General features: G+C 44.2%; 3 protein-coding genes and 1 long non-coding RNA gene across 11 annotated transcripts; 1 reads left to right on the top strand and 3 right to left on the bottom strand.

The window, feature by feature from the left end:
• Positions 1–24,852: 24,852 nt before the first annotated feature.
• SYCE1 (synaptonemal complex central element protein 1) lies at positions 24,853–33,686 on the top strand. 3 transcript variants are annotated; one of them, XM_019432302.2, is made up of 13 exons: positions 24,853–24,995; positions 28,505–28,567; positions 29,196–29,255; positions 29,604–29,678; positions 30,311–30,358; positions 30,616–30,670; positions 31,380–31,469; positions 31,736–31,799; positions 32,608–32,674; positions 32,747–32,870; positions 32,946–33,056; positions 33,212–33,299; positions 33,543–33,686. In XM_019432302.2, exons 1-13 carry the CDS (start codon positions 24,926–24,928, stop codon positions 33,621–33,623), a joined length of 996 nt encoding a protein of 331 aa, XP_019287847.1. In that variant the 5' UTR covers positions 24,853–24,925; the 3' UTR covers positions 33,624–33,686. The 3 variants fall into 3 exon arrangements, with proteins under 3 accessions (XP_019287847.1, XP_053766093.1, XP_053766094.1); XM_053910118.1 differs by having other exon boundaries at positions 28,505–28,568; positions 29,200–29,255; XM_053910119.1 differs by lacking the exon at positions 28,505–28,567.
• On the bottom strand, positions 27,209–34,701 carry LOC128779053 (uncharacterized). Its single transcript, XR_008424991.1, has 3 exons — positions 34,145–34,701; positions 29,559–29,656; positions 27,209–28,604 (listed from the first exon to the last, which is right to left on the bottom strand). It is a non-coding gene; the product is annotated as an uncharacterized LOC128779053 (long non-coding RNA).
• Positions 34,702–36,531: 1,830 nt separating this feature from the next.
• On the bottom strand, positions 36,532–80,251 carry LOC109256724 (zinc finger protein 883-like). Of its 6 annotated transcripts, none has more exons than XM_053910116.1 (8): positions 79,184–80,251; positions 64,483–65,801; positions 63,879–64,018; positions 61,938–62,112; positions 47,657–47,813; positions 41,045–41,171; positions 40,718–40,810; positions 36,532–38,856 (listed from the first exon to the last, which is right to left on the bottom strand). In XM_053910116.1, the coding sequence occupies exons 5-8, from the start codon at positions 47,747–47,749 to the stop codon at positions 37,058–37,060; spliced, it is 2,112 nt and encodes a 703-aa protein (XP_053766091.1). In that variant the 5' UTR covers positions 47,750–47,813; positions 61,938–62,112; positions 63,879–64,018; positions 64,483–65,801; positions 79,184–80,251; the 3' UTR covers positions 36,532–37,057. The 6 variants fall into 6 exon arrangements, with proteins under 6 accessions (XP_053766091.1, XP_053766089.1, XP_053766092.1 ...); XM_053910114.1 differs by lacking the exon at positions 79,184–80,251 and adding an exon at positions 62,532–62,785 and having other exon boundaries at positions 64,483–71,956; XM_053910117.1 differs by lacking the exon at positions 79,184–80,251 and having other exon boundaries at positions 64,483–65,423; positions 65,651–71,956.
• Positions 80,252–85,639: 5,388 nt separating this feature from the next.
• On the bottom strand, positions 85,640–95,470 carry CYP2E1 (cytochrome P450 family 2 subfamily E member 1). The gene is made up of 9 exons (XM_019432301.2): positions 95,246–95,470; positions 94,148–94,307; positions 90,997–91,146; positions 90,413–90,573; positions 89,807–89,983; positions 88,643–88,784; positions 88,205–88,392; positions 87,631–87,772; positions 85,640–86,763 (listed from the first exon to the last, which is right to left on the bottom strand). The coding sequence occupies exons 1-9, from the start codon at positions 95,420–95,422 to the stop codon at positions 86,573–86,575; spliced, it is 1,488 nt and encodes a 495-aa protein (XP_019287846.2). The 5' UTR covers positions 95,423–95,470; the 3' UTR covers positions 85,640–86,572.
• Between the last annotated feature and the right edge of the window lie 41,852 nt (positions 95,471–137,322).

The raw sequence follows: 137,322 nt of genomic DNA, 5'->3' as shown, positions 1-137,322 counted from the left end.
GGTGAAAGACCTGTACTCTAAAGGCTATGAAACACTGATGAAAGAAATGAAAGAGGACACAAAGAAATGGACATACATTTCATGTTCATGGATGGGAAGCACAAAATACTGTTAAAATGTCTACACTCCTCAAAACAGTCTACACATGTAATGAAATCCCTATCACACTAACAAAAACATTTGTCACAGAAATAGAACAAATAATCTCAAAATTTGTATGGAATGACAAAAGTCCCCAAACAGCCAAAACAAACTTGAAGAAGAGAAGCAAAGCTGGAGACATCACAATTCCAGAATTTAGGTTATATTACAAAGCTGTACTGATCAGAACAGTATGGTACTGGCAAAACAACAACAACAACAACAACAACAACAACACACAAAGGCATAGATGAATAGAATGGAAACCCAGAAATGAACTCACACCTATATGGTCAATTGATTCTCAACAAAGCAGGAAAGAATATCCAATGGAAAAAAAAAGATAGTCTTGGGACACATGGGTGGCTCAGTCACCAAAGCGTGTGATTGTGGATTCAGCTCAGGTCATGATCTCAGGGCAGTGCAGAGCATGCGTGGGATTCTCTCTCTCCATTTCTCTCTGCCCCCCTTTTGCATGCTCTCTTGCTCTCTCTCTCAAAAATACATACATAAACTTAAAAAAAAAGTCTCCTCAACATATAGTTTTGGAAAAACTGGACAGCAACCTGCCAAACAAAACAAGACCAACAACGGACCACTGTCTTACAACATACACAAAAATAAATCCAACAGGGATAAAGACCTATGTGTGAAACCTGAAACCATAAAAATCCCAGAGGGTAATTAACACAGGCAGTATCTCTTTGACATTGGCTGTACAAACGTCTTTGTAGATATATCTCCTGAGGCAAGGGAAACACAAGCAAAAATAATGGGACTTCATAAAAATAAAAAGCTTCCGTCACCAAGGAAATAATCAACAAAACTAAAACACCTACAGAATGATATTTGCAAATGACATCTGGTAAAGGGTTAGTGTCCAAAATATATACAGTTATACAGCACCCAAAACAGGAGAAATCCGATTAAAAATGGGCAGAAGACACAAATAGACATTTTACCAAGGAAGACATACACATGGCCAAGAGACACATGAAAAGATGCTCAACGATACTGATCTTCAGGGAAATACAATTCAAAAGTACAATGAGATAACACATCACATCTGCAGAATGACTAAAATCAATGAATGATGAAACAGTAGGTGTTGCCAAGGATGTGGGGAAAGAAGAACCCTCTTGCACTGTGGGTAGGAATGCAAACTGGTGCAGCCACTCTGGAAAACATCATGGAGATTTGTCACACACACACACACACAAAAAACTGGAAATAGAACTACCTTACGATCCAGCAATTTCACTACGAGGTATTTACACAAATAATACAAAAATAATTCTTCAAAGGGATACATGCACTGTGATGTTTACAGCAGCATTTTCTACAACAGCCAAATTACGGAAACTGCCCAAGCATCCATCAACTGATGAATAAACTGAGATGTAGTATATGGAGTGTAATATTATTTACCCATAAAAACATGAAATCTTGTCATTTGCCAGGAGGCGCATGGAGAGAGAGAATGTTATGCTGGGTGAAATAAGCCTGTCAGAGAAAGACAAATACCAGATGATTTCACTAACACGTGGAAATGAAACAAAACAAAGGGGGGCGGGGGAGGAGACAGTGACAAACAGACTCTTAACTAGGAAACAAACTGAGGGTTCCACAGCGAGGTGAGGGAATGGGTGAAACAGCTGCTGGGGATTAACAAGTGCACCTGGGATGAGCACCGGGTGACGTGTGGAAGGGTTGCTCTATATGAGACACCTGAAGGTAATATTACACTGTGTCTTCACTCACTGGAATTTAAATTAAAAGATAACATAAAGTTAATGAGACTTACCTACCAGGTTTTCTGTAGTTTTCAATCACTTCACTAGGTTGGAAAAATAACCATGAAAATGTTTTAAAAGCATGTATGATGTGGGGGACAGTTTGTGCCCTTACCTCGGTCTCTGGTTCCAGCAGGACTCAGAAAGTGGGTCCCAGCTCATTCTTCTAGAAGGTCCTGAGATGAGCATTTCATGTATTCATGTCCTAACTGAATGCAGCTCCCGTTCTTCTGAATTTCTGTCAGGGTTTCTTCCCGGAAACAAGCCTGAATCTGGAACAAACCATCAACTGCATCTATGAGGTGATGTCGTGGGACCCCGCAATCCACGAGTCCTTTAGTAACATGCGTCGTGTTCAAATACTGTCCGGGAAAGGGAGGAATGAAACACGGGAAAAGCCCAGAAAATGCAAGGGCCTGTGCTGCTCAGCAACCAGCTTGCCCAGGGAAGCCACCCAGCGCCCCCTCCTCAGCACTCAGTACAACAAGGCAGCTTCTCTCTGGCGACTCAGCAGATGCCAAGTTGCTGCAAATCTCCCAAGGTCTCCCCTGGGTCGGGCGGCAGAACCCGCTGGAAAAGCAGTTCTGCTCTCTGTCCTGAGGCAGCAGCGGCAGAGGCCCTGCGTCCTCTGGGAGCAACAGAAGCCCTTCCTGCTCTCAGGTGTCCTGGGTCAGAAAAGCCGATGGTGCGCCCTCTGCTGGCCATCACTGCCCGGCAGAGGAACCCGCCCCTCCGGGTCTGTGGTGCTCGAGCTCTCTCTGCTGGCCACCATGGGAATTCCTTCAATGTTGAAGGTCCTGGTTGCTCAGCTGAGAGACCGAAGGTGCTCTGGGCAACTAAGCCTGTTCTCCACATTGGGAAGGGTTTTAGTGACAGGGCCTGGGACACAAAGAAATCTTTTCCTTCTCCCTTCTTGTGAGTGAAGAATGAAACCGGATTTATTAACGTAATGACATAATTTGTAATGTTTTAAGCAATGTTCACAGAAAAATAGACTGCCAATTTACACATGCTGAACAAGAGGTAATTGTGTTTACCACCAAAATACTTAGGTTAAAGAATGGACACCTTTGAGAGAGAGATACCGGCGTCCAGCTATGGAATGAATGGGTCCTAGGGATACAAGGGACAGCCAATGGAATGGAGTCAATCCTGTAGTAATACTGTTGCATGCTTTCACATGATAGCTACACTTGTGCTGAAGTACAACATAATTTATAGACATATGGAATGACTGCAATGCATGCCTAAAACTAATACAACAAATGTGTGAACAATATTTCAATTAAAAATAGACATCCTTGGGGCGCCTGGGTGGCTCAGTCGGTTGAGCGTCCGACTTCAGCTCAGGTCACGATCTCATGGTCCGTGAGTTCAAGCCCCGCGTTGGGCTCTGGACTGATGGCTCAGAGCCTGGAGCCTGCTTCCGATTCTGTCTCCCTCTCTCTCTGCCCCTCCTCTGTTCATGCTCTGTCACTCTCTGTCTCAAAAATAAATAAATGTTAAAAAAAAATTTTTTTTAATTAGACATCCTTTACACTATCTTTAATTTCTCCTTCTTTGCCAATAAACTATCATTCCTGGGGCGTGTGGGTGGCTTAGTCGGTTAAGCGTTCGACTTCGACTCAAGTCATGATCTTGCAGTCCATGAGTTTGAGCCCCATGTCAGGCTGTCCTGAGAGCTCAGAGCCTGGAGCCTGCCTCAGATTCGGTGTCTCCCACTCTCTCCCCCCTCCCCAGCTCGGGCTCTCTCAAAAAAAGAAAAAAAGAAACATTAAAAATGAAAAATCATTCCTCATTTAGAATCTGTGAAATTCCATTTATACCAGATTCTCTAACATGACCATCTTGATGTGGAGAGCTTATCTGAAAAGTCACTAATAATATCTTTGATGGCACATATGTGACAAGGTCAGAATGCAACTTACAGGGAGCTACACATCTGTTGTGAATTTACAGTGTGTATCCTTGGCTAATATTTCCAACGAAATGTGCTTTAGGGATAAGGATGGGTGAAATAATGTCCATCAATCATATAGGTCAATTTCCTATAGGACCATTATGGCTTCAATTACTAATTACCATCTCTTCAGAATTAAAAGAAAGCTGCGACAAGAAAATGTCTTTGAATTTGATGTAAGAGAAGACTATGGTGTTTTAAAGGGTTCACCTACCTTCTGGAATCCTCAGATTGGTTGTGGACAGGAGGATGACAACCCACGATTTGGATGCACACCGCTAGTCCCAGAGGGAGGATATGGACCTTATTGTCAAATATTTTTTTATCAATATCAGCAGTCCACCTCTGCCAGGTCCAGACTGCAGCACCTGGGGGCAACACAATGCCTGATGCCTGGGTTCAGAACATGAGGAAGGCCAGCTGGTGGGGGGAGGGGGGGAAATCCAACAGGGCCTGGGGCAGTGAGGAAGATGGCCCCAGGACACCTCCCCACAGGGTAGGCTCTGGAGTTTACCTGCCAAAGAGGAGCACACTCTCCCTCAAGACATCCCTCCCCATGACAGAACATGAGGCTGAGCCTCACAATTCCAGAAGAAATGAGGGATACCCATCTTTTCAATTGCAATGGCCTCTGCAGAGCTTGGAGCCAGGGATGTTGGAGTCTTGGGGTCATGGAACTCTGTTGCCCATGATACAAGCCCTTTCTGCCCCAGCACTCAGAGCCACCTCATACATCCCCTCTCCCCTGGTGCATCTAACCCCATCCACATACCTGGACCAGGTCTCTACTTTCCTCCTTGTACTTCCTCTTTGTCTCTGTTTCTCTCTAACCACATCTCTTTTCTTCCTTTCACTCTCTAGGGAGTGGTGTAACATACAGTGCTAAGCTTGATTCTTATACATGTGAATATCCAATTTTCCCAGCACCAGTTATTCAAGAGACTACTCTTCTCCACTGTGTATTCTCGACTCCCTTGTCAAATACGAGGTGACTGTGCATGCATGGGTTTAGTTTGGGCTCTCAATTTCTGTTCCATTGTCTTATGTGTGTGCTTATGCCAGTGACATAACTGATTTCTTTGTGTTAGAATGAAGCCTGAAATCAAGAAGTGTGATGCCTCCTGTTTTGTTCTTTCTTGCGTTGGCTACTTGGGGTCTTTTTGTGGTTCCAAATACATTTTAGGATATGACTTTCTAATTGCATAAAAATTGCATCGGAGTCTTGATAGAGATTGCACTGAATCTCTAGATGGCTTTGGATAATATGGACATTGTATCTATATTAATTCCTCCAAAAGTTGGACATGGGATGGCTTTTCACTGACTTGTGTGTTCTCCTGTTTCTTTCACCCAAATTGAATTTCTTCCATTCCTGCACACAGGTTTTATAATATTCTGTAGAGAGATCTTTCACTTCCTTGGCTAAATTTATTCCTATAAATTTTATTGTTTTTGATGCTATTGTAAATGGGATTGTTTTCTTTACTTCTTCTCAGATAATTGGGTTAGTATATAGGAATGCTACAGAATTTGATATGGTGACTTTCTATTTCAGAACTTTACTGCATTTCTTGATTAGATATTAACAGGTTCTATTACATTAAACTTTTTATTTCAGTCCTTTACATTATTTTTAAAAAACATGGTATTTGGGAATAGCTGACATACTATGTTACATTAGTTTCAGATGAACAACAGAGTGATTGGACAAATGTATACATTCTGCTATGCTAACACAGGTGTAGCTATCATCTGTCACCATGCATCACTACTCCAGTACCATTCTCTATGTCCTCTATGCTATATCTTCTATCTGTGATTTATTCATTGCATAACCAGAAGCCTGCATCACCCAATCCCCTTCACATATCTAGGGCATCCTTGTCTTGTGCCCGATTTTAGTGGAAAATCTTTCACAATTTCACTATTGAGTATGATATTAGCTGTGGGCTTCACATACATGGCCTTTCTTATGTTGAGATGCTCCTGCTACACTGAATTTTAAAGAGTTTTTTAGCACAAATGGATACCGAATTTTCTCAGAACTTTTTTTCTGTGTCTATTGACATCATCACACGAGTTTACCTTTTATTTTTTTAAATGTTATTTATTTATTTTAGTTTAAATTTATTTATGTATTTCTTTAGTGTTTATTTTTTCAAGTTTTTATTTAAATTCCAGTTGGTTAACATACAGTGTAATGTTAGTTTCAGGTATAGAATGTAGTCATCCATCACTTACATACAACACTCAGTGATCCTCACTACTAGCGCCCTCCTTAGCCCATCATCCATTTAACCCATCCCCCTGCCCACCTCCCTTCTAGTAACCCTCCGTTTGCTATTTATAGTTAAGAGTCTTGTTTCTGGTTGATTTTTCTTTCATTCAATCATGTGAGGGGTCACATTTATTAATTTGCATTTCTGAAACATCCTTCCTTTACAGGGAAAAAACCCTTCATCACGGTCAGTGATCCCTTTAATGAGCTGCTGAATTTGGTTTGCCTGTACATTATTGGGAATTATTCATCTAATTCCACCACGGAGATACTGGCCTATAGATTTCTGTTCAGGTAGTATCCTTTTCTGGCTTCCTACCAGGGTAATTCCAGTCTGATGAAATGAGTTTGGTGGTGTTCATTCCTTTTGAATCAGTGAGATGACTGCTATTAGTTCTTCTACAAACGTTTGGTCAACTTCACCAGTGAATCCACCTGTCCTGGGCTTTTCTTCCCTGGGAGAACTTCGATTACTGATTCAATTTACTTGCATTGGTTATCTTCTTGTATTGATACAGTCTTCCTTTAATGGGTCTGTGCAAACCTTCTATTTCTTCCTGGTACAGTCTTGGTAGGTTGTGTGTTTCTAAGAACCTATCCATTTCTTCTAGGCAGGCAGTTTGCTGGCATCTAATTTGGCCATAGTCGCCTCTTTGTCTCCTTTATGTTTCTTTGGTATAAGGCGTAATGTCTTCTCTTTTATTTATAATTCTTTTGAATTGGGTCTTCTCTTTGTCTTATCATAGTTTATGTATAGTCTTGACAATTTGGTTTCACTCTTCTGAAAACCCACTGTTGGTCTTCTTCATATTTTCTATTGACTTCATGGTCTCAGTTTCATTGGTTTGCACTCTCATATGGATTACTTTCTCCCTTTTGAGAACATTGGACATAGATTGTTGTTTTTTTCTAGTTCTTTGAAGTCAAAGGTAGGTTGTTCATTTGAGTCCCAAATCTATCCTCCACGCATGCAAATCCAGTGGCTCATCAGAGAGCCTTCAATAGTTCTTTTCTGTCCTACTTCTCATTCTCAGAACTCTGAGAAATAGAACCAGAAAATTTATTTGAAGACACAATAGATGAAAACTTCCCTAATGCGGGGAAGGAAACAGATCCACAAGCAGGAAGCACAAAGAACCCCCAATATATTCAACAGAAGCAGATCCACACCAAGCCATATAGTAATTAAAACACAAAATGTCGTGATAAAGAAAAATTTTCACAGCAGGAAAACAAAAGATGACATTTACCTACAAGGGAAACCCCATAAGGTTATCACTGGATGTTTTTCAGAAGAAACTTTGAAACCGTAAGTGACCAGCATGGTATGGTAAAGGTGCTGAATGGAAAACATCTGCAGCCAAAGACAGTCTATCCAGCAAACTTCATTCAAATGGGAGGAGAGATCAAGAGGTTCCCAAATAAATACTAAGAGAGTTCACAACCAACAAACCACCCCTGCAAGAAATGTTAAAGGGGACTCTTTAAGTGGAAAAGAAACACCTAAAGTGACAATATTAAAGTGAGAAACGCAAAAGCCATAAAAATGAGTATATCTGTAAAACATCAGTCAAGGTATTCACGATATGAAAGGTTTTGAAATAGGAACACTACATAGTACAACACGGGGAGGAGAGGAGTAAAGAACTGGTTCAAACTTAAACAACTATAAACTTAATATAGACTTCTATATGCAGAAGTGGTTAGGTACAAACCTAATAATAACCGCAACCAAACACTATTAATACATATGCAGAGTATAAAGACAAGCAATTTCAACTGTGAAATTGTGAAGAAACCCAGCAAACCAAAAAAAGAGAGAGAAGAAAGGATCAGAAAGATTCAGAAACAACCAACATCAAGTAATAATAGGACAAATACATGTCTATCAATTACTTTGAATGGTAACAGAATAAATGCTCAAATCAAGGCACTGGGTGACAGATAGGGGTAACTGGATGGCTCAATCGCTTGAGATTTCTACTTGATTTCAGCTCAGGCTATGATCCCAGGATCATGCGATTGAGCCCCAATCGGGCTCTTCACTGAGCATGGAACTTGGTGAGGATTCATTCTCATTTTCATTCTCTCTCTCCCTCTCTCTCTCTTTGTCTCTCTCTTCCCCCATTCCCCCCACCCCGCCCTACCATGCCTGTGCTCTCTCTCTTCATAATAAAAAGCACTGGGTGATAGAATGAATACAATATAGGACCCATCTATTTTCTACCTACAAAAGACTAGGAACACTACATAGCTACAACACGGAGAGGAGAGGAGTAAAGAACTATCAACTTAATATAGACTTCTATATGCAGAAGTGGTTAGGTACAAACCTAATAATAACCGATGCCAATATGGATATCGTCTACAAGGATATGGTCACGAAGATGCAGCAGGAGATCACTGTTCAGCAAATAATGTCTCAGATTGCTAATGTGAAAAAAAGATATGGTTATTTTGGAGAAGAGTGAATTTTCAGCCCTCAGAGCAGAAAATGAGAAAATAAACCTCGAACTACATCGGTTAAAACAACAAGTAATGGATGAAATGGTCAAAGTCCGGACAGATACCAAACTAGAGTTCAATCTAGAAAAGAGCAGAGTGAAGGAACTGTATTCGTTGAATGAAAGGAGGCTGCTGGAAATGAGGACAGAAATGGTGGCATTGCATGCCCAGCAAGATCAGTTATAGACTAGTTATAGAACTAAAGTATCAAAAAGAAAACTGCAGTAGCCATACCTATATCAGAAAAAATAGATTTAAAAATAAAACTGTAACAAGAGACAAAGAAGGACACTATACTAATAAAAGGCACAATCCAACAAAAAGATAGAACAATTATAAACACATATGCGTTCAACCTGAGAGCATCCAAAGACACAAAACAGTCCAAAACTAAAGTAAAGAATTGATAGTCATACAATCATAGTAGGACACTTTAACACCCCAATGACATCAATGGAGAGATCATTCCATCAGAAAATCAACAAGAAAGTAGTGACTTTGAATGATAGAGTAGACCAGATGGGCTTAACCGATATATTTTAGACATCCCATCCTAAAACAGCATAATACACATTATTTTCACGTGCACATGGAACATTCCCCACACTCGATAAAATATTAGGTCAGAAAACAAGCCAAAACAAAATCAAACTGATCAACGTCATACCGTGTGTCTTTTCAGACCACAATGCTATGAAAGTAGAAGACTACAACATGAAAAGAAAAATCTGGAAAAGGCACAAAAACATGGAAGTTAAATAACATGCTACCAAACAATCAATGGCTCAACCAAGAAATCAAAGAAAAAATCCAACATAACATGGAAACAAATGAAAATAACAACACAACAATACAAATTTCTGTAAAGCAGGAAAACTGGTTCTAACAGGGAAGTTTACAGCAATACTGGTCTGCCTCAAGGAAAAAAAAAAAACCCCTGAAGTAAACCCCAATCCATAACCTTATAACTATAAAAGCCAGACAAAAGACAACAAACAAAACCCTTAAACAGCAGAATGAAGAAAATAATTAAAATCAGAGGAGAAATAAATGATATAAAGATTAAAACTATGCACGCATTGGACCAAAAACGGATGAGGCAGTATGTAAAATCCTACCATACCGAGAGAGGGCAGGGTGAAGGTATGAAACACTCCAGAGCCAGCTGTAATGGGGCAAGGCAAGAAGAACCTCCAGTGCAGAGACACAGGGGCAATAAAATAAAGGCAATCCCTCCCACACAGATGGAGAGTGGTGTCCACGCATGAACATCCTCCCGCTCCAAGTGGGAGTGCAACATAACCTACTTCTTGCCCTAGCCCTAACCTTAACATTAACCCAAATCCCAAAAACTAAACCTAACAGCTAACTCTAACCATTCCCTAGTACTAAACCCTGCAACTATCCATACGTCTAAACCCAACCCTAATCCTACCGAACCATAAAAGTAAACGTAACAGGAACTAACCTTGACCCTAACCCTCTAACCCTAACCCTATAACTCTAACCTTAAAACTCTAACCCTAATGTTCTAACTCTACACGCTAAACCTAAAATAATAAAACCTAAAACTAACCCTAACCCTAACAATAAAACTCTAACACTAACCCTAACACTAACCCCTAATCCAATCCCCTAACCCGTAATGCTAACCAAAGTCCTAGACCTAGACCTCACCTAATCACTAACCCTAACGCAAACCCTAACACTAATGCTAACACCTAACCCTAATCCTACAATCTAACCAGATTTTAAACACAACTTCACAGTTCTAAACACAACTTTAAACACAACCCTCACACTACACTTAACCCTATCTTTCTAACCACATATACAGCAGACACACAGTCAGGGATGTACCCTCACTACAGCCCTCCATGGAACTCACAAAACTGGTGTCGCTTCAGCCCTGGTGACATCCGTGGACCAAAACCTAATTCTAGCTAAGGCTCTCTCTCCATGGGGACCTAATGCCAAAGTCTGACAACACCACGCACCTGGGGTCCAGGAGTGGTGCAGAATCACTAGGCATAGAAATGGAACATCACCATGTTGTTACCAAGGCCCTGCTGCACCTGCCCAAGAAGATTCCTGAGGCCCACCCTACCAATGTCCCATACAGTTGTCTGATCTTCGAACACAAAGACTAATGCTGATCAGCACCCTCCTTATGCCCTCAACTCAACCCTTCAGGGAGACAACTGCACTGCTGTGGGTTCAGCGTGTGGAGCCCTCTGGGACCGAACCCTAAACTTAAACCTAAACCAAACCAGAACCCTCAACCGAAACCTAAACCTATCTCGAGCCCAAACCCTACACTTGACCCGAACCATCACATTACCCTCACTTCAGCCCTCGAGGGAGATCACGAGACTGGAGTCTCTTCGGCCCTGGCGACGTCCCTGGACAAAACCCTAACCCTAGCTAAGGCTCTCTCCCTATGGGGAACAATACAAAAATCTGACAACACCACACGCCTGTGGTCCAGAACTGGTGCAGGATCACTCGTCATAGAACCTGAAACATCACCATGTCATTACAAAGGCCTGGCTGGAGCTGCCGGAGAAGATTCCTGAGGCCTATTCAACCAGTGGCCCATAAAGTTCTGTGGCCTTGTAAACCAAATACTAATCCTGACCAGCACCTTCCCTTGTGCACTAAACTCAGCCATTCGGGGAGAGAACTGCACTGCTGTGGGTTCAGCGCCTGGAGCCTCGTAGGCCCTAACCCTAAACCTAACCCTACCCTGAACCGGCACCCTCCACTGAAACCTAAGCCGGCCTCGAACCCTAACCCTCCACTTGAGCCGCCCCGTCACATGGGCCCTCACTTCAGCCCTCAAGGGAGATCACGAGACCAGAGTCGCTTCGGCCCTGGCGACATCCCTGGACTGAACACTAACACTAGCTAACTCTCTCTCCCCATGGCGACCCAATACCAAAGTCTGACAACACCAGGCACATGGGTCTAGAAGCAGCACAGGATCACTCGACATAGAACCTGGAACATCACCATATCGTTTCCAAGGCAGGGCTGCACCTACCTGAGAGGACTCCTGAGACCTAACCGAACAGAGGCCCCTAAAATTGTCCGGCCTTGGACCCAGTACTAATCTGAAACAGCACTCTCCCTTGTGCCCTCCCTTGTGCCCTTTGGGGAGACAACTGCAGTACTGTGGGTTCACACCCGTAGCCTCCTGGGACCTAACCCTAACCCTACCCCTAACCAAAACCCTCAACGAAACCTAACCCTATCTCCAACCCTAACCCTACACTTGACCCGCATCGTCGCATGGGCCTCACTTCAGCCCTCGAAGGAGATCGCTAGACGGGAATCACTTTGGCACTGACTTCGTCCCTGGACAGAAACCTAACCCTAGCTAAGGTTCTCTCCCCATGGGGACCCCAAACCAAAGTATGACAACACCACACGCCTGGAGACCAGACGCAGTGCATATCACTAGACTTAGAACCTGGAAAATCATCATGTCCTTGCAAAAGGCCCGACTACACCTACCCGAAACGATACCTGAGGCCTAACAAACCAGTGGCACATACAGTTGTCTGGTGTTAGAACCCAAAGGCTAATCCTTACTGGCACCCTCCCCTGTGCCCTCAACTCACCATTCGGGGACAGAACTGCACTAATGCGGTTTAGTGCCTGGAGTCTTCTGAAACCTACCCTTCTCACCTGATGGGGACCCAATACCGAAGTCTGAAAACACCATGCACCTGGGGTGCAGAAGTGATGGAGGATCACTCAGCATAAAAACTGGAACATGACCATGTCGTTCCCCAGGCCCGACTGCAGCTGCCCAAGACGATCCTGAGGACTACCTGACCAGACCCGATACAGTTGTCTGACCGGGGAAGGCGAAGACTAATTCTAACTGGCAGCCTCCCTGGTGCCCTCAACTCGGCCCTTCGGGGAGACAACTGAACTGCTGTGGGTTCAGCTCCTGGAGTCTCCTGGGACCTGACTCTAACCCTATCCCTAACCCTAATCAGAATGCTCAAGCGAAACTTAACCCTATCTTTAACCCTAAACCTACACTTGAGCCGCACCGTTGCATGAGCCCTCACTTCAGCCCTCGAGGGAGATCACGAGACCGGAGTCACTTCAGCCCTGGCGACATCCCTTGACCAAACCCTAGCCCAAGCTAAGGCTCTCTCCCCATGGGGGCCAATCCCAAAGTCTAACAAAACGAGGCACCTGGGGTGCAAAAGCGGTGCAGGCTCACTCTGCATGGATTCGAAGCTCACCATGTCATTTCCCATGCCCGGCCTCAGCTGCCCGACAGGATTCCTGAGGCCTCGCCGAAAAGGGGCCCATCGACTTGTGTGGCCTTGGCAGCCAAAGACTGATCCTGACTGGCACCCTCCCTTATGCCCTCAACTCAGCCCTTCGGGAGACCACTGTCCTGCTGTGTGTTCAGTGCCTGGAGCCTCCTGGGACCTAACCCTACCCCTAACCCTACCCTGATCCAGAAACCTCCACGAAAACCTAGGCCGGCCTCAAAAACTAATCCTACACTTGAGCCGCACCGTCGCATGTGCCCTCACTTCAGCCCTCGAGGGATATCTCAAGACTGGAGTCGCTTTGGCCCTGGTGACATCCCTGACTGAAACCTAACCCTAGCTAAGCTTCTCTCCCCATGGGGACAAAATACCAAAGTCTGAAACCCCACGCGCCTTGGGTCCAGAAGCGGTGCACTCTCACTCGGCATGGAACCTGGAAGCTCACCATGTCGTTTCCCAGGTCCGGCTGCAGCTGGCAGAGAGGATTCATGAGGCCTCCCCAACCAGGGGCCCATCGACTTGTGTGGCCTTGGCAGCCAAAGACTGATCCAGAACAGCACCGTCCCTTCTGCCCTCAACTGAGCCCTTCAGGGAGACCACTGCCCTGCTGTAGTTCAGCACCTCGAGCCTCCTGAGACCTAACCCTAAACCTAAACCCACCCTGAACCGGAACCCTCCACCAAAACCTAAGCCGGCCTCGAACGCTAACCCGACACTTGATCCGCCCCGTCGCATTAGCCCTCACTTCAGCCCTCGAGGGAGATCACGAGACTGGAGACGATTTGGCAGTGGCGACGTCCCTTGAACAAACCCTAACCCTAGCTAAGGCTCCCTCCCCATGGGGAGCCAATACCAACGTCTGACAACCCCACGCGCTGGGGTCCAGAAGCGGTGCAGGCTCACTAGGCATGGAACCTGGAAGCTCACCATGTCATTTCCCAGGCCAGGCTCAGCTGCCTGAGAGGATTCCTGAGGCCTCCCCGACCATTGGCCAATAGACTTGTGTGGCCTTCGCAGCCAAAGATGGATCCTGACCGGCACCCTCCCTTGTGCCCACTACTCAGTCCTTCGGGAGGACCACTGCCCTGCTATGAGTTCAGGGCCTGGAGCCTCCTGGGTCCTAAACCTAACCATAACCCTAACCCCACCCCAAACCGGAACTTTCCACCGAAACCTACGCCAGCCTCTAACCCTAACCCTACAATTGAGCCACCCCGTCGCATAGGCCCTCACTTCAACCCTCGAAGGAGATCACGAGAGTGCAGTCACTTCATCACTGGCGACATCGCTGGACCGAACCCTAACCCTAGCTAAAGCTCTCTCCCAATGGGGACCCAAGACCAAAGTCTCACAACCCCACACGCTTGGGGTCCAGAAGCGGTGCAGGCTCACACAGCATGGAACATGGAAGCTCACCATGTCGTTTGCAAGGCCCAGCTGCAGCTGCCGAGAGGATTCCTGAAGCCTCCTTGACCAGGGGCCCATCGACTTGTGTGGCCTTGGCAGCCAAAGACTGATCCTGACAGGCACCCTCCCTTGTGCCCTCAACTCAGCCCTTCGGGGAGACCACTGCCCTACTGTGGGTTCGGCGCCTGGAGCCGCCTGGGACCTAACCCTAACCCTAACCCTACCCCTAACCGGAACCCTCCCTGAAACCTAAGCTGGCATCAAACCTAAACCTACACTTAACGCACACCATCGCATGGGTCCTCACTTCAGCGCTCGATGGAAATCACGAGACTGGAGTCACTTCAGCCCTGGCAACTTCCTTAAACCTAACACTAATCCTAGCTTAGGTTCTTCCCATAATGACCCAATTCCAAATTCTGTCAAAAGCACAAACACGGGTTCAGGAATTGATGCATAAATACTCAGCATGGAACTTGGAACGTAGAACTTCAACATATCATTTCCAAAGCCCGACTGCAGTGGCACTGTAACCCTAACGCTGACCCTAACCCTAACCCGTGGAAACCAAACTCTAATTCTTGCTGGCACCCTCCTTTGTTTCCTCTATTCTATGCCTAATCCTGACCCTAACCCAATCCCTAATCCTAAACCCAAACCTAACCCAACTGCTATCCCTAACCTTTACCTTAGCCCTAATACTAAACCTAACTCTAACCCCTAACCCCTAACCCTAGCCCCTAACCCTAACCCTTTTCCTAATTCTAACCACTAACCCTAACCCTAACCCCAAGCCTAACCCCTGCCAAAACCTAACCTTGTCCAGATAAGGAGAAAGGAGTATAAATTTTCAATATGTAATAAATGCAGATTTACTCTCAAAATTAAAAACTTCTGCAGGTGCATTGTGTTTAAATTTCTACAGTGTTCTCAATTTCCTTAATCTTACACAACTGTGTGCTTAAATTCTTTTACGTGATTAATATTATTTTTCCTTTTTATTTATTATTTTGTACTTATTTTAATTTTATTTGGCCAACAGTGCAATATTAGTTTCAGGAGTGGAATTCCATGATTCATCACTTCCTTACAACATCCTGTGATCCTCACAAATGCGGTGCTTAATACCCATCACTCGTCCAGTCCTTCTCACACCCACCTCCTTCTGTCAATCCTCAGTTTCTTTTCCATAGCCAAGAGTCTCCTGTGGTTTGTTTCCCTCTATCCTCTTGTTACCCCCTCCCATATATTCATCTGTTTTATTTCTTAAACTACATATATGAGTGAAATTATATGGTATTTGTCTTTCTCTGACTGACCTGTCTCGCTTAGCACAATACAGTGTATCTCCATCCACATCATGCAAATGGAAAGGTTTCATTCCTTTTGATCTCTGAGTAATATTCCATTGTACATATACACATCTTCTTTATCCATTCATCAGTCAATGACATTTGGGTTTTGTATGTTGTTTGGTTATTGGTTATAATGCTGCTATAAACATGGGGGTGTATGTAACCCCTCAAATCTGAATTTTTGTGTCCTTTGGGTAAATACCTAGTAGAGCAATTGCTGGGACATAAGGAAGTTCTATTTTTAACTTTTGGAGGAACATCCATACTGTTCCCCAGAGTGGCTGCACCAGTTTGCATTCCCACCAACAGTTCCTCTTTGGGGGAAAGAGGGATCCCCTTTCTCTACATCCTTGCCAACACCTGTCGTTTCCTGTGTTGTTAATTTCATCCATTCTGACAGGTGTGAGGTGATATCTCATGGTGGTTGTGATTTGTACTTCTTTGATGATGAGTGATGTTGAGCATCTTTTCATGTGTCTGTTAGCCATTGGGTGTCTTCTTTGGAAAAGTGACTATTCCTGTCTTTTGCCCATTTCTTCACCGGATTATTTGTTTTTTGGTGTTGCATTTGGTAAGTTCTCTATAGATTTTGGATGCTAATATCAGATATGTCTTTTGCAAACATATTTTCCCATTCCCTAGGCTGCTTTTTAGTTTTGTTGATTGTTTCCCTCACTGTGCGGGAGCTTCTTATCTTGATGAAGTCCCAATAGTTCATGTTTGCTTTTGTTTCCCTTGCCTTTAGCAACGTGTCTAGTAAGAAGTTGCTGAGGCTGAGGTCAAAGACGTTGCGTCCTGTGTTCTCCTCTGGGATTTTGATGGTTTTCGGTCTCACGTTTAGTTCTTTCATCCACTTTGAATTTATTTTTGTGCATGGTGTAATAAAGCGATCCAGGTTCATTCTTCTGCACATTGCTGTCCAGTTTTCCTAACACCACTTGTTGAAGAGATTGTCGTCTGCCCATTGGATATCCTTTCCTGCTCTGACCAAGATTAGTTGACCATAGAGTTGTGCGTCCATTTCTGGGTTTTCTATTCTATTCCATTGATCCATGTGTCTGTTTTTTGTTCCAGCACCCTACTGTCTTAATGTCTACCGCTTTGCAAAATAGCTTGAAATCTGGAATTGCGATGCCTCCAGTTCTGTTTTTCTTTCTCAGGATTACTTTGGCTATTCAGGGTATTCCGTAGCTCCATACAAATTTTAGGAAGCTTTGTTCCAGCTCTGCAAAAAATGCTGGTGGTATTTTGATAGGGATTGTATTAAATGTGTAGTTTGCTTTGGGTAGTATAGACATTTTAACAATATATTTTCATCCAATCCATGAGCATGGGATGCTTTTCCATTTCTTTGTGTCCTCTTCAATTTCTTTCATAAATGTTCTATCGTTTTCAGGTACACATCTTTTACTTCCTTGGTTAGGTTTATTCCTTATTATCTTACAGTTTTTGGTGCAATTGTAAATGAAATCAATTCCTTGACTTCTCTTTCTCCTGCTTCGCTATTGGTGCAGAGAAATGCAACGGATTTCTGCATGTCCATTTTATATCCTAATACTTTGTTGAATTCATGTATTACTTCTGGCAATTTTTTTTTTGTGGTCTTTCAGGTTTTACACAGAGTATCACGCCCTCTGCAAATAGTGGAAGTTTGACCTCTTCCTTGCAAACATGGACGCCTTTTATTTTTGTTGTTGTTGTTGTCTCATTAGTGAGGCCAACTCCCAGTACCGTGCTAAATAGTAATGGTGAGAGGGCACATCCTTTTCTTGTTCCTGACCATAATGGAAAGGCTCTCATTTTTCCCCACTGGAAATGATATTAGCTGTGGGTCCTTCCTATATGGCCTTTATGATGTTCAGGTATGTTCCACCTATCCCTACTTTGTTGAGGGTTTTTTATCAAGAAACAATGCTGTATTTTGTCAAATGCTTTTTCTGCATCTACTGACAGGATCATATGGTGCTCATCTTTTCTCTTATTGTGGTGGATAATGTTGATTAAGTTGCTACTATTGAATCAGCCCTGCATCCCAGGAATAAATCCTACTTGATTATGGTGAATAATTGTTTTAACGTACTGTTGAATTCAATCTGATAGTATCTTGTTGAGAATTTTTGCATCCATGTTCATCAGGGAAACTGGCCTGCAATTCTCCTCAAGGTAATGCTAGCTTCATAGAATGAGTTTGGAAGTTTTCCTCCCATTTCTATTTTTTGGAACAGTTTGAGAAGAATAGATACTAACTCTTCTTTAAATGTCTGGTAGAATTCCCCCTGGGAATCCATCTGGCTCTGGACTCATCCGTTTGTTGAGAGATTTTTGATTACTGATCAATTTCTTTGTTGATTATGGGTCTTTTCAAATTTTCTATTTCTTCCTGTTTCATTTTGGGTAGTGTATGTGTTTCTAGGAATTGGTCCATTTCTTCCAGATTGCACAGTTTGTTACCATATAATTTTCATAGTATTCTCTTATAATTGTTTGCACTTCTGTGGTCTTGGTTGTGATCTCTCCTCTTTTATACATGATTTTATCTATTTGGGTCCTTGGTTGTGGTCTCTTTTCTTTCATTCATTTTTTTCAAATCTATGTGGGTCCCCTCTCTCTTCTTTACGATAAGTCTGCATAAGTCTGCATAGGAGCTTAACAATTTTGTTAATTATTTCAAAGAATCAGCTCTTAGTTTCACAGATCCATTTTACAGCTCTTAGTTTCACAGATCCATTTTGTCTGTGTGTGTGTGTGTGTGTGTGTGTGTGTGTGTATTTCTATATCATTTATTCCAGCTCTAATCTTTGTTCCAGCTCCCTTCTTCTGCGGACTTTAGGCTTTGTTTGTTTTGTTGTTGTTGTTGTTGTTGTTGTTGTTGTTGTTGTTGTTGTTGTTACGCTTTATTTCTTGCTCCTTTTCTAGCTCCTTTAGGTGTAAGGTTAAGTTGTGTACTTGGGGCCTGTTTTGCTTCTTGAGGTAGAGCTGTATTGCAATAGATTTCCCTCCTAGGACAGCCCTCACTGCATCCCAAAGGTTTTGGACTGTCATGTTTTCATTTTCATTTGCTTCCATGTACCTTTTTATTTCTTCTTTAATTTTCTGGCTAACCCATTCATTCTTTACTAGGATATTCTTTAAGCTCCATGTATTTGAGGGTTTTCCAAATTTTTTCTTGTGGTTGACCTCAAGTGCCATAGCGTTGTGATCTGAAAATATACACGGTATGATCACAATCTTTTTGTACTTGTTGAGAGCAGATTTGTGACCCGGTATGTGATCTATTCTGGAGAACGTTTCCCGGGCACTCAAAAAGAATTGTATTCTGCTGCTTTAGGATGATATGTTCTCAATATATCTGTTAAGTCCATCTGATTCAGTGTCATTTAGAACTCTTGTTTCCTTGTTGAGTTTCTGTTTAGATGATCTGTCCACTGCTGTATGTGGCATGCTAAAGTCCCCTACTATTATTGCATTATCGTCAATGAGTTTCTTTATGCTTGTTGGTAATTAATTTATATATTTGGGTGCTTTCATATTGGGGAATAAATATTTACAATTGGTACATTTTCTTTTTTTTATTTTTTAAAGTTTATTTATTTATTTTCAGAGAGAGACACAATCTCAAGCAGGCTCTGCACTGTGAGATCATGAGCCAAGCTGAAACCAAGAGTAGGACGCTTGACCAACTGAGCCACCCAGGTGCCCCATCCATCCCCTCACTTTCAATCTGCAGGTGTCTTTAGGTCTCAATGAGTCACTTGTAGGCAGCATAGATGGATCTTGCTTTTCTCATCCATTCTGATACCCTATGCCTTTTGCTTGGAGCATTTAGTCCACTTACATTTAGATTGATTATTAATAGATATGAATTTAATGCAATGTTGTTGCCTGTACAGTTGGTGTTTCTAGTGATATTCTCTGGTCTTTTCTAGTCTTTGTTGCTTTGGTCATTTTTTACCTCCACTCAAAGAGTCCCCATGAAAATCTCTTGCAGGGCTAGTTCAGTGGTCACGAACTCCTTTAGTTTTTCTTTGTCTGGGAAACTCTTTATCTCTCCTTATTTTCATGCTGGATAAAGGATTCTTGGTGCCTATTTTTCCCATTCAGCATGTTGGCTATATCCTGCCACTCTTCTCTGGTCTGCCATGTTTCTGTGGACAGATCTGCTGCAAACCTGATGTCATCCCTTGTAGGTTAAGGACTTTATTCCTTTGCTGCTTTCAGGACTCTTTCCTTGTCTGCACACTTTGGGAATTTGACTATGATATACCGTGGCAATGATTGGCTTTTGTTGAATTTAATGGGAGTTCTCTGCTTCTCGGACTTGGATGTCTATGTCTTTCCGCATATTAGGGACGTTTTCAGATATAATTTGTGCACATAAACCTTTTAGCCCTCTTTCTCTCTTCATTCTGGAACTCCTATGATATGAATATTATTCTGTTTTAATATGCCACTGAGTTCCCCAAGTCAGCCTTCATGGTCCATGACCTTTCTTTCCCTCTTCTTTTCAGCTTCATCATTTTCCATAATTTTATCTTCTGTATCACTGATTTACTACACTGATTTACTGATTTCATCCATCCTTGTTTTTATGGCCTCCATTTGGGATTGCATTTCAGTTATAGCATTTTTAATTTTGGCCTCGCTAGATTTTAGTTATTTTATCTCTGCAGTAAGGGATTCTCTAGTGTCTTCTATGCTTTTTTCAAGCCCAGCTAATATCCTTATAATTGTGGTTTCAAATTCTAGTTCAGGGTGCCTGGGTACCTCAGTTGGTTAAGTGACTCCAGCTCAGCTCATGATCTCACAGTTCATGAGTTTGAGCCCCACATTGGGCTATGCACTGTCAGTGCAGAGCCTTCTTGGGATTCTCTCTCTCTCCCTGTCTCTCTCTCAGAATAAACATACATACATACATACATCAATTTAGTTCAGACATCTTATTTATATCCGCATTGATTAAATCTCTGGCCATCATTTATTCCTGTTCTTTCTTTAAGGTGAATTCCTCCGTTTTGTCATTTTGGAGAGAAAGAAAAACAAGCAACATTAAACAAAATTAAAATATAAAAATCAAAGAAAATAATTTAAAAAATAAAATAAAGTACCTACAGGAACTTAGATCTTAGGTGTGTTTTGGCCTGCTTGTTACAAGAAGCTTCCATGGGTTGCTTTTCTGGTTTGTAGATGTGTAGCTTTGTTCTCTAAGACTTCTGATGGATTTCTTGGGTGTTTCAAATGATTTTATATTTATCTAGTTATATTCAAGTGATGAGACAAGCTTAGGGTCGCCCTACTCTTCCCACTAAATGGCTGATAGTATGTTATGTATTTGAAGCACAATGAATGTCAACTGAAATATATTACAACATGAATGAAAACTGAAAACATACCAAGTTAAAGAGGCCATACAGAAAAGGCCACCCAGATTTCAGTCCCCTGTGATCTTTCAATCCACTAAGGTTACCAAAATGAGGGAAAGTCTTAAGAAAAGTACAGAAAAAAAGAAACCTGGTCATATTGGAAGAAGACTCTTTCACACTTTTTGAACAGGTGGTGACAGCTGAAGTGGCCTGTGGATTCAATGATACGAGGAAACCATAATGATTTCCTCATTTGGAAATTACGACATAGTTCTCAGGGAGAGTTTTCCTCTTTGGGGGTAAAACATACAAGCTTTTTGTGTGAACTGTCAGAGATAGTAAAACAATGACAGCTGGTGAAGTTGAGTGTCAAGTTATGAGTATTTCCACTGCTACAGCAGTTTTCTAGTACATTTCAAAATAATGCAAACTAAATTATGTCTCAAAACAATGACATCAGTACCACACCAGAAAATAAGGAAAAAACATGAAACTTCATGATAGGGGACAAGGCCTGCCAACATGCCATTCACCCAAAGTGAAATTAAGGACCCTTGTAAGAGGATATGTGTTACTAAAGGCCATAGAGTGAGGCTTACATTAGTGTCCCCTATGTTTTGGTTATTGAGGATGACCTGAGTAGAAACAGTACCATTTTCTAAATTCCCAATGTTACATATCACCCCAGCAGCAGCAACAATGACACACTTTTTACATGACTTCAGGGAAATTGCAGGACACAAAATCAAGATACTGAAATCACTTGTGATTATATATACTTGTAGGGTCCAAAGGCAGATCCCAAGGTGAGTCACTTTGGCATGAAGACTATTTTCACTTAAAAAGCAATCAAGGGGCACCTGGGTGGCTCAGAAGCCTCTGACTCTTGATGTCAACTCAGGTCAAAAACTCACAGTTGTGACATCGAGCCCCACATCAGTCTCCATGCTTACTTAGTGTGGAGCCTGCTTAAGATTCTCTCTCTCTCTCTCTCTCTCTCTCTCTCTCTCTCTCTGACTCCTCCTCCTCCTCCTCTCCCCCACTCTCTCTCAAAAATAAGTTAATCAAAACCAAGCAGAATCAGAAAAAGCTCTTTACCTCCCACACAGCTGCCTAAAAGAATTTAGATAGAGGACCTGCTCCAGGAACAGAGTTATTCACCATGATATGAACCAGGTATGGTAGACAGGGAAGAACCTAGCAAGGTCTGTTTGGTTAAAGTCCTCTATGTCTCATTCCGTCTGAGAGGACAGGAAAACATTTTTTACCAAACACTTACTCTTTTTCATCTTCCTGTGAACTGCATTCCTTCCCTTTGAGGTACCTGACCCATACCTCCTTGTCTTTAGCTCAGGATGACATATATGCTTCATTCTGCCCAAGTGACTTCAGAATTCCCATGTCTCTCTGGATTCCCCATATACACAAAATTAAATTTTATCTTCTCTCGTTAATCTGTGTCATATCAATTTGACTGCTAATCCAGTAGAAGGACCTTGAGGGGACAGGACATTCTTAATCCTTACATACTCATGACAAACCTTCACCAAGAAAAATTAAGAAAACTAACAGTTTCCTCCAAAATAATAAAATATCTAGGGAAAAATTTAACAAAGAGGTGAAAATCCTATAGCATCAAAACGATATGATGTTGATAAAGAAATTGAAGAAGAGACCAGTAAATGGAAAGTTATTTCACCTTCGTAGATTGTAAATTTTTTTTTTAATTGTTCATTCAACCTAAAGCAATCTAGATTCAGTGTAATCATGACCAAAATTCTAAAGGCATTTTTCAAAACAAACAAACAAGAAAAAAACAATCCTGAAATGTGTATGAAACCACGGAGGGCCCTGAATAGCCAAACCCATCTTGAGAAAGAACAAAGCTGTACAAAGCTATAGTAAACAAAACAGTCTTGACAGTGTTGAGATGAAACCAGGTACAAGGATCATTGCAGCAGAATATGGTCAATTACACAGAGAGGACAGTCTCCTCAACAAATACTGCTGAGAAAATGAGTCACAAGCAACAGAAGGCAGTATGTTACACCATACACAAAATCTTGTGCCACACACACTAAAATAAACAGAAACTCAGGTTTCCACATCAAGCCTTTCCTCCACCAGCTCCTCCGAAGACCACACTCTTCACCATTCACTACACATAGGAAGCCTCTGCTCCATCTTACTCACTTTTCCCTCCCACAGCTCCACCTTATCCTGAAGCTGAGGACTCAGCACCACCTTCCAGGAGGGTCCTGTCCATGAGGATGCAAAGCCAACTCCACAGGAGGAGGAGTGAGCACGGCTCTTTGGGATAAGCATTGTTCGAGCCTGGGAAAATTAATAATAAGAAACCTCACTGAAATTAAGTCCTAAGGTTTGGAAGGGGGCACTCTTAAGACTCTAGCAACAGGAAAAGAGACACCTTGCAGGTAGATACACTTCACTGTCCCAGCAGGAGGAAAGAAGGCCTCTTCCTCCCCCAGCAACAGCCCAGCCAATGAGACACTCACTGCCCAGCCAATGAGAAGCCACTACTCTTCCAGCGCCCCCCCCCCCGCCCCCCAGTTTATGCCAACAGACTTTTAGTTTACAACAGCCCCCCTTCCCGACGCCCTGCCTCCTCTATAAAAGAACCTCCTCTCCTTCCTTCCTTCTCAGGACTCACGGGTGCTTTTGCGGTAGTTTGCTTGTCACAGTGGCAATTCTCTACTGTTCCCAAATAAACCTGTCTTTTGCCGGTAAAATAAACGGTAGCTTTATTTTTAAGGTTGACAGGTGTGATTAATTTTAACGAACAGCAGACGCAAAAGGACTTCTGAGGACTGAGTAGAAGTTGTCTTTAGGTAAGGAACATTTACATTTAAAAGGAAAATCGCCATTTGTGCTAGGAAGAGAAGGAGGACTCTAAATTTGTAGAAACTTTTATCAATGGGAAAGACACCGTTACCACCATACCCTCATTTCCCTTGTTTGCTCCTCAAAACAGAGTATCTTTAGCCCATAATAGCAGGTAAGGTGGTGGTAAGCCATTTCAGGGAACTACTCAGTTTCCCTGGGTTTCTTCCATGTATACAGGAGGAATCCGTGTTATTAAACTTCTGTTTCTCCTCCATTTCACTTGTCCCTTATTATGGGGAGGTGTTAACAAAAGTAAATTTAAGTATCTAATTGGCTTTACTAACTGATTCACAAATCACGCAGCACCCCGTGTAGCAAATAGAGGACAGCTCCGCAGAACTAAACAAAGGACAGCTTTTTACAGGCACAGAGAGTGAATAAGACGAAAAACAAGAAACTTATTGACAAATGCAGTGTTGAGACAAGCTCGCTCTCCCGAGGATCTAGGAGTAAATTTCCTACTCTAGACTCCAAGAAATTCCATGCTGCCTAGTTAGAGGTTACATTCCTGCGGTTACACCCCCAGGTGTGCAGCAAGGAATACCAGCAGAGACAAGAATCGAAACCTGGGCCCAACACACGGCAAAGGTGCTCTCCACCTAACCTCCGCAAGCTCGGTCAAGTCGAGGAGGCCCCGCTGGAGGTGTCTGCACATGCGCAGTCACCGACTCCTCAACTGCCAAACGCCAGCGTGGAAGACCGCGTACCCCCACCCGCACCTCCCCTGCTCTGAGTTTGCGGCCCCAGAGACTTTAAACATGCGCACTAGCACCTGTGTTCAGCCTTTGAGCCCCGCCTCAGCTCGAGGCTCACCGCGCCTGGAGCGCACTGCGCAGGCGTGCCGCGGGCGCCCCGCCCCCCCGCGCAGGTTTGGCCCAATCCCAACCGAGGCGCCAACACGGAGAGAGTCTGCGAGCGGAGGGAATGGCGGGGCGGCTGGGGCCTCCGAGCGCCGAGCGGGTGGGAGCCACGGACCCGGCTGAGAAGGCAGGAGGTAGTGCTGGGCCCCGACGCCCCTGGCAAGGGCGGCCGTGGGAGGTGGGGCGGGGACACGCGGCGGCCCCCCAGCCCCCGCTCCTCCCGCCGCCGAGGAAACGCAGGGTCACCGCCGGCAGGTCGGCCTCGGCTGTGTGAAGTAGCCCCGGGGACACCCTTTCTGTTGGGCCGAGCGGCTCTCTGCGCGCAGCTCCTGAGTGAGCCCCCTTCCTCTGTCCTCGCAGCCACGTCTGGGCGTCCCTGCTGCCCCAGAACGGTTCTTACCCGGGCATTCTTTTCCGAGGCTGGGTCCAGGCCGGCGGCACGCAGCGTCCGCGTTTTTTTTCTCCCTGACGCCGACCTGAGTGAGCTCCCAGCTCCGGGGGCAGGGGTGGCGCCACCCGGCCGCGCGGTGCGCTCCTGGAACACTCCCCTCCCTCGAGGGGCTGAGCCTGCCCTCGCTCCCTTCAGACCCACCTACACTGGTGCAGCCTTGGGACCCGGCGCGGCTCCGGGGTGTCTGTCCCGCAGAGGAGAGGAGTGAGTAGCGAACCTTCGCACGCAAGGCTCGCCTGGAGCAGAGCGTGGCAGCCAGGCATGAGGAGGAAAGTGGGACGGATGCATATGCACCCCTTGTATTAAACGCCTCCGATGGCCGAGGCTGCGCCAAAGGAGCCTTCCGGTGTGGCTGTTTCAGGTGCCTCCCATAAGCTAGTCCACGTGGGTGGTTTAGTCACTTCACCAGTGGCTGAGTTTGCGCTGCTATAATGCAGTACCCTAACCTGGATCGCCCCGTGACCACTGAACTTTGCTTCTCGTGACTCCGGAGGCTGGAAGTCTGGGACCAAGGCATCGGCAGATAGGGCGTCTGGTGAGGACCAGCTCCCGGTGCCTGCGTGACCATCCTCTGGCTGCATCCCCCCGGGGGGAGGGGGCAGGGCCGGGGAGTTGTCTGGGGTCGCTTTTATAAAGGCACTGCTCCCATTCGTCAGGACTCCGCCATCATGACCCAATCACCTCCCCAAAGCCCCATCTCCTGGCACCATCACATCAGACCAGAGTATTTCAACATGCGTTGTACGGTGCTTACTACATAGGAGAGTGTCCTTGCCCTTTGCGCTTCACACCGGGGACTTCTGGGGTAATGAGGCCTTGTGTCTGCAACTCAGTCTCAAGGTTCAGAAATGTTAGCAAATGGGGGATCGGATTTTTTGTTAATTCAACAGGTATTTCTTGCCAGGCTAGTGCCCGCCTTATGGCGGGCACTACATAGGCAATAGAGGGTAAAAACAGTGCAGCTCACTGCCTAGGCTATTAATAATACCTGGGGAATTGGTTGCCCAAACAAACTGTAAAAATCAGTTTGGGGTCACTTGGGCCAGTTAGCTTTAAAAAATACAGCCATATGCAGAAGTGTGTATGGTGAAAGACAAACCTCCTCCTTCCTAGTCCTACCCTCCAGAGGTAACTACTGCTGAAAATACTTTGGTGATTCTGGCCACAAATTATCTGGACGTGGTATGCATATGTTTGTAGACTGGCATATATTTCGCCTCTTTTTGTAGCCAATTGGGAGTCTATATGCACAATTTTTTACTGACTTTTCATCTGTCTAGGGTCTCCTTCCATGTTTAATGCATAATGAATCTACCTCCTTTTCAATGGCTGCACAGTATTTTGTTGTGCGGATGGATTGTACTTTTCGGCTGATGGGCATCCAAGTCGTTTCCCACTTTTGACATGACAAATACTGCTTCCGTGTCTTTTAACATGCCTTTTGCATACTTAGATGAGCATGTCTCATACATAAATTCTTAGAACTGGAATTAGGCCTTCAAAATGCTGATGTACTAAAACTGTCCTCTGAAAGGTCACATCAGTTTCCAGCCTATATGTGAATTTCCCCACATCATCTCACTGGCCATTGTCAGACTTACTCATCTTTACCAACCAGATAGGTACGATGTGCTGTTTTCATCTCATTAATCATGACTGATATCGTATATCTTGTCAAATATTTATGGGCCATTTGTAAAATTTTTGCTTAACTGTCCCCTCCTTTCTTCCACTCTTTGAAAGCAGTGATTGTTTACCTTCTTTATATTGACTCATTGTTTTTTTTTTTTTAAGATTTTATTCTAAGTACTCTCTGCACCCAACATGGGGCTCAAAATTGTAACCCTGAGAGCAAGAGTCACATGCTCTATGTGCCAGCCAGGCACCCCTGACTGGTTGCTTTTTAAAAACTTTTTATTATGGAAAAATTTAAGCATACACAAAAGGCAAAAACAAAGTATAAAATTACCCCCATGAGCCCATCTTTTCCACTTTGACAGTTATAAGCTTTTGGCCAACCTTGTTTCCTTTTTATCCTCACCCACTCCACTATTTCATTTTGAAGCAGCACAGGCATCATAGCATATCATCCATAAATATTTCCATATGTATCTCTAACATCTCTAAAATATAGTACTGTTTCCAGAAAACTAACCACAGTAGTACTGTCCTATCTGAATAACAGCTACAATAGTTCCTGTGTCACCAAAAACCCAGTTTTCAAATTTCTCTGATTATGTCACCAATATTTTTTAAAGTGCACTTGTCGAATCAGGATCTAAATACAGTCCGTTTTTGAGTATTGAGTATATGTCTTTTTAATCCCCTTTCATCTGTAAGGATCTTCCTTTTTTCCTCCCCCCCCCCCCAAATTTGTTAAAAATCCTGATTTTTTCCTGTAAAGTTCCCAGTCTGGATGTTGCTAATTGCATCCCCATGTGTCCTGTGTTCCTGTATTTTCCCTAAATTAGTATTTAGATTAAGACAATTAAAAGGCATTACTCTGACTTCGTTTTTGGCAAGAATCCTATATTGTATTTTTACATCAAGTGGCTCATAATGTCCATTTATCTCTCTTGTGACGTTAGTACCATTAATAATCACCAACATCTAGTTCATTAAGGAATTAAAAATAAGTGCCTATATTGGTTATAAACAAGTGAATATGAAATATTCTACTGACAAGCTTCAGAGTAATTGATTATGTATATAAAATAGCTCGTATTTATGTGCAAATGACATGGTGTCTTATTAAATTTTCTTACTATTCATTGTGGTTTTTTTTTAATAAGACTCTAGAACTTTCTAGTTAATTAGCCATCTGCCAGTTACAGTGACTTTTGACCCCTTGTTTCCAGTTTTGTTTTGTTTTTTGCCCCTCCTTTCTTTTCCTTTCATTATTACATCATGAGGTTTGACCCAGTCTTGAATAGTACAGGCAGGGAAAGTTCACCCCTCCCCTTGCCCTGAGTTTTATTAAGGGAAACTCTGTGGTATGATTTCACACTTTAGGAAAAGTTGACCGTGAAATAGCCTGACTCCTCTCGAATTCAGTGTCTACCTCAAGACAAGCGGCAAGAGCACCACTCTGGCTGGAGATCTGAGCCCCCCTCAGCCCCATACCAAAGTTATTGGACCCTTCCTTGGGCCCTCTCCTTTGGGATTATGAAGCGTTTGGTTGTGTCTCCACAGGGCAGGCCAAGTCCTCACAGAAAATTGAAGACTTGATGGAAATGATGAAGAAGTTGCAGAAAGGTCACATGTCTTCTCTGTAACTGAGGCACAGCCTGAGCTTTGGGAAAAGGCGGAAGTGGATTAAGTTCCAGGACTCACAATTCACAACCTTTGGAAATTAACCCATTGGCTCTTTCCTACTTTTTAAAACTTCTTTGAAGTAAAAATATAGCCCAAGGATTTGAAATTAAAGTATAAGGGGATAGAAGGCAAAACGTTTCCCCCAAGCCCCCTTGCTAGCCACCCATGTGGTCCCCACCACACTCAGTTAAATCCAGGTTTTCACCTTCACCTCCTTTCCCTCCACCTTACCTCTGCTGCTCTCTGCTTGCTCACATGGCTTCTTCTAGCCATGTTCCCACTTCAGGGAAGGCCTTTTCACTGACTACCTACCACCCCACCCAGGAACTGCCCTCCCCTTGATTTAAGGCCTTCAAGAGGTCTTCCCATATCTGAAGAGCATGCCCCACTCCTTCGTGCTTTAATTAATTCCTTGCCCCTCTATTTTTCTTGATTGCGATGACTAAGCCTGACTCAGTATCTCTGTTTTTTCCCTTGTATCCTCTATCCAGAATGAGAGTCCCTGTAGGGCCCCCAACTCCCTCTGCCTGCCCTGTCATCTCCATTCAACCTCCTTTCCTCCCTACAGCGGGAAGCCTAGAGCCCAGGGTTGAGGCCCTGATTAATCGGATTAATGAGGTTCAGCAAGGTGAGCTCAGGGACAAGCTACATGATTTGCAGGGCCCCTGGTTACAGGATTACTAAGTATGTATTTCAGGACCACAGCAGCAGGTCAAACCAAGGGTGGGTTTTTCTAAAGGCAACTGCTGTAGTCACATGTCCATGAACCTGGCCCTGCTGCCAACTGAGACCAACAAGAAGGGCTGGGCTCTGGAAGCCTCATTTCTTGCCCTGTAAAATGTGTCCTCCCCACCCCCTGCCCAGTTTGCTTGAAGACAAATGTGAAATGTCACTATTTGCAAGGAATGGTGTAGTTGGATGTTGCCCTTACACGTTGTCTGGTTTCTTGTTTTGTTTTGGTTTTTTTTTGGCACAGCAAAAAAGAAAGCCAGTGAGGAGCTGGGAGAGGCCCGGACTGTTTGGGAGGCCCTGCAGAAGGAAATGGACTCATGTAAGCATGCAGGGGGTCGATTACCCAGAGGTCCCCAGTGTCATGCCTTCCTGAACTCAATATTCTGGACCCTTAGCATTCTTGCTTCGGCCAAGGGCTCCTGCCCCCTCTGCGGCATCAGGTCCTACCAGTCTCCCACTCTGTACTGTCCAAGCATACTCCCACCTCAGGGCCTTTGCTAGACTCTTCTGCCCCAGATACCACTGGTTTCTATTGCCATACATCATCACCATCAACTCTTAGCTTGAATGTCCCCTTCTTAGAGAAACCTACCCTGGTCATCCCATCTAAAGACAGCACCTTGTCCCCACCTGATCACATTCCCCTTACTGCTTGATGTGTTTCTTCATAGCCCATATCCCAGTTCATATGATGTGTCTTTCTCTCCCGTCCATGTAAAGTGCACTGGCATTCTGCAGGACCCTCACATTCAACCCTTTATCAACATCAGGGCCCTTTGCTGCCACATCCGGGAGTGTGGGCACAAGATGGGAGGGGGCTCAACTCAAGGGGTCCACAGTTGGGATTGGGGTACAGTTGTACCAAACCGCCTGTGTGACTGTGGGCAGGTATGCTCTCTGAGGGTGCAGTGGGTGGTACCTGATGCCTGAACATGTTACTGTGTTTTCCAGTGAGTGGAGAGGAAGTACGTCTGAAAGAGACCTTGAACAAAAAGCAAGGTAATTGTAGTTATTCTGTGTCCAGGCTTTTGCCTTTGTCACCCTGCAGAGGCAGTGTGACAGTCTGTCCACAGCAGCTGAATCCTTTTGAAACCTGAATCCGCTCGCATCCCTCCTGTGGCGTCCACCAGACCTGAAGCAAATTACAAAGCCCAATCCGGTGCCCACGAGACTCCACGTGATCTGACCATATTAACTATGCCCAGGCCTGATGCTTTAATGGGTTCTCCTGGGGCCCTTCGTTCCTATCCCTGCAGAGACCCTAAGGATCCTCAGACTCCACTGCCAAGAGAAGGAAAGTGAGGCACAGAGGTAAGACCTTCCAGCTGGGCCTTGCTCTTCTTTCCCCTTCATTGTGGGGGAGGAGAGAAAGAGGGAAACTCAGTCATGGACCCAGAGCTCTCATTTCCTCCGTTTTTAGAACGGAGAGGTCAGATGCGTGTCTTCCCACCTTGGACCCAACAGTAGGCAGTAGTGTTAAGAACACTCTCACTCACTGGGATAATCATTCGTTTGCTAGAATACCAAATTCCTTTGGCTGTTTTTTCTTCTGTGCCTGTCACTCTTCCCAAAATAGACCCTTGGCTGTCTGTCCACTCATCTGTGCCTTCATTGAGGCATCAAGCCATTGCGTCTCTCTCTATTCATCGGGACCCTTCATCCACCTCAGTATTTGTGAATCCATCTCTCCACTTCCTGAACATTGGTTTAGCTTATTTTGTGACCAGAGTCACTGAGCCCTGGCATACCAAGACTGGAACTGTGTGGGGAAATTGGGATGAGGTGTGTGTGTGTGTGTGTGTGTGTGTGTGTGTGTGTGTGTGTTCGCAGTTGACCATGCCCCGGTGACTACACTGTTCCCAGGGGGCACATGCTCATGCCCCAACCCATGAAGTTACCAGAGAAGGACCTCAATTTAGAAGGCTACAACACACCCCAAGAGGAGGCGGAAGCTCCACCCAGCCCCATCCTGGGGAGACATTCAGAGAACATGACTGAGGGCTGCTTTGCCTCTTCGCAGGAAGCAGACCATGCTGCAGGAGTGCAAGGAGCGAATTTCTGCCCTGAACTCCCAGATCGAGGACGAGAAGAACAAACAGAGGCAACTGAGGTGAATCCCAGTGCTCCGGGCCAGGTGGGGGGTGAGGGGGCAGTGTGCGAGGATGGGTTGTAGGTGCAGGTAATATCAGGGATGGGGGTTAGAAGAGGAGCTGGCTGACCTGAGGTTTGGAAGGTCAAGGTGGGGAAGGTGCTCCCTGCCAAGCAAAGAACATGGGCAAGCCTCCCGTGGTGTGTACATGAAGACCCCTGGCCTGGGCCTGGCTGGGGAGGGGTGTCTCAGCCAATGGTCCCTCATCTTGTGTGGCCGGCCCCCAGGTTGGATTTTGAGGAACAGCTGGAGGATCTGATGGGCCAGCACAAGGACCTCTGGGAGTTCCACGTGAGTCACTTACAGCCATTCCTCCCACCTTACACATCTTCCCTAAGAGTCCCAGGCCCCAAACTGAAGGTCACGCCTCAGGCCTCCTTCCTCTCGCCGGCTTTTGAGCCAGCCTTGGTGGCCTAACGTCAAAATGGCCCTCAACTCAGTGCCTCATCCCCACCCTCACTGCCACCCGGTGTCATCCTCTTCACTGGTCCTGCCCGCCCTCTCTGCTGCTCCCCCAGGGCCCTGCGGTGACCAGGAGGAGCCCTGATGAAGTCAGGAAAGGTTATCCATAGAGAAGATCCATGGATGTGTTTGCAGCCATGACTGCCACAGGGCAGACAGCGGGGAACCAAGCAGACTGGTGTTTGCCCCCTGGGGATCCTAGATACCAAGTGAAAGGGGCAGAGAGAACAGACGTTGGGATAGAGAGAGAGGTTCATTGAAGAGGCCACGTAAGGGGAAGAGAAACGGCAATGCAGGGCTAGTAAATGATTCTCCAGGGAACACTTCTGGTTAGTGATGCTTTTAGGATCCCCTGTAATAAATGCTTGCCTCACATCAAAGCTTCCAAGATTACCGAACGTTAACCACCTGGTGAGCCTCTCAAGCACAGCATCACAGGTATCTGGGGTGAGACAGTTCCAGGTGGAGAGGATGGCCAGTACAAAGGCCCTGAGGCTGGAACGTGCCCTGTGTGCCCAGAGGGCCCGAGTAGTAGGAAGGGAGGCAGGCTGAGTAAAGACCAGATCCAGGTAGGCTTGTCTGAGGTGCATGGGGGTAGGCTGAAACACATGCACAGGCCTCCTTTCTACCTACTCAGAGACCAGAGCAGATGGCCCAGGAGATTGGCGCCCTGGACAGCAGCAAGGAGCAATTGCTCAGGGAAGGTGAGGCCTGGAGATTGGGGAGGCCCTGATTTGCCTTGCACTGCCCTGCTTATCTGTCCCTTCCTGCCGCAGAGAAGCTCGTGGAGGCAAAGCTGGAGGACGTGAAGCATCGTCTGTGTTCCCAGTTTGGGGCTGACGGTTGCTCGACCACTGCTGAGGGGCTCTTTCTCCGCAGCCAGGAGGCAGCAGCTGCAGTGTAAGACGAGCAGGACAGGGACAGGGACTGGGGTGGAGGGAGGGAGATGCCAGTGCTGATGCCCACCCCCCTCAGACATATGTTTGAAGAGGAGAACAGGAAGGCCCAGGAGCTCCTAGAGGCTGCTGCCCAGCGCCATGAACAGCTGCAGCAGAAGTGCCAGCAGCTACAGCAAAAGAGGCAGAGGTGCGTGTGGAGGCCCTCCCCCCAGTCCTCTAGGGGAAGGTGGCTGAGGCATCTCTGCTCCCTTTTCAGCCTGTCTCCTGGTCTCTTCACAGCCTCTTGTCCTTTCTCCTCCCCTTCCCCCTCCCCACACTCCTACCCTACCTCTGTCTGTCCAGGCTTAAGGAAGAGCTGGAAACGCTTGGGGTGCAGATCGCTGCTCAAGCCCAAAGCACACAAGATGAAGGGGCTGGCCCAGGAGAACTTGTGAGCCCTGGGTTGGGTGGCAGGGAGCAGAAACAGCTCATGCAAGGAGCTGGGTGCAGGAAGGCAAAGAAGGGGATCGAGAGTCCTCAGAGGATGGTCTTTGGGGAAGGGTGCTCCCACAGGGCACAAAGAAGACAAAAATGCAGGGGCTGGCAGTGTGGAGTGGGAAGAGGCAGGTCCCAGGGAGGGTGTGGGCACAGGGCTACATGGACATTTCCCTCCTCAGACTCTGACCTCCCACAGGCCAATCCTAAACTCCTAGGAGTCAGCAAGGAGAAAGACCCAGGGCTGCCCACCAAGCAAGGCCGTAGTATGCCCTCCTAGGCAAGGACTCTCTTTGCCTTGGAGCATATTCCATGAACTTCGGGAAATAAAGGCACTATTTCAGTACAACTGCCTCAGCTGAGTTTATGCAGAGGGGGTAGGGCTTGTCTGGCCCCTGACACTGTGTCAAGCCTTGGCCTCAGCCAGAGGGCCACAGCAGGCCTCCCTACCCTCATAGTCTCTGGTCTGCTCCTTTCTAGGACTTAACACACTGTTCTGGGTTCCCAGGCAGAAGGATGCAGGTCTGCAAAGCCACAGTGTGATTGTTTCTTTAATTCCTCATTCAGGCCTGAAGTAAACCGAATCCCAGAAATCTCAACAGCAGGGATGGAGTCAGTCAGTCCCTTGCCCACAGTCTCCACTGATTAGCTGAGAAAAAAAAAACATAATTGGAGGCCAAGTGTAGTTTGTGCCTTCCTGGGCACAAAATATGTAACCGACACCTGTCACAAGAACATAGTGTCTTAGAAATCCTGTGTGCTGGGAGTCAATCACCTAAGACTCCATGAAAATGCACTCACCCAATAAAGGGCAGCAGTGCTCCTGAGCCAAAATACAGTGACTGAAGTAGGAAGAGATTCCTGGTCTTGAAAGACTCCCACATCCAGGTAGGACACTAACATGGTGGGATTGCAGAGATCCAAACAGGCTGCCTGGAGAGCACTGTTTCTGTGGAAGAACGGGGGAATGTGACATGGTGGGAAATTACTCCGTCAGAGACACCAGGCATAAATCTCCCAGTTTTCTGACATGGAGTTAAACAGACCTGTGTCATAAATGAATTGGTTACACCTTATCAGAACAACTCCTGCATTGCCTGGAAATTAGTACATTCCCCTGAGTAGCAATGGAAATAATCACCTTGAATGGCAGCAGTTCAGCTAATTTTGCAGCTTCAGGTGATTCACAATAAAAAAAGACACATGAGAGGCGCCTGGATGGCTCAGTTGGTTAAGTGTCCAGCTTTGGTTCAGGTCATGATCTCATGGTTCGTGGGCTCGAGCCCTATGTCGGGCTCTGTGCTGACGGCTCAGAGTCTGGAGCCTGCTTTGGATTTGGGGTCTCCCTCTCTCTCTGTTCCTCCCCTGCTCTCCTTTTGTCTCTCTCACTCTCTCAGAAATAAAGATTAAAAATTTTTTTTTAATTAAGTAAAAAGACACATGCTTACTTCAACAGAAGCACAAAAGGCCTTTGACAAAATCCAACACCTATTTAAATTTTTAAAAAATGTAAAATCTAGGAATAGTCTTCTTTAATACTTACCAGTGAAATGTTTAAAGCACTTTAGGGTATGTTCAAATACTATTCACTGTACTAAAGTTCTAGACAGAGAAACAGGACCAGGACCTTCCCCACCCCTGCTCACAACCACATGGATAGCTGCCAAGGAAAAAGATCCTCCTTCCTGCTGTCTTGCAGTCGCCCTCCACGCCCTTTCTTTGGAAACCCAGAGACTGTGTCAGCTGGAATAAGAGAAATGTAGCCCCAGCATCACACAGTAGAGCAACCAAGGGTGGGTTTCTAGCTGAGACAAAAAGAAAAAAATCCATAGCTGGTAGAGTCACTTACCATAGGTATAGGTAGAGACAGAGGAGCTAAAAGAAATCGTTCAGTTTTAGAGAACAATCTAGACAAAACACCGAGGAGCCAGGACTACCTAGGTGTGAAAATAAAACTGTTCCTCCTTCCCAGCGTCTCCAGTCAGAAACAAAGATCCCTGAAGTATGAAATGAATGCAGGCTACAGGTCACAATCGGGATGCTACCGGCAAGATGGAGCCTCAGAGCGAAACTCAGACCAAGGGTGTTGCTCTAAGACCCTTTTCTTGAGACTCTAAAGAGTGTGCCTTGCAAACCCTTACGAGAGATGATAAATAGTAGCACTGTCCCCACATCTCTCAGTTCGAGGTGGAGTGGATCCTGTTCCAGAAATATAGGGGTGGCTTTCACCTAGTGGACTACATTATAATTTATCAGAAATCCAAAAACTTTCTTAAAGGCATGAAATCAATTTGAATCACAAGTTTTAGAAACAGTTCAAATGAGAAGAGCCCTCTGGGCAGGAACCAGAACTGAAGAAACTAGACAGCAAAATGAATAAATCAGGCCTAGGTCATGCAGAAGAGAGGTGACGGAGTGCAGAATCCAGAGCCCTAACGTCATTCCCAGAACCGCTGCATCCTAATTAAGGAACTGATGGTGTGCCCTGCCAGATTTCAGTTTCTGTGTATGGGAGGCTAAGTGCCTCCCAGTTCCTCTCCCTCGAATGGACCATCGGTGAATCCCTCATCTCTGTGCTACCATTGTGTGTTGAGTGTGTGCAGGGCACATAACTAGTCACATCAGGTCCTAGGTTTTCAGACTAAGTCACAGACAAGGGACTGTGTCCAAAAAGACTATGTGCATGTAGACCAGATACAGATGATGAGGTCCTACATTTTGAGCTAAACAGCTCTATAAATTGAGGTCCTTTAATTTTATAGTACAGGTTACATGTGTGAGCAATGTGAACTCGGTGGTCATAAAGTGGACAGTGTCCTATTGCATTTTCTAAAGATGGCCACACTACTATGTCCCATCCCACATACTATTTAAGGTGCTCTTACATCGAAGGTGGAGCCTATTTCTCTACCCCTTAGAATTTTCATGGGCCCTGTAACTACCTTGTATAGAAAAAGGCAGAATTGACACCATGCTAGTACCATTAGTGTTGCCAAATATCCCCTTGTACGCAAAATCACCCGCAGCAGAGAACCAATGGTCGTCTAGTTCAAAAAATTTTTTCAATACAGTACCATTTCTATCTGAAATTTTCATCCACATTACCTAACCTGATAGTTTTCCCTTAATGAGAAATTCTCTGATAGACACAAAGTCAGACATTCAGTTGAAAATTTGGACACAATAGGTATTTATAAGTTTTACTTTATTCTCACTGTTCAATGAGCTATCTCTGACCAATAAAGGTATTCCTACATTTACTGCATTATTTCTTCCTATGATTTCTGACTTAGGGTTGAAAGATGAAAACACGGGTTCTTTCCTCTGTGAGTTTCCTACACAAGGACTGGTAACTTCAACAGAAGCCTGCCACAAATTCACAAATTCATAAAGTGAACTGGCTACAATGGACTGGTAGTGCTGTAGTCAGGTCACACATAGAAGGGTTCTCACTCAGGTAAAGTACAAGTGAGGATTTCTGAGGTAGAGATGGAAAGATTTCTGCCCTCCACAATCAATTCTTTCTGCCTGAGGTCATGGTTGCAATCTTCACTCTATGGCTTTGAAGACAAACCTGTGTGTCATCTGCACTTCAGGAGCACAGGGAATAAAAAAACTCAGCAAATGCATGTTGTTTTTTTGGTTTTTGGGTTTTTTGTGGCCAGGCTTAGAAGTAATGTTCATCATGTGTGTTCATATTCTCTTGGCCAGAACTCAGTTACATGGTCCCACCCACAACAAAGGGAGGCTGAGAAATGTAGGCTGTGTGCCCAACACAAAGAGAAAGTGAGTTTTGGTATACATACAGCCAGTCTCTGCCACACATGACTTCTCCCCTGTGTGAGTTCTCGAATGTTTGCTGAGGTGTGATTTCTGACAGAAGGTTTTTCCACAATCATTACATTCATAGGGTTTCTCTCCTGTGTGAGTTCTCTGATGAACAGTGAGGGCTGATTTCTGGTAGAAAGTTTTCCTACATTCTTTACATCCATAAGGTTTCTCTCCCCTGTGAGTTCTCTGATGCCTATTGAGGGTTGACTTCTCACAAAAGGTTTTCCGACATTCATTACATTCATAAGGTTTCTCACCAGTGTGAGTTCTCTGGTGTACAGTGAGTTTTGACTTCTGGTAGAAAGTTTTCCCACACTCCTGACATTCAAAGGGCTTCTCACCTGTGTGAAGTCTCAGATGCACAGTGAGTTTTGGCTTCACACAAAAGGATTTCCCACATTCGTTACATTTATAGGGTTTGTCTCTTGTGTGAGTTCTCTGATGTACAGTGAGAGCTGGGCGATGGCCAAAGCATTTCCCACATTGTTTACATTCATAAGGTCTCTCTCCTGTATGAGTTCTCTGATGTGCAGTGAGAACTGACTTCTTATGGAATGTCTTACCACAGTCGTTGCATTCATGATGTGTCTCCCTATTGTGAATCTTCTGATGTATGGTGAGGGCTGACTTCTGGTAAAAGGATTTCCTACATTCATTACATTCATAGGGCTTCTCCCCTGTGTGTGTTCTCAGATGTACGGTGAGTTTTGTCTTCACAGGGAAGGATTTCCCACATTCATAACACTCATACGGTTTTTCCCCTGTGTGGATTCTCTGATGAACAGTCAGGTGTGACTTATGGCAGAAAGATTTCTCACATTCGACACATGCATAGGGCTTCTCCCCTGTATGAGTTCTCCGATGTACTTTAAGAACTGTTTTACTAATGAAGGTCTTCTCACACTCGCTACATTTATAGGGTTTCTCTCCTGTGTGTATTTTCCGATGTTTACTGAGATTAGACCTCTTGTAGAAAGTTTTAGCACATACATCACATTCAAAAGTTTTCTCTTCTAACGGAGTTCTCGAAAGCTGAGCGAGGTGTGATTTCTTGCTGAAATTACCCCCACTTTGATCATGTTTATGGTGTTGCTCCTCGAAATCGGCTAGACCAAGATGCAACTGTGTTGGTTTCTCACAAAAAGTGTTCCTCCATTTGTTACATCCACAGTGATTCTCCCCTATGTGAGTTCTCTCTTGGGCAGTGACAGCTGACTTACCACAGGCTTCCCGATGTTCATTATACCTACAGGCAGTCTCTCCCATGTGAGCTCTCCTATAGGTACAGAGTGTTGCCCCCTTGTTGAAGTCTTTCCCTTGCCCACTAAATTCGAGAGGCTGCCGCAAAGTCTGATTCCTCGGATGACAACCAGGACAGTCGGCACACCTGAGGGGGCTCCCCGTTGTATGACATTCCTCGGCATTCTCTCCAACACGCATCCCACCAGGCTCACCAGGGAGAAACGTGTTCTGACACACATTAAACAACTCTGGCTTCACTCCTGAGTAGCTTCCGTTATTTATAATCAGTTTAGAAACGTCGGCTGCACTCAAATTAAGTGTTTTTCCCAAACTGGTTCTCTCCTTCGTTGACGTTTCATAGTTGGCCAATCCAACTTGCCACAAAAGTCTGCTCTGATACTCCTGGCCAGTCTCCATCAGGTCACCTGCAGTCTGGACATCTAAAATGAGACAAAGTAACCATATGTATGAACCACACCTAAACATTTCTTACGGAATGTTCATGTAAAAATGGAGAAGTTTCTTTCCATCGTGTAGGATAAGAATTTTACAGAGTTAAAATGGGTATGATTGTGATAAGTATATGATTTTTCTTTCTAATGAAATAATGTAACAAGTTACACCAACAGATTCTCTAATGTCAGATCATGGTTTTATTTATTTGTTGGTTTTGCTTTATCTTTTTTTTTTCCTTTTTGAATCCATGAGGAAACCATTGGTCACGATATTCACCTATTCCCTAGTCTTAGTGTTCAGCTGACTTCTCTTCATCTGCCATTTGTGTTCCTGTTCCATTTCCCGCTTTCTCTCCCAATGACTGTAGGTCACTCGTGCTGGGCCTTTTCTCATCACTCAGCTTTGAAGATGACAAGGTCTTCCTGGATCCACCACTTTAGGCTGCAGTACAGAGCCATTCTTCTGCCATCTCAGCAGGGATGTTGCTTAGGAACAAGGATTTGTTCCCACATTTCTTTACTTTTTCACCTTTCCCTGGGCATCCGTGGGGTTTTTCAAAGGCATCATCTCTCCTTCTCCATGCCAGCCAGAGACCGCTTTTGGCTAATTCCTAATTAAACCCTGCATACTTCGCTTCTCACAACCATAACCGGTACAGAGAGCTCCAACCCTCCACACTGGGCTACCTCTCCCTGCTGGTCTAAAGGGTTTAAGCTCTGCAACCCAGGCTGTGCCCACCATCATTGGAAAACCTCTTTCTGGCTCCTTCTTAGATCAAAAACCCTGGCATCCCCACCCCACTTCCTGGTATATGCAGCCCTACTTGACAATGTGCAGTTTCTAAAGGCTTGTGTTTTGCACTCTGGAGTTTTGCATGTGTCCTAGTTTCAGCGAAAATGCAGTCCGTGTATGGGTCATTGTTTCAGAATGATTTAGCGTAAGCAACTGCACCCTGAAACCCCGGGCTCCACTGGCCTCGAGGACACACGTTCTCCAGATTCTCCTCCCATGCCATGGACTGCCCCTTTCCACACTGTGCGTGGTTCTCCACACCTTCCTGCCACCTGTGATGCCGTGGCTGACAACGCTTGGTCCTGGGCTCCCCTTCTTTTCTTAACAACTCCCTGGGCAACCTCCTCTAATCCTGTGCCTTTAACAATATTTCTAACTTGTACCTTGTAATAGTGATGTCCAATTTCTACTCCAGATATTATATCCACCTATATGTTATACTGTCAAATTTGGTAAATCGCCACCTTAAACTTAAGCTATCCCAAAGTACAGTCTTAATAATTAATCACCCCAAAACCACTTTCCCTGGGCTTCCTTACTAAAATGGCACACCCCATGTTCTGTCACGGTGACATCTGTGCTGGTTATCCCACTACTTCACAGGTACTTCGTGTGTCGTATATGTGTTTCATGCTGACTCAATAACTGGTAACCACCTAGAAAGGAGTGCATTTGTTTGATTACTGTCGTTATCCCCATAATTACAAAATGACTAGTGCTTGCTTAACACCTTTGAAAGAATAACGAGTATATAAATAAATGCCTGAAAAAAACTAGTGCGTGAGGATGGAGGAAAGGAGGGCATCTTACAACCTACAGACAGTGGCTAACAAAGGAAAACATTCTAAGAGGAGGCAGGTAAAGACTGGATTTTGGGTAAGACTAAGAAAATAGAAAAAAAGACGGGGGTGGTTTATACATAAGAAGCATCTTTGGAGACTAAATAGAGCATGTCTGAGCCTAGGAAAAGCACGGGTAAAAAACAACCCAGCACGCCCAACATCTGCTATGCTCTCCCCTTCCCAGACCCCTGCCCAGTATGCACTGACAGACCTGGGAGGCTCTGCTCTAGGGGTTCCTCTACTGTCCATGGCTCTGCTCCTTGCTCCAACTTGACGATCACCTCAGGTTTGGGAATGCAGTGCCCTGTTGATCAGAAATAAAGGGGGGGCTTTTACCAAACCGTTTGAAAGAATGACAGGAGCACAGCGTCAAGAGTCGTGCAATGAAGGGCCGATCTGAACCTCTGATTAGAGAGGTGAACACCCACGGTCTTCTGGGCCTCGAATCTTAAACCTAAGCAGCATTTAACCTCATAAACAGTTTGCACGTTTACCAATGAAGAAAGCAGTGCTAGGACACTAAGACACTTTCACTCACCCAGTGACACCAGGCTACTGTAGGTCTCCAGCATCACGACCCTGTACAGGGTCCGCTGGGCATCATCCAGGTCCTGCCACTCCTCCCAGGTGAAGTTCACAGCCACATCCTCAAACGACACCAACCCCTGTAATGAATGACACGTGTCTCAATTCAAGGGATCAGCTGGGATCAGAAGAACAAGTCTGGGAGTTCATTCTTTTTTGTGTGTTTTGTCTTACACAGGATACACCATGCTTTGTACTCTATACCGTGGGCTAAAACGAATCCACAGTAGAACTATCCTACCCATGTTAACTCTTTAATCCCTAAAAGTACAATCATAAAGTTTCCCTTGTCAATCTGGAACCGTCCTTGCTACTAGAGACGAAAAGATAACTGTGCTCCTCAAAGGTGTGTGTGACCTGGTATGGAGGCCTTAGTGTAAACATACACCTGCAGTAATGCACTAGATAAACTAGGTTAGACGTGTTTAATGTAGACAAGAGTAAGAAAGAAGAAAACAGCTGCCCTTGTGCCATCCAATCACACTTCCCTGAAGAGCCAAACACATTAGCTGTTTAATGTCAACAACATATTCTCATAATTATGAGACTACAGTAGAAGTCACGAGGGCAACAGGTACACATGCTACATTAATGGAAGTACAAACAGCACCATGTCCAAATGGTTGCTCCTAGGCTGTGATGAGACATAAAGGCAGTAAAGGTATTTAAGGAACAGATTATAGTTTGCATTTAAAAAAAAAATTGTTTTTGAGAGAGAGAGGGAGACAGAGTGCAAGTGGGGGAGGGGCTGGGAGAGAGGGAGACACAGAATCCAAAGCAGGCTCCAGGCTCTGAGCTGTCAGCACAGAGCCTGACGCAGGGCTCGAACTCACAGACTGCGAGATCATGACCTGAGCTGAAGTCAGACACTTAACCGGCAAGCCACCCAGGCACCCCTATAGTTCTGCATTTAAATATCTGACCTAATTCCAACACAACAAATTTGATGCACTCACCGTTGTTTTGAATATTTCAATATTCAAATATTTGAATATTTGAATATTTCCTCCTTATCCCAAAGGGTTGCTTCTGTCCTCCCCAGTGTGAGTACCTCCTACTTCCTAAACCACAGGGTGTCAATAATGAGGGGCCAGTAAGAAGAGATAAGTTACACGGCCAGATTTTCTTTTTAACAGTCCTCCCCTAGAAGCAGGATGGGAAAGAGCTTAGAAGAGAGTGACAGAGGACAAACTTGGGGTTACAGGATACAGAGCAATAAAATTACAGAATAGGGTACTAATCCTACAAAGCAAAAACGAAAAGAAAGCAGGAACACAAGTTGGTTCTAATTTGTTCTGAGAAGGGTGAAGACAGAACCCGGCTGTCTGCATGACCAGCTAGATACATACTGGTGCTATAAGATGAAATAAAATAGGGCACAGAGTGTGCACAAGAGACATAGATTTTGGACACAGCTTGTCTGAAGTCTGTGCGTACACAGGGATGTCATACTGGCAACTGGATACGTGATCTAGAGCTCAGGAGAGATCCAAGCTGAAAATAAACATTGGGGAAGCAGCAGAATTTTAGTAGTAGCTGAAGCCATCAGAGTGAATGGAACGGCTCACAGAGAACCTGAGACTTTGAAAGGAGAAAGGAACAGGTGCCGTGTCTTAGCACACACCAATGCTGACTGTCAGAGAAAGAGAGAGACACCACGACACAGAGAAAATTTCTAGAGATTATTCCAGGAATAGAAATAACCTCCATACTAAGGACTCTATTAATACACGTCATCATATTCACGTTTCTGAAAAGTCCTATGATGATTCAAATAGACACTAAGCAGGTATCTACAAAATATTCTCCCATTTGTAATAATAACCATTAACCAAAGGGGATTTAGAGGATTCTTCCTTAAAATGATTAAATGTGTATGTCTTACCCCAGAGGCAGCATCACACTTCATGAGGAAATACTGGAGTATAAAGGTGCTCTCCCACCACAATTATTCAACAATTTACAAGTGGTAACAGTCAATGCAATTGAAAAGAGATAAATAGTTGTAAAAACGGTCATAATTTAAATATAATTTATACGTAGAAAACTCAAAAGAATCCTATGAGAACTATTCTATAGAAAGAAAATAATTTTCTGTTTTAAGTTTGAGACAGAGAAAGAGAGAGTGAAAGTGCACACACAATCAGGAGGGGGCAGAGAGAGACAGAGAGAGAGACAGACACACAGAGAGACAGAAAGACAGACAGAGAGACAAGGAGAGCACACCAGCAGGCCCGACTCTATCCCACCAACTGTGAGATCATGACCTGAGCCAAAATCAAGAACTGGACACTTAATCACCACCAGGCGTCACAAAGACAAGAATTTTCTATAAGAAAATTCTATAAACTGTAGGTTATAAAAATAATGTCTTCATACCTACAAAAACATTCATACTATAACAACAACAAAAAGCAGAATACATATCAATACATTAACAGAAAACATACAAAGCTATGCGAGAAAAAAATATGAAGGCTACAAGAACTAATAAATGAAAGACACCATATTCACAAGTAGGAAGATCTACATCAAAAAGATATCAATTCTCAGTAAGTTAATAATCAGGAAATTCATGTAATATTATCCTAATAAACAACACATCCTTAGATACAGACAAGCTAATTTAAAAGTTCATAGAGAAGATTAAGTAAGAATAGACAGAGACCGTGGTAGGTTATACTTCTGTTCACCAAAATTTAGTGTCTCTCCCTTATCAGTCAGCTCTGGCTGACATAACAAATACCCTAGACTAGATGGATTCAAAAGCAAATTTCTTGGGGCAACTGGGTGGCTCAGTTGGTTAAGCTTCCAACTTCGGCTCAGGTCACGATCTCATGGCTCGTGCGTTCGGGCCCCACGTTGGTCCCTGTGCTGACAGCTCCGAGCCTGGAGTCTGCTTCGGATTCTGTGACTCCCTCTCTCTCTCTCTTAGCCCCCCGCCCCGCTCACACTCTGTCTCTTTCAAAAATAAATAAACATTAAAAAAAATTTTTTTGTAAGCAAATTTTTCTCAGATTTCTGGAGGCTGAGACATCCAAGATCAGGCGTCAGCCAGTTCTGTGCCTGGTATAGACCATCTTCCTGGCTTGCAGATGGTCACTCTCCTGCTGTGTTTTCTCATGGTGGAGGAATAAAAATCTCTCCTCTTCCTCTTTTCGTAAGGCCACCAATCCTATCAGATTAGGGCCCCAACATTAGGACCTCATTTAACAATAATTACTTTCTAAAGGCTTGATCTCCAAATGCAGTCACATTGGCAGTTAGGGCTGGCCTTGAATATACAAATTCTGGGAGAATACAATACAGTCCACAGTACTCCCTGTGGTGCCCTTCTCTGCAAAAGGATTAATATCCCTTGGAGGTGGAACTCACATAAACAGATCTATATTCTTCCATTTACCTGGCACTGAACAAGAACAAGTGAATGGAAGTGACACATGTCACTTCCAAGCAGAAGCTGGAAGAGCCATGCATAGATCACCATGTCCTCCCTCTGTCACAGGACCAACAATGTTACAGTAAAAAAAAGTGCTCCTCTGTCTGGGATACTGAATGAGACAAAAAGGATAAAAAGCAAAACTGATCCGTGATGGACAGGTAGCATAAGAAAGAATGAAACCTTTGTTGTGGACCTAACTGGTAATGAATCGGCATAACCACCAAACAGAAACAAGCAGTGCAAAGAAAATGGGACGAAGGTGATCCATGATACCAGGGGCTAAATAGCAGATCAGTGTTACTTATGATCACCGGTACTTATGTACCTAATGTTACTGAAGTAACATGAGGGATGATTACCATATGGATTTAAAGCTTTAGAAAAAGAGGTGGGAAAACAGAGTATTAGTAGTAAGTATCAGGCACTAGTCGCTGCCTTTAGTTAAATACTATAGGAAAAGTGATAAGCTCAGGTGGAAAAAAAGACTTCAGTGTGCAAACAGGAATGAAAGAAAATTGGGAGATACTATAAATTTGGGAACCTGTAGGACTGAAAAACTTTCAAAGGATTTCTCATTTTATCTGTTACTGTTTAAGGCTGAAGAAGTTGCCTCTTCCAATTTTTACAGAAAAAAATGTAAGAAATGCTTGGAGAGTCAAGACTAATTAAACTCAACCTCAAGGGAGTAACAAACATGTTATAACCATGGCATCCTGTGACACAACTGAACCCTGAAGACAATACACTAAGTAAAATGAGTCAGTCATGAAAAGATGAATATTGCCTGACTTCACCTATAGAAGCTCCCTAGAATAGTCAACTTCATGGACGTAGAAAATAAAATCATGGTTGCCAAGGGCTGAATTAGAGGGGACAGGTACTTGGTATTTAATGAGCAGAGCTTCATTTGGGAAACATGAAAAAATTCTGGAGACAGTTGCACAAGATGATTAAAACTAATGCCACTGAACTGACATTTTTAATTAAAATGGCCAATACGGCCAATTCGAGGTGATATATATATATATATATATATATATATATATATATATATATATACATATATATATATATATTTTTTTTTTTTTTTTTTTTTTTTTACTGTTTATTTATTTATTTTGAGAGAGGGAGTGAGCACAAGCAGGGGAGGGGCACAGAGGGAGGGAAGGAGAGAATCCTAAACAGGCTCCATGCTGTCAGTGCAGAGCCTGACATGGGGCTCGAACCCATGAACTGTGAGATCATGACCTGTGAGATCATGACCTGAGCCAAAATCAAGAGTCAGATGCCTAACCGACTGAGCCACTCAGGTGCTCCAGGTTATGTATATGTTATCAAAATAAAAAAAGTTAACCAACTTTTCACCAAATTGTAGTCCAAAATTCTATTTATGGTTGATGCAAACATCCATTTTTCCTTACTCATTTCTTTTAAATGATTAGCTGGAACAGAAAAATTAAATATCCTTTAACAGGGTTGAAAACATGACAGTTCATTTTTGAACTAGCAATTTCAATTATACGATAATAAAAAATACAGATAGAATCACTGACAAATTTATAAAAATAAAAGGTAAAAATTATAAAAATCTGAGCTCCTTGTTTCATACTTTGCCTATCTTCATTCTTAACACTTGTTTGAACGTATATCACTGATTCCTGAATACGTTCTCCAACCGGACTCCTGAAGCTGTCACCACACATGTTGGCTAGTAGCACAGCTCAAGAGGGACCCAACCCAATCACCAGGCATATACATCCTTCAGATTTTTCCAAGAAGGACAATTCCAATGTAAAACAGACAGTTACTACATTTGTCTGTGAGCACCAATGCAGATTTTTGATAAACTAACAAAACAAACACATGGGTCTTCATGTAAGAGGAGATTATACCTGAGAGAGGAGGAGGCATCCAGGAGAAATCGCATTAGAGTCACTGGTGAATGGACGGTATATCACACGTAAGGGAAGAAAAGACGACACGGATTTCAGGTGGGACTCGCTCCGTGTGAGGTGCCTTCTGGACAGCCACAAAAAACGCATTCACGGGGGAGTTGGACCTATGGTCTAAAGGATGGGGAAGAGGTCCAAGCTGGAGGGAAATGCTCAAGACTATCAAACTACAGAGGGCCAGACAAGTCGAGGAAAACCGCATCGTGTGAATATGGGGGCCAGATTTGAACACTTGGAGAGCGATGTTCAGGAGAAGAAACACACAGAAGAATTCAGGGAAGCAGAAGAAATCATCAGGCAGGCCGCCACAGGAGCTAACAGACAAGAATGTCCAGGAGAAGATCCTGGAGAGCAGTGTCACCACGGCAGAAGGTTCACGTGAGGCGACGCCCACAGTACACTGAGTCTAACTATAATCTAGGTGGATAATGCAGGTTGTAGGTTATTTCCTCACTTAGAAGACGTGAACTGGCACCACACTGAGTAGGTTAAGATGCAGACCAGCAGTGGAAATATTTGTCAGAAAAATACAACTGTGAACAGTCGGCCCCACAACCTACACAGACAGACTAGCTGACAGAAACGTGGGGAGACTTATTTGAAGGACCCGCAGTCAATTCAGTCCCCCAGACATCCCAGGTTTTAGCCGAGGATCAAGTAGGGCCTTCCAAAAGCTGTCTGGGACGCTACTTTCGCAACGCCAGAAAACCCTTAGTGAGCAAGCCGTGTTCCAGCCCCAGGTGACCGACACCGCTGCAGAATGCTGGACGTGTTGATTTCCAGGTTGCCAGTGAAACGCTGTCCACGACACCATCTCCGTGACCGACAAAGGCACCGTTTCGGACTTCCGTGCCTGCAAGCTTTCGTGTCCCATAAGAATGCGGCACACTTTCCTCTAAGGGGCCATTCTGAAAAGATAACAAATGTGCCTATCTTTTCTCCACGACATCAGAAAGAGAAATCAGGGACGAACCTGCACTCACCTTGGAGGACTCTCAGGTCATAGAACCCGTCCATACCTACATGCCACCATTTCCACGTTTAGGTATTTTTCCCAGAAGCTGAGTTTCACTTATTTCTACTTTTCTATTTTAATTTATGAACTGCCCTTCGTAAAGCTCACGAAGCACGATGTAACACAAGCTGAGGAGCAAGCAAACAACCCACTCACCAGAGATGAATTCTGCATGTTCTGCTGCTCTTGGAAACGCACCGAGGACTGTGGGAGGACAGCTGGGAGAGAGGGCCAATGGACCAGAGTCATGACAGGACTGCTGTGACTTGCTCCTAGGTCCTGGATTCTCTTGTGTGAGGCTCTCTACACACAGCTAGAAAAGACAATTAACAAGGGGGGGGGTCACCTGCTGTGAGACAACAGAACCTCACACCTTGAGAAACAGCAGGAAACACCCTATTGCAGGGGAACCCCCAAGCCCATTAACTGCACGTGCAGTTTATCCTTGGTTACTGAAAACACCCATGTCCTACTGATTTTATCAACAGTTACTAGTAAGAATTAACTTAAAATTCTGAAGATGCTTATTTAAACCAGGGCGGTTTAACTACGCTCCTATTAATAGAGACATACACACAGGGCTTCATATTTGCGTTTCCACGGGGACACCTGTAGCTTAAACACCTTATCTTCACGGAAAGTATACATCTTGCAACTCAACATTTTTGGCCTGTGATTTTATAGGAAAAGAACCTAAGGTACATTTCTTGTGTGGCACACTGTTCCCGTAATGGTTCTCAATGACCTGCTTCCCTGTAACCATTTCCTCAACACCGGCGTGGGCTTTGCCATTCGACTTGCTTTGGTCAAAGGGAGCTCAGCTCAGCACCTGTGACCCAGACACAGGATGAAGAGGACTTTTCCACTAGCGGTTACCTTCCGGGAACACTATCATCTTGTGAAGACACCTGGGGCTAGCCTGCTAGGGACGCACGGCTTAGCCGGCAACCAACACAAATCACCAAAAAGGTCAGGCTACACAGTGCAGGGCGGGGGCGGGGGGGGGGGGGAACTGACCCCTGCCACCGCCTGCTGTGGAGACGCCAAGAAACCCCGCAAATACAACAACTGCCTCACCCTTAGACCCGGGTGCGCACACCTTTCACGATGATCTCTCCGGGAATCGCGGACATCTCACTGCTCATCAATACGCTCACGTTACAGGTGAGCAAACCGAACGCCACCACGGTTGGGGACACCGCTGGAACGAGGACGCCGACCGCAGCCCCCGACGCTCGCTGACCGTCTGCAGACCCACCCCCGCCCTCGCTGCCTCTTGGACTCGACCACCCAGTTCGCCAAGCTCCCGGAGGCACACGCCGCGCCTTCTACAGCGCGCCTTCTCCTGACCAAGCAACCACTGAAAGCACAGCCCGAGCCGGATCCCGCCTCGCCGTCGGTCACCAACCCACCTTCCCGCTCCCACCAAGGGGACGACCCCTCCCCCTCGCCCGCCCAGTCCCCGAGTGGCGCAGGGCTCCCCTTTCACCCTCGCACCAACCTTCAGGGACCGACACAGACCCCAGCCTAGGGCCCTCGGGGAGGCGGCGAAAGAGGAGCCAGGAGCGGAAGTTCCTGGCGGAAGGGGGCGGGGGCCGCACGTGCGCAGAGGGAGCCCGGAAGACTCCCAGAGTCCCCTGCGGGAAGACGTCTGTGCAACGGAGAGACTACATTTCCCACAAACCTCTGCGCTCTGTCCATTAGGAGCTTTGGGAGGTGAGGTGATGGATGAGAGTTGGGGTCCACCCACGTGGCCAAACGTGGGATTCTCGTCCCTTATTAATTCCTGACTTTTTTTTAACTCCTTTGAAAGACATTTAAAAAAAGGTTTTTTTTTTAATGTTTACTTGTTTTTCAGAGAGAGAGAGAGAGAGAGAGTGAGCGGGAGAGGAGCAGAGAGAGAAGAGACACAGAATTCAAAACAGGTTCCAGGCTGCAAGCTGTCAGCACACAGACACACCATGAGATCTTGACCTGAGCTGAAGTCAGACTCTTAACCATCTGAGCCACCCAGGTGCCCCACATCCTGATTTTACCAAATGATAGAGATGTCGTCTCTAAATAGGAAAAGTCTAATGTGGAGGAAACATTACATCACATGAAATGTTAGCTTTAATTGCTAGCTATGTTATGGTAATGGTTATAGAAGCCACTGGGTTTTTTTTCCCACAAGCATACTAAAGCATGAATAGTGAACTACTACAATATCTGCATTTTATTAAAGTACTTAACAAACAGATATGGCAAGTGTTAAATTAATATTTGTAAAGTAGATCCTGGAGTTTGGGATTGAGTCAGTCTTCAACGAAAGACCACGGGGGAAAGGGAAATGGAGAAGTTTATTGCGCACAGGTTCAGGAGGAACTATACCTCATGCTTCAAGGGGCCACAAGGCGAGAGGTCAAGACAGGGTGCAGGCAGAGTGAGTGCAGCGGAACCTGGACCGCATCTTCATTATGGTCCCCCTTTGATGTGCTTTGGGGTTCCAAGGATAAGGCCAAATGGGTCAATTCAAACCAGAAAGAGTACAGTTTTGCTATGGTCCATGGGGGTCTTACCTAAGGGATGTACAAGGTGAAGGTCGTGGGAGGGAGGGGAACTGTTGCTCACAAGGGGTACTGGGGAAGATTATATGAGGAATTTGCATTTGTTCCTGACTCTGCAGACTGTTATCTAGGGAAGGGCTACTGTCAGTCTGAGGTTCCAGCATGCCCCTCGGGCACACAAAATGGATGCAGAGGCAGAAATATCACGGGGTAGTTATGTAAACATGTACCTGCAACTCTCAATGAACGTATTAAATAGATGCTAGTTCAAATGCCTTCTTTTTAAATTTTAAGTGTGTTTATTTATTTTGAGAGAGACAAAGTCAGCACAAGTGGGGGATAGACAGAGAGAGGGGGAGACAGAGAATCCCAAGCAGGCTCCACACTGTCAGCACGGAGGCCAACATGGGGCTCAAACTCATGAAACTGTAAGATCATGACCTGAGCCGAAATCAAGAGTCAGACATTCAACCGACTGAGCCACCCAGGCGCCCCTAGTTCAAATGCCCTCTTAGCGCAGAAGGCATGTACCAGTTTCATCAATAGATGCTATTCTCACCCATTAAAATAACTTCTAAGCCATCAAAGGATGATATTGCACTATTGGGAAACCTGCTCTAGTGTATATACAGGAATGAAATCATTGGGTCATAGAGTGGATCCCCTCCAAAACAGTGCAGATTTACACTTCCAGTGTCTGGTAATTACTTGCTCAGAGACTCCAACGATTTTTCCATTCATGAATCTACTCATCAAAATCTTATTTATTTTCCTGAGGGTTGGGCTTCAACATGGGCTTCCCTTCCCTGGTTTCTGTCACGCTATAAACAAATTCAACACTCGGCTTTCTGCTGTCGATGCAGCATCTGTAGAAACAGGGATAAAACTGGCTTTTGTAATTGGGTTGATGTGTACTTTAGAGGTAGGGGTGGGGGTTGACTGTCTGGCCCATGACCTATCTGACCTATCTGTGGTTTTCCCTTTTCCTAAAATATGACCTCATCTTTTCAAATTTATGTATCTTTTTCTCATCCTGCAATTGCCCCTCATCGGCTGTACTGTGTAGACCCAGGAACCTCAGTCTTTATTTCCTATTCTCTTCTTTTCTCAGATTCTGGGATCCCTCACCTCCCTTCCTCAGTCCCCTGGATCCCATATTCCTCTATTTAACACCTATGCGTGTGATAGTTGGAGATCCTTTAAATCCCTGCCAAACATTCAAATGTTTGTTCCTTCATCAGTGAAGTTCTGGACCTGGGCTTTTCTTGATGTGAACTTTTAAGTTACTAATTCAATCTCTTCACTTGTTCACATTTTTTTCTTGAGTCAGTTTTGGTATTTTAGGAATTTATCCATGTCATCTAAATTATCTAATGTATGTACAGTCGTTCATATAATTCCTTTTAAAACTGTTTAATTTCTGTAAGGTCTGTAGTAATGTCCAATCTTTCATTTCAGATTTTAGCAATTTGACTCTTATCTATTTCTTGGTCAATTTACTTAATGTTCGTAAGTTTTGTTGACCTTTTCAAAGAACCTGATTTTGATTTCACTGATTTTTCTCTTTTGTTTTTCTATTCTCTGTTTCATTTCTTTCTGTTCCAATCTTTATTTCCTTCCCTTACTTGCTTTAGGTCACTTTCTCTCTCTTTTTTTTTCCCCTCTCCTACCCCTGTTTTTTTCTTCTTTTTCAAGAGTCTTAAGGTGGAAGTTTCCATTATTGATTCAGAATCTCTTTTCTTTTGTCATAGAGACATTTGTGGAATAAATTGACCCCCAAGCACTGCTTTACTTGCCTCCCATGAGTTTTGGTAAGTTGTGTGTTAATTGTCAATTATTTCAGTGTACTTTCTAATTTCCCTTTTGATTTCTTCTTTGACAAATGTAATTTTGGGGGTTGTTCATTTTCAACATATTTGTGAGTTTCCCTAACTACGTTCTGTTTTTAATTATGAAAACCACTCGATCGTGATTTTGTTTTGTATTATTTGTGATTGTGATTGTATTTGTGATTATGTTTTGTATTATTTCCATCATTTTACATGTATTCTAGTTTGTTTTATGGATTAGTATATGGGTTTTCTTGAAGAATGTTTATGGGAAGTTGAGAAGCATGCATATTTGGCTGTTGATGAATGGATTGTTCCAGATATGATGGTTAAGTCTAATTGGTTTATACTGTTATTTGAATCTTCTAGTTTTTAGTTTTTCTTTTGCTTAGTTGTTCTATCCATTATTAACATGAGGTATTGAAGTCTTTAACTATTGTCATTTTATTGTCTATTTCTCCCTTTATTACTGTCAGGTTTTCTTACATGTATTTTGGTATTCTGTCATTAGGTGCATATATGTTTATAACTGCTCTATCTTCTTGATGAATTGACAGTTTTCCATTAAAAAATGTCCCTCTTTAGCTCTAATAACTAGTTTTTGTTTTAAAGTCAATTTTGTCTAGCAGCGGCATAACCACTTTAGTATAGCATTCTTGTATATTTTTGTTTGAATTTCATTTATTTTCCCATCCTTCTATTTTTAATCCATTTTTATCTTTGAATCTCAAGTCTGGCTCTTGTATACAACACAGATATGAGACTTTGTTCTTTATCCAGTCTGATAAAGTATTATTGATATACTTGGACTTTTTTTTGCAATTTTAGTTTTTTTCTATGTTTCACATCTTTTCATTTCTCTATCCCTCCTTACTGCTTTCTTTTGCAAAAGTTAATATTTTATATGTAACATTTAAGTTTCATTTATGATTTTTTTTTCCTTATATATTTGTTATTTCCTTAGTGATTGCTCTTTGGCTTACTATATACTTCTCAAATTATCAGGATCAGATCTAGATTCATACTTAGTTGTAGTTACATATAAAAGCATGATTTCTATATATCTCTATATGCACCTCACCCTTTCTTAAAGTATTATTTAATACATGTTACATCTAAAAATTCTACAAACTAAACAAAATTTATTATAATTCTTCTATTACATAATTTGATGTTTTTTTAAAGAAGTTGAGAAAAGAAGAGCAAGGATACACTTAATACACTTTTAGGTATTAAACTTATTTATCACTCATGGTTCTCTTCATTTATTCTTATAGTCTCAAGTTACCATCTGGAGTTATTTGTTATCATAATACATATCCTCTCCCACTCACCTCCATTGTACTATTATAAGCAAAGATATTTTCATATATTACAGGCCCAATAAGACATTATATACCTACTTTTTTATACAGTTCTTTCAAATCAGATAAAAGAAGGAAGTAAAAAAATTTTCATTTATACTCTCTTTTATAGTTATCTAATTACCTTTCTTGGTACCTCCCCCTACTTTTGGAGGGCATATATTCAAATTACTCTCTGGGGTCATTTACTTTCATCTTGAATAGCTTCTCTTAATATTTCTTGTCAGGCAAGTCGGATAGCAACAAATTTCCTCAGTTTTGTTTATCTAGGCATGTCTTTTTTTCATCTTCATTTTTTAAAAATAGTTTTGATGGATATAGGCTTTTTGGTTGACAGTGTTTTCCTTTGGGCAATTTGAATACGTTATTTCCATTCCTTCGGACTTCTCTTGTTTCTGCTGAGAAGTACATTGTTAATCTTACTGGGTTTTCTTCACGTGATAAAAAGTTTCCTTTTTAAGTAAAAAGGTCTTCATTTGTCTATCCTCCTCCTCTTAAGATTTCTTCCCTGCCATTCATGTTCAGCATTTTTACTGGATTTCTTTGTGTTTATCTTAATTGTAGTTCACTGAGTTCCTAGCCAGTTAACATTTCTTCATTTGCCATATATCCTTGGAACTGATTCCTCAGATTTCAAATGGTTATTGTTTTCTTTTGTTTTGTTTTATAATTTTCAGTTTGGCTGGGGAGCAGATCAATGGTCCCCCTATAGTGCTGGAAGTCCCTCTAAGAATCACATAATTTTCAAACCTGGATGTTCAGTCACTTGTGAACTTTGCAGTTGTCACAGAGTAATGACACATAGTTTAACAAACAAAACTAAGCTCAAACAATTGTCAGTATTATGTGAATGAGTCATTATTATTTATGTGCTTTGGAAGTTTTGCAGATACTATCATGACCGGGGTATTATACTTAAAAAAATTTTTTTAATTGTATAATAGCAATACACATGTTCACGAAGTGGGTAAAATTATAGCAAATGCTGAAAAATACACCTGACAATAACTTAGAAGGTCTGTTTATATTACAGAATTCATCAAGCAATTGAAAAAAACCCACCATGATACATTACACAATTTAGTAGATAATACAGAGAAAATAAAAAGAAATATTACATAAACTTTTTGCTACAGTATTGGTAAATACATGCCTTCTGGGACTATATTTCCCTTGAATGTCATATAGTCCCAAATGTGAGCTTTTAGAGACATTAATTTAAAATTTACAAGGTCTGTAGAGGACATAATAAAAGTCAGTTAGAGCCTGGAGCTACTTGAACCAGAAGGAACCGTGGCTTTTTACACTATGATGTTGTATTTTAGATTTTGCTGCCAGCCGCTGCCTTGAAAATTTAAGCAAGAGGGGACTCCATGAAGTACAGGAGATCCATTGGTGTCCTTGGCTACATCCTTCAGCCCAGCTATGGAGGTGGAGGATAGTCCCTCTCACACAGATAGAGCCCTAGCCCGTCTCCACCTTGTCTCTCCATGATTCAGCCTTGGGAATTTTCCCAAAGCTAAGGGAGATCAGTCACTCCATTCGTGGGGAGTTCAAGGAGTTCATGGCCAACTTTCAAGCCATAGCTTCTCATGACTCAGTGGGTCAGCTGAGACACATATGACCTAGCTTTTTACAGAGTACCCAACAGGATGAATGTCAGCTTGTTCACAGCGGTCAGCAGCTCAGCAGGATACCCTTAACTGTCTTTCCCTCCACTCCTCTCTTATTTTCTGCACTTCCTCATTGTTGCTTTTTGCAATCATTTCCCAAATAAACGGTGTACACAAGCTAGTATCTCAGCTCTTCTGGGGATAGAGGGGAATACAAAACAAAGACAGCAAGAAACCCAAGCAAGACAACAACTGCTACTCAAGTCAAGTCAAAACAAATACGGGAACCCTAGCCAGAACACTGACCTCTTCTCAGCAAAGAGTGGTCCCCAAGCCAACAATCCTAACGCAATCACCCACCAGAATCAATAACATCACCAGGAGGGTAGCACTTCCCGTGTGTTTCTCAGAAGACCCAATTGCCCCACTGAAAACTACCACTTATGTTTGAGTACATCTCTGCTTGATAGAGCCTGAGTCACATACGGGATATAAACTGCAAGGAAGTCTGGTTTCTCCTGTGACACCTGCAGGACATCAGAGTCCCCCACCTGCCCCCATCCTCTGCAGGACTCTGCCCCACATGTCCGAAGCCTCCTCTCTTGGATCACGCTTCTGCCATTTCACCGCCACGGGTCTCCATGTGCCCTCACTGTGGTCTGGAAAGCTAAGGCAGTCATTAGGCCCACCTGGTCTGATGGTGTTGTGTCTCATTTATCTCCGTGACTGGATGGAACAGAACTTATTTCTCGCTCACTGTCCTTCCTGTGCTGATCGATGCAGTGTGGCATGTGAGATGCTGCAGGTGACTCAGACGGGGGGGTGGTGCCGCCACCGCATCCCACCTGGAGCCCGTTCCAGGTGGGCACCGGCTCTCCCACGCAGGACGTGGAAGGAATGCATTGACCTAAAGTAGTGCTCTGGGTAGGATGTGTGGGCACGGGATGTTTAGCAGCTCTGTTTCAGCACACTTAGCATGGACTCAGCCTGGAGAAGGAGAGGTCTATATTCCCAAAGCAAGCAAAGGGGTCCCTTTTCCATCCTCTAACACAGGTGGCAAAGGAAGACTTACAGAAGAAAACGTATAAATATTTTGTGTTTCCAAAGCGGCAGCAAAAACACATATCTGAGGCACAAATACACAATCTGCCGGGAAAGTGCCTGCTCCAGACTTGTTAAAGTAAAAGGGTCAGCTCCTACTCCTACTTTATCATCATTTCCTCTGCATCCCGTTGGTAGCCCCTTTGCTCTGAGCTCTTTCTCCAAGGACCTCCTGAGTCATGGAAAGAGCAGGCTTCAGGAGAAGCTGATCTGTCAATGAAGCAGGGAAGAGAGAGTACAAGAGCCAAAAGAGAGGAGGAAGAGACAGTCATGGAGCAAGACAGCAATGAAGACTTTGGGAGGTTTCTGATCATAGCCTGGAATTTTTGGAATCCCAATACTCCCTTTCAACCACATGCACGAGGATGAGACAGGGAGGAGAGAAGGGTTTAGGTATCATGGAGAGAAGCATTGAGAGAGTTGAGGTGACGTGATGGAAGAAAGAGTTCTGGAAAGAAGAGAATAGGAAGGTACTGTTAAGGGTGGAGCCTGCACTTTCAGTTGGGCATCTTAATCGGCTCTGGTGGCCCCTGCACTCCAGGCACCTGAGGCTCCCGGCTCTGTCACGGAGAAGTGGGCAGCAGTAATACAACATGCACACACACACACACACACACACACACACACACACACACACATGCACTTAACGGGATTCATCAAGGCAGCACCTTCTCTCTAGCAGGCAGATGTGTAACTACAACATACAGGAGGCAACTTGCGGAACACCTTCCAAGGCGAGATGAGTGAATAAGAGTAACTTGTGGTTTTCAGACTTTTTGAGAATTCAGCCCATAATAGGACATACATTTTACTTCCAACCCAGTAAATCCCTATATACCCTCACACAACTGAAACAAAAAGTTCACAAAGTGAATCTTACCCTTTACTAATTGTGGTATGTTCTAATGTTTTCTTTTCTATTCTACCCCAGTTTTAAAAAATAAGTTCATCAGGCTCCTCAGAATTGATTCTGCTGCAACTTCAAAAACAGTTAGATGAATGAACTATTTAATGTCCTGGCAGTGCCTCTTCTACATTGACCTCCCACGGCACTGGATGCAGGAGTCACGGAGCAAGGCCTTACTCTCCTATGGAATGTGTTGAGATTCACAGTATGACCATTTCCTCTGAGAAGGATCCCTGTGTGAGTAACTCATCATCAATTGTGTAATGCTGAGAAGCACACTTAGCTCTTGGAACCTCATGTTCTGGATTTTTCTAAGTTGGAAAGGAGAACATACACTATACAAGGGTGCCTGGGTGGCTCGGGCAGTTCAGCATCTGACTTCGGCTCAGGTCACGACCTCAGAGCTTGTGGGTTTGAGCCTTGCAGCGGGCTTTGTGCTGACAGCTCAGAGCCTGGACCCTGCTTCACAGTCTGTGTCTCCCTCTCTCTCTGCCCCTCCCCTGCTCACACTCTGTCTCTCTCTTTCTCAAGAATAAAAAAACATTAAAAATTTTTTATAAATAAATATTTAAATATATATATATATGTATGTATATATATATATAAAGAATGTATACTGTACAAAATTGTGAAGACAGAAGCTGTGTACATATCACTCCTGGCATATGGAAGATGATCCACATACAGGCCCACCTTAGATATATTGTGGGTTCTGTTCCCAACCACTCAATAAAGTGAGTATCACAATAAAGTGAGTCAGATGAATTTTTTGTCTCCCAGTGCATGTAGAAGTTATGTTTACACTACACAATATTAAGCGTGCAATAGCATTATCTCAGAAAAGCAATGTACATACTTAATTGTAAAATATTTTACTGCTAAAAAATGCTAAGCATCATCTGAATGTTAATCAGGTTGTAATCTTTTCACGGGTGGAGGGTCATGCCTCAGTGTTTTTGGCTCATCAGGGTGGTGGCTGCTGAAGGTTGAGGTGGCCATGGCAATTTCTTAAAAATCAGTTAATGCTGCACTGATTAACTCTTCCTTTCCTGAATGACTTCTCTGTGGCATGTGATGCTTTTTGACAGCATTTTACCCACAGAACTTCTTTTAAAATGGGAGTCAGTCCTCTCAAGTCCTGCTGCTGCTTTATCAACTACATTGATGTTAACGTCTCGCGTACCATACTGGACTCAGTTGGACGCATTCCCCATTACTACCAACACTCAGCGGAAGAGCGGTCCAGACCGCTTTGACTTGGGCACTCCGCATGGTCCTTGGCTACTGTGGCCTGACTCACCCCTTCGTTCCCCTGAGTCTGCTCTGGCAAAGACGTGTCACTGCCACCATGTGCTAGAAGCAGCCTCTTGTCAGCTCTCTCCTGCCTTGATGAGCCTGCTGCATCTGACACTGTCCGTGGGAATGCTCCTTCCCTGGCTCTCCCAGTCTGCCCCAACTCTCCATCACCATTGCTGTGCTCCTTCATCTGCTCGCCCCTGGAGGAAACATCTCATTACCAGTGAGATCTTGGGTGGGAAGAGAGGTGTTCCTGAGTCAGTGAGGGACGCCAAAGAGGAACAGGGAAGGCAGGACAGCAGAAGGCATGGGTCATGTCCATGCCAAGTCCTGCCCTGACGAGTATTTTTGGCCCTAGAGGAGAGAGGAGTTAGGGCAGAAGCTGAGAGTCAGAACATGAGCATTGCTGCCTGGCACCTGGGCCTCGTGACCAAGGTGGACACACAGCGGAGTGGGTCAACTTCCTGCTTCAACAGCAGAGCACGGGGCTGGCATCTGGTGTGCTGTGCAGAGCTGGTGACCCGCACCAGGTATCCCTGTGTCCCCAGAGCACTGGGGAAGCAGCTCGCACTGAGGGCATTTTCACAGGGAGACAGGGCAGGGCAGCCTTCTTCAGCACGTGTGAGGCTCTGTGAGGTCTCCCAGCTCCGAGCTCGGGACAGAGACTAGCCAGTTGTCCACCAATTATGTTCGCTCTTGTTCCTTGGATTTCAGTCGGATGTTTCCCAGAGGACTTCCTTGGGGTTTGGTGTGTCCACTTACAGAGAAGGGAAAATGAATAGAAGGCACGGCTGCCAACCCCTGTGGTTCTCAATGCTGCTTTCTCATCCGCTAGCTGGATTCAAGTGAGCGTGGCGATAATGTGTTGAGACCGGACGTGGGGCAGACTCAGTCGGCATGTGAGATGGGACAGGAGAAGAGCTCTGGGCAGCATGGAGGGGTAAGAACACTCTTGTTCTTCAATAGGCTTGGCAACTGGAAAACTGTGTAACTGGGCTATCTGTTTTCACTCTCTGAGACACTTTTATTAAGCAGAAAATATGCCTGTTTCCTTCCTTGTGCTGGCCCCCGGGAGAACATGCCATGAGATGATGCCAAAGCAGTAGGTGAATATTTTTGCACATTTAACAGGAGTAACGGATGGAAGGGAGGCGTGACAAGGTTGAAGTCATACACTCATCAGGCCCATATAAGGGCATTTTCTCAGTTTGTCCTTGTAAACCACCTTATGTGAGTCAGTGCTCAGTCAGCTCACACTGTGAGTCTGCTGTGAACGAGGGTTTCCTAACTTGGCTACACAGCAGGGAGTCTGGGTCCTGGAGAAACATGGCTTCAAAGAGCACCTCTTGAGAGCAAGTGTGGGAAGAAACCCTAGCTCTTAATGTGCACTCTAGATCCTTAAAACTGGACCTTAATCTTATCCTCAACCCTATACTCTGACCCTCACCTATGACCCTAATTTAACCCCTGACCCTGAACTCAAAATCCTGCCCTGACCTTTCAACTCTGATTCTGGTTCTGGCCATATGTAAGGGCCCGGTGTCACAGCGCTGGGACAGACAGGCTACAGTGACGCCGGTGGCATCCAGGAAAGCCTGCACTTGGTTCTCAGATTCCCTGTGCAGGTAAACACACTCACGTTTACAGAAATTAGGGTTCATGTTCTCACCCTTTTGGGGGCATGTTTCCATTCTTTATGAATCTAAGACCTTCTGGTTGTGCCCCATGGAAACACAGTTCAAAATCTTATTTGAATTGAAATGAATTTATAGATTAATATGGGGAAAATGTCATCCTGGTGTTGGTTTTTCTCTACTAACATGTTCAGAATGTCTCCATTTACTTAGGTCTTCTTTGTGCCCTTCAATACCTTGTTAATTTTCTCCAAAACTGTCTTGCATAGCTTTTGTTAGATTAATTCCTAGGGATGTATTTCTTATAATTTTTGAGTCCATTTTAAATGGGCCTTCTTTAAAGTGCATTTTGTGTTTGACCATTGCTGATGTACCTAGCCCATCTTTTCTGTCATATGCCTTTAGAACCATAAATTTTCTCACTAAAACATTACATCTGTTCCTAATCATAAAAAGATAAGGAATTCCACAGCATACATTTTCTTTCTAATTCTCTTCTTGCTGCCCATGCGATTTTCCTTTTATATCTTAGTGTTGTTTAAATGCAAATATGTTCCAATTTCTATAAGAATTTCTGTTTTGGGGAGGCACCTGGGTGGTTCAGCCGGTTGGGCGTCCAACTTTGGCTCAGGTCACAATCTCACTGTTTGTGAATTCGAGCCCTGTGTCAGGCTCTGTGCTAACAGCTCAGAGCCTGGAGCCTGCTTTGGATTCTGTCTGTCTGTCTGTCTCTCTTTCTCTCAAAAATAAATAAGCATTAAAAAATTTGTTTAAATTTCTCGTTTTTTAGTTGATTATTTAATTTATTCCCTCAAACTCTTTTTTTCTTAATCAGTCTCTCTAGAGGTTTGCTATTTTGATAGTTTTCCCCAAAACCTAGATCTTATTTTTTTCTATCATTAGTTTCTGCTTTTGGTATTATGACCTCTTTATGCCCTTTTAGAATTTGCACTCTTACTCTTTCTCTACCTTCTAATTTAATCACTTGTTAGACTTCAGTCTTTCCTTCCTCTTTTCCAAGATTCCTTTTAGGTCTATCTCACAAGTATTTCTAGTAGGGTTTTATTTAACGACTGCTTAAAGTGCAAATTATAATGGAAATTATGAATCTCTGGAATAAAAACTGTCCTAAATATTTTTTCTCCTACCTTTCTTAAGGTATAAAGGTTTATTTTTTTACCATGATTACTAAAATGCCTTTTTTTAATTTAAAAAAATTTAGGTTTTTTCATTATTTTTGAGAGTGAGAGAGAGAGAGAGAGCGAGCGAGCATGAGTGGGAGAGGGGCAGAGAGAGAGAGGGAGACACAGACTCTGAAACAGGCTCCAGGCTCTGAGCTGTCAGCACAGAGCCCAACGCAGGGCTTGAACTCATGAACTGTGAGATCAAAACCTGAACCGAAGTCAGAGGCTTAACCAACTGAGCCACCCAGGAGCCCCCTAAAATGCCTCTTAAGGGAACAAACAGGGGTGCTTGGGTAGCTCTGTCCATTAAGTATCCGACTCTTGATTTCAGCTCAAGTCATGATCTCACGGTTCGTGGGATAGAGCCCTGCATCAGCTTCATGTGCTGATGGTGTGGAGCCTGCTTGGAATTCTCTCTCTCCCTCTCTCTCTGCCTTTCCCCTGCTCATATGCATGCACTGCTTTCTCTCTCCCTTTCTCAAAATAAATAAATAAACTTTAATATAAAAAAAAAGAAAACAAATGACTTTTTGGTAAAAATTTTACTTACCCAGAGTTAGCCAATGGGGTTAATAGACATATACTTCCCTTAAAATTAAACACTCAGGCACTTATGTGGCAGAGCCCCTCCCTAAGGAATGTGGTGAAAAACCTCAAGACAAGGGAAGGCAACCTGGCTATATGCCCGCACGTGACATCCCTCATGACTCTGTAACAAGACCGCCCATTCAGAGTGTACCTTACCATATATGGGAGGCAAAGGAGCAAAAATTGTACAAAAGGCCACACCCCGCTGCACTCGGGGCTCAGTTTTTGGGGTATGAACTCACTGAACCCCTGCCGGCACGATGAATAAAGGTGCTTCCTGGAAAGGAAAGTCTCGGTGACCTGTCTCTTTGTGCGAGAACGCTGCTACACTTAACTGTCATAATTTAAACTTTTTAAAGGAAAAAGATGACTGACCTTACGAGTGAAACACTGTCTGAACTGGGTGTCCTGAGTCACGGCATGAGGCAGATTAGACGGGATGAGATTAATGTATCTCTGGACCTCACGCACCACGGCGTCTGTGTAGAGCATCCGGGCACTGTCGCTCATGCAGGGGAAACCACTCTGTCGATATCCTTGTGGACTCTACCTGCATGAGAAACAGTGGCACTTGTGAGCCATCCAGAAATGTCAACCCAAACTGGGCTGTTGGGGACAGAAACTGGATCCTACAAACTCGCAAAGGAAAGCATCCCTTCAGTATGTTGTGCTGTGTCTGCAGCTGTGGTTTGACCGAAATGGCCTGTAGTGCACATGTGCTGTAAGTTCTCCACACAGCGGTTCCGTTAGCGTCTGGATCTTTCCGTGTTGTTCACAAGAACTAAGAGGGCAGTTACAACCCTTCAGTCCCACACAGATCTTTGCACGATGATAATGCAGAGAAGTCTGACTCCAGAGACCATCTAAGATGTCTCCAGCAACCATTTTTCTGAACACTTACAAGAAATGGAGGGAAATGCTTGCAAAGTGCCTCTTTGTACCAGACAGCCAGCTAGAAACCTTCCTTACCCATGTCTAGGGCAGGTTTTGTTGTTGTTGTTGTTGTTGTTGTTGTTGTTAATTTTTTAAAGGTTCATTTGTTTTTGAGAGAGAGGCAAAGAGAGAGGGAGACACAGAATCCAAAGCAGGCTCCAGGCTCCGAGCTGTCAGCACAGAGTCCAATGTGGGGCTCACATCCACAAACCACGAGATCATGACCTGAGCCAAAGTCGGAGGCCCAGCCGACTGAGCCATACAGGTGTCTAAGGCAGGGCTTAATGTTCCTGTTTTTTAGAGGAAACAACTACAATTCAGAGACATCGAGTATCCGGATGGAAGCTATCTGTGGAGCCAGGATTGCAACCAAGACTGTTTTACTATAACCACACACTGCTTTTTGGAACAAAACTTCCTAAGTCAATAAAGTGTTGATTACCTAAGTCTTTCAAGTGATAACTATGTCAGTTTCATGAACTAGCTCCACAGAACCACAGAAGTGCTGCAGATAGGCCCTCAGCTTTTGCTTGGTGTTGCTTTGTACCAAGGGGGAAGGGAACTGAACTGAGAGCACACCTGCTTGTCCTGAGCCACACAGCCAGTGTGCAACACATGTATGCGGGCTCTGTCACAAGCCTCCCTCGTGTGTGAGATTCAGAAACCAATCCCTTCCTCTTTCACTGTTCAAAAACTTACTTGTGATATTTCATCTCTGTTGTCATGAAACATCCCAGTTTATTTGTTGCCTGCTTGTGTAGGATAGTATGTGCAGGGGTCTCCAAAGACACGTCAAAGTTTGGAAACAATGATCAAAACTTATTTAAGTTATTCTTTGCTGTTAACATAGCAAGTCAGTTTCTTAAAATTTAACCTAAATCCACAATCAAGTGCACTTATAAATTTTTGGTACAATGATCTTTTTCAAATTATGTGTGATAGCAAAAAATGTAAAACAATTAAAACTCTCAAAATAATAAATAAATTATGGTACCCCTCAGTATAAAAAATTGCATGCTAATTTGAAATAATATTTTGTAAGAACACCTAATAATGTGTAAACGAGTCCATAATTTACTACTAGGTGGAAAAATAAAGTTCAGTGCTGTGAAATTCCAATTGTGTGCAACATGTGCATACACACACAGAAAGAGGGGAGGCAGGAGACCATGCAAATGGAAGTGTAAACTTTTATCTGAATGATAGGACTACTAGTGAATTTTTAAAATTTGTCTTCATCATTTTCTATACTTTCCAATTTTCATAGGATAGGCCTGTGTTAGTTACCTTGGAAATCAGGGAAAGCCAGAACATGAGAAGAACTAGCTGTGCTGAAGCACCAGGAGGGCTGTGTCCGCCCCCACCCAGGAGCGCCTCACTCACCTTCCACCTCTGGGTGCTTCCGCCGGATTGGCAAGGCCAGCCACAGTGTGCTGCTGACCGTCTCCGGGCCAGCACTGAACAGGTTAGAGCCAACAGCTGCTAGGTTCTCAACATTAAATTCAGAATATGGGTTGGTTTCCCTGTAGATAATGGAGTAATCAGTTACATGATTTCATCATAAGTCCTCTATTAGACACACACAGATATGGGTTAGAAAGGATAATAAGTCCTTAGGAGGTGGAATGTTTATGGCGTATATGAATGGTTATTTTATGCCTTATTTTTTGCCTAAGTGACTTTCACTTGATCCCTAATTTGTAATCAGCAAAGAGGTTAATAGTTGTAGCATCTTGCATAGTGGAAAATATACTTTAAGATGTTGTGCTTTGGACGTGGTCTTGAAGAAAAGGTAAAAACAGGGCCCACTTGTGCATAAACACACACACACACACACACACACACACACACACACGTGTTAGCATACATGGGCTTAATGTCCCACCAGGCCCTTATTCATTGTCCCCTGGTGGGCTCTGTCCAGGGATTAGAGACAGGTGACCTGTGCTCCCAAAGTAGCAATGGTTCCAACCGTCACCCTGAATACCAGCCACTTTACCTGCAGTTCTGTGATGGTCCATGGGCTCCTGGGGGGCAGGAGGGATGGTCTCAGTCAGGTCACTTTGCCTAGCAAGTGCTGAGTAAACACTGAACCATCAGGCAGTTAATGAGGGAAAGGTACGCACTCCACATGTCAGCCCAGTGGTGGGGAAACACACCATGGAGGCCTGGGGTCTTCCAGACAGGGGGCGTCAGACCTGGACCTGTGTGCATGGAGCCCAGGCAACATCTATGCTCTGAGGGCCACGCAGCCGCCCATGGAGCACGGGGGGGTCTGCCACACGCACCTCCTCCAAAATGTTGAGGAAGCGGTCGACGTAGTCCCAGGGCCGCTCAGACTCCAGAGTCCCTTGATGCTGTACTACTCTCTCCAAAATGAAATTTCTTATATTCTGAGTGTTTTAAAAATAGTCTGGTGTCTCCCAGGAAGATAGTGACTGAGCAATGGCCACAAATTGTAGGGAAAAGCCACACCCTTCCTTCCACCTCCAGGACTCAAAAGCGAAGACAGGTTGTGAGGCGTTGAAGCATCTCTGTTAAGGGGGACCCTACCCTCTGCAGCCCCTTCCCATTTCTGGCTGCAGGACCCCGAGTGGGCTGCAGCCTCTGTCGGCACGTCAGAAGAGACGTGTTGGCAGAGGGCAGCCTGACTGCCTCTCCAACGGGCTGTCAGCCGTGTTACGTAAGTGGCCCTATCACTTTTCCACAGCTGCCCTCCACCATCTCAGGTGCACCCTGGGCCGCTGCTTCCCTGTTGCCCACGGTAGGACTCTGCACGCGGGCTCACCCCTGGCACCAGTGGCAGGTAATCCAACAAGCAGAGACAACTGGCTTTACCTGGGCCCAGAAAGAGCTTAATATGGAAACGTTTTCATTCAACAACCCAATCCGATTCAGGAACTCCTCGTCTTGATAGCTGACGTGCTCCTTAAAGAGGATGAAGCAGATCGTGTTGCAGGGAGAGCCAGCCAGGATGCAGGCAGGGTCCATGGGCTCAGCTGGTAGGAGGGACGATTACAAAACTCAAGGAAAACTTTCATGAGTGGTCTCCACTTTCCAAATAAAAATGAGGGAAGATGGTTCCAGCAGGGTGGTGCCGGGGCTCAAGGAAGCATAGGGAGGTAACCCTAACTTCCCACCAGATGCAAACCCACCCTCTGTCTGTGTGAGGACCCGCACCAGGTGCTGGGCTTCCTCCCGGACACGGCCCTCGATGCTCCTCCTCCCCGTCCCAAAGTTCCACAGGGTCATGAGAGGAAAACGACACATTTGCTTCCACCGCTTTGCCATGGCTGGACGCAAGTCCTGAGGGAGAAGCCAAGGACAGGAGTCTGGTCACCAGAGGGCAGGCAGAGGGGCCCTGGCACGTGATGGGCACATGATAGTACGGGGACTTCCTTGAGAACTGCTTTCAGAGGATCAGAACGTCAGGAACTTTTCCCCTTCTACAGACAAGCAGCAGCATCTACCTGGGGCTAATGTTAGAAAGTCGATTTTCAAAAGTCCATTGACTATCAGTTCTTCCCTGGAGGGAGCTCATCTGAAGGACTTCACCTTCAGACACAGCCCAGTTTGGCTCCTGCCCCAACCTGATGGGCTGCTTCTCTCCCTGTGTCCTACACAAAAGCCCCACCAGGAGACATCTCACTTCCGGCCGCACAGATCAGACGTGAGTCCCACCAACTTCACCACAGGCTTGCCAAAAAACACCTGCATAAGAGCAGGTGAGCTCACGCCAGCTACCCATATCCATTAACGGGGAAACAAAGATATTTCCGATAACTTGAAGTGTTCAGATTAATGTCTCCAGACTGATTCGACAGGATCTTGGCACCACAAGCAAAATAATAAGCAGAGATAAAAGAAGCAATCGGGACAGAAGAGTTGGTAAGAGTTAAAAATTGATGTCGCGTCTTCTCACAGTGACGGGCTAGGTGATTCTGATCAATCTGTTCTGCTGAGATGCTGCATAAATGTACATATGGTTCATGAGAACCAGAGCCAAGAAGGGAACAAGGAACTTGGGCTTGCTTTCCCACAGAAGCACAGGTGAGTCACAAAACCCCAGCAGAGCTACTAAACACTGGGAAGGTCCCAGAAGCAAGAGTCAAGCCTGCCAAGGAGGGCATCTGCAGTAAAGGACTGGGGCTGCATCCGGCACTGAGGGTCTGCTGGAGACGGACCAGCCCAGCGGGGTTGGCAGCCCAGCTTCTGACCAGCTGCCAGTGAGGCCCTAGAACACTGGTGGTGCTCTTCCTCACCTGCCCCAAGGAAGCAGGAAATCCTCTCGGTGGGAAGGCTCTGTTGTTAAAACCTGAAACTACCGCCACAAGTTTTTGCATAAAGTGTCTGGAACCTAATACAACATTAGTAACAACCTAGAGAGCACAGGTCACAGAAATCAGCTGCCTGGGGCTCCATCCAGTGGCAACATCAGGGACATTACAACTGCTGAACAGGTCAGACTTAAAAACATGAAGAGTTTGTCAGAGATCTGAAAACTAATCAAAGAACCACATCAAGCTTTTCAAATTGAAAAACAGAATAACTGAAGTGAAACACTCAGTGTTTACACACAACCAAAGACAGGACTTGTGAGCTGACAGCCTAGAAGAAGTCTAGGCCGAACAGCAGAAGTTGAAGGATTCGAAATCCCGAAAGAATTTAAGGAAGTATTCGGATAACATGTATGATCTGAGGGTAGCAGGGAAAGAATATCATGGAGGAAATGCTTGGCTGAATGATGGCACAACTTTCTCAAACCAACACTTACTCTTTAAAATGCAGAAACAGGATAAATACACACAAAACCAAATTTAGTCACCTCTGAATAAAATTGATGATGATAAAAAGAAATAACCCTACAAGCAGCCAGGGGTGGGGGTGGGGGCGAAATACACATCACCCTCAAAAGGATGACACTATGAACTGTAATTTTGCAACAGATAGACACGAAGAATGACACGAAGAATGACATCTTTAAAGGACAATCACCACTGACCGAGATTTCTGTATCATTTGAAACAATTTTCAAAAATGAAGAAGAATGTGGGGCGCCTGGAGGGTGCAGTCGGTTAGGTGTCTGACTTCAGTTCAGGTCATGATCTCGCAGTTGGTGGGTTTGAGCCCCGCGTCAGGCTCTGTGCTGACAGCTCAGAGCCTGGAGCCTGCTTTGGATTCTGTGTCTCCCTCTCTCTCTGTCCCTCCCCCGCTCTTGTTCTGTCTCTCTCTCTGTCGAAAAAATAAATAAACATTTTTAAAAAATGAAGAAGAATTTAAGGCATGTTGAGGCCACTGTAATCTGAAAGAATTTGTCAAGAGAAGACTGCATTAAATAAATATTAAAGGACATATTTTGGGCAGAGGTAATATGATTCCAACAGTCACAGGGCCCCTAATCTTCATTGTTTGGATACAGACATAGGGATAATATGACTTATCACAACTTGTGTATTTTCTGCCTTAGTAGATAGTGCTTAATCAACACAGGAGATGCGCTCAGGTGTGTCCCTGGTAGCATCATCCGTCATGACCCCAAACTGAAAACAGCCCAGATGTCCACCATCAGCAGAAAAGGTAAATGATACCCAAACAGTGGAGTGCTACACAGGAACAGAAATGGACGAGTGCGTCAAGCACAACGTGGATGCAGCCAGAAGCACACTTTTGAAGGGCAGAGACCATGTCCTACAGAGAACCTGCTGTATGATGCCACGTCTCCATAGTTCAAAACCAGGAAAATAACACGCTGCCATTAGATATCAGAACATGTGGTACCTCTGGGGAAAGGCAGAGAGAAATGATCGCAGAGAGGGCAAGAGAGGGCTTACGCAGTGCTGAGGTTCTTGTTCCTTGATCCGAGTGGTGGTTGCACATGTGCGTTTGCTGTGTAGTCCCCCCCTGAACTGTACATTTGTGACTTCATACTAACGCCACAAAAGGTCATATCAACTGTTGTGCAAAGTGGTTCAAGGGTTCCCTGAGCAATCGAGACGGGGCTTAAGACTGAGCCGGTGACCTGAGAGAGGTCAAGGAAATCTCTCCTATTATAGAAACAGAGACAGCAGTGGGACAGAATGGACACCAAGGCCCCCGACCTAGGACACAAAATGCAGCAGCTGGATGTCCAGTTCAAGTCTTCTACTCACAAGCCACCCGATGGCTATGAGGGCAAAGGGAGGACACTCCTCGGGGTATGGGGACTCAGAAAATACCCACACTCCCCCTTGCTCACTCCAAGGTGGTGCTCCCATGAAACACAAAAGGAGTGCGCTCCCCCCTCCTCTTGTGCACTGCAGGGCTTCTCGAGAAATGAACACTTTGGCCCAAGAAAACCCAGCAGTACCTACCGTCCATCAGCACAGCAACTCTGCAAGAAAGTAGACATTTTAGCCCTTCTAAAAACGAAGACCTGTCGCTCGGAGAGTCTGAGTAACTTGCACAAATCACCCATGTGACACTCTTCCACCCTACAACCCCCTTCTCCTCAAAAAGCCACCTATTCTGGACCAAGACATGGAGGAGAACAGAGGGAGAGAAAAAGCAGGCAGGTTTGGGTGCCGTAGGGGGGTGGGGGCAAGGCCGTGATGGAGTAAGTGAGGTCCCTGCCACACCCCCAGCTCTCCAGCCCCAGGAAGGCCTGTGAACCACAGAAATGGGCACATGTGAGGCCCGAAGGGAAGCAGGCTGGCCAGTGCTCTGGAGGGAGACATACCACAGCCTCTGAGGGCAGCATCCAGGATGGGGAACCTCCCTCTGCCTCCGAAGCTGACCGCCTGACTGCACAGGGCATCCTTCAGGGCCTGGTGTCCATGTAGCACAACAATGGGATGCAGCGAGTACATGGGGCCATATTGCTCAACCAGGTGGGGAGAGTGGCACGGGGCACCTGAGCCCCTGTCCTGGGTTCCAGAGGCACAGGAACAGTAGAGGTGAAGACAGTCCCTCTCAGCAGCCCCAACGCCTGGCCAGCTCCCTCCCCTTCAATGTGTCCCAGCCAAGACTCGGGGCTACAGATTGGGGGCCACACCCGCCTGGGGTGGGGGACAGGACACACCAGTGAGGAGGGGCAGCAAGCTGGGAGGTGATCTGGTCCTTGAGAGCAGGTCGCTGGGGAGGGTCTCCTTGGGAAGGCAGCATTTGAACACCAAGAAAGGAGGGGATGCAGGCAAGGGGGATATCTGTGGGAGCAGTCCCTGCAGAAGGACCCTCAAAGCCCTGAGAACTGAGAGTGCCCAGGTTGGGAAGGGGTGAGGAGGCCAGTGGCCACCATGGGCAGCCAAGGGCAGGAGGGCATGAGAAGCGGGGTGGAGGGTGAGAGGGCAGGTCCCGTGAGGTCTCCTCTGTATGTCAGACAGGGGAGCTGGCTGCTGAGGGAGTGGACCTCCTAGGGTCTCCCTGTGTGGAGCATGGACAGAGTGGAAGGAGGGGCATCTGTGGGCAGGAAGCTGGTGGATTCATCAAGATACCGAGAGAAGGCTGGATTCCCAGTGTCTTCTCAAGGTAGAGTGAGGGGTTTGCTGGTGGCTGGGACATGGTGGGAGAGGGTGGTTGGGATGATTCTTGGCCTCTGGTTGGAGCAGCTATGGGAACACATCTAGCCCTTCTTGACACAGGGAAGCTGGGAGAGGTGGTGGGAGCAGAGGCACAGCTTTGCGCACATGAGTGCAAAGTGCCCATGAGCTTGCAAGTGCTGTGGAGTCCTGGGCTGCTGGCCTGGGAGCTGCAGAACATTCTCTCTGATGGCCGTGTTTCTCAGAGAAATAGGAGTGAGCACGTCATGGGAGTTGGAAGGGATATTGTTGGAGATTTGAAAAAATAGGAGCAGGCAGGAAAGAGTCCTCTAGGAGAGTGGGAGAAGGGCAGGAGGGGACATCCTGGGGCTGCAGATGGCACGAAGGGGCCCAAGAGGTCAGGGACCAGGGAGTAGGGCCACCTGTGTCCTCAAAGCATGGCCCTGCAGAGGCACAGACTCTGGGCAGGGAGAGAGGGGAGCAGACCTGATGCCAGGGAAAGAAGCACATGACTGGAATCCCGGCCACGCTGGGACAAGAAGGTGCCCAGGTGGGTGGCAGAGAGTGGAGACACTCCGCTGGGCACCACTGAATGCCCACAGTCAGTCTCTTCATGACCAGAGCCAGGGGACTCCATGAGGGCCCTGCATAAGCTTCTAGACCACAAGGCAGTCTAGGACACATCCACCCACCTCCCCCTCCCTCACTCAGGTCAAAATCCACCCCTGTCTGAGGACCCTGATCACCCTTCCTGAGTAGATGCCCTTGATCTTTGTGTCTGAGTCTACAGGCACTGGACTGACAAAGGACAGGGATATAGCAGGTCTCAGCGGAGCTGACCTTGAGATCTCACAGGTGCAGCCAGAAAGCTGGATAGGTGGTGGGCACTTTGGGTCATGACAATGTGGTGCACTTTTAGCAATGACCACACCGTGCCATGGACATACTCCTCACTCCACAGCTGCCCCATATTTTAAGGTCACATGTCAGTCAGAATCAAAGCTGTCAGGGCCCTCTCATGTGAGAGACCATTAAAGAGGGCTTAGAGAGCCAGGTGAATGACTTAAGACACCACCACTAGTTAAGAGTGGAGCCAGTTTGGAGGGGCCACCCTTCGTGGTCTTTTCAAGAGGATCAAATAAACAAAAAGTAGGATACTCTAGCACAACTGAAAGAGACAAAAACGTCCCCAACACTAGCTGAGAAATCTCAGCCCAGTACCTGTAGCAACCCAGAGTACAGCTGGCCATACCTCAGGGGTCTTACCCTGGATAGAGAGGTGGCATGTCCCACAGTTTCACCTGCAGGATATTCCCAATGATGGGAAGGGGACGAGGGCCAGGTGGGAGCAAAAGCCTGTGAGTGCCTCGTCTTCTCCACACAGAGTCGAACATCAGGAAAGCCGCACAAGCCACCAGGAGGGTGGGCAGACCCAACAGAGCCATGTCACTCCCCTGTGTGGGCTGTGGAGCTGGCACTCAGAACGTCAGCCACTGTTGGCATCTGCTGTTGAAGACGGTTGGTTGTGATTGCAGATCAAGCGTACAGGAGACCCACATGCTCCCTCACCACGTTTAGAAATGTAATGGGTTTGGCATCCTTAAAGCCACTTTACTCAGACTCTACACCGTCCCCAACAGGGTTCATCTTTGTCCCTTTTTTGTCCCCCCCCCACACACACACCTAATCCACAAGGGAAAATCTGGGTGTCTCTTGGTGGCCACAGACTGAGTCCTGCTCTAGCTCACACAGCGCTGGCAGGTGGAAGAGGGTCTTTAACTGGATCCCCTGACTCCCTCTTCTTCCCAACCACATCCCACTCTATCTCCTCCATCTTGGGCATCGGTGGTTCCTCCACCTGCAGCACCTTCTTCTCCCTTCCCACTGGGCCCCTGCACCAGCCTGTTCAATCCATTTAAGACACAGCAGTCAGAATCTCTTTTTTTTTTTTTTTTTAATTTTTTTCAGAATCTCTTTTAAAGGCACAGATCAGGCCAGGTCACTCCCCTGCTGAAAAACCCTGTTGGAGATCTGAAGACACAGGAGCAGGCAGGAAAGAGCCCCCTCAGAGATTGGAAGAGGGCAGAGGGTAAAATCCAAAACCCTTAGAAAGACTTCCAAGACCCTCCTAGCCTGCCCTACGGGGCCTCCCAGCTCTCAGCTACAAGGACAGCACGTGTGATGTAGCCTCAAGGGCATCTCCCCCTGCCCTTCCCCCTGCTTGCAATGCCCTTCCCACCTCTTCTGTACACTCACCTGCACCATCAGCTCCCAGCCTCTCCTGCACTCTCACCACACTGACCTTTCCTTCTGTCATGTCGCAAGTGGAGATTGTACATTAACTTTGACAGGTCACTGTGTTTGGACAGAGACCGTGGAGTTCAGGACAATGGGCTGGTGTTCACTTCACTTTGGCCCCAGGATGGGGTCCAGCTTCTTCCTGCCTCCCGCTGGACAGACGCAGCACACTTTACAACCCCCTGCATCCTCTGTCTCAGGACCTCTCACCCTTCCCTAACCTCTTCCTGCTTCCATCCCATGGCAGGCTGCTTCCTCATTTTAACTGGCATCTATTTGGTTATCAACAAGATTGCACGAGATTAGTATTTTTAGGTTAATGGTCCATTTGTAATGTTTGAACTGTCATTTGCCCATTTTTCTAATGGGGTATTTACCTTACTGACTTTTCAAGATCTTCATGATGTAGTCAGTTTTCAAAACAGCAACAACATCTTCATCTACCCAAACAATAAACACGTTTACTTACTGGGAATATCCCCCAAGCATATATCAGTTTGTCAGATTTGATGTCAGGATAGTTAAGACAACGTTTTACATGAAAAATAATTGCCATTTACTCACTTATGGCATTATAAATTAAAGTTTGTTTTTTTAAGCTAAATCCTCATTTTAAGTGTGGGAACGATGCAAAGGTATGTGAGGAAAGTTACTACCTCTCCTCCGAACTCACCCTTGCAAACTCCCCGGGGTCAGCAGCCAGACACACATTGCGCCTGTTGGCTGCACATACAGAAACACAGATGTGGGCGGGGGGTGGGGGGGATCCAGTGCCACTGGACTATACAAAACAGGGCCCTGCTATACCACTAGCCTACTTGATTTTTATTCCCTCACCAATATTTCTTGGGCATCCTCCTAGAAATCAGTAGACGTAGATTCTGGTCATTCCTTTCTTTTTTTTTTTTTTAATGTTTTATTTATTTTTGAGACAGAGAGAGACAGAGCATGAATGGGGGAGGGTCAGAGAGAGAGGGAGACACAGAATCCGAAGCAGGCTCCAGGCTCTGAGCTGTCAGCACAGAGCCCGACGCAGGGCTCGAACTCACGGACCAGGAGATCATGACCTGAGCCGAAGTCGGACGCTTAACCGACTGAGCCACCCAGGTGCCCCATTCCTTTCTTTTTAAGAGAGAGAGAAAGACAGACAGAGAGAGAGAATGCATGAGCGGGGAAAGGGGCACAGGGAGAGAGAGAAAGAATCCTAAGCAGGCTCCATGCTCAGTGTGGGGCCAGACGTGGGGCTTGATCCCATGACTCTGGGATCATGACCTGAGCCCAAATCAAGAGTCAGACGCTGAACCAACTGAGCCACCTAGGCACCCCAATTCTGGTCATACCTTTTAAATGCTGCATAATATTCCAAGATGTGATACATGATAATATAAAGGAAATTCTCAACTTTAACAGCCCCCGCTGTTGACCACCGACACACACAGACAACGAATGATGCTGAGTCTGGGTTGGCAGGAACTGGCTCCCGTCAGACAGCATGCATTATGGGATAATATCAGGGGTTGTCCTGAAGCCCCCCTCTTTTTACTGAAGTGTTGTCCCCCTCTGGAGTCCAAGTGAGGATGGTATCTGAAATGCTTTCAAAATAATAGGGTGTCTCTATGTGAATGGTACTCGTGCACATGGAACCTTGGAGCCCACAGTGTGAGAACACACTCATGGGGCCCTGGTACAGAGTAAGAGTCCAGGGCTCTGTCCTTGAAAGGTGCTCTCCAACCTTGTACTCGTTCATCAAAAGCCACTCTGTATGATGGGAAATCTTAGGGCAGTTCCTTGCCGTGTGGCACCAGCAATTAGAGTTTCTCCAAGTTGGGCTTTCTGTAGGTGCTCTGACTCCAGCTGAAGCAGGTGCCTGCTTAAACCAGAGGAAAAGGGGAATACTGATCATTTATTCAACAGGTATGTATCAGGTCCCTACTCTGTGCCAAATACCATTCTAACCAAAAGGGAAATCTTCAGGGCACAAAACAGAGTGTGGCTCCCAGGAGCCTCCATGTTGTCTTTGTGGACCGTGTTCAGAGTTTTTCTCAATCCTCTCATTGATCGCACAATAATTCTGGCAGGCAGCTGCTATTGTCCTTTCACAGATGTCCAACAGAGGCAGAGAGTGATCCAGTAGCTTGCTCAGGGCTACACCATTAGTGAATTTGGAAGCATGGATTTGAAGCGAGGCAGCTGCACAGCTAATGGACGTGCTCCTCTGGAAGGCTGCCCCTGCACTAGGTAGACTGGACCATTGGCCTCAGGCCTATCCCTTCATCCCAAGAAGCAGAACTAAGTATGTTTTCCAGGAAACCTGGGCCCTGCTCTCTTTCCTGGGTCAGTGCAGATGCAGGAGGCTGCCCTTGATGGCAAACTTCTCCCCAAAGGCACTTGGCAGCAGCAGGGGGGGGCAGGGGGGCATCACTGTCCTCAGGTGCCTGCCAGGGACAGATTTTGAGGCCCCCTGACCACCGCTTATGTGGAAACTGGTCAGAAGTTCAGAGAGAGGAGGGAGTGGTGTTACTTCCCTCCTTCCCTCCCCAGGCAGGTGAACCGCACTGGGATCACACAGAGGAAACTGTGTAATGACCTCCCTGCTGCCCTCAGGTGGGACTTGTTGGCGATTCCGGGCACGGTCACGAGAGAAGTGTCCCGCCCAGCGGGGCCTCGGTGCTGTGTGGAGGTCACAGTGTGGTCCAGCCTCCACCCTCGGTTCCTCTTTTCCCCCACTTGACTTTGGGTGATGTCGCCATATCCATTGCCCTGTAAAATAACTCCAGTACATCTGTTTTGGAACAAGTTTACTTTTCTTTCCACAACAGAAATTCGCTGCTTTTCATCTTCTGCCCCGCTTTAAAAAAAAAAAAGAAAAAAAAAAGCGTTGGCATGATTTAGGGACCTCACACGGAAACTTAGAGACAGTTCCGTGTTTCTGCGCCTGGGACCTGGGCACGTGGACACGGCTGCTCTCTCAAGGCCGCGGTGGGGGCGTGCTCTGCCCTGACCCGTGCGCACTCTGCAAATACAAGTGGACTATAGATCAATATTTGCGCTTGGCAGAAAGAACTGTCAAGGACTCTGAGAGGGTTTGCAAAACCGCGGCTGACGGCACCATCCGCTGGCGTGTGCTGGAAGCTGAGGCGAGCCTGGCAGGTGCAGGTGCGCAGCGCGGCTCCTGCCGCGGGAGGTGCCGGCAGAATGGGACAGGGGTCCACGGGGGCCCGGGGTGCTCGGCGTCCAGTGTCGAGGGTGCGAGGGAATTCGGAGGGGTGCGTGTACCTCTGTTGACTAAAGCGGCGCGGTCGGTGGTTTCCTAACCCGCTCTCACTTGCACCAACACGTTGCTGTGCTAGTAAGTGGTCCGGAGCCCGGGAATTTAAGCGGCGGGACACTTAGCATCTGTCTCCACAGCCTGCTGCGGACGACTTTGAGCGCGTCTCCTTTTCTCTCCCACACGACATGGATGAACCGCGACTCTCGACGGGGGCGCAGGAGGCCCCGCCCGGACCGGGAGGGCGCCCGGGGACCGCCCACAGGCGGCGGCAGGCTGACCTCGAGCGCCCCGCCCCGTTCTGCACGACGACCGGGTTGGAGGACCCGGCAAGCTGGCTGAGAGCGCTCCGTCGTGGGCACGTCCCTGGGTCGGAGGAGGAGATGAAGCCCGCTCCGTCTGCGCGGTCCCGGTCCCCAGAGCCCCGTCCCAGACCTTCCGCTGCTCAAACAGGGAACTGTCACAACCCCAGGCCGATGCCCCAGCGGCAATCCCCAGTTCCTTGGCGTCTAAGGGCCAGGCAACAACCTAAAGCCCCAGGCGCTCTGGCTTGCCCCCGGGCTCAGGCGCTCTTGCCCCCAGGCTCGGGCCACAGGAAACGTCCTCACCCAGCCCAGTCCTGGCCTTTATCTTCCAGCGCCCAAGGAGCTATGGAGGGAGTCTGTTTCTCTGTCCCAAAACCCGGAGGGAGTTCCCTCCCAAACCAGGCTCCCCCACTGCTCCGGCCCCAAACACTCAAGTCCCCACCACCTAAGTAGCAGGATTCTTGTCTTGGCTCACCCAGCGGCTGGAGCACCCGGCGGTTCTGCTTCAGCTGCGGAAAGCTTCCTTCAATGGGAGTCCTGAGCCAGGATGTCTGGACTCCTGAGAAATCACATCAGGTCATAACTGACCCCAGTCAAAGCGAAGCATGTGTGCCAAGAATGCCTGGTGTGCCCAGCGTGGACAGCACAATGCCAGCCAGTTAGCCTCATTTCAGACCACAGTCCCTGAGAGAAATCACTACTAGGTGTGGAAAGTCCATAGGCCCTTCCCTTGGGAAAGTGTCAGCAGAAAATTCACATGCGTAGGTTGGCAGGTAAGCCGGGGATTGCATGAGGGCCCAGGGTCAGGTGGCCCCAATGGGTCCTTGGGCCACAATGGCCTGGTGGGTCCACCTCCCATGTGGCGGTCTTCTGTGACCCACTCCCATCAGGGCTCTCTAGGGTCACCAATCGACTTCTACCACACTGCAGCTCGGGTCTCCAAGGCCATGCAGGTAAGAGCCAAAGGCTCAAGACTCCACCTGGGTCCAATTGTCAGGAGGCTTTAGACAGCACCTGGCCCATCAGCCTGGCCCCACACTCCCACCTGCACACACCCCTGCTTCCCATCACAACATCTGTACAGACGCCTGCATGCCACACAGTGTGTGCTTCATGTCCTACACACGTACATGCCTGGTTCATCCCACACACACACACACACACACACGCAAATGCTTGTGCACTTACAACACACACAGAGTCTTTCTCACTCTCACTCCTCCCTGGTCCTTTGATGGCGCAAGCTACGTCTAATCAAAACCCTTCGTTTTCGTACATGATCATCTGTGAGGCAGGAAATCCCCCCAGCGGATGGCCTCACTCCCAGTGGGAACACTTGTGATTTCTGAATCGGGCCTGTCCAGTCACTTTCCCCCAGTTTCTTGGGGATAACGGGACTCCTTCCCCAGTGGGGCTGTAGCACCTTGAAGTGGGTCGGCTCTGCTCTGGGCCAGTGAGGACACAGATCATCTGCTTCCTCTTAGTTCACCCTTGCACAACCTCACAGCCCTCCTCTCCAATTAACGATATATTTTAGGTGTTACTAAATCTGTCCTGAGAGCAACTTGTATGCTTCTTGTAAAGTAACTCTCTAGTACCTGTGCTAATTTGCAGCAGCTCCCAAGCCATGTTGATGCCCTGCCCCATGCATGCCTTGTCTAATTCTAGCTGCCTGAGCAGACCATGCCCCAGGGCCAGTGCTCCCCGTGGGTGGTGCTCTTCTCTGTGAAATAGTCCTTCCTCAGTACCACCCTCAGGCATTCACTTTTCCTCACTATACTGCAGGAGCTCGTTTTCCTTCCATGTCTCGAGGATACCACTTTCAAAACCTTTTGATATGCAGGAGGATAATACCATTGACTGATGTATACATGTATACTTCCTTGAAACTTCCATAACCCAAGGCATGGGAGTCACCCACAAAAATGATGAGGAAACTGCAGGTCTGAGAATTAAAGCAGGTGCCAGAGCATTTTTCCCCATGGACGGCCAACTGGAGCTGATATTGTTTTGGTTGTTATAACTTTAAGATATTTTATGTAATGCCCGTGGTAAGCACACACACAATAATTGTGTGTAGGATCAACACAAAAGGAAACAAAAGGGCATCAAAGCATGTCACTACAAAAAATGTCAAGTAAATACAAAGGAGAGCAGTAAGACAGGAAGGGAAGGCCAGAAAAGCGAGAAGACATACAGAAACACAATGAACAAAGCAGCTGTGGTAAGTCCTCCCTATCAGGGATCACTTCAGTGTAAATGGGCGAAACTTCACAATCTAAAGGATCCAGCTCCACGTTGTCCGCAAGAAACTCACATCAGATCTAAGGACATACAGACTGACAGTGAAAGCATGGCGAAAAGACACCTGGGGCAAATAGTGCCCCAGGGAGAGCAAGTGCGGCTATACTAATAAGTGACAACATAGGCACTATGTCAAATATTGTTATAAGAGACAGAGAAGAACATTCTAGAATGATACAAGGGTCAACTGGCCAAGAAGATATAACATTATGCATAGCCATATGCACTATCATCAGAGTTCCTACACATATGAAGCAAACACTGGCAGAGTTCAAGGGAGAAACGCACCGATCTAGCAATAGTCATAGTCGTCGCCAACACCTCACTTTCAGTAAAGGGAAGAACAACCAGACAGTCCATCAATAAGGAAGCAGAGGACCTTCAACAACACTGTGGGCCAGTTGGATAGAACAGACACAAGAACACGCCCAACAATAGCAGAATACCCATTTTTCTCAAGAAGAGAGACTGCATGTTACATCACAAAACAAGTCTGAATAATTTTTAAAATAGTGAAATCATACAACTTAAGTAGTTTGAAATCATACAGGGTGTCTTTTCTGATTATGTGTGATGAAACTAGAAATCAATACCAGAAGGAAAATCAGAAAATCCATAAGTATGTGGAAATTAAACCACCAATGGGTCAAAGAAGCCACTGAGAGATTAGAAAATATCTTGACACCAAAATAAGTAAATAAATAATTAGATAGATAGATAGATAGATAGATAAAGTAAACCACATACCATAACTTATGGGACACTACTTACAGAGGGAAATATATAGCTGTAAACACTTCCATAAAAAAAAGGACTTCAAATCAGCAACCTATATTTATACCTTAAGGACCTAGACAAACAAGAACACACTAAAATCAATGCTAGCAGAAAGACAGAAATAATATGGATTAAAGATAAACTGCATAAAGAATAGAAAAACAATAGGGAAAATCCATAAAACCAAGTTAGGTCTTTGAAAGATCAACACAATTGACAAACCGTTTGCTTTTTCACTCTGTTCAGCTTTGTCTTGCTTTTGGGTGGAAGTGGTTCCCTCCTAGGCCCTTACGTGCAGAACTCAAACCAGAAGGCCTCTGCACCGTTCTTGATCCTTGAGAGAGCGAAGGGCAGAGGGAAAGTTGTGCCCTCAAGGCCGAGAGGCAGACAGGCGGACACAGAGCCCGGCTTGCAGGAGCAGACCCACGAGCTGAAGGGGCAGGAAACCTGAACTGGGCAGTACAGGCAACACACCTACTCACAGGTGTGTCCCTGAAGTGTCGTGAGGTCGGACTCCAGGGCCTTGGCCAGATTCCCACAGTAAATATCAGAGAAAAAAAGGAAAAAGGGGAGGGGGAAAAATCATGTGAAACACACCAGAGCACTGTTTTCTTAAAAGGACCTGCCCTAAGCGATACCTCATTACCCAGAGTTTCACTGACCCAGGAAGAGAAATAACCAACTCCAGCCCCCTTTAGACACCCCGTCCCAACTGGGGGAAAGGGGAGAGCTTAGAAAACCTTGTGACAGTCACAGTCCTGAGGTACAGGCCCACTGATGACTAAGACCTGACAGTAGGCTGTGGAATACGTCCCCTCCCCCTCACCTCACTGCCACATCCCCAAAGGCCTATTTACTGCAGTTCCTTTTACCTGATGCATCATTTTCAGCAATCAAGAAAAGTTACAAGGCATACCAAAAGGCAAAAAACACAATCTAAAGATGCAGAGCAGCATCAGAACCAGACAGGGAAGGATATTGGAATTGTCAGAACAGGAATTTACAACAACTATAATTAATATGCTAAGGGTCCTAAGGGATGAAGTAGACAGCATGCAGGGGTAGGTGGGCAATGTAAGCAAAGAGGTAGAAATCCTAAGAAAGAACCAGAAAAGAAATGCTATATACACACATCACTATAACAGAAATGAAAAATGTCTTTGATGGACTCATTGGTAGACTGGACACAGCTGAAGAAAGAATCTATGAGCTAGATAATGTATCAACAGAATCATCAAAAACAAAAAGCAAAGAGAACAAAGGCTGAAAAAAAAAGTATCAGAATACCCAATTCTGTAGGATGACTACAAAACATGTAACATACATGTAATGGGAAGACCAGAAGGAGAGGGGACCAGAAGAAACATGGGAACAATAACAACTGAGGATCTCCCCAAATTAATGTCAGACACCAAACAGATATCTCAGAAAACACCAAGTATTCAATAAATGCCCAAAACACTACACCTAGGCATATCATATTCAAACTGCAGACAATCAAAAAATAAGACAAAATCCTGAAAGAAGGTCAGGGGCAAAAACCATCCTACCTACAGCAGAACACAGCTAAGAATTACATCCAGGAGGAGTTAAGATAGTGGAGAAGTAGGGGGATTGGGATGTTCCTTCTCTCAAACACAGCTGTGTTGAGGTCAGATTACTTACAACACCCAGGAAATCGATCGGTGGATCGACAGAATGATCTCCACAGTTGGAAGGAGACAGCCTGGCAGGATTGAGGCACGTGTATGTGATTTGGGGAGATAAGCTGGCACAGCCACGGAGTGGAGGGAACCCCTTCTGTGCAGAGACAAAAGGGACCAGCAGAGAGAGGGGCTGTGAAAGGGCAGCTTCCAGTTAGCACAAGAGGAAAACCTCTCTGGACTACGGAATGGGGAGCAAGAAATACAGAGAGTGTGGGTTCTTTTTGTAATCAGCCTTTGGAGCTGAAATTCAGAGGCTTTGAAAGTGCTTAACTTTCTCCAGAGCAGAGCTGTGGCCCGTGCTTCTGGGATGGAGGGAGCCGGCCCCAGAGTACATAGCAAGGGATAGTGATCTCTGGAGCGCACTGGGAGAGAACTTCCTAGAGTGCTTTGGGAAGAGGGGTTATTGCTTCCCAAGGACAAAAGACCCTGCAGATGCCAGCCAAAGGCCTTTCATCAGCAGGGTGGAGAGCTCTACTCTTGGATCCACATGGTACCAATTCTTGAAGACATTAGGTTTTGAATCCCAGCCAAGAGCCAAGTAGAAGATGCAGGAAAATTGTGGCACAGGGCAAGCTGACCATCCTCACAACTCTGTGAAGAGCTGCTGAATAGCGTGGGTTGAGAGCCCCAGTCCAGGAAGGAGAGATTGACAGTGGCCCCCAGGGGAATCAGGACATGCTTATACCAAACCCCACCCCTCCGTGTCTGGCAACTGTTTATTTACTGCAGCAAGACTGACTGACCCAATGTAGCCAGCCTCTGCTCCAGACCAGCACAGCCTCTGGTCCCAGGCACCAACAGACGGCAACTATTTCTTGGTTTCTTTTCTTCCACCCTCTTTTCCTTTTTTGAAATCAGGCTCATAGTTTCTGATTTCTTTTTGGTCTCTCTCTCTCTCTCTCTCTCTCTCTATATATATATATATATACACACTTTATTCCATGCTTTTTCCATCTTTTCTCTTTCTTCTTCTTTATTTTCCTTTCTCTTTCTCTGGAATTAGCCTCCTAGTTTCTTGGGTCTCAGTTTGGTTTTCTTTTCTTTTCTTTTCTTCCCTTCCCTTTTTCTCTTTTTATGAGATCAAGCTTCTCCTACCTTTTCTTCAGGGTTACTTCAACAAACATACCAAAGTACACCACGTAAAGGTCGAAAAACACCACAGCAAGCAAGGAGGAGCTCTGCAGAAGAATAACCAGTGGTAAGGAGCAGCCAAAACACAACCACAGAGTGCATGCAGAATACACAAAAAAAACACTTCCTGGAGGGCCAGGTCCTGGACAGTGTATGACCCCTTTTTAATAGAGTAATACTCTCAGGTGCAGGACACATAACAAGCTTTTAAAACATGCAAAAGACAGAAATTTAGCCAAAAATGACAAGGCAGAGAAAGGTCAAGGAGAAATAACAGCCAGAGACTTGCCCAAAACAGATATAAGCAATATATCTGAACAATGATTTAGAACAACAGTTATAAGACTAATAGCTGGGCTTGGAAAAAGCATAGAAACACCAGAGAAACCCTTGCTGTAGAGATCAACGACCTACAAACGAGTCAAGATGAATTTTAAAATGCTATATCTGAGGTGCAAAAATAAGCCAGATGCAATGACAGTGAGGATTGAAGAAGCAGAGGAGAGAATAGGTGACACAGAAGATAAAATTATGGAAAAGAGTGAAGCTGAGAGAAGGGGAAAAGGAAATTACTAGATCAAGAGGGGAGAATTAGATAACTAGATGATGCCATGAAACAAAACAATATCCATATCATAGGAGTCTCAGGACAAGAAGAGCAAGAAAAAGAGGCAGAGGGTTTATTTGAGCAAATTATAGTTGAGAACTGCCCTAATTCAGGGAAGGAAACAGGCATGCAAATCCAAGAGGCACAGAGAACTCCCTTCAAAGTCAACACAAACAGGTCAACACCATGACATATCATAGTGACACTTGCAAAATACAAAGATAGAGAATTTTGAAAGCAGCTAGGGACAAAAGGTCTTCATCCTACAAGGGGAGACACATAAGTTTAGCAGACCTGTCCACTGAAACTTGACAGACCGGAAGGGATTGGCAGGAAATATTCAATGTTCTGGATTAAAAAAATATGCAGCCAAGAATCCTTCATCCAGCAAGGTTGTCACGTGGAAAATAAGGAGAGATACAGACTTTCCCAGACAAACAAAAACTAAAGAAGTTCAAGAGCACTAAACCAGCCCCGCAAGTGATTCTAAGGGTCCCCTGTGAGCAGAAAGGAGCAAAGACCAAAGGACCAGAGAACATCACCAGAACACAAAATCTACAGATAACACAATGACACTAAATTCATATCTTTCAATAATCACGGAATGTAAGCAGACTAAATGTCCAATCAAAGGCATAGAGCATCAGAATGGATTTTAAAAACCCAAGATCTATCTATATACTCCTATGAGAGACTCGTTTTTGACCTGAAGACACCTGCAGATTGAAAGTGAGGGGATGGAGAACCATCTATCATGCTAATGCACATCAAAACAAAGCTGGAGTAGCCATACTTATATCACGCAAACTAGATTGTAAACCAAAGACTGTAACAAGAGATGAAGAAGGCATTATATCATAATCAAGGGGTCTATCCATCAAGAAGAGCTAACAATGTAAATATCTGTGCCTCCAAATTGGGGCACCCAAATATATACATCAATTAATCACAAACATAAGCAAACTCGCTGATGACAATACCATAGTTGTAGGAGACTTTACTACTCCACTGACAGAAATAGATACATCAACTAGGTAGAAAATCAACAAGGAAACAAAGACTCTGAATGATGCATTGGACCAGATGGACTTACAGGTAAATTCGGAACATTTCATCCCAAAGCAGCAGAATACACATTCCTCTCGGGTGCAAATGGAACATTCTCCATAACAGATCACATATTGGGGCACAAATCAGCCTTCAACAGGTACAAAAGGACTGAGATCGTGCCATGCATATTTTCAGAACACAACACAATGAAACTTGAAATCAACCACAAGAAAAACTTTGCAAACCCCTCACATACATGGAGGTTAAAGAACATCCTAGTAAAGAATGAATGGGTTAATCAGGAAATTAAAGAAGAGGTTTGAAAAGTACATGGAGCAAATGAAAATGAAAACACGACAGTCCAAACCCGTTGGGATGCAGCAAAGGCAGTCCTAGCAGGAAAATACATTGCCATTCAAGCCTATCTCAAGAAGAAAGAAAGGTCCCAAATACACAGTCTAACCTTACACCAAAAGGGGTTAGAAAAGGAGTTGCAAATAAAGCCCAAAGCCAGCAGAAGAAGGGAAAAAATAAAGATGAGAGCAGAAATAAATGACATAGAATACTTGGAGCACCTAGCTGGTTCAGTCAATTAAGCGTCCAACATTTGATTTCAGCTCAGGTCATGATCTCACAGTTTGTGGGTTCAGGCCCCACATCGGGCTCTGTGCTGGCAGCACAGAGCCTGCTTGGGATTCTCTCTTTTTCTCTCCCTCTCTCTGCCCCTCCCCTACTTGCACTGTCTCTGTCTCTCTGAAAATAAATAAATAAATAATAAATAAATAAATAAATAAATAAATAAATAAATAAACTTTTTTTAAAAAGGATATGGAATAGACCCCAGTCTATGGTATTTTGTTACAGCACACAGGACAGACCAAGACATTCCTCCCCTCCCTCATGCACTCCACCCTCGCTCTTTCCATTTTTGCCAAATGTGGTTCATATCACTGGAGAGTTTCTCAAGCTCAGACTAATTATCAAGGTGGGATTACCTCCTGTTTATAACCAAGCTAATAACCTAACGCCACTGTCTGGATCAGTTAAACATTTACACTAAAAAGGCCCCCACTCTCCATTCCAATGCGTTTTCATCAGTTTTGAGTACTTTAGAACTTTCCTAGGGCATTTTCTAAAATTTAAATCCCCAAAGCAAATTAAAGACATTTTCTTTTATTTTTCTGCTGGAAGCAGTGTCACTCACCAGGTAGGTGTTGTAATGAAAATGACAGGCACCTTTCAGAATGGGGCAGCTGGTCCTCCTCGGATTATGACTTGCCAATCTGTCAATGTTGGGATTTGTTAGTGCCTCATGGGGGATAAGGTGGCATGCACATCCTAATCCCAGAATCAGTGGTTATGCTACCTTATGTGGTGAAGGGACTTTGGATGTGTGATTAAGTTAAGAGTCCTGAAACAGGGAGATTAGCTTGGGTTATCTGCGTGGGCCCAGTATTGTCACATGTCGCAGACTTTGAGTCTAGACTTCTCTCTTGTCCATCAAGAGAGCAGGTGCAGAATTGAATACAAGAGAGGCTAATGTCTGGGAGGGGACAAGAGCCCTGAGAAAGAGTCCTTTCTCCATGTTTATTAGGATCAGAAGGCTCACATATGTGATGGACATGCAGAAAGAGACAATAAAACAGTGATCATTAACTCGTGTGTGTGTGTGAGAAAAGGGGCTTCAAAAGTATGCAGTTCTAGGGGTTTGGGTCAAGACAAATCAAAACCCCCGCTCTGAGCAGACAGCCGTTTACTGCAGGCACCAGGCACTGTGTCTATTTATCTTAACTTTTCTAGGGGCTAAGGCAGCTAGAGCATGCTACCTCAGAGTCCACAAGGTGTTTTTCTTGCTAATTAGCTCTGGGCGCTTTCACCCCATAGTGGCTTTCCGCCCTATGCTTTGTTTTACCTAATGATGAATTCTGTGTGCTTTCATCCTGCTGCAGCGGCTTTCTGCCTCTACCTGTTCTTGGACGCTTTTGTCCTGTGGAGGTGGCTTTCCACTCTATGCTTCGTTCTAAGCTGGGCACTTTTGCCCTGTGGTGGCTTTCCACCCTAAGCCTTGTTAGCCCATTGGTGCAAGCTCAGAGAATTCTTAAACTTATTCCCCACAGTCACAGGACCCTTACAAGAGGCAGGCAGGAGGGTTAGCCAGAGAGAGATTGAAGGATGCTACAGTGCTGGCTTTGAAACATTACTCGTTTTATTCAGGAACACTTAGGCAGGATTTCTATGTGCCACACGGTGTTCCAAAGGCTCGGCACACCCACCCTGTGCAGCCCTCATCCTCTATTTCGTGGAGGGGCTTCTAGCACACCCACAGACAGTCAGTCAGGGCCTGATGGTTGAGCACAAAGGGACCTTTGGTGTGTGTCAGTGGGGTGGGGGCAAAAAGCTCTTGTTCCAAATTCCTCTTCTGTTTCACAACATTGTTTAATGCACTGAGCTGATTAATGATTTCCTCATTTCTGCCTCATTTCATGCAAGGTCCCCATGTGCCTAGAGTTTTTTCTTCCAGGTACAAAGTCACATTTTAACATTAAGAGATGATAACAGATGTCTATGTTGACTTTTCAGTCATATTTTAATCTTAAAATATAGCCCAGAAGGATGCTGACAAGTGAGTCCAGAGGGATACCTTCATGTCCTAGGGACAGATGGTAGGGGATATATTTTAGACGTGGCTAACAGGCCTTCAAAGGTATATTACTTCCCCCTTTTCAAAGTACACAATAGCATTTGTATTGCTTTGTGTGAACCCTGGTGACTGGGTAGCTCTGCTTTCCCAGAAGAGGTGTTTACACTACAATGGTCTCACTCACCCTTGTTTCCAGGGACTCGAATATAGATTCAACTAGGTCAACGATTGTTTCAATTTGTTTAATTAGTCTTACACGATCTGTTTTGGACTTGGCTGTCAAATTCTGTCTGATGAATGTGACTCTGGAAAGCGGCATCTCTGAGCCAATTTATTCCCCGTGAAGCCCTGACTGCCCTTGATGAGACCGTGTGGGGAGAGTCCTCCTGGAGGCATCCAAGGGGATTTGGGAGAGCAGGAAGACTCCAGGCTTGCATCAAAGAGCCTAGGACAGGGGTCTTCAGGGCATGTGTGCCTCACACACCCGAACGGGGAATGACACAGAGCTTGTAACGGGGTGGGATTTTGGCAAACCCAATTGTGCTGGGACTGAGATCGATATCCTTGGGGTCAACGAGAGGCTTCAGGTTAAAGTGCTGCAAAATGGCGGACAAGAACAGGAACAACTCCATGCGAGCCAGGCCTTCTCCAACACACACCCGCTTTCCTGCAAGTGACAACAGTGCTGCTGAGACTCCGAGGCAGCCTCAAGACACAGCAGCACTGCTACAGGTGAGGCAGCAGAGGGGGTCGGGGGGAGGAGTTGTGGCTAAACTGTCACCCTAAAGCAAAACTGACCCCCTCTCTGCCTGTTGAAAGGAAGCACACAACACATTTCAGTATAAGAATATCTGTGATAGACATATTCCGGGACCAGCCTTCATACAGCTTCCGTCACCAGGACTCAGCAGCATAAGCATACGTTAGGTTGGGAGAGAGATGTCTGTCCAGTGCTCACCCTGACATCCTACAGGAAAGAAGCGGGGCCACAGCTGGAAGCCAAACACTCTAACGCTGGGTGTTACTGAGCTGGTTATATGATCTTCCCTCCCACCAACCCCTAGGGAAAGACCCTGGAGAATGAGGCCGGGGCCCAAGAGAGGGCCAAATTGTCCCATGATGAGTCCAGGTAATCAAACATTAGATTTTGCTTATTAACGCTTGTTTAAAATTATGGAGAATTAGGTACTAGAGTTTTGAAAGACGTTCACTAAGTCCTATTAAATACATAAGGGTTTCAGCACTGAATGAAGTATCTGCTTTGCAGAAATAATAAATCATCTCATTCCCAGGACCTCCAGTAAGAGAATGTCATTTGGGCTCTGTGAACAAGGACAGACACCTCTGGGACATGTTGTGACCAGAAGCCAGGCCCTGGTGCAAGTGCATGGCCACGGCAAAGAGCACAAACCAGGGACAGACACATCTGGGACATGTGGCCAGAAGGCAGGCCCAGTGAAGGTGCATGGCCTCGGCAGAGAGCAAAAACCAGGACAGCTCCCCGGGGAAGGGGCTACGTCTGCACTCTTCTTACCTGCAGAAAATACCTTGAAATAATCACTATATTTGAACTTTCCACTTTCATTCAGAAAGTGCTCTGGCATAAACTTCTCTGGATCAGGGAACTCTTGGTTGTCAAACAAGAGGGAGTCCAGCGTTGGGACCACGACTGTACCCTAGAAGGAGCAAAGGCCTGTGTCAGTCCATCAAGTTAATAGAACATGAGCTTCCTACTGGGACCTTCAGGTGGGGAAGTTGTTTGCTTAAGGACTATATGGAAGGCAGTCAGGAGTCAAGTGTAAATGGTGACAAGAGCTGTAATCTCATCAGAGGAGGAGCCCTGGGCAAGATTATACCATTGTTGGTTTCTGGGTGGGGAAATACCACAAACCCGAGGCACTGTCCCAGGGTCCCCTTTCCAGATTTTCTCCATTTCTTGGTCACCAGGCCCATGTGAGGACTTCTGGGAAGCAGCACTCTGCAGGTGGGAATGCTGGCCCGGCCCCCACCATTCAGCCATGTCCGCCCGAAGGATCCCGCCCTTTGGAGGCTGGCTGATGTGCTGGCAGGGTGGTGCTCAGCGTGTGCACGCCAGGCTCACATCTGACCTTGGGGATGACGTATCCTCTGAACATTGTGTCCTGGATTGCTTCATGGGGCAGGTTGGAGGGCAAGAGGTCGATGAATCGCTGAATCTCATGCACCACGGCATCCATATAAGGCATCTCTAACCGGTCCTTGAAGGCAGGGATTCGGCTTGGCCCAATCACCCTGTCGATTTCTTCATGCAGTTTCTCTGCCACAACATGAACAGATGTAAGGGATCGACTCCAGGCTGGCTCAGCACCCATGCCCCCACCCATCTGGCAGATGCTTATGGAGCACTGTCAGCAGTGCTCCAGGGCATCCTGGGCACCACAAGTGCCAAGACGACCAAGCTCTGTGAGTCTGTTTAAGCTTCTCGCATGTTAGCCTCTAGCTGATCATAGCTAATCCAGTTAATCCAGCTGCATGGCCCTGAAATCTTTGCCCACTACTTGGCATACCTTCGATCTCTGGGTATTTCATGAGAATCAGGAGCCCATATCTCAGAGTGGTGCTGGTGGTCTCTGTACCCGCAAAAAACAGGTCAGCTACGGTGACAGCAATGTTGTCAAAGGTGAACCAAGGCTCTTTGGTGTATCTTTCCTGCAGATATTAGAGACAGCCAGGGACTCTATAAGAGGGTGTCTTCAGGTGGATGAGAAAAGAGCCTGACAAGCCTGCCAGCTCCCAGGGAAGGAGGCAGGTATGTGTGAGGCTATCCCGTGGAAACGTGATCGTCTCCACCGCACAGTTAGCAGCACCAAGGCTCCCACAAAACTGGCCATTGGCAATATTGTGCCCCTTGCCCAGGGTGCTGAGTCTTGTGCTTTTTCCACAGAGCTGAGGGCTGTCCTGGGGAGTAAGGCTCTCCCCCGTGCGGAGCCGTGACCTCCAGCAGCCCAGAGCTGAACTGTGGGGCCTCTGCTAACAACCCAAGAGTCACAGGGGTTGCTCTTGGCCTTCTCCAAGCCCACAGTCAGCACCATTGATTCCCAGGAGGCAGGAAGTCACCAAGAAGCGAGACACCAGGGTGGGGCAGTGAGGACCCCAGTGATAGATCAGCTTCCAGGGAAATAGTTCCAGAATTCACATGCTGTTCTAGAGCCCCAAGAGACGTCAAAGGAGGGAGGAGAAACATCACCATCTCAGTGGGGGGCCTAGGGGGCCTGGAGGGCCTTCAGGTAGGTAATGCTGGCGAGGCTTGGAAACCCTTGAACTCATGTACAATTTGGGGGTTATGTGCTAAGGAGGACTGTGGAGGCCTTCACAGCAAGTGAGACACAGTCATCAAAGTCAGAAATGGTTACGAAGTACAGCCTGGAGGGGGCCACAGGAAGGGCCCACACACCAGCCCCACAGCCACTGATGGCTCTCCCAAGAAACCCCTCTTGCTGGCCAGCACTGCAGACCTCCTATGGTGTTTGAGGCCAGCCAGGCAGGCTGGCCCTATCTCCACACCCGTGGGAGCAGGTGTGGTAGTCATACGAAGCCAGAGTGGTGTAGAGCCAGAAGCACCCATGCCCAGTGGAGGCAGTGTGGGTTGCAGCCAAGTCGCCCCGCCCCCCAGCAGTCTCAGCCCCTAGCAAGGAGCAGAAGAGCTTCCCTACTCGCGGCGTCTGCAGTACCTTCCGCATCTCCAGGAGCAGGCTGTCGGTGAAGTCCCGGGGGCAGTTGGGGTCCAGCGACTCCTCGTGCTCCTTCACTCTTGCTGCAGCATAACTTTTTATTTCATACACATTTTTTATTACTTTTCTATGGTTTCCAGGCAGGTAGCGCATATAGCTTGGGAAAATGTTATATAACTAGGGGGAGAGAGACAGAGAGAGAGACAGAGAGATACAGAGAGACAGAGAGGGAGAGAGACAGACAGAGAGAGAGTTATCTTACTATTCTTTCTTGCAAATGCAACATGGTTTTGTGTCCTGGGCTAAAAACTTTTCCAACTTGAATTGATGGCCATCAAGCTGTGTTATTTAGAACATTTTGGCTCGCAGTAACTTTTTGGTGCCACAACTTCGGGTGTGTGAAGTCACGTGTTAGTGTGGTACTGTTTTAAAGTGTAATACCGTAGGTGTCCCATGGTCAGCGAGGGGAACTTGGGGCCTCGGGGAGGTCTCCAGAAGCAACATCCAGGCGCAAGCGCCTGGGGCCCCCGCCCATCCCCCAACCCCCACCTCGTCCTGTGCCAAACTCAGAGGGCAGGTGCAGACTAGGGGGTGGGGGGGGCTCACTTGGAGCCAGCTGGTGCTGAGCAGGTGGAAGTTCTCGTTGAACAGCTTCTGTATCCTCAGCCCGGTTTGGTCCGTGTAGTCAAAGCGCTTGTGGAAGAGGATGTCCGAGATGACGTTGCAGGGGGCGTAGCCCAGAACAAAGGTGGGGTCGAAGGGCTGTCCTGGACCACAGGTGAGCTGTCAGGGACCCTACACCCCAACCTACCCCCCCCCCACTAAGGCTTTCCAGCACCTGGGAGCAGTGGCCCTGAACACAGCCCAAACTCTGAAAGCCTTGTGAGAGCTACTGGGGGCCCCCTTCTTTTTGGCGCCCTTGCTCCACCTGAGGTGGAGAGGACCCCTAGCTGCCAGAGGGTCCTGAGGGTAACGCCACCCTGTCGGGGCCAGCGGCTGCTGATGACTCTGGGGCCCAACAACCCGCCCAGGCAGTGCGCACGAGGACCCAGCCCTGCCCCCCCCCCAGCCCCACTCAGTGAGCCTGACAACCTGGCCCTGACCCCCTCCCCTGCCCCAGGCAGTGCGCACCAATCCAGCCCCTGCGCCCCGCCCCAGGCAGTGCACACAAGGACCTGGCCCACACACACCCTGGGTCTTCCGGAATGCCTCCATCAGGAAGGGCACCTCCCTCTGGATCCGCTCCTCATTGGCAAGCTTCCCCATGCCATAGTCCCGGAGGATGCTCAGAGACAGGCGCCGGGTGTCCTTCCAGCTCGGCCCATTGTTGAACGTAATTCCTAGGGCAGAGGGGACAAGCACCCAGTCACAATACATGCCGAAGGCAGGGTGACAGCCCAGGCTGCCCAGCTTCGGAGAAGCCTTCTCGGCTACTCCCCACTGCTCCTTTCCCTACTGCATGTCCCCTCCCAGGGGCGCCCTTCTTACCATCAGTGTGCCTTCTCCTTCCACTTTGCCTGGAGACCTCCCCAGGGGACACAGAGCCTCAGCTGCACAGCAAGACGAGCCCCCACCCCTTTTCCCTCTGTTCACAAAATTCCCAAGAAGCTGTCCTGTTTCCACTGATTTTTAACCTCCACACTGCAAATACCTTAACTTGCAGCTTTGTGGCTTCTCAGAAAGTGTCCTCACTAAAACCTGAGCTGTCACTCAGCTCCCAGACTCTGCCCACCATTGGATCTGGGAAGACCTCACTCATGTTCCCCTTGGAGGGAAGAGATCTGAGGAAGGCCAAGGCAAGGTATGTTCTAGAAGGAAGTGTGGCTGCACGGGAGGGACAGGGAGGAGTGAGATGACGAAGCACAGACCAGACTGAGGGTCTCAGTTCCACCTTGCAGGGAAGCATGAGGTGGGGAAGGACAGGTGGACTGACAGACAGCATGGCCCCCTACTAGGTGTGGGTGCACAGAGAGTGCACGGCACCCAAGGCCCTACTTAGACATTAGGGTTAGATTTGGTTAAAAACACAGCTGGGATGGAGTTTGGGGGTCCTGGGATCAAGTCTGTGCATGCTGAGCTCTCGATCCCTGCTGGACGCTGCAGAGGCTGCTGGGTAGATACCAGGGACACAGCTCAGAGCCCAGAGGGAACTCAGGGCACACGTGACCACACTCCCACGTGTCTGTGGGACCACTGACAGCCTCAGGGGGAGGGCAGCCTCAACCTTCCAGTGGCAGCAGCAGACTCGCTGACCCAGGATGCAGGGCAGACAAGTGAGGGGACCAGAGTATGTGTGTTCAGGAGGCCAGATGACAGAGCTGTGAGCTGGGTCCCCAGTCCTGAGGACCAAAGAAGCTGGCAGAGAAAGCAGGAAGAGGGAGTGCCCAGTGGACATCCCCTTGCCCCCTCCCCCAGCCAATGGCTCTGACATGGCAACTGAGGACAGACAGTCAAGGAGGTAGATAATTTTAAAATGGCAGAGAGAGGTGCACCTGGGTGGCTCAGTTGGTTAGGCGACCACCTTTGGCTCAGGTCATGATCTCACAGTTCGTGAGTTCCAGCCCCACGTCAGGCTCTGTGCTGACAGCTCAGAGCGTGGGGCCTACTTCAGTTTCTGTGCCTCCCCTCTCTCTACCCCTGCTCATGCTCTGTGTCTCTTTGTCTCTCAGTAATAGATAAACGTTAAAAAATTTTGTTTTAAATGGTACAGAGAGACGGAGACAGAGACAAAGACAGAGATAGACAGAAGGAGAGATTCCAGAGGAGCCAAGACTTTGGGGTCCAAAACAGGCTGAAATGGATACAATAACAATTCTCCATCACAGGTTTATAAACATTTACTGAAATGAAAAAAAAAAATTTTTTTAATTAACATACACCTTGTGCTCACTATTATGCTGATAATTAACATTTGCGTTGTTATCCCTGGGGAACCAGATGTGTGCCATGTACAGAGCCTGGGCCACATGGTACATGTGAAAATATGACTTAGGAGCCACTATCAGGAGGGGATGAAGCCCCCTTTGAGTCCAGCCCATGGAATGGGAAGTGGCCCTGGCCTGGCTGCATTCAGGGACCCATGACTTGGACCAGGGGTGGCAGATAAGGTCTCCCTGGAGCTAGACAGAGCTCCTTGACCCACAACTGCTGTTCTCGTGGGGCAGCAAAGCTCCTGTGGTGTTAATGACAAACACTGACTAGTTAACTTTGCTTTTGACAACCCCAAAGAAGCAAAATCCACAACATCCAAGAGAGAAAGTCAAATGCCACTGATAGTGACAGGGTATGACCTTGGGAATGTATAAAGGAATAAGGGGACAGCACCATGAGAACAGCGCACACAACAGGAAGCACATTGATTTGAAATTTCTACATAAAATGGATACAGGTTTTCTAGAGGTTTGTCACCAAAGCTAAGCCAGGAGAAACTAGGGCCTGCAGGGTTTTGTAGGGTAGATGGGACATGGCTTCATTTCTAATCTGCTTTAGAATCTCACTAAAATGACAGTGAGCAAGTAGAAAGGAATAAGCACGCGAGTCCAGAGGAGCAAGCAGGGGCAGGCAGGGAGCTCACAGGGATGTGAGCAGGTGCCCCCATGATCTCCAGGATGTCCCAGGAGACACAGGAAGTGGGGATTGGAGTCAACAGTCTGGACATCACTCAGATAAAAATCAGGCAGGTCCCCAGACCCCAACAGGAGGTGACAGCGTTTGTTCTAGATACGGGGAACCCAGGGCGCTGGAGACATGGGCTGCTGAAGAAAGAGAGGTGAGGCTGGCAAGACAGGATCATGTGGAGGTCCCTTTGTGAGCTGGGGTGCGCTCAGCACCCTTCCTGGTCTAAGAACACCCCAGGTGGGGTGTCAGAGGCCTCCTCATTGGAGAATTCGAACCGCAGCTGAGCTAAGCCCCACAGACCAGCAGATTGCTCCGTGGTGTCAGTGCCTCATCTTAGGTGAGGGACCTTGGAGGGTGGAGCCTCGACACCCAGGAGCAGGTGGGGCTGTGAGTGGAGGCTCTCTGGACTGAGGCTACACCCGGGAGGCTACAACGTGTGCAGGAGGAAGGCACAGCTCAACTGCTGGAGGCATTTTCCTTTGTGGCATTTCTCTGCAAGCACACATCTGTCCTGCTCACCAGTGCGTGGGTGCTTGCGGTCCTACCTTTTCTAGAGCAAGTCTGTCATGGTAGCTTTCAATACAGTATGTGATGAGCACCTGAATTGTCCGAGGGTCTCTTTACCTTTCTATCTTGTACTATTTACTATGTGGCTGTCATCACTGGTATTTCAGGACCTGGCTGGTCCCCCACCATGGGGGTGCTCTGAGAAGTGGGGCTCACCTTTTTCCTTGTGTGCCGCAAAGGCATAGATTTCTCCTCTGCCAGAAAATTCATTCTTGTAGTCGAGCAGGACTTCCTTCACTGCCTTATAGCCATGCAGAACCACAGTGCGCTGGGAGCCCAGGTACAAGGTGAACACAGGCCCGTACCGCTCTGCCAACTGCAGAGACCAGCAAGCAGATAAGTGAGGCCACTGGGAACTTATGGAAGAAGTCGGACAGGCTTTAAACTGACCCCCAAAATTGTTATTCACCAAGAGAAGACAGAGGGATCTGGGAAAAGACAGTCTTTGTCCAGCCCAGTTTGGAAAGACTCTCCCCACAGAGGCTTTCTTCTGCAGGGAGGGAGGTTCCAGCACACCTAGGCACCTGGACACATGTGCCTGAACACAGTTAACTTGGTGGGCTGACTCCTGCTCCTCCCCTGTGGCCCCTTTGACCACATCTGTGCCATCACCCCCACTGTCTGCTATCCCCAGTCTAAGTCCTGGACCCCAGGGTGCTACTGGAGGACCCTGAGCCAGCACTGTCCTGACCTCCACAAGTCCGTCCTCCATGGTGCACAAACCACTGTCAACATCTCCCTATTGCAAACACTAGGCTCTTGGGCATTCTTTTATGAACTCATGTAACAGATTTAGCAACTCATTCAGTTTTTAGATTCTTTAGCTCATTCACTGTTCACAACAACTGTAGGTGGAGGTGCCACACAGGTTGACCACTATTCACCCTGTTGTCTGGCATCTACAGTGTGCACCTGGTATGAATATATGGCTTCTCTGTGCTTTGCAGTGGCAAACAGCAGCAGCAACCCCAGCCACACTGGCCTCACCAAGACATCCAGTGACAGAGCAGTTAACACTGGGCTCAAGCAGAGGCCTCTGGGGATGACCATGGCCAATGCCCACTCAAGGGCTCCACGCCCATGCTGTACCACCAGCTAAATATTTTTAATGTCACTCTTGGATACTACTGTTCAGTCAGTTCATTCATAACAGGCTTGTATTGAATAGCAACCTGTCTGACAATTAATTGAGTGCACACATATTATGTCTAATCCGTGAATTCTCCTCCCCCAAATCAATGATATTTTTCCTACCTTGGTTAAAGATTTGGGAACATTCTTGAAATCCAACTGGAGAAGATTCCCAATAATGGGCAGTGGGAAAGGGCCAGGGGGTAGTTTCCAGCTGCTGTAGATCTGCTTCCAGACAGAGATAAGCATTAGGGTGGCCATCCACACCAACAGGGCAACTGTGATGCCCAGGGCAGCCATGGTGACTTTGGGGTCACTACTGACTTGTGAGAATGATCTGGAAAAAAACCAAAGCTTTTATAACACACCCTCAGGAAGGAGGGTAACCATCCAACCAATGCCACCTTCCTTTTCCTTGGGCTCAAGATATTAATTTATAATTAACTACTGTTGGCCATCATTTCAAAGGCTGATTCCTGTAGCAGTTGCATCCAAGAAGCTCCATCCCAGTACCCACTTTATGATCCCCAGGGTCTGTCAACACTGAATGCTGGCATCTGCACCAAAGTCAGCCGACACAACATTCAGGGGAATATCACCAGCCCATAGGTCAGACCATGGACACTGGTTTGGACAGGAGGGTTCAAGTTAAGTTTACACGTGTTGTTTGGGGGCAGGATCTATGTGCTGCATCAATTATGTGCTGTCTCCATGGCCAGATGCTAGATCTCATAATGCAAGTCTCTGAACATCTGATCAGGTTCGCCTGAGCAGCCTCCAGTAGTACCTGAATCACTAGCAGTGAAACTCATAGGACTAGAACAGGGAAATTCAAGAGCTGAATTCCACTCCACTTGGTCAAAGCAACTGGAAAATTCAGAAGAAGAAAAAAGAAAGAAAAAGAATTTACCAATTTTGAAAAAGTTAATATCTATTATAAAAGTGTATTTTTTGTAGAAAATTAAGGGAAAATTATTCTTTAGAATAATTATTCTTTAGAATGATTTTTATCAAATTCTAAAAAAAATTACATTAGGCTCACATTAACAACTCAGGCAACAACAGATGTTGGCGAGGATGCGGAGAAAGAGGATCTCTTTTGCATTGCTGGTGGCAATGCAAGCTGGTGCAGCCACTCTGGAAAACAGTATGGAGGTTCCTCAAAAAAACTAAAAATAGAACTACCCTACCACCCAGCAACTGCACTACTAGGCATTTATCCACCAGATACAGGTGTGCTGTTTCGAAGGGACACAGGCACCCCCATGTTTATAGCAGCACTATCAACAATAACCAAAGTATGGAAAGAGCCCAAATGTCCATCAATGGATGAGTGGATAAAATAAGATGTGGTTTATATATACAATGGAGTATTACTCGACAATCAAAATAATGAAATCTTGCCATTTGCAACTACAGGATGGAACTGGAGGGTATTATGCTAAGTGAAATTAGACAAAGACAAAAATCATATGACTTCACTCATATGAGGACTTTAAGAGAGAAAACAGGTGAACATATAAGAAGGGAAACAAAAATAATATAAAAACAGGGAGGGGGACAAAACAGAAGAGACTCATAAATATGGAGAACAAACTGAGGGTTGCTGGAGGGGTTGTGGGAAGGGGTATGGGCTAAACGGGTAAGGGGCATTAAGGAATCTACTCCTGAAGTCATTGTTTCATTATATGCTAACTAATTTGGATGTAAATCTTAAAAGAAGAAGAAGAAGAAGAAGAAGCAGCAGCAGCAGTTTGGGAAATAAATGTATCACAAGGAGAAATAAAAACAATTACATTAGGATTTTTACTGGATTTGTTTCAAATCAATGAATTAACTTGAGCAGATTTTATACTCTTGCAATGTCTTGTCTGTTTATCCATGAACGTTGCAGGGCTCCACTGCTCCTCTGGTCACCATTAGTCCTTCACAGGGAACTTCCACCTGCCTATTGGGCTGTTTCTAGGCATTTCACTGAGCTTTTGTGCACACATGTGTGTTTAGAATTAAGAGAATGCTTCTCATTCTGTCCTCTAACTGAAGATATAGGGAAGATCTTAATTGTAATTTTATACTTTTATGTTGGTAATGAATTTTTTGTATAATGGAAAGTAGGATAAAAGATGAAAAAAATGAAAACCATCTTCTATACTTTCATTTATATGAAAATGAGGATGTACCTTATATACCTAATTCTAACCCATTTTCTTTCTCTCAAATTATTAGCCATGTGGGCAATCTATTGATTGTTCTGTATTTTTTTTTTCATTTTTAATGCTTATTTATCTTTGAGAGAGGGAGAGTGTGGGGGGGGGGGAAGGGCAGAGAGAGAGGGAGACACAGAATCCAAAGCAGGCTCCAGGGTCTGAGCTGTCAGTACAGAGCCCAACAGGGGGCTTGAACTCACCAACCATGAGATCACGCCCTGAGCCAAAGTCAGACGTCTAACCAACTAAGCCACCCAGGCGCCCCTGATTGTTCTGTATTTAGAACCGCAGCCATGTTACTTGTGTTTTACTTGTTAACTCTGTGTTGGGAAAGGGTGTGAGTCTCTGGCAGCATTTGGGGGGTGAGGTTGTCTTTCTTCCTCTCAGCTGTGCTGTGCCCCTTGAGCTGGAACAGACCAGGCTGGTTGAGTCGTGGACCCTGTGGGGGAACCGACAAGGCTGATTGGACTGTAGACCCTGTGTGGGAACTGACACTGTGGGTTGGACGGTAGACCCTGTGTGAGTTTCCCTTGGCCTTGCTATCCCTTCCAAGAGCTAGTGTGGGGGCAGGTCCACCCCTCAGGATGGAAACTGAGCTGTCTGGACCCTCTACCCTCTTAATCTGCCCTAAGGCCCAGCTGGGTCAGACACCCACTGAGTTCACACAACATTTCTCCTGTTTGCTTGTCCCACTTGCTGCTGCTGGAGGAGGGGGCAGAGTCAGCTTCCTCTCAGGCTCTCATTCAAGCTGGGGTGAGAACAGGCTGTGTGTGCGGTAGAGCAGGCCTCCTGGCTCCCACTGGCTGAGAACAGCTGTGCCTGTGCATCTTGCCAGGAAGGGAGGCTGAGGGCAGGTGCTGGGAAGTCTGGACCTCACAGGGGTGCAGTTGTGGTTGGGGCCAGGTCCCCCTGCTCTAGGTCGTCAGTCCACTTGGGCTGTTGGCACCCAAATAACATCAACTGTCAGGAAATTATCAGGAATTTACCTGTCAGGAAACAATATGGAGACACTTTATTGAAGTTAAACAATTGTGTGTAAAGATTAATAGACCATTTTAGGGGCACCTGGGTGGCTCAGTGGGTTGAGTATCGGACTCTTGATTTCAGCTCAGGACATGAGCTGAAATACCAGTGTTGTGGTATCGAGCCCCATGTTAGGCTCCACACTGAGTGTGGATCCTGCTTCAGATTCTCTCCTTCTGCCCCTCTTCCCAGTTGCTCTCTCTCTCTCTAAAATAAAAAAGAGAGAGAGACCATTTTAATTAGGAAAGTAAAGCATGTTCTTTGTAACATATTCAAGCAATGCAGAATTGGATAAAGCAAAGAGTGAGAGTCTCAGACTCTCGTCATGGAGGTAGCTTTCCTATTTTAAACCCCATTAAGAAAGAAAATTTGCTGCTAATTCTTTCTTGTTGTTTCTGATTTTTGCTATACTTTTTAAATGATTTCTTTTGCACGTATTAATTCTGTGTATCAATCCCATGCATACATTTAAAAGGGAAATGTGAACAAATCTTTTGGGTAAAGTGAACTTTAAACAGCTTCCTGTGTGCTGCCATGGCGTTTCACTCCAGGTGGGAGCCACACCTTCGACACTTCTTGCAGAATTAGAGGCAGGAACGTGAAATAAAGTCCTAGGAAAATAGCCCAGTCTTCTTTTTAAAAAGGCTGCCTGCCTAAAATGAACAACACAAGAAACAACAGATGTTGGCAAGGATGTGGAGAAAGGGGAACTCTGTCCATTATTGGTGGGAATGCAAACTGGTGCAGCCACTGTGGAAAATAATGTAGAGGTTCCTCAGAAAGTTTAAGATAGGGCGCCTGGGTGGCTCAGTCAGTTGAGTGTCCAAATTCGGCTCAGGTCATGATCTCGTGGTCTGTGAGTTCGAGCCCCGCATCAGGCTCTGTGCTGACAGTGCAGAGCTTGCTTGGAATTCTCTCTCTCCCTCTCTCTCTACCCCTCCCCTGTTCACACACACACTCTCTCAAAATAAATAGATAAACTTCAAAAAAATTAAATTTCTAAAAAAACATAAAATAAAGTATGTGTCTTATAGATAAATGTAAGATGGCCATTTTGAAAAATCCATTATGACAATCTCTGCCTTTGTTTGGAGTGTGTAGTTCATTTATATTTAATATCATCACTGATATGGTAGGATTTACATCTGTTATTTTGTTATTAGTTTTCTGTGTGTCTTATGTCTTTTTTGGTTCTCTCTTCCTCTGTTATTTTCTGTGGGTGTGTTAAATCAATATTTACAAGTTTAATACTTTAATTTCATTTTTACTTATATATTCATATAAATTATATTAAATTATAATATATTTATGTAATATAATATATTATTTTATAATTATGTTAAGTGTAATATTATACTATGCTATGGGTTATTTTATTGCTTGCTCTAGAGTTTACAATGAACATCTTAACTTAAAACAATCTAGTTTGTATTTAATACAAACAATTTCAATCATATACAGATTCACCCAAATATAGCTTTTTCCTCTCCTCCTCTTATTTTTTTTGTCATACAAATGACACTATTATACATTATAGCTTATCAATACGATTTTGTACTTATTGATTCATGCAGTTGTCTTTTAAATCAGGTAGAAGAGTTACAAGTGAAAATACATTTATGCTGCCTTTTCTATTCATCTATGTGGTTACTTTTAGTGTTGCTCTCTATTTTGTCACGTGGAATGAATTACTGTCTAGTGTCCTTTCATTTTATCCTGAAGGATGCCCTTTAGTATTTCTTGCAAGACGGGCCTGCTAGTAATGAATTGTCTCAATTTTTGTGTATCTGAGAATGTCTCAGTCTCTCTTTTTTTGAAGAATTGCTTTTCTGTATATAGAACTCTTAATTGTCAGTATTTTTCTTTATGAATTTTGAATATATCATCTCACTGCCTTCTAGCTCTATGGTGTCTGATGAGAAGTCAACTGTTATTTTTATTGAAGACTGTTCATATATAGGGACTCCCTTTTCTCTTGGTGTTTCAAGGTTTCCCCCTTTGTCTTTGTCTTCTAACAGTTTGAATATGAGTATCTGGGTGTGGCCCTCCTTCAATTTATTTAACTTGGAGTTTGTTAAGCTTCTTGAATACGTAGATGAATATTTTTCATGAAATTTGGGAGTTTTCAGCTACTTCTTCTTCCAATAGTTTTCTTGTTCCTTTATTTTTTCTCTACTTCTGGGATGTCCATCATGCATATATAGATATCTTGATGATGTCCCATAGGTCTCTGATGTTATGTTTATTCTTGATTTTGACAAATTTTCCTTGTTCCTCATTGTTTTTATAGAGAAGCAGATTTGGAGGTTCTTACTCTACCATTCCTATCCCCTTTGTCAGACTTATTTAGGAATTTTCCAAGAAACTGCCAGGAAACCTGAAATTGTTTTATTACTGGTTAGTACATGGGCACACCTATCTGCAAGAGAGATTTGAGAGTGAGTATTTACTTTTTCCAGACTTTATAAATAGATATGTGCAAAGAAGGAAGTAATTGGGAATAGATGTTAGATTATCAATTAATAGTATGTGCAACACGAGGGGGTTAAAACTTTTCTGTGTAGAAATCTGGAAGGCCAGAAAGGAGTGGCAGGAAGTATTCAATGTGCAGAACGGGAAAAATATGCAGCCAAGAATTATTTACCCAGCAAGACTGTCATTCAGAATAGAAGAGATAAAGAGTTTCCCAGACAAATAAAATCTAAGAGAGTTTGTGACCACTAAACCACCCTGCAAGAACTTTTAAGGGGGGACTCTTTGAGTGGAGGAAAAAAATACCAAAGCGACAAAGACTAGAAAAGACAAGAAAACATCACCAGAAACACTAACTCTATGGACTACACAATGGCAATAAATTCATACTTTTCAATAATCACTCTGAATGTCAATGGACTAAGTGCTCCAATGAAAAGACATAGGATATCATAACGAATTAAAAAAAAAAACAAGCTCTATCTATATGCTGGCTACAAGAGACTCATTTTAGACCTAAACATGCTTGCAGATTGAAAGTGGGAAGATGGATTTATAACCAGCAAAGAAACTGAGTCAGTAATCAAAATTTTCCGAACAAGTAAGAGTTCTGGGCCAGACGGCTTCCCATGGGAATTCTACCAGACATTTAAAGAAGAGTTAAGACCTATTATTCTCAAACTATTCCAAAAAATAGAGATGGAGGAAAACTTCCAAACTCATTCTATGAAGCCAGAGTTACCTTGATTCCAAAACAAAACAAAGACCCCTCTAAAAAGGAGAATTACAGGCCAATATCTCTGATGAACATGGATGCAAAAATTCTCAACAAGATACTAGCAAATTGGATCCAACAGTACATTAAAAGAATTATTCACCATGATCAAGTGGGATTAATTCCTGGGCTGCAGGTGTGGTTCAATACCTCCAAATCAATCAACATGATACATCACATTAATGAAAGAAAGGATAAGAGCCATATGATCCTATCAATAGATGTAGAAAAAGCATTTGCAAAATAAAGCACACTTCTTGATAAACACCCCAAGAAAGTAGGGATAAAAGGAACATATGCCAACATCATGAAAGCCATATAGTAAAGACCCACAGCTAATATCAGCTTCAATGGGGGAAATACTGAGATATTTTCCCCCTAAGGTCAGGACCACGACAGGGATGCCCACTTTCACTACTGTTGTTCAACACAACAGGCCAGGAAATCCTGGCCTCAGCAATCAGAGAACAAAAAGAAATAAATAGCATGCAAACTGGCAAAAAAGAAGTCAAACTTTCACCTTTTGCAGATGACATGATACTCTACATGGAAAACCCAAAAAACTCCACCAAAAAATTGCTAGAACTGATACGCGAGTTCATCAAAGTCGCAGAATATAAAATCAATGCACAGAAATCGGTTGCATTTCTATACACCAATAATGAAGCAGCCGAAAGAGAAACCAAGAGGTTGATCCCATTTACAGTTGCACAAAAAACCATCAGATACCTAGAAATAAACCAAACCAAAGAAGTCATAGATCTGTATGCTGAAAACTATAGAAAACTTATGAAAGAAATTGAAGAAGACGCAAAAAACTGGAAAAACATTCCATGTTCATGGGCTGGAAGAACAAACACTATTAAAATGTCGATACTGCCCAAGGCAATCTACACATTCAATGCAATCCCTGTCTAAACAATACCAGCATTCTTCACAGAGCTAGAACAAACAATCCAAAAATTGGTATGGGACCACAAAATATCCCAAATAGTGAAAATGTTGAAAAAGAAAACCAAAGCTGGGGGCATCACAATTCCAGACTTCAAGATGTATTACAGACTGTAATCATCAAGACAGTATGGTACTGGCACAAAAACAGATACATGGATCAAGGAACAGAATAGAGAACCCAGAAATGGACACACAAATGTATGACCAACCAAACTTTGACAAATCAGGAAAGAGTATGCAATGGGGGGGAAAAAAGCAGTCTCTTCAGCAAATGGTGCTGGAAAAACTGGACACCAACATGCAGAAGAATGAAACTGGACCACTTGCTTACACCATACACAAAAATAAATTCAAAATGGATGAAAGACCTAAATGTGAGACAGGAAACCATCAAAATCCTAGGGGAGAACACAGGCAGCAACCTAATGAACTTGTCCACAGCAACTTCCTACTAGATATGTCTCCAGAGGCAAGGGAAATAAAAGCAAGCATGAACTACTGGGACCTCACCAAGGCAAAATATTCTGCACAGCAAAGGAGACAATCAAAAAACTAAAAAGCACCGAGAGAATGGGAAAGGATATTTGGAAATGACACATCAGATAATGGGCTAGTATCCAAAATCTATAAAGAACTTATCAAACTCAACATCCTCCCCCCAAAAAAAATCCAGTGAAGAAATAGGCAGAAGACACGAATAGACACTTTTCCAAGAAAGATATCCAGATGGCTAAGAGACACATGAAAAGATGCTTAACATCACTCATTATCAGAGAAATACAAATCACAACCACAATTAAATGCTACCTCATACATGTCAGAATATCTAAAATTAACAATTCAGGAAATAACAGATTTGCAAGGACGCAGAGAAAGAGGAACCCTCTTGCACTGCTGGTGGGAATGCAAACTGATGCAGCTACTCTGGAAAACAGTATGGAGGTTCCCCCAAAAAATGAAAAATAGAACTACCCTATGATCCAGAAATTGCACTACTAGGTATTTATCCAAAGGATACAAAACATCTGATTTGAAGGTATACATGCACCCCCAATGTTTTAGCAGTGCTACCAACTGCTAAATTCCCAAATTATGGAAAGAGCCTAAATGTCCATCAAATGAGGAATGGATAAAGAATATGTGGTATACATACACACACTCACACACACACACACACACACACACACACACACACAATGGAATACTACTTGGCGATGAGAAAGAATAAAATCTTGCCACTTGTAACAACATGGATAGAATTAGAGTGTATTTTTTAATTTTGTTAATGTTTATATTGTTTTTGAAAGAGAGAGAGAGAGACAGAGCATGAGTGGCAGAGGAACAGAGAGAGAGAGGGAGACACAGAATCAGAAGTAGGCTCCAGGTTCTGAGCTGTCAGCACAGAGCCCGATGCCGGGGTCAAACTCACAGACCATGAGATCATGGCCTGGGCCAGAGTCAGGCGCTCAACCAACTGAGCCAGCAGGTGCCCCAAGGGAATTAGAGTGTATTATGCTAAGCGAAATAAGTCCATCATACAAAGACAAATACCATATCATTTCACTCATATGTGGAATTTAGTAAACAAAATAGATGAACGTAGTAAAAGGGAAGGAAAAATAAAATAAAAATAGAGGGAGGCAAACCATAAGAGACTCTGAAATCCAGAGAACAAACTGAGGGTTGCTGGAGGGTAGTTGGGTAGGCACTTGTCGGGATGCGCACTGGATGTTATATGTAAGTGATGAATCATTGGGTTTCTTCTGAAACCAATAATACTATGTATATTAACTAACTTGAATTTAAATAAATTAATTTAAAACATAATAATAATAAAGCACAGGAAGAAAGAAAGAAAGAAAGAAAGAGAAAAAAAGAGAAAGTGAGTGGATGCAGAACCACCTGTCAAACTAATGCACATCAAAAGAAAGCCAGAGTAGCCATACTTATATCAGATAAACTAGATTGTAAACCAAAGTCTATACCAAGAGATGAAAAAGGGCACTGTATCATAATAAAAGGGTCTATCCAACAAAGATCTAACAATTGTACATATTTATTCCCCCAACTTGGAAGAACCCAAATATATATATCAATTGTTAACAAACATAAAGAAACTCATTGATAATAATATAATAATAGTAGGGGACTTTAACACCCCACTTACAGCAATACACAGATAATCTAAGCAGAAAATCAACAAGGAAACAATGGCTTTGAATGACACACTTGACCTGATGTACTTAACAGATATATTCAGAACATCTCATCCTAAAGTAGCAGAATATACATTCTTTTCAAGTGTACATGGGACATTCTCCAGAAGAGATCATATACTGAGTCACAAATCAGCCCTCAACAAGTACAAAAGGATCAAGATCATACCATACATATTTTCAGATTACACTATGAAACTTGAGGTCAACCACAAGAAAAACTTTGCAAAGCCCTCAAATACATGGAGGTTAAAGAACATCCTACTAAAGAATGAATGGGTTAACCAGAAAATTAAAGAAGAAATAAAAAAGTACATGGAAGCAAACGAAAATGAAAACAAGACAGTCCAAAACCTTTGGGATGCAGCAAGGGCTGTCCTAGGAGGGAAATAAATTACAATACAGGCCTGCCTCAAGAAGCAAAAAAGACCCGAAATACACAACTTAACCTTACACCTACAGAAGCTGGAAAAGGAACAACAAATAAAGCCTAAAGCCAGCAGAAGAAGGAAGCTGGAAAAAGATGAGAGCTGGAATAAATGATATAGAAATAAACACACACACACACACACACACACACACACACGCAGTAAAACAGATCAATGAAACTAAGGGCTGGTTCTTTGAAAGAATTAACAAAATTGATAAGCCCCTAGACAGACTTATTAAAAAGAAAAGAGAGGGGACCCAAATGGGTTTAGAAAAACGAATATGGGGTGCTTGGGTGGCTCAGTCAGTTAAGCAGCTGACTTCGGCTCAGGTCATGGCCTCGCGGTTTGTGAGTTCGAGCCCCGCGTCAGGCTCCGTGCTGACAGCTCAGAACCTGGTGCCTGCTTCAGATTCTGTATCTCCCCCTCTCTTCTGCCCCTCCGCTGCTCATGCTCTGTCTCTCTCTGTCTCTCAATAATAAATAAACGTTAAAAAATTATTTTAATGAATGAAAGAAGAGAGACCACAACCAACACCACAGAAATGCAAACAATTATAAGACAATACTATGAAAAATTACATAGAAACAAACTGGGCAATCTGGAAGAAATGGACAAATTTCTAGAAACTCACAAACTACCAAAACTGAAACAGGAAGAAATAGAAAAATTGAACAGACCTATAACCAGTAAAGAAATTGGATCTGTAATCAAAAATCTCCCCAAAACAAGAGTCCTGGGACAGATGGCTTCCCATGGGAATTCTACCAGACATTAAAAGAAGAGTTAATACCTATTCTCACAGTGTTCCAAAACATAGAGATGGAAGGAATGCTTCCAAAGTCATTCTATGAAGCCAGCATTACCTTGATTCCAAAACCAGACAAAGACCCCACTAAAAAGGAGAATTATAGGCTGATATCCCTGATGAACATGAACGCAAAAATTCTCAACAAGATACTAACAAATTGAATCCAACAGTACTTAAAAGAATTATTCACCACGATCAAGTGGGATTAATTCCTGAGCTGCAGGAGTGGTTTAAAATACACAAATCAATCAACGTGATACATCACTTTAATAAGAGAAGGGATAAGAACCATATGATCCTGTCAATAGATGCAGAAAAGGCATTTGACAAAATACAACATCAATTGATAAAACTCTCAACAAAGTAGGGATAGACAGAACATACATCAACATCATAAGGCCATATATGAAAGGCCCACAGCTAATATCATCCTCAATGGAGAAAAACTGAGAGCCTTTCCCCTACAGTCAGGAACAAGACAAGGATGTGCAGTCTCACAATTACTATTTAACAAAGTATTGGAAGTCTTTGGCTCAGCAACCAGACAACAAAAAGAAATAAAAAGGCATCCAAATTAGAAAGGAAGAAGTTAAACTTTCACTATTTGCAGACAACATGATACTCTATGTAGAAAACCCAAAAGACTCCACCAAAAAATTGCTGAAACTAATACATGGATTCAGCAAAGGTGCAGGATATAAAATCAATGCGCAGAAATCTGTTTTATTTCTACACACCAATAACAAAGCAGCAGAAAAAGAAATCAAGGAATAAATCCCATCTTCAATTGCACCAAAAACCATAAGGTACCTAGGAATAAACCTAACTAAAGAGGTAAAAGATCTGTACTCTGAAAACTACAGAACACTTAGGGAAGAACTTGAAGAGGACTGAAAGAAATGGAAAAGCGCCTGAGTGGCTCCGTTGGTTGAGTGCCCAACTCTTGATTTTGGCTCAGACCATAATCTCACAGTTTGTGACTTCAAGCCCTACATCAGGCTCCACACTGACACTGTGGAGACTGCTTGGGTTTCTCTCCAATTCCCTCCCTCTCTGCCCCTTCCCCATTCGTGCTCAGTCTCTCTCTCAAAATAAATAAACCTTAAAAAAGCATTTCATACTCTTGGTTGGAAGAATAAACATTGTTCAAATGTCTCTACCACCTTGGGACACCAGGGTGGCTCAGTCAGATGAGCATCCCACTCTTGATTTTGGCCCTGGTCATGATCAGGGTCATAGCATTGAGCCCCATGTTGGGCTCTGCGCTGAGAGTGAAGCTTGCTTGAGATTCTCTCTCTCCCTCTTCCTCTGCCCCTGCCCTGCTCACACGTTTGCTCACTCTCTCAAATAAAATAAAATAAAATAAAATAAAATAAAACGACAAATAGTGATGCAGTGATACTCTTATAGAGGCATTTTTGTTCAGACATGCATGCATGTCCATCAGTTAGTTTTGTGAGAGTGGGGCTGTTAGATCAACGGGTATGCAGACTTAAGATATCAACAGGTGTAGGGGCGCCTGGGTGGCTCAGTCGGTTAAGCATCCGACTTCAGCTCAGGTCACGATCTCACGGTCCGCGAGTTCGAGCCCCGCGTCGGGCTCTGGGCTGATGGCTCAGAGCCTGGAGCCTGCTTCCCATTCTGTGTCTCCCTCTCTCTCTCTGCCCCTCCCCCATTCATGCTCTGTCTCTGTCTGTCTCAAAAATAAATAAACGTTAAAAAAAATAATAACAATTAAAAAAAAAAGATATCAACAGGTATATAAAATTGCTCTGTGAAAAGGCTGAACTATGCTAAAATCCCCCCATAGTAGTATAGAAGGCCAGTTTCTACACATCTTCTCCTGACACTGGATGCTGTCAGTTACCAATTAGTGAGAAATGTCACATTACTGTGAGTTGCATTTCTCTGATCAATAAAAAAACCACCAGCTTTTCATACATTTGTTAGCTATTTGAATTCTCTATAAAATGAAATAACTATTTATATATACTTCCCCTTTTATAATGGGATTTTACACATTTCTTTTTGTTTGTTTGTTTGTTTGTTTTGAGAGAGTAGGAGACAGCACCAGCTGGAGAGGGGCAGAGAGACGGAGGGAGAGAATCCCCAACAGGCTCCATGCTGTCAGCACAGAACCCAATGTGGGGCTCAATCCCATGAACCATAGGATCATGACCTGAGCTGAAATCAAGAGTCAGACGTTTAACCAACTGAGTCACCCAGGCACCCCTTACATATTTATTATCAGATTTTTAGGACTCTTTATATATGAAATAAACATTAGTTCTTTTTCTGTTTTATGTGTTGGAAATAATTTTTTCCAGTCTCTTGTTTGATTTGCCATATGGAAATTTAGTTTCTTATATAGTTGACATTTTCAAACCTTTCCTTTATTGCTTTTGGATTTTAGATCTTGCTAATAAAGACTTTCTCCATCTAAAGGTCTTTTTTAGCAATTACAAAACATTTATCTTATATTTTTGTCTTTGTTAATTACTTTTGAATTGTGTAATTTAAAACCTGTCTTTAAAAAAAGTCTATGTGACCTTGTCATTACTAAGCAAAGGATGTTGATTTCTCCTACTATAATCATGTTTCATTAAATTTTCCTTTATTTAAAAAAGTTTACTTTGACATATTTGTTTTGTTTTGTTTGTTTTGTTTTTTTGTAACGTTCATTCATCTTTGAGAGACAGAGAGAGACAGAGCATGAGTGGGGAAGGGGCAGAGAGAGGGAAGCACAGAATCCGAATCAGGCTCCAGGCTCCGAGCTGTCAGGACAGAGCCCGACACGGGGCCCGAACTCACAAACTGCGAGATCATGACCTGAGCCAAAGTCAGATGCTCAACCAACTGAGCCACCCAGGCGCCCCTACTTTGACATATTTAATGCACATTAAGACTTGACAATTTGTCTTCTAACAACTTGTGCCTCTTAGCAGCACAAACACTTTTTTGTCCCTTCGGTAACCACTGCATCCTGGGTTTTCTTCTGCGCATTCCAGCATTTGAAGTATCTCTGTGTCATTTTGTTCTTGATGAAAGCCTGGGATATATTCTACATCTTGACACAATCTGAAAGGCTTTTTTTCCTTTTAACAGGAGAACTGACATCGTGTTTATCATGATTGCTGGTAAATGTGGCATCATGAGGTATTGGCCCTTTCCCTACTGTTTGCTGGGTTGGTCACATTTAGCTTGATCCTGATCTCCCCTGACACTTTGGCATGTCTGTGTCCTGTTGTTGTTGTTCTCGTGGTCACCCTTAAGTCCGAAAGTATATTTAGATGTATAGTTACTGATAAACTTCAAAAATCAATATCTTTTCTTCTGATCCGAAAGAGACCTTTAGCATATTTCTACCTCCATACAATACACCACCACCCCAACTCTCAGGAATTTTAGTTTCAGAATATTAGTTTTAAATTTGTTCAAATACATTTTCTTCTATTTTATAAGTTAAATTTTAGCAATTGCATTAATACTTATAGCCACCTTATCAAGTGATTATTTGCCCTCAAATATGTGCTTCACTAGTCTGTTCACCTGTTACTTCAACGCCATATCTTCCATCTTGGATCTCTTCTCCTGGACATGCAAAAATCTCCTACACTCAGCCAGATTTAATGCAGAGAGGATGGACTACATGAGGGGACACTTTGACTATCCACTGAGCCCTCCTTCTCAAGATGCTTGTCAGGCCGTTGCTCCTTGACTGCCTTCCATTGAGTCATTCTCTTTAGTAGCAGATCATGGGGAAAAAACACCTTCTGTCAGGCTGACTCGGTGTCCTGATTTTTTTCTTCCTTCACACTCACAGGAAAGAAGTAAACCATCTCAGAAGTTCTTTAGGGCAACACAGTGGCCATAAATCCTTAGACCATAGAGGGAAAGGGAGAAGAATATCACTTCTCTGGGCAGCATAAAGGCAGTGGATATGCAGGAAGGGAATGGAGTAGGAATGGAGTTGAAAATGTTCTCAGAAGAGTTGATTTAAAAAATCTCTCCTGAAGGGGCACCTGGCTGACTCTGTCAGTGGAGCATGTGACTCTTGATCTCGGGTTGTAAGTTTGAGCCCAACATTGGGTGGAGAGATTACTTAAAATTTTTTTTTAATCTTAAAAAAAATAAAAGAAATATCTGCTGGAAATTTCCTCTTATTTTGTAGGGTAAAAGGGTTGAGAACACCAAAATAAAAATTAGGGCAGCTAAGTATGTAATGTCTAATGAACTCTTGATTAGAAATAATGACCTTCACAAAAGCCAAAATCTTCTCCAAGTAAACAAAAGTAGAGAACACACAACATCACAATGTCCAAAGAGCAAGCTGGCTTGGCCCAGGATTGCTTTCCACATCAAAGGGACTGGGGACAATATATGTGTGTTCTCTTATCTGTCCCTTGGCTCTGCCTGCCTACATCTGTGAGCTGCTGTTCAAGGTTCTGGGAGCAAGCTACACTGTTAACTGACATGCAAAAGCGTCAGTCCTGCTGGGTGGAAGAAGCCCCCTTGAATTCCATTTGGGTAGTTTCAGCTCACCAAGACCCCAAAAGAGACGCCAACACACCAGCGGTTGGGGAGCTTGGCAAGAGAAGGGTCTCCCAAGGGGCAGGATGTCTGTGGAAGACTGTGGATGCAGAGGGAGGGACAGCAGCTGTGGTGCCCACCAGACAGCAGCAGAGGAGAAGAGCAAGGACAAAAGATCTCTGAAGTAACTTTGTCTTATTATCTTCAATGTCATATTTGACACATCAAAAAGAATGTGTGAGGTATTTCTTTTGCATGTTATAGGGTGTAATAATATCACGAACACTGAACAACCCATTCCTAACCCAAAAACCTCAACCCCCAATTCCAACTTCAGCTACCTGTACACTTCGCTCACACCTGACGGTCTACCTCCAGAAGCAACCACTGTCCTGACTTTGCTTCTAATATTCTCTGTGGTTTTTTCTTACATTTATATATGGTTTAATTCTTCTTATTGTTGACTTTCTAAAAGATATTTCATAGTATTTATATTCTCTGAGGCCTAAATTTTTTATTCACCATCAACTCTCTGTGCCCATTGTGAGATGTGGCTGCACTGACAGCATGACTTATCCACTATCCTATCAGATTTTTTTCTAGTTTTGCTGTTGCAGAGTGCTGCTCAGAACATGTTCATGCATGCCTCCTGGAACACCTTGCAAGGATATCTCTAGGCTGATTAATTACATGGCAACATAATACCATATTATTTCTCACGTATTTGAGGCCATTTACACTCTTACCAGTGTGTCTAAGTGGTCCTGCTGATTCACTACCTCTCCAACGATTAATACAAATAGATTGCTTAATTTTTGCTTGTCTAGCAGGTACAAAGTGGTATTTACGTGTGGTCCCAATTTACATTTCCCTGATTGTGAATAAAGCAGAGAATCTCTTTATACACGTTTATTCATCAAAGTTTTCTCCTCTTCTATAAAGTGCCTACTTGTATATTCAGTTCTCCTCTCCTAGTGGGGTTTCTGCCTTTCTCTCACTGTTGAAATGCTTTATATCTTCTGGTTAATGTTCCTTTTTTAGTTTTCTGTGTTGCAATGATTTTTTTCCCACTCTTTGGGCTACCTTTTCACATGATATGATATTTTTTTATTAACAACTGTTTTAAAACTATCAATCTTTTATTTTGGGGTTAGCACTTTTGGGGATTTAAAAAAATCTCTCCTTATCCCAGAAAGATCAGAAAGATAGTTGCCCATTTTAAAAATTTTGCCTTTCATATTTACATCTTAAATCTATGTGGATTTGATTTTTGTGTATGGTAAGGGTTAAGTATAAAATTTGTTTTCCCCATATAGATATAAATTGTCCCAGGACAAATAACTAACCTTGCAGCTTAGTACAATGCTGCTTACCATGTGGTGCACAGACCAGTGCCATCTGCGATGAGAACTTACAGAAACAGAAAGGAAGTATAAACTCATCCACATTGACGTCACTGTGCTAAGCACATGAACCTTTTTCTAGTAATTCTTTTTTATTTTTCTTTTAAAAATATTGGCCTGTACTGGATTGGAAAACAACAGAAACCATAAAATAAACAAACTCTTCACTACAGATAGTCTGAGAATCACTGGCCTAAAAGAGGCCCATCTACATTAATGTCCAGCTAATGCTTAAAAAGTTGCATGTTCTATAATGGTAGGATTATTCGAATGTCTTTCCTACTTTAAAAAAACTGTGTTTGTTTGTTTACTTGATGTCGTGTTGGACAGAGGACTGTTAAAACCTTCCACATCTCCCCCAAAGGTCTATCAGTTATTATTTTATGCATCTTGAGAATATTTTTTTGGATGCATTGATAACACCTTCTGTCTTAGAGCCAATTTTGTTTTTTGGTGTTAATGTAACTACCCAGGCTTCCTATATAAGGCATTAAACCCAACGTGGTTGATAGTAACTTATGAGACCAAAGGGTCATGGGTGGGGTTTGTGTACACCTGAAGCCTGACTCAGGGATGGACGGTTTTTGGAAGGGACTCACACATGTCACAAGAAACAACTGCCCTGTCAGGCAACACACAATCTTCTTTCAACTTCACACCTCTCCACCCGAGGCAGGATCACAACTAAGCACCCACTTTCAAACATGGGAGCAGAGGAAATATGGGTAATGAACTTGTCATAGCAGTGCCACCCACCACCCACAGCATGACCTCTAAGTGCTGACCCACCTTGCCGACAGCCTGCCTTCTCCCTTCCATCTCTGGCTCACAAAATAACTCTCAGTTCTCTCATAAATTCAGCTGAGAAATAATGGAAACATGAAGATAAGATTTGGAGAAATATTGACCACTAAGAAAAACTCACATTGGTAGAAGCGATGAGATAAAAATAATAGGTATGAACAAAAAAACTAATTGATAAATCAAATCTTCATTGGGTAATTTAAATGGAGAAACTAATATAGATGAAAAACATTTAAGTAAAATTAAATAGAAAAAAATTAGACATAGTTTACTCTACATAGGAATATGGCCAACATATTAGATCATAGTAACTGAATTTTAATGAAGAGTCATCAATGTTGGCACAATTCTGTTTGTAAAGTGCATATTTATGAGAAAATGTCACCTGAGTTAAAATATCCTTACAGTAAAAGTGCACATAGGAACATTGGGGACTGAAGCTCTCTGGCCTTCCTTACTTTTAAATGTCATCCAGGAGGAGAGTTGAGAGGTCCCTGGTTAAATGGCAGGGAGCTGAGACATCCCATGGTTATATAATGTTTTAGCTCTACAACCTGCATTTTCTAATTTAGAAGATAGAGTTGTCTGGAACTTAACTACATGCAGTTGCAATTAAATTTTTCCAAACTCAGTGTTTTCAATCCTGGCTGCACATCAAAATCACCAAGAGAGCTTTCAAAAAACACTGATGTCCAGAACTCCCTAAAACAATTACACTAAGATCTCTGGGTTTGGGGTATGGGCATGAGGGAGAAGCAGAGTGCTGCCTGCACAGAGAGCACTGCCTCATAGGTGATACCTGCAAGGGACTCTTCAATGAAGAACATGGAGACTGTGCAAATGGCCCTGAGTAAAGGGGAAAGATGAAGTGAAGACACAGCATAAAGGACTGATGAAAGAAAAGAGGAGAGAGGATCAATGGGTTCAAAGAATAAAAACAAGCATGGAGGAAGAGTGTAGTTAAGAGATGGAGACAAGAGTTATAAAGGTCCTCTGAGTCTAAGTGAAAAAGGAGGACCAGAGTGCAACCACATCACTACTTTCTTTCCTATGATGGTGATGATAACAGCAACAATGCAAATGGTGATGGTGATGATGATAATGTTGATGGTGATGATGGTGGTGTTAGTGGTGGTGATGATAATAGTGATTATGTTGATGATGATGGTGATGATGATGGTGGCAATGGTGAGGACAGTGATGATGATGTTCATGGTAATGATGGTAGTGATGATGATTGCGGTGGTGATGGTGATAGTGATGGTAGCAGTGGCAATGATGGTAATAGTAATAGCAATGATAATATTCATTAAGACACTCTTAGAAAATTGGCATATCATTTTCTGGACTTAAATCATGTGCAAGTTGCAAGGCTTTCAATATATCTATTGTATTCAGAGGATTTATAAACAGAAAGGCCGCAGTTTTGTTAATGGCCTCAGAAGTAAATCTCTATCTAAAATGCCAGAGTTTACAATAGATGAAGAGAAAGCATTTGACAAAATACAGCATCCTTTCTTGATAAAAACTCTTAAGAAAGTAGGGATAGAAGGATCATACTTCAAGATCATAAAAGCCATATATGAAAAACCAATGCTAATATCATCCTCAATGGGGAAAAACTGAGAACATTCCCCATAAGGTGAGGGACAAGACAGGGATGTCCACTCTCACCACTGTTATTCAACATAGTGTTGGAAGTCAGCCTCAGCAATCAGACAACACAAAGAAATAAAAGGCTTCCAAACTGGCAAGAAGGAGGTCAAACTTTCACTCTCTGCAGATGACATGATACTCTATATGGAAAACCCAAAAGATTCCACCAAAAAACTGCTAGAGCTGATCCATGAGTTCATCAAATTGGCAGGATATAAAATAAATACCAGACATTGGTTGCTTTCCTATACACCAACAATAAAACAACAGAAAGGTAAATCAAGGAACCAATCCCATTTACAATCGCACCAAAAACCATAAAATACCTAGGAATAAATCTAACCAAAGAGGTGAAAAATCTATACACTAAAAACTATAGAAACCTTATGAAGGAAATTGAAGAAAACACAAAGAATGGAAAAATAATCCATGCTCCTGGATAGAAAGAACAAATATTGTTAAAATGTTGATACTGCCCAAAGCAATCTACATATTCAATGCAATCCCTATCAAAATAACACCAGCATTCTTCACAGAGCTAGAACAAACAATCCTAAAATTTGTATGGAACCAGAAAAGACCCCAAAGAGCCAAAGCAATCTTGAAAAAGAAAACCAAAGCAGGAAGCATCACAATCTCGGACTTCAAGCTATATTTAAAGCTGTAATCATCAAGACAGTATGGTACTGGCACAAGAACAGACACTCAGATCAATAGAACAGATTAGAGAACCCAGAAATGGACCCACAAATGTATGGCCAACTATTCTTTGACAAAGCAAGAAAGAATATCCAGTGGGATCAAAACAGTCTCTTCAACAGGTGGTGCTGAGAAAATTGTACAGGGACATGCAGAAAAATGAACCTGGACCATTTTCTTACACCACACACAAAAACAAACTCAAAATGGATGAAAGACCTAAATTTAAGACAGGAAGCCATCAGAATCCTTGAGGAGAAAGCAGGCAATAACCTCTTTGACCCTGGCCGCCACAACTTCTTACTCAACATGTCTCCAGAGGGAAGGGACACCAAAGCAAAAATGAACTATTAGGACCTCATCAAAATAAAAAGCTTCTGCACAGCAAGGGAAACAATCAGCAAAACTAAAAGGCAACCAATGGAATGGGAGAAGATATTTGCAGATGACATATCAGATAAAGGGTTAGTATCCAAAATCTATAAAGAACTTATCAAACTCAACACCCAAAAAACAAGTAATCCAGTGAAGAAATGGGAAAAAGACATGAATAGACACTTCTCCAAAGAAGACATCCAGATGGCCAACTGACACATGAAAACATGCTCAACATCACTCATCATCAGGGAAATACAAATCAAAACCACAAGGAGATACCACCTCACACCTGTCAGAATGGCTAACATTAACAACTCAGGCAACAACAAATGTTGGCAAGGATATGGAGAAAGAGGATCTCTTTTGCATTGTTAGTGGGAATGCAAACTGGTGCAGCCACTCTGGAAAACAGTATGGAGGTTCCTCAAAAATGAAAAATAGAACTACCTTACAACCCAGCAATTGCACTACTAGGTATTTATCCAAGGGATACAAGTAGGCTGTTTCGAAGGAGCACATGCACCCCCATGTTGATAGCAGCACTATCAACAATAGCCAAAGTATGGAAAGAGCCCAAATGTCCATCGATGGATGAATGGATAAAGAAGATGTGGTGTATATATACAATGGAGTATTACTCGGCAATCAAAAAGAATGAAATTTTGCCATTTGCAGCTACATGGATGGAACTAGAGGGTATCTAAGCGAAATTAGTCAGCCAGAGAAAGAGAAATATCATATGACTTCACTCATATGAGAGCTTTAAGACACAGAACAGATGAACACAAGGGAAGGGAAGCAAATATAATATAAAAACAGGGAGGAGGACAAAACATAAGAGACTCTTAAATATGGAGAACAAACACAGGTTTCCTGGAGGGGTTGTGGGAGGGGGGATGGGCTAAATGGGTAAGGGGCATTAAGGAATCTACTCCTGAAATCACTGTTGCACTGTATGCTAACTAACTTGGATGTAAATTAAAATAATAATAATAATAATAATAATAAAACAAAAGAAATGAGTGTTGCCCACACCTCAGAAGGGTTCCTGACCCTCTTCAGCCACTAACTCCTCCCCCAGGCAAAGGTAACTTTATTCTAACTTCTAATACCATAGATTAGATTAATTTTGTCTATTTTTGTACTTTTGTTTAACATTAATACAATTATACAGTATGTATTCTTTTGTGTCTTGCTTCTCTTACTCAACATCATGTTTGTGCAATTCACACATGTTATTTGCACAAGAAGCTCATTCTTCTTCATTGCTGCACAAGAATCCATTTTGTGACTATAGCATGATATATACGTTCTACCCCAAGTGATATTTTTTTATTCCACTTGTTAGCTACTGCAAGCCATGATACTATGAAAATTATAGCACTTGTCTTTTCATGCACATGTGTGCACATTTCTGTTGTTTATATATCTAAAGTGAAATTGCTGGAGCATAAGGTAAGCACACATAATAATCAAGGTTTCATACAGGTATAGGTTGCTTCTGAACCTTGTGTGTCTCTATTGGTTTATCTGTCTTTTCTTGCACCAATCCCATACTATCTTATTTACTATACTTTAAATGTGAGTCTTGATATTGAGTGGGAGGAATTCAGATGGGGGAGTAATAGGAGGGCCCTAAGCTTGCCTTGTCCCTTGAACACAGCTAATTATAAATCCTTCTGAACACCCAGGAAATATATCTGAAAGAAAAAAACCATACAACTAGAGGTAGAAAAGTAGCCACCTTATAGAAGGTAGGGGCTGCAGAGTTGATTTGGGAGAGAAAAGAGCTGCGGGTGCTACAGAGGGGAGGGATCCCTGATCACAGAGAGAGGAACAAGAGAGAAAGTGAGGGAGAAAGAGTGAAAACACATGCAGGGGATTGCACAAGAAAAACTCTTCCCCAAAACCACTTTCTGGGAAAGGGAGAGAGGCAAATAGCACAAGTTTTTATAAGCAGCAGAGCTCAAAGTCTGAAGTTTTAGAAGTCCATGCCATCACCGGGCTGGAGCCTGGCAGGCTTAGCAGTGCTCTGCTGGGGAAGAAGGGCAGAGGCCCAGGTTAGGACAGTGTGGTCTGAGGATTCCCAGGGTCGCATGGGGAGAAATAGTTCCCCTACTTGGGGTGCATTTGAGAGAGGTGGCACAGCCCCCCTGGCGACAAAAGAGATGGCAAGCACCCACGTATTTCCCTGTTCATTAACACAAGAACAGAGACATCCTCCAAAGGCAGAGAACTTTGGTCCAACTTTTTGCTGCACTTTACCATAAACTCCAGACTGCTTCATGGGGGTGCAACTGGTTTTCTAGGACAAACCAGCATAGGCCACAGCACCATAAGACCCTCCCCCAGAGGATCAGTGAGGGTCCCTAGAATTTGGAGTTCTTAAACCCAGCCCAACCCTTGAGATAAAGCACAGGAGCACTGGGCTGCCTGGTAGGCAGATAATTTAGACACAGACAGAAGAAGGCAGGGGTCTGACAGAAGCTGGGGACAAAAGTGGGGAGATTGTTTGCCCTTCTCTGAGAGCTTCCTGAAGAGTGGTGGGAGCAAGCTCCCCATTCCAGGGAGGAGAAAGCAGGGCAACATCAACCTCCCCCCACCCCCACCAGACCATCAACACTGACCACCTTCAGTGAGCAACACAGCGACCCCAAGTGGAGGCTGGGACTAATTACACCAAGCCCTGCACCCTTGAGCCCTGCAGGTGCATCTCCACTAGGGCAAGTGCACCTGATGAATCAATGCAGCAGGCCCCTCCCCCGGAAGACTACCACAAATCCCTTCCACACGCTTAGGCTACTGATCATAGAGTACAGCAAAACTTCAGCTATAGGGGAAATAGGATCTAGATTCTTTTTTATTAAAAAATATTTTTTAATATTTTTTAAATTTATTTTTGACAAAGAAAGAGACAGAGCATGAGCAGGGGAGGGGCAGAGAGAGAGACGGAAACACAGAATCTGAAGCAGGCTTCAGGCTCTGAGCTGTAAGCACAGAGTCCAATGTGAGGCTCTAACTCGTGAACCATGAGATCATGACCTGAGCCAAAGTTGGCCGTCCAACTGACTGAGCCACCCAGGCGCCCCATGGATCTAGCTTCTTTTAACAAGAAGACCAAAACACACTTATTTAAAAATTGCCACATACTGGACAAGGTCCAAACACCCCCCACTGCAGACAAGGAGAAACTCTACAGCGAATAGACCTGAGGGAAGGAAAGGCAAAACACAGCAGCAGAGTGCATGCTCTGAAACATCTCCTGAAGCACCACACCCTGGACAATGTAGGACGTCTTCTTAATATAGCCATTACTCTCAGGATCAGGAAATATATCAGGCTTTCCTAACAATCACACACACACACACACACACACACACACACACACACAGTGACCTAGACAAAATGACAAGATGGATGAATTCACCCCAAAAGAAAGAATAGGAAGAAGTAAGGGCCAGGAATTTAATCAGAATGGATATAAGATGCCTGAACCATAATTTAAAACAACAATCATAATGATATTACCTGGGCTATGAGAAGCATAGAAGACACTAGAGAATCCCTTACTAATTAGTCAGATTGAAATTTTTAAAAAAATGCTATAACCAAGATACTAACCTGAAAGAATGCCATGACAACAAGGATGGACAAAGCAGAGCAGCAAATAGTGATATAGAAGATAAAATTATGGAAAATAATAAAGCTGAAAAAAAGAGAGAACCAAAGGTATTGGATCATGAGGGCAGACCTAGGGAACTCAGCAACTCCTTAAAGCATAATAACATTCATACTACAGGAGACCCAGAAGGAGAGAGGGAAAGGTGGGCAGAAGATTTATTTGAGCAAACTGTAGCTGAAAACTTCCCTAATTTGGGAAAGGGCACAGACATCTAAATCCAAAAAGCAGAGAACCAGCATTAAATTCAACAAAAGCGGGCCATCACCAAGATACATCATAGTCAAATTCACAAAATTCACAGACGTGGAAAGAATCCTGAAAGCAGCAAGGGAAAAAATTCCTTAACCTACAAGGGAAGACAGATCAGGTTCACAGAAGATCTGCCCACAGGAACTTAGCAGGCCTGAAGGGCATAGCACGATATATTCAATGTGCTGAATGGGAAAAATCTTTAGCCAAGAATACTTTATCCAGCAAGGATATAATCCAGAATATAAGGAGAGATAAAGAGTTCCCAGACAAACCAAAACTAAAGGAGTTCATGACCACTAAACCATCCCTGCAAGAAATATTAAAAAGGACTCTTTGAGTGGGAAAGACCAAAAGCAACAAAGACTAGAAAGGAACAGAGAACATCACCAGAAACGCCAACTTTACAGGTAATACAATGACACTAAATTATATCTATCAATAATCACTCTGAATGTAAATGTAATAAACGCTCCAATCAAAAAATATAGGGGAAGAGATTGGATAAAAATACAAGACCTTTCTATATGCTGCCTACAAAAGACTCATTTTAGTCCTAAAGATACCTGCATATTGAAAGTGAGGGGATGGAAAACCACCTATCATGCTAATGGACATCAAAAGCAAGAATAGCCATACTTAAAATCAGACAAACTAGATTTTAAACCAAACACTGTACCAAGGGATGAGAAATCTACATCATAATAAAGGGGTCTCTCCAACAAGATCTAACAAAATTGTAAATATTTATATCCCAAACTTGAAAGCACCTAAATATATAAACCAATAACAATATATATAATCAATAACCAACAAAATATATAAGCAATAACAAACATAAATAAACTCATTGATAATAATGTAACAATAGTAGGGAACCATTGCTTTAAGAGGACGGATCATCTAAGCAGAAAATCAACATGGAAATAATGGCTTTGAATGACACACTGGACCCGATCGACTTAACAGATATATTCACAACAATCCACTCTAAAGCAGGAGAATATACATTCTTTTCGAGTGCAAATGCAGCATTCTCCAGAATAGATCACATACTGGGCCACAAATCAGCCCTCAACAAGTACAAAAAATTGAGATCATGCCATGCTTGATCTCATATTTTCAGACCACGACACTATGAAACTTGAAGGCAACCACAAGAAAAAATTTGGAAAGACCACAAATACATGGAGGTTAAAGAACATCCTACTAAAAAGTGAAAGGGTTAGTCATGAAATTGAAGAAGAAATGAAGAAGTACATGGAAGCAAATGAAAATGAAAACATTACAGTCCAAAACCTTTGGAATGCAGCAAGGACAGTCCGAAGAGGGAAGTATATTGCAATACAGGCCTACCTTAAGAAGCAAGAAAAGGCTCAAATACATAATGTAACCTTAGACTTAAAGGAGCTAGAAAAGCGAATAAAGCGGACAAAGGGAAATAATAAAGAATAGAGCAGAAATTAATTATATGGAAACAAACAAACAAACAAAAAACCAGCAGAGCAGACCAACGAAACTAAGACCTGGTTCCTTGAAAGAATTAACAAAATTGATAAACTTTAGCCAGGTTCTCAAAAAGAAAAGAGAAAGGAACTGAATAAATAAAATCACAAACAAAAGAGGAGAGATCACAACACCTCAGAAATAAATCACAAGAGAATATTATGAGAAATTATATGCCAACAAATTGGGCCAAAAAATCTGGAAAAAAATGAATAAATTTCTAGAAACATACAAATGCCAAAACTGCAACAGGAAGAAATAGAAAGTTTGAACAGACCTATAACCAGCAAAAAAATTGAATCAGTAATCAAAAATCTCCCAACAAACAAAAGTCCAGGGCCAGATGGCTTCCCATGGGAATTCTACCATACATTTAAAGAAGAGTTAATACCTATTCTTCTCAAACTGTTCCAAAAAACAGAAATGGAAGGAAAGCTTCCAAACTCATTCTATAAAGCCAGCATTACCTTGATTCCAAAACCAGATACAACTCCCATAAAAAGGAGAATTACAGGTCAATATCCCTGATGAATATGAATGCAAAAATTCTCAACAAGATACCAGCAAATTGAATCCAATAGTACATTAAAAGAATTATTCGCCACGATCAAGTGGGATTTATTCCTGGGTCACAGGAGTGGTTTAAAATCTGCAAATCAATCAACATGATACATCATATTAATAAGAGAAAGGTTAAGAACCATATAATCCTGTCAATAGATGCAGAAAAAGCATTTGACAAAATTCAGAATCGATTCTTGATTTAAAAAAAAAAAACCCTCAACAAGTGGGGATAGATGGAACATACATCAATATCATAAAGGCCATATATGAAAGGCCCACAGCTAATATCATCCTCAATGGGGAAATACTGAGAGATTGTTTCCCCTACAGTCAGGAACAAGACAGGTATGACTACCCTCACCATTACTATGTAACATAGTACTGGAAGGCTTAGCTTCAGCAATCAGACAACAAAAAGAAATAAAAGGCATCCAAATCAGCAAGGGAAAAGTCAAATTTTCACTATTTGCAGACAACGTGATACTCTATGTCCAAAATCCAAACAACTCCACCAAAAAATTGCTAAAACTAATACATGAATTCAACAGAATCATAGGATATAAAATCAATGTACAGATCTGTCGCATTTCTACACACCAATAATGAAGCAGCAGAAAAAGAAATCAAGGAATCAATCCCAATTCCAATTGCATCCAAAGCAGTCAGATACCTAGGGATAAATCTAACTAAAAGGTAAAAGATTTGTGCTCTGAAAACGCTAGAACACTTGCGAAAGAAATTGAAGAGGACACAAAGAAATGGAAAAAATTCCATGCTCATGGATTGGAAGACATTGTTAAAGTGTCTACAATACCCAAAGAAATCTACACATTTATTGCAATCCCTATCAAAATCCTGCCAGCATTTTTCACAGACTAGAACAAACAATCCTGAAATTTGTGTGAAACCACATAAGTCCCCAAGTAGCCAAAGCAATCCTGAAAAAGAAAAGAAAAGCTGGAGGTATCATGAGTCTGGCTATATTGCAAAGCTGTTGTCATCAAGACAGTATGGTACTGCACAAAAAACAGACACATAGATTAATGGAACAGAATAGAAAATTTGGAAATGGACCCACAATTATATGGTCAAATAATCTTTGACAAAACAGGAAAGAATAATAAGGGAAGAAAGACAGTATCTTCAACAAATGGTGCTGGGAAAATGGGACAGAAACATGCAAAAGAATGAAACTGGACTACTTCCTTACATCATACACAAAAATGAATTAAAAATGGATGAAGACCTAAATGTAAGACAGGAAACCATCAAAACCTTAGAGGAGAAAGCAGGCAACAACCTCTCTAACCTCAGCCACAGGAATTTCTGGCTCGACACATCTCCCAAGCCAAGGGAATTAAAAGCAAAAATGAACTATTAGGACCTCATCAAGATAAAAAGCTTCTACAGTACAAAGGAAACAATCAACAAAACTAAAAGGCAACCGACGGAATGGGAAAATATATTTGCAAATGACATATTGTATAAAGGGGTAGTATCCAAAATCTATAAAGAACTTACCAAACTCAATACTCAAAAAATAAATAATCCAGTGAAGAAATGGGCAAGAGACATGAATGGACACTTTTCCAAAGAAGACATCCTGATGGCCAACAGACACATGAAAAGATGCTCAATGTCACTCATCATCAGGGCAATACAAATCAAAACCACACTGAGATACCACCTCACACTTGTCAGAGTGGCTAAAATTAACAACTCAGGAAACAACAGTTGCTGGCAAGGATGTGGAAAGACAGGAACCCTTTTGCACATTTGGTGGGAATGTAAACTGGTGCGGCCACTCTGGAAAACAGTGTGGAGGTTCCTCAAAAAATTAAAAATAGAAGTACCCTACGAACCAGCAATAGCACTACTAGGAATTTATCCAAAGGATACAGGAGTGCTGATTCATAAGGGCACATGTACCCCAATATTTATAGCAGCATTTTCAACAATAGCCAAATTATGGAAAGAGCCTAAATGTTCATCAACTGATGAATGGATAAAGAAGATGTGGTTTATATATACAATGGAATACTTGACAATGAGAAAGCATGAAATCATGCCATTTGCAGCAACGTAGATGGAACTGGAAGGTATTATGCTGAGTGAAATAAGTCAGTCAGAGAAAGACAGATACCATGTTTTCCCTCATATGTGAATCTTGAGAAACTTAACAGAAGACCATGGGGGAATGGAAGAGGAAAAAAATAGTTACAAACAGAGAGGGAGGGAGGTAAACCATAAGAGACTCTTATATACAGAGAACAAACTGAGGGTTGATGGGGGGGGTGGGGGAGAGGGGAAAATGGTTGATGGGCATTGAGGAGGGCAGTTGTTTGGATGAGCAATGGGTGTTGTATATAAGTGATAAACCATGTGAATCTACCCCAAAAAACCAAGAGCACACTTTACACACTGTATGTTAGCCAATTTGACAATAAATTCTGTATTTAAAAAAAGGGACAAGAAACAATAGATGTTGGTGAGGAAATTGAGAATGGGAACTCTCGTGCACTGTTGGTGGGAGTGCTCCCACTGTTGGTAGGAGTGCAAATTGGTGCAGCCACTGTGCAAAACAATATGGAGATTCCTTGAAAAGTTAAAAATAGAATTACTATATGATCCAGTAATTCCACTACTGGCTATTTACCAAAAGAAAATGAAAACACTAATTCAAAAAAGATATATACACTCCCATGTTTATTGCAGCGTTATTTACAATAGTCAAGATGTGGAAGCAGCCCAAAGTGTCCATCCATAGATGAGTGGATAAAGAAGATATGATACACACACACACACACACACACACACACACACACACACACACACAGGGATATTACTTAGCCATAAAAAAGAATAAAATCTTGCTATTTGCAACAATACGAATAGAACTAGAGAGTGTAATGCTAAACGAAATAAGTCAGAAGGAAAAGATAAATACCATATGATTTCACTCATGTAGAACTTAAGAAACAAAACAAATAAGCAAAGAATAAAAGAAACAAACAAAAGAACAGATCCTTAAATATGAGAACAAACTGGTTGTCAGAAGGGAGGTGGGGATGGGGGAAATAGATAAAGGAGATTACAAGTTCAGTTATCTTGATGAGCACTGAGAAATGCATAGAATTATTAAACCACTATATTGTACACTGCAACTAATGTAACACTATGTGATAATTATACTTCAATTTAAAAGAATAAAAGAAAATCAGGTGAAGGAAGGCATATTAGAATTAATCATCCCAGGATGGAGGCCAGCACTGAGAAAGGCAACATCTCTACTGATGCTTTCATGATGCCCTGGTCATTGTAGACAGCACAACTCACGTACTGGAAGCCCAGAATCCAACTTTGTGTTTAAGAGTCAAAGTAGGGGCGCCTGGGTGGCTCAGTTGGTTGAGCGTCCGACTTCGGCTCAGGTCACAATCTCGTGGTCTGTGAGTTCGAGCCCCGCGTAGGTCTCTGTGCTGACAGCTCAGAGCCTGGAGCCTGTTTCAGATTCTGCGTCTCCCTCTGCCTCTGCCCCTCTCCTACTCATGCTCTCTCTCTCTCTCTCTGTCAAAAATAAATAAAAATTAAAAAAAAAGAGTCAAAGTAGCATGAATACCAACATGTGATATTTTAAAAGTCTGAAATCTGGTCTAGCTTCACCTGAAAATGCATCTGGACAGCTCTAGGCTCTGCTAATACATGGAATTGCAAAGGTAACCTTGTCTAGAAAGTACTTTCCATTTGTCTGTCAGCCTGAAGAGCAAGATGACGAAAAGCCTCCCTCATCCTAGTTCAGGACTCTCTGAGGGGCAGGGAACAATCATAAAAATAATGAGATCTATACAGTGAATATGCATGCAAATGTTATGTATACATGAAGAAATTAAAGATGACAAGATATGGTTTCTATCTATCTATCTATCTATCTATCTATCTATCTATTTATATGTTTATTACTTTTTAGAGAGAGTGTGCCCCTTCCCCACTCACACTCTGTCTCTCTCTGTCTCTCAGAAATAAACATTAAACCAAAAGCTAAAACCTACTCTCAATAAAAGAAAAAAAAAAGCACAGCTATAACTCTGGCTAAAAACCAAAGAATTTTGGTTCAAAGTTATCAAGTAAGAAATGAAGTATATAGTTGAAGATAAAGGGGTCAGAGACCAATATTTGGGAACGATTCATACCCATCTGCTCACACTGCCCACCTGATTGAAGTGGGGCCCAAAAGAGCTTTCTTCAGTCAGTGAAAAACTGCACAAAATTAAAATCACAACTTAACAACAAAATTCTTAAAGTATGGAATTGTATATGTTGGTCTTTTAACATTTCAATAAAAATCTAATAATGTCATTTCATTTTCATCCTTTGCATGATTAATTAGACATTCATTTTATGTTTCCTTGGTTCTTGAATAATACTCTATGTTTTTGCCTTTTATCTAATAATTTGAATTAGAATGACAAAGTATAGTTAAGAGTTGTATCTTTATAAATCAACATTTTATTTGATGTTGGGTAAATACATTGCAGATATCTATGCAATTTCTCCTAAATACTTCAGTATGCACTAACTAGAGTTCAATATTTATTTATACTGTTTTCTTTTGATGTCTAATTTATATACAACAAAATGTACAATCTTAAGTGTATATTCATTGAGTTTTGGCAAATGCATTAAGCTGTGTAACCCAAACATCTACCAAGTTACAGAACATTACCATCACATCCAGAAAGGTTCCTTCATGTTCCTTTCTAGCCAATGCCCACCCCTTCTCCTGATGCAACCAGTTTTAATTCTTTCTACCATAAGACAGTTTTGCATGGTCTAGAATTCCATATAAGCCATAATCATGTGGTATGTACTCTTTTGTGTAAGGGTTCTTACATTTAACATAATGTCCTTGAGACTCATCCATGCTGCTCTGCGATTCCACAGTCTGCTTATATTACCAGGGAGTATTCTACCACAGGTGTATTCCACCATTTGTTTTTCCATTTTCTTACTGATGGACACCTGTGTTGATTTTGCTGTTTTGGGTATTAGGGATAAAGCTGCTCCAAACATTCTTGTACAGTCTTTTCATGGCCATATGTTTTCATTTAACTTAGGTGTAGATATTCTGGGCCTTTATTCCAAAGTAATTCTACCCATTTTCACCCCTCCAAGACTGAATGGGAGATCCCTCCTTACCAACACTTAATGCTGTCAGGCTTCAATGGTAGCTGTTCTAATGGACGTGTAGCGGTATCCCATTGTGGTTTTAATTTTGTCTCAGAGATGTGAGCAGTAGGGCAGTTCCTCAGGGAAGCACGGTGGGGGGCAATCCTCAGAGTGATCGTTGCTACTGCTTTGCTTTTTGTCCACACCAATCCTTCCTCCTATTTCTTTTTGGTTCCTTTTTTTGGGATTTTTCTTGTTTCTTGAGTTAAATGTTTATTTTTTTTACATATTTCCCTATAACTTAAAAATAGACTTTCTTTTTTAAAGCATTTTTAGGTTTACAACAAAATTGATCAGGAAGTATAGATATTTCCCATATACTCCCTGTCTCTCCCCACTGTCAACACCTCTCCAGAAACGTATATCAGCTACAACCAATGAACTTACACTGACACATCATACCACCCAAATCCATATTTTATGTTAGTATAGTCTTTTATTTTTATTTATAATTTTATACAGCATTAATTTTTATTAAAGTATAATTTACATATAACATTACATTAATTTCAGGTGTAAAACATAATGATTTGATATTTGTATATATCAAAAAATGATCACCACAAGTCTAGCTAACATCCATCACCACACGTAGTTACAAAGTTTTTTTTTTCTTGCAATGAGAACTTTTAAGATTTACTCTCTTAACAACTTTCAAATATGCAATTCAGTATAATTAATTGTAGTCCCCGTGCCAAACTTGACATCCCATGACTTGTTTACTTTATAACTTGAAGTCTGTACCTGCTCACCCCTTCACCCATTTTACCTGCTCCCCACCCCAGCCTTCAGCTCTGCCAGTCTGTTCTGTGTTTTTATGAACTTTTTTTAATTCCACATATAAGTGAAATCATAACTTATTTGTCTTTCTCTGCCTGACTTATTTCGTTTGGCATAATGTCCTTCAAGGTTTATCCATGTTGTTGGAAATGACAAGATTTCCTTCTTTTTATGGCTGAATAATATTATATATATAATACACATATTATATATAAATATATTATGTATATAAATCACATCTTCTTTATCCATTCATCCACTGATGGACATTTAGGTTGTTTCCATATCTTAGCTATTGTAAATACTGCTGCAATAAACATAGAGGTGCATAAATCTTTTTGAATTAGTGTTTTCATTTTCTTTGGACAGATACCCAGAAGTGGAATTACTGGATCATATGGTGGTTCTATTTTTAGTTTTTTGAGGAAAAAAACTGTTTTCCACAGTGGCTGTTGTCCACAGTGGCTGCACCAGTTGGCATTCCCACCAAAAATACATGAGGGTCCTTTTTTTTTTTTTTTGCACATCCTTGTCAGCATTTGTTATTTCCTATCTTTTTGATACATGTCATTCTGACAGGTATGAGGTGATATCTTATTGTGGTTCTGATTTGCATTTCCCTGATGGTGAGTGATGTTGAGCATCTTTTCATGTGTCTATTGGCCATCTGTATGTCTTCTTTGGAAAAATGTCTATTCAGGTCATCTGCCCATTTTTTAATACGATTTTTTTTTTGCTGTTGAATTGTATGAGTTCTTTACATACTTTGGATATTAACCCCTTACCATATAATATGTTTTGCAAAAATTTTCTCCAATTCTATAGGTTGCTTTTTTTACTTTGTTTATGGTTTCCTTTGCTGTGCAGAAGCTTTTTAGTTTGATGTAGTCCCCGCAGTTTATTTTCGAATTTGTTGCTTTTGCTTTTGGTGTTAAATCTAAAAATCATTGCCAAGATGATGATGTCAAACAACTTACTGCCACAGAGGAGATAGTAAAATACTCTCAACAGTGTCCTGCAAACCGTAGGAACTGACGGCCACCAATCCTGGTGCTGTTGGTTCCTGCTCTCTCTCTCTCAAAAGAAATAAACATTTTTTGAAAACATTCATTCAAATGATCAATGTCAAAGAGGAAGCAATGCTGACACTCCCACTCTGTGGGAGTTCATCCTGTTGTCTGGCTTGAGGGCAAGTCTACCTGAGCACCTCTCCAGAGGAAGGACCTGCACTGCACCTTGGGACCTGCCAGTCCCCAGCTTTTCAAAGGCCTCAGACCATCACACTAAGGTCCTGGGCTGGGCCTGCTGTCCCCTCTTAGGTTGGGGGAGGAGAGGCTATTTAAGCTCTGCTGTCTCTAGAGTTACTTTCTCTGAATTTCCTTGTTTTCTGGTTACTTGCTTGCTTGAACTCCTTGAACTGATCAAAATAAAGCAAACAAGAAAACAACACATAAAATTCTACAAACTTTTTCAAAAGGCAAAGGACCCATTTCAGTCCATAGAAAGTGTTGCTGATTCTACATGAACAGAAGTGCACTAGATCAGTCAGGAGCTTGATTTTTAGATGCTTGTTCTGAGTCTTGGTGCTATATTGACATCCATCACCCATCTGGGGAACTTTAATCAACATGGGTGCTTGGGTTGATCATCAGCCATTCTGATGTCATGTTTTGAGACCTAACCTGGGCCTTCCCACTTGACTCCCATGTGCAGCCAAGCTTGGGAACCACTCTTGTGAACCTGTGGGGCTCTGGAGTAAAAATCATGTTAAGGCAGGGAGCTCAGGCCTTGAGCACTTTCCTTTGTGGTTAGCAGATATCAGAGCTCAGGGTCACTACCTGGTGACCTGGTGGAAAAGTCCCAGGGGTCAGGGCTCCCTGGGAGGCTAAGCTAAGGGAGGCCAATGGCTGTCGATGGAGAAGATGGTTAAAGAGGCACCAATGAAGAGACGAGTGAGGGGCTTGGGCTCAGGAAGGAACAAGACCCCTAAAAAGCAGTATATGTAGAATCTGGTGCTTTCTGTGGTTTTGGGCATCCCTCCATGGGTAAGGGGGGACTACAGTGATCACATAATATTTTTGTTACTTGCAGATGGTCCTGAGCAAGTTTCATAGAGGTTACTTTGGACCTTGTACCCTCAGAGATGGGAGGAAGCCTGTGGAGCTTCACCTGGGGTGCCATGCAAGGGCTTTTCTGGACATTTCATAGAAGTAGAATCCTGTAATACTTGGTATATCGTGACCACGTTTTCCACTTAGCATGGTGTCATTAAGGTTTACCCTCATAGTGCCTATGTCAGGGCTTCCTTCCTGTCTATGACCCAGTAACATTTCATGGAATGTCTTGCCATTCATCTAGGTCTTTAGTTTTCTCAACACCGTTGTGTACTTTTCAGTGCACAAGATCTGTGTCTCCTTGCTGATGTACCACATTTTGTTTAACTACTCATTAGTTGATGAGAATTGATGTGTTTCCACTTTTTGGCTATTACGGGTTTTGCTGCTACTTGCTGACATTTGTATACAATTGTTTTGTGTACAGATGCTTTCATTTCTCTTGGGTACCTCTATACCTGAGTACATACCTGCATATATACCTGCTGGGTCAGATGGTGACTCCATATTTCACAGACAGAGAACCACAAAACTGTTTTCTGAAGTGGTTGCACCAGTTTATGTTCCCAACAGTGGGGCATGAATGGTCAGATTTCTCTACATTCTCAGCAACACTAGTTATTGTCTGTCCTAGTGGGTGTGAAGTAGTAACTTGTGTGGTTTTGATTTGCATGTTCTTGATGACTTATGATGTTGAGCATCTTTTCATCTACTCATTGGCCATTTATATATCTTCTTTTGAGAAATTTCTATTCAGACCCTTTGCCTATTTTTTTACATTATTATATATTTTTATTATTATAAATTACATTATTTTTTATTTTTTAATTTTATTTTTTCTTTTTTAAAATTTACATCCAAATTAGTTAGCATATAGTGAAACAATGATTTCAGGAGTAGATTCCTTAATGCCCCTTACTAGGCATTTATCCACGGGATACAGGTGTGCTGTTTTGAAGGGACACGTGCATCCTTTGCCTATTTTTAATCAGGTTATTGATTTTTGTATTATTGAATTGTAGGGGTTTTTTTTTAATTCTAGATATAAGTCCCTTATCAGATGTATCATTTGCAAATATTTCCTTCCATTTGCTAGGTTGTCTTTTCAATTTCTTGATAGTGTCTTTTGACACATAAATTTTAAAGTCCAAAGTCCTATTAATCTATTTTTATCGGGTTTCCAGTCATTTTCCTGTCATATCTAAAAAGACATTGTCAAATTCAAGGTCATGATGATATATATGCCTCTATATTTTCTTGTAAATGTCTTATAGTTTTAATTCTTAGGCTTTTGACCCTTTTTAGTGAATTCTGGCATGAGGCAAGGGTCCAGCTGCATTCTTTTGCATGTAGATGTCCAGTTGTCCCAGCACCATTATTCAAAAGATTGTTTCTTCCCCACTGAATGGTCTTGGTAGATTTGTGGAAAATCAATTGGCAATAGTTACACAGGTTTGTTTCTGTACTCTGAGTTGTATTCCATCTACACGTCCATCCTTATGCCTTGATTACTATAACCTCATAGAAAACTTGAAGTCAGAAAGAGTGTTATTGGGTCCATTAGCATCCTGCTGAGTGTTGCTGCCCTGTGGACCTGGAAACCTCTGGAGAAGAGAGACTCTTGCACTATTCTGAGAATCCTCACAGCCCTGGGACAGTTCTACCCATTTGGCCGGTGCCCACCAGACTGTTATTAACTAAATCAGTACAGATATTAAAGTTTATATGCTACAAATTATGGCTACATGCTGTGCCCCATGAGATAAAGTTAGTGTTGCAGGCACCCTTGGTCACTGATTATTTTTATGGATCAACATAATCCCTTTAAAGGAATGTGTCAATTAGGAAAATCAGACATAGTCAAAGGTTATATCCCATCTAGGTAAAGTAGAGGAATTATTCAGATCTTGAGTTGCTGAAACTCTATTGCATTTACTGTCATGTGAAATAAATAATTATTGATCAGAGACTAAAACTATGTGCTAATGGTTGAGGTGAAGGAATTAGAAGGCTTGGGACTAGTGGTTAATACTTTTGCAAAGTTAAGAACCACTTTAAATTAATAATGTCCCCTTCTTTGGCTCTTTCACAATGACTAATATCTGTATGCCATATTTTCTGAACTTGGTCACTAAGATAAATTACTGGCTTTTCCTTGTACATATTATCTTTTAATCTTGGGCATGTTGTAGACAGACCACCAACAGATACTCTATCAGCCAGTTTGGGGCCTCTTCACCATTCAGATGAAGGAGCCACCTGCAATGAGCTCACTGTGCCTCATCCCCCATTCCAGAGACCCCGGGGCATGGGAGGTTTGGGTTGAGCCTGCCAGTGTGGACTCTCCTCCCCCGACTGGGACACTTGGCATTGGGCTGGGCACTTAAAAATGATGATAGAGAAAACCATATTCTCCAGGCCACATCAACAGTGCAATCAAGTGATGGAAGTCTCCTGATGTTGAGGAGAGATGAGGTTACACCTCACCGTGTGATCTTCCTTCTGAACTACACCACCCTCATTTGATTATGAGAAAAGAGCAGACAAATCCCAAGAAAGGAACAGTCTCCAAAAGCCAGGCCAGCACCGCTCAAAACTGCCCAGGTCATCAAAACCAAGGAAAGTCTAAGACAATGTCAGCCAAGAGGACCCTAAATGGCATGTGATGTCCTAGGTGAGATCCTGAGACAGAAAAAAGGACAAATTTACGGTAGAAAATAAAGCAATCTGAATCAACTGTGGACTTTAGGTGATGATAATATATCGATATGGATTCATTACCGATAACAAATATCCCATCGTAATGGAAAGTGTTAATAATAAGGGAAACTGGGTCTGGGGCTTATAGGAACTCCCTGTACTGTCTTCTCCACTTTATGTATGTCCAAAATCTGTTCCAAGAAATAAATTCTATTTAAAATAAAACCCCGTTCTTCCTCCAGGGATTGGTTTCATATGGCTCTTACTCTTATCTGAGATCGTCTCTGAGAGAGAGGCTGTCAGCTCATGCTGCTTTCACACTTGTGCGCCTTGAAGCCCTGCCCCTGTTGTCCCAGGCACCCTCGTCTTTTTCAGCACCACAGGGGTCCCTGTTTACTTCCTGATGGGGTTACAGCTCTTGCTCTCTGAGCTAGTCAACACTCTAACATCCACTTGAGAGGACAAACTCCACTTAAAGGTTACAGCAAACAAGGGGGTCACAGAACCAGGAAAGATGGTTTCAGCCTCAAGGCCCACCCACTCTCTATCTCACCAGACCTTTCCTGTGCCTGAATGAAAATGTGGATGTCTTACATTTACATGGGAGGTGGTCTAGGGTGCACCCCTTCCATTCACAGTGAGTGACTTTCTGTCATTATCTCTTCTTGTTTTGTGGACTATCTCTCCTAACTTCCCTTTTGATGTTTCTCAAAAGGCAGATTTTTTCTTGCCCTGACCTATTTTATTGTGGAAAAAATGGTGGAAAATCACTTTTCTCATGGCTTTCACTGCGTTAGTTTGAAATTGCAAAGTCCCCAGAGACCTCCAGCACATCTGCTCAACCATGACCTATCTGTGCGCAAGATCAGGAAGGAGGAGAAACCAGCTATATGGTTTGGTCTCTAAGTGGGTCAGGATCTTTAAGAGAAACCAGAGCCCAAGGTCCCTGACCCAAAAGTGAGCCTGCAGCTGGGGTTTTATGAATCTGGGTGGGCAGCCAGCCACACAGGCAGACAGGTACCTGGGGTGCTAGAGGGGAGCTCAGGCAGCTCAGATGCTGCAGCCAGAGATGGCTTTAGGAATTCACGCTTGCACACAGCAGGTCCTGGGTGACTGCCAAGAAGGGGTTTGTGTGGCACCTGGCATGGGACAGGGCCATCAGTGCCCAGCAGATTGGGAGCCCCGTCCTGCTGACTCAATGGCATCTTGGCTCTGCAGGAGTGGAGCAAAGAGGGGAAAGGGTTACACATGCATGAAGCAGGAGCCCAGAGCCCTCCAGCCTTAACTGATTGCAGCTGATGACATATTTCTGTAAATTGGAAAGTCTGTTCATATTCCACCCTGGAAAAGACAAACTTTCTCTGTTTGAGATGTGCCACATTGTTAATATTTGTGCACGGTAGCCCACAACCTCTGTGAGCCCCTAGGACATGCTGTGGATTCTCCTGCCTGATACCCCCAGAGCTGCCTGGGGCTGGCCCCAGGAAGGGAGATTGGGCTGGCCTCATTTCCACTCATGCATCATCTGATTTCTCTGTGGCATGAGGAAGATGGTTTCCTTGACTGAGCTGGGGTCTGTCCTGCCCAGGGAGGCTGGGTGGCCCCAGAAAGATTGAGGGCTATGGGGACTGGTGCATAGGCCTGGGAGCTGGGTGGGTGCATCAGCTGAGGTTGTGGGACTGTGCTGGGCTAGGATTGTGCCTTTCTTCCCTGTATTCCAGTCTCTGATCCAAAGAAGGGGTACACTTTCTGTCAAGCTCAGGAGCAGGGGGTAGAGTGAGAACCAAGAGCTTGGGCGACCCACATTCCCCGCTTCCCATCCTGAGGGAGCAGCCTGGACTGGCCCTGGCAAGGTTAGGCAGCTGTGGCTTCAACTGAAGGGCTATGGCCAGGTCAGTCCACAGTTGACTCTGACAGCTGATTGTGACCTTCACAGAGCAGCCAAGCCCTCTGGTGCCCAAGCCATGACCACTCACTCCCCTCTAAAACCCTGTGCTACCAATGAGTGTCCAGCTCAAAGCCCCCACAGATGAAAACTCCATCCTATCCTTGAGGCCCAACCCCAGTTAATTGGATTCTCCTTCTGGGAATCTGGAGTCTGAGCACACAGTGCAGCAGTGAGCTTCTTGTCTCTGGATAATGTAGGAAATGTCCAAAATCAAAGAACAAAGCCTCACACTGGACTTTCTGTGTAATTTGTGGTGTGATGCAGGCCCAGCCACACAGCCACAAGCAGGCTGTCATGGGGAGGGAGGAGGAAGGGTCTGGAGGGAGTTCAGAGAGGACAGTTTCTCTGATTGTCTCCTAGGGACCTTTGCTGGTATCTTAATTACATGCTTTGTGCAGCAAAGTCTCAGGCAGCAAGCATTCCCACAGAGGCTACCCCACACTCCCTGAGCTTCACTTTGCAGGGGCTGCTGCCTCCCAGGGCCAGGGGGCTTCACCTGATGAATGGCTGCAAACAACTCCCTGGCTGCAGAGAAGTTTTTCTCCTTGCGGGGGGGGCGGGGGAAGGTGGTGTGTCCCTGCAGCACTTCTCGGGGTGGGGGGAGGGGGGGCTAGGCTGCAGGCTCTCTTCTTAGCCATTTCCCTCCTCCTCTGCCCTCATTGTCGTGACCACCAGCCTGCATCCAGGCCTCTGTGCCCCAGTGTACTTCTTTCCCACCAACCTGGCCCTTGTAGATACCACCTTCACATCCATTGTTCTCTCCAAATTGCTGGAGAGCCTGGTGGTCACGGCCGGGCATCATTTCCAACCAAGGCTTCATGGTCCAACTCCTCTTCCTGACATCGTTCCTGGGGGTCAGGCCACTGCTGCACACGGCCATGGCCTGTGACTGCTACGTGGTCATCCCCCACCCACTCCATGACAACACTCTGATGAGCTGGCCCATCTGTGCCCTGCTCTTAGGCAGCACGGGCGTTCAGTGTGGTCAGCACATCTGTACGGTCCTGATGACCAGACTAACATTCTGTGATCCCTGTCAGAGCCATCATTTTCTGTGTGGAGTTCCCAAACTGCTGCTGCTCTCCCATGGCCCAACAACCCTGAACAACATTATGATCATCATCATGGACATTTATGCTGAAGTGGTCAACTTCCTGCTCACCCTGGTGTCCTACAGCTGCATCATCGCCTGTATTCTGGGCATCTTCTGGGCCGCGGGGAAGTAGTGGGCATTTCTCTACCTGCCTCCACCCCTACTGCACCATCGTTTACACCTACATCCTCCCAGGCTTCAGCACTTCCATGGAAAATGGCAAAGTGGTCACTGTGCTGTACTTAGCAATCAGCCTCACCTTGAACACCCTCATCTACTCTCTGTGGGACAAGGATGTCAAAGTGGCCTTCAGGAAAGTATTTTCCTACATCCAATAAATGAAGGGAAATGGCCAATGTGGAATGGTCAGGTGTTAACCTGCTAATATAGGACTATATAGCTAAATTAGTTTAGCTTAACCAGCTAAAATAGAACTCAGAGAATCTGATGTAAGTGGCAAAGAGCAAGAAGGTAATTTATGCAAAAGATTGTACATGCGTTTCCCCTGTAGGAGCTGCACAGTGTTCCACGTGGCACTTGAACTAAGCCATCCAAGGTCCTAAGGGCAGGAACTCTCAGGGCTTCAACAGCAGGAAAAGCCAATGGCCAGCTTGCTCACTGTGCTACCCCTTCACCTGTCTTGGACCTTGGTCTCACTGAGGCCTCAGATGAAACACCACCCACAGAGTCTCTCTTTGTCCTCTTACCTGAAAGTTCTCTTCCAGCTATTCACACTATATTACTCTGTTTATTTTGTGAAATCATATTGTTTATTTATCCACGTATATTTTATTAGAACATAAGCTCCATGAGCCCATGGATTCTTTTGTCTGTTCTGTTCGTGTTGTACTCCTGAATCTAGAATGATAACTTGCATGCAGTGGGCATCTGATATCAGTTGAATGCATGAATGTCTCACACTCTAGAATGTGAACTCTGCTTCCACAAAGTCTCCACCTGCTTTGTTCAAGCTGAGCACAACATAGTCATCGTTTCCTGAGTAAATGATTACCCATGTTCTTCTGGAGAACCATGGGCTGGACTGTACACTGTAAATGTGGTTTTGAGGAGTTTAGAATAGGGTCACACACTCATGTGGTGTTTTCAGGCTGCCAGGTCAATTTTAGTTGCCTGTAACTAAAATATCAAGAAGCTAAGTGCAGTTCCCAAAGCCTGAACATGTCCAAGCATGTCTGCGTGCATCCTCTGAAGGTGTCCAGGAGGCTTCAGTGGACAGGGACAGAACCCTCTGGTGGCGTGGGGAGTGTAGAGATTACGAAGAGACATTTTCTGAAAGTGAGACTTCAGAGTCATGTGCATCTGTTTAAATGGAATTCTCAAGTGAGTCCTTGGCAATGCTGAGCCTGTCTTAGCCCTTGGTGAGCTGGAACTACTCCTTCTGCAGTGGTGGCCTCAAGGCTTCCCCAGGACACATGCTCTCCACTGGTGCTCCTGTCCACCTGAACTGTAGCTGATCCTCAGCCTGAACACACATCAGCCAGCACTAGCAGTCATTGCCAACTGCCTCAGGGGCTTCCTAGAAGTAGATCCTGAGATAGCGCTTTGTGAATGTGATTTATTAAAGCAGCACCCCAGGAAAACCAGGCTAGGGAAGGACACAGAATCAAACACAAGTGTGAATGACTCCAGTTGTTGTCTCAAACTCAGTCTGATCCTGTGGGCAGCTCTGGAACATGAAGCTGGCATGAATGGGGGGGGGTGGACTTTCATTCTCCCACACCAGCCAGTCCCTGTCCACTGGCTGTGGGGCAAGGAAGTAGATGTGCAGGACAGCCTGGTCCTCACATGCAGTGATGTGGCACCAGAGCTGTAGTGTAGGCCTCGCATGGAGGGAGGTGCTGGGGGGAGGGAAGTACTCAGGAGTGCGTGCAGAGAAGGGGCCAATTGATAACTGCGTGTGCTGTGTGTGTGTTGTATCTATGCTTTAGGAAAGGCATGTTGTGGCCAGTCCACCACTGCAGCCC

The sequence above is a fragment of the Panthera pardus genome, unplaced genomic scaffold (genome assembly GCF_024362965.1).
Source record: "Panthera pardus isolate Hobbes unplaced genomic scaffold, ASM2436296v1 HiC_scaffold_22, whole genome shotgun sequence".
NCBI lineage: Eukaryota > Metazoa > Chordata > Mammalia > Carnivora > Felidae > Panthera > Panthera pardus.
This window is presented reverse-complemented; position numbering and strand designations above follow the sequence as displayed.

Coding starts and splice junctions, on each gene's coding strand:
- CYP2E1 (XM_019432301.2), bottom strand. CDS start 95,422: ATGGCTGCCCTGGGCATCACAGTTGCCCTGTTGGTGTGGATGGCCACC. Junction 90,574..90,996: donor GGCATTCCGGAAGACCCAGG/GTGTGTGTGGGC, acceptor CCTGTGGTCCAG/GACAGCCCTTCGACCCCACC. Junction 88,785..89,806: donor TGCTCCTGGAGATGCGGAAG/GTACTGCAGACG, acceptor TAATATCTGCAG/GAAAGATACACCAAAGAGCC.
- SYCE1 (XM_019432302.2), top strand. CDS start 24,926: ATGGCGGGGCGGCTGGGGCCTCCGAGCGCCGAGCGGGTGGGAGCCACG. Junction 24,996..28,504: donor CCCGGCTGAGAAGGCAGGAG/GTAGTGCTGGGC, acceptor GTGTCTCCACAG/GGCAGGCCAAGTCCTCACAG. Junction 29,256..29,603: donor GATTAATGAGGTTCAGCAAG/GTGAGCTCAGGG, acceptor TTTTTGGCACAG/CAAAAAAGAAAGCCAGTGAG.
- LOC109256724 (XM_053910116.1), bottom strand. CDS start 47,749: ATGACTCTGGTCCATTGGCCCTCTCTCCCAGCTGTCCTCCCACAGTCC. Junction 40,811..41,044: donor CAGTAGCCTGGTGTCACTGG/GTGAGTGAAAGT, acceptor TCTGATCAACAG/GGCACTGCATTCCCAAACCT. Junction 38,857..40,717: donor CCTAGAGCAGAGCCTCCCAG/GTCTGTCAGTGC, acceptor GTCTCATTTTAG/ATGTCCAGACTGCAGGTGAC.